The 132454-nt window shown below is 41.5% G+C and overlaps 5 protein-coding genes and 1 pseudogene across 7 annotated transcripts; 1 reads left to right on the top strand and 5 right to left on the bottom strand.

The window, feature by feature from the left end:
- Window positions 1-2747: 2747 nt before the first annotated feature.
- Window positions 2748-6243, bottom strand: LOC139459149 (BTB/POZ domain-containing protein 6-like). 2 transcript variants are annotated; one of them, XM_071240602.1, is made up of 4 exons: window positions 6171-6243; window positions 5315-5606; window positions 4391-4804; window positions 2748-3973 (listed from the first exon to the last, which is right to left on the bottom strand). In XM_071240602.1, exons 1-4 carry the CDS (start codon window positions 6241-6243, stop codon window positions 3733-3735), a joined length of 1020 nt encoding a protein of 339 aa, XP_071096703.1. In that variant the 3' UTR covers window positions 2748-3732. The 2 variants fall into 2 exon arrangements, with proteins under 2 accessions (XP_071096703.1, XP_071096702.1); XM_071240601.1 differs by having other exon boundaries at window positions 2748-4804.
- Window positions 6244-20569: 14326 nt separating this feature from the next.
- Window positions 20570-63626, bottom strand: LOC139459826 (nose resistant to fluoxetine protein 6-like). The gene is made up of 15 exons (XM_071241522.1): window positions 63090-63626; window positions 55578-55753; window positions 54696-54795; window positions 53027-53135; window positions 52070-52287; window positions 47894-48061; window positions 44569-44665; window positions 43309-43401; window positions 41034-41199; window positions 39521-39600; window positions 38545-38673; window positions 37793-37916; window positions 36527-36713; window positions 34220-34362; window positions 20570-25658 (listed from the first exon to the last, which is right to left on the bottom strand). The coding sequence occupies exons 1-15, from the start codon at window positions 63409-63411 to the stop codon at window positions 25536-25538; spliced, it is 2235 nt and encodes a 744-aa protein (XP_071097623.1). The 5' UTR covers window positions 63412-63626; the 3' UTR covers window positions 20570-25535.
- A 10691-nt stretch (window positions 63627-74317) lies between these two features.
- Window positions 74318-76437, bottom strand: LOC139458597 (uncharacterized; annotated as a pseudogene).
- Window positions 75627-90058, bottom strand: LOC139459825 (kelch-like protein 20). The gene is made up of 9 exons (XM_071241521.1): window positions 89996-90058; window positions 88057-88632; window positions 87032-87190; window positions 84628-84838; window positions 83370-83553; window positions 82283-82426; window positions 81331-81464; window positions 79929-80137; window positions 75627-78372 (listed from the first exon to the last, which is right to left on the bottom strand). The coding sequence occupies exons 2-9, from the start codon at window positions 88612-88614 to the stop codon at window positions 78181-78183; spliced, it is 1791 nt and encodes a 596-aa protein (XP_071097622.1). The 5' UTR covers window positions 88615-88632; window positions 89996-90058; the 3' UTR covers window positions 75627-78180.
- Window positions 90059-93562: 3504 nt separating this feature from the next.
- Window positions 93563-107110, top strand: LOC139459148 (ankyrin repeat domain-containing protein 45-like). 2 transcript variants are annotated; one of them, XM_071240599.1, is made up of 6 exons: window positions 93563-93878; window positions 97415-97582; window positions 99092-99186; window positions 100788-100926; window positions 101452-101465; window positions 106039-107110. In XM_071240599.1, the coding sequence occupies exons 1-6, from the start codon at window positions 93599-93601 to the stop codon at window positions 106066-106068; spliced, it is 726 nt and encodes a 241-aa protein (XP_071096700.1). In that variant the 5' UTR covers window positions 93563-93598; the 3' UTR covers window positions 106069-107110. The 2 variants fall into 2 exon arrangements, with proteins under 2 accessions (XP_071096700.1, XP_071096701.1); XM_071240600.1 differs by lacking the exon at window positions 101452-101465.
- A 4863-nt stretch (window positions 107111-111973) lies between these two features.
- On the bottom strand, window positions 111974-119669 carry LOC139459146 (ubiquitin-related modifier 1-like). Its single transcript, XM_071240598.1, has 5 exons — window positions 119606-119669; window positions 117589-117659; window positions 115919-116000; window positions 113267-113315; window positions 111974-112305 (listed from the first exon to the last, which is right to left on the bottom strand). Exons 1-5 carry the CDS (start codon window positions 119632-119634, stop codon window positions 112237-112239), a joined length of 300 nt encoding a protein of 99 aa, XP_071096699.1. The 5' UTR covers window positions 119635-119669; the 3' UTR covers window positions 111974-112236.
- Between the last annotated feature and the right edge of the window lie 12785 nt (window positions 119670-132454).

Raw genomic sequence — 132454 nt, 5'->3', positions numbered from 1 at the left:
TTTGTGTACCCCTCTGACATGTGTAAATTGGCAAAGCTCCCATGGCCGAAAGCTATGAACGCACAATGCAATTTAGAAAGTGGTTAAAAGTAACAAGTGTTATATTTGGGATAACACTTTGTGAGTAAAGTACAGAATCTCGTACTCACTCTGTAAGTGTGGGTTCGAATCAAGAAACATGTCTCAGAAAATGTACGAGAATCTGTACTTTACTCAGAAAGTGTTATCCCAAATAGAACATTTGTTACATTTGACCACTTTCTAAATGGCTTTGCGTGTTCATGGTTACCATACAAGCATAAACTTAGGGCTTATCTACTCTCAAATACTAAGAAGAGCTGTTTCGAATACAAGTAGTTTTTCCATGATAAGAATATCGTATGGGCTGGTCCTCTTTAGATACTAAATTATGTATGTGTTTTTAAACGGGCATGTTGTAGCGTATGTAAATGATTGTCAAATACTAATTTCTGAAGGTATGAGTAGTTTTCTCAAGTCAATTAAAATCAATAAACGTCTCCTTTTTTTATCATGTCTCTTTACTTTTTTTATTGACTTTATTCATTAAAGGCGTTATATCTAACGAAAATATATATCAAAAAGATGAGGGACGGCACAATAAATCTGGAAGATGGATCAACAACAACCAATGCTAAGCCACCATACCCTCTGTGCAGAGACGCTAAGCTGGTTAGACATGGTTATCAACAATAATAACAATAATATCCGCAGTTTTTATTGAGATTTATTGAATAACACATGAATGTAGTTCGCTTGCACAGTGACAGAAAGTATGTTTCTAGCGGAGGTGATTCAAATAATATGTTCAGGTTACACAAACAGAATTACAGGTGCAATGTCCCATACTAAATGTCAATATTGATGTAGTAATCACATAAATGAGTAGCTGGCTTTCTATCACCATGGTCCCTCCTTTTGATGTGAGCTGCAGGTACAATCAATAACTTAAAGATGCAATATCAAAAAGAAAGCTCTATAATCTGATCATTTTCTGCATATGTGGATTGGTACAAAGTTCAGCAAGACATTGACTTCATATATTGCCAAAGAAAGCTCTATAATCTGATAATTTTCTGCATATCTGGATTGGTACAAAGTTCAGCAAGGCATTGAATTCATATATTACCAAAGAAAGTTCTATAATCTGATCATTTTCTGCATATGTGGATTGGTACATAGTTCAGCAAGACATTGACTTCATATATTGCCAAAGAAAGCTCTATAATCTGATAATTTTCTGCATATCTGGATTGGTACAAAGTTCAGCAAGGCATTGAATTCATATATTACCAAAGAAAGTTCTATAATCTGATCATTTTCTGCATATGTGGATTGGTACATAGTTCAGCAAGACATTGACTTCATATATTGCCAAAGAAAGCTCTATAATCTGATAATTTTCTGCATATCTGGATTGGTACAAAGTTCAGCAAGGCATTGAATTCATATATTACCAAAGAAAGTTCTATAATCTGATCATTTTCTGCATATGTGGATTGGTACATAGTTCAGCAAGACATTGACTTCATATATTGCCAAAGAAAGCTCTATAATCTGATAATTTTCTGCATATCTGGATTGGTACAAAGTTCAGCAAGGCATTGAATTCATATATTACCAAAGAAAGTTCTATAATCTGATCATTTTCTGCATATGTGGATTGGTACATAGTTCAGCAAGACATTGACTTCATATATTGCCAAAGAAAGCTCTATAATCTGATAATTTTCTGCATATCTGGATTGGTACAAAGTTCAGCAAGGCATTGAATTCATATATTACCAAAGAAAGTTCTATAATCTGATCATTTTCTGCATATGTGGATTGGTACAAAGTTCAGCAAGGCATTGAATTCATATATTACCAAAGAAAGTTCTATAATCTGATCATTTTCTGCATATGTGGATTGGTACATAGTTCAGCAAGACATTGACTTCATATATTGCCAAAGAAAGCTCTATAATCTGATAATTTTCTGCATATCTGGATTGGTACAAAGTTCAGCAAGGCATTGAATTCATATATTACCAAAGAAAGTTCTATAATCTGATCATTTTCTGCATATGTGGATTGGTACATAGTTCAGCAAGGCATTGAATTCATATATTGCCAAAGAAAGCTCTATAATCTGATAATTTTCTGCATATCTGGATTGGTACAAAGTTCAGCAAGGCATTGAATTCATATATTACCAAAGAAAGTTCTATAATCTGATCATTTTCTGCATATGTGGATTGGTACATAGTTCAGCAAGACATTGACTTCATATATTGCCAAAGAAAGCTCTATAATCTGATAATTTTCTGCATATCTGGATTGGTACAAAGTTCAGCAAGGCATTGAATTCATATATTACCAAAGAAAGTTCTATAATCTGATCATTTTCTGCATATGTGGATTGGTACATAGTTCAGCAAGACATTGACTTCATATATTGCCAAAGAAAGTTCTATAATCTGATAATTTTCTGCATATCTGGATTGGTACAAAGTTCAGCAAGGCATTGAATTCATATATTACCAAAGAAAGTTCTATAATCTGATCATTTTCTGCATATGTGGATTGGTACATAGTTCAGCAAGACATTGACTTCATATATTGCCAAAGAAAGCTCTATAATCTGATAATTTTCTGCATATCTGGATTGGTACAAAGTTCAGCAAGGCATTGAATTCATATATTACCAAAGAAAGCTCCATAATCTGATCATTTTCTGCATATGTGGATTGGTACATAGTTCAGCAAGACATTGACTTCATATATTGCCAAAGAAAGTTCTATAATCTGATAATTTTCTGCATATCTGGATTGGTACATAGTTCAGCAAGGCATTGACCTCATATATTGCCAAATATTTTATCAACGCCACGAACAATGACGACAGATTGTTTGTTTTGTTTTGTGTACGTGCGTGCATGCGTGTGTGTGTGTGCGTGCATGCGTGTGTGTGTGTATACTGATCAATGGAGAAGAAAACAAATCCGTTACAGTTGAAGTTCTAAAGGTCCTAGATTGGAGGCAACAATTACAGACTGCCGTAGCTACCCTGCCCTGCCTGACTAATTCCCATTATGTTTTTGGCTAACATTATATTTATTTGAATAGACGAACCCGTGTTAGCAGATAACCAAGTATATGCCATCAATGGACTAATTTTCTCAATAACTTAACTTTATTTAATTCATGAAATATGATAATTAAAATGAAATTTGGAAGTGTATCTGGTGTTGTTAGTCTATATATAAAGAATGTCTGATGGCGGCGAAACACAACCCAACAAGATATTTGTTTCTGTAGGCAGGGACTAATCACTGTACACAGCTTGGAGCAACATCTCTGTACATTCAAAACAGTAACCCTTACACATGCACACGTCACTTGATGTAAGAAGATGTGTTAAGCTGCAATCGAAACATTAAAACACTTCAGTGTGTAGTACAATATTTCATAATTTGATATGTAAATCGCATTATTACACAGGCAGACAGTCAATCTATGGAAACTATGAAACGGAAATGATGTTACATGTAAACGGAACATACAATGCACAAGCTGTCAGTGTTGTTTAAAAGTACATCCAATTGAAATTTCAGTAAAGTATTCACATCAAATCCTGTACAAACGGACACAGGATGTTAACTGAATGTTGTGGTCATTATCTCATCCCATGGTTGAGTGGAAGAATTGACAGTATCACCATGAATTCACACACTACATCTCTGTTGGGATGCTGAATATCAAGCCAGGTATGTTTCCACTCCTTGGTGATGTTCCTGCAGTGTCCAGTGGGGAGTCTGAGAATGTGAACTGCACTCCATCACTGGTTACAGTCTTCTTTCCATTAACACCGCTGTAATACTTACCGGGAGCTAGGTCCACACACATAGTGTAGGTTGTGCTTGGCTGCAGTAGAACAGACTCGGGAAATAGGACATCAGTCATCTTTTGGTTCCTGTGAAGAGTCATCCACGTGTTCCTTAAGGGTGCAGCAACCACTGTGTTATTTTGGTCATACACCAATATAATCAGTAGGATGTCTTCATTACTCTGTTCACGGAAGAGCTGACATCCTTTCAGGTGAATGCTGTGAGTGACACAAAACGAGATAGCATGCCTGGAGTGTGTATTAGCAGAATGCCAACATTCTGACATATATGGAAATCTGCTTACATGTTTACAAATATAGGACTCTTGTATCTGAGCAACACCCGACTTCTTTCTCTGTACAGTTGTAAATGGAGAAATATCAACAGTCGAGTCAACAGATCTGTCAATTATCTGAACTCTCTCACTGTTTGTCAGCACACCAGATCGGCCAACAACCTTCACCAGGATCTCCAGGGGGATGCTGGTAAACCTGATCTGATACCTCATATCTCCCAGGAGTCTCCGTCTGTTCTCAGGCGTGTCACTCACACCTTCCTTCCTGCACCGCTCCTTTGTCCACGACACGACTGCTTCAAATATGTCTGACTCTTTCAGGTTCAGAGTGTTTGATTTAAGGAACTTTTCCAGACAGTCAGGACAAAGACCTTCAAATCCTGGAGATTTGATGACACTCTCCCCTCCTTCAGTCAGGATCTTCAGGGCCTTCTGTTCCAGGTCAAGCTCCTCGTAACCATGACACTCCTCCAGGATCTGGCAGACATTGTCTTCTGACAGGGACGTCTCCAGGAACTTTACACACAGATCGTACAATGCATCTAGAGAATACTTCCTGGAGGTGTACATCAGTCCTGTGACTGTTTCAGTGTTGATAGAGGCCTTGTCTGTGTACACATACCTACAACAGTGTGTTAGATTACCATGTTACGATTAATTACAACCAAGGTTTCATGATATTTTTCAACTTATTTCAAATCCAAATAGCACAATCAGGTTAGGTTGTCTTTTATATATGTCACTTGTTCAGACATTTCAGTGATCCATTTACAACATGTTCATCGCCACTTTGCCTTTTACACCCAATGGAATCTGTTTCGTGGGATAATTCATTCTGGTTATTCTGTAGTGAGGACGTTTATAGTAACCTGTATATGTTAACCTACATGATATTCTTACTTCAGACTTGCTTGGTCGGGTAGTCATGTATCACAGATACAACTAGGCTACCTTGATGACGCAGGATGACTGAACACTTCAAGGAAATATTAAATTGACCCTCATTGTGGAGGAATACATTTCTGTCTGCCAAGTGACTTTGAGACATTGGTATATATCACGCAAAGAAAAATGGAAGGTGTTTTGTCATTGGGTATTTGATTGTTTTGTAAAATTAAAAGATTAATCGAACCTCAGGAACTCTTTGAAGATGTCTGCCGCAATGTCAGTAATGGTTACCTCCCCTTTCTCCGCCAGGGGGCCACAGAACATTGCATGGAAGACACAGCTGCGACTGACAAGAACGTAGCGGTGAGCTCGGACCACCTGTTTCTCTGACCCCAATAGGAAAGTGACGTCACAGAAGTCTTCCGTGTCGAGCATGCGCAGATTACACTCTGTGACAGTCTTCCCTGACTGCCAGTTGTCCTCATATCCAGATTCTCGGCTCTCACCGGACATTGTGAAGCTTGGAACTGACAATACTGGAATATACAGATAAAAGCCGTGAGTAGATGATTTAAACCTTAAATATACATAACCATTCCATTATTCGATAATAACTGCATGAGTATTAAAATTCACTTGTTTTACATCAAAACCTACAGAATCAGCTACACTTTGCATGGTGTTTTCAGGAATCCATTCACATAATGTTAATCACTGTTTTGCCCTTTGCAAAGGCACTTATAAATCACTTTTGAGCAACAATGGTTTAATTGTTAACAAACACCTTGGTTCTATATATAACTAATATATATATATATATATATATATATATATATATATATATATATGGATACACGCCTATCTGAAAATGAGCGATAAATGCAAATTGAGGTAGTTTCTTCGTAGGTCAGATATCAGTTTCTCATACCACATGTTGGATGAAATCTACAACTATCAAGTAAAGTGTCAAACATCACTATCTTAGTCAATACAATTATATGTCACGCAACTTTGCAGTCAACCCTATTAAAAATGCATACCCAAAGACGACTTTTGACACACTTTTAAACATTAAAATGTACAAACCTCAAGTGTCTTACATTTAAAGTGAATCAGATGCCTGTAGTGCAGATGGTGAGCATGAATATCAAAGGGACACAACTCTGTAATCATCGTTAACTTCTGGTATCGTTTTGTTCAGCCAGTCACACAACAAACCACCACCCCAAAAAAACAAAAAACAAAAAACAAACAACAACAACAAAACAAACAAATAACAACAACAAAACAAACAAACAAGCAAAAGCACCCCCCAAAAAAACCCAACATATATATGACATATAGTCGCGGAGAGGTACACAACTACGGCCACAACTACAACTCAACTTGGCAAGTTAAGGTGTACACAGTGCAGGTCACCTATAATTGTTTTCCTTACCCTCGATGAAGATGTCCTTGCAAGCGTGAGGGTCGACATCTGGATATATGTTCAGATGAAACCAACAACTGTCCAGTTACCCATACTCAAGTGTCATACTTCACAATTTCAATCGAACAAAATCACATTTCCGCCCTTTAACAGTCAACCCTATTCAGTGTTTAAAGCACAAATATGCGGGACAACGACCAAGCAACTAACCATAGATGTTTACAACTCAAGTCACAGTGAACATATAAAGTCAGGTGCATGTTTTGACTTGCACAAGATGATCAAAGGGACACAACTCTAGAGTCGAATACAAATTCCTTGTAACGATTTACTCTGTGGATTCCAAACCTGGTTTACTTCCACTTAAATATGGCTTCAGTCACACACAGTCACACACAGTCACACACAGTCACACACGTAATGACAGGACAGTCGGCAGCTGTGTTACGTATCACCTGATCTATGTTATGCTGACTGACTGACAAATGACTGTTACAATATCTGCAGTTGTATATCTAACAGGGTGTGGCTGTGTTGTCAACAACTGCGTGTACAGTTCTAAATCTGGTAAATACTGCTACACATTCTACACCAGACAAACCATTGTTCAGTACAGTTTTGCGAACAGTTTACCCCTTACCTGAGTTGGTGCCGATGGTTTGAACACAGGGCGCGAGAGAGTGTCCTTCGCCTGTCAGACAACTGTAATCTTTGTTTCGTTTTGTCAAGACTTCCGCTTTCCAGGTGTATATTTTATGTGCCCTACAGTTAATATCAATTACTGGGTCGTTTTTGTACAGTTCTAGATGAGTTGAAATGGGGCTCAACGTTGCGATTTTTGTACTTACATGAAAGTGCATGTGTGCGTGTGTGTGTGTGTGTGTGTGTGTGTGTGTGTGTGTGTGTGTGTGTGTGTGTGTGTGTGTGTGTGTGTGTGTGTGTGTGTGTTTGCCTGTGTCTGTTCCTGTGTGTGCGCCAGTGCGTGCATGTGTGCGCACGCGCGTGACAGCCAGGATAACAACAAGTACCAAACATAAAATATTTTGGTTTTACGTGGACAGGGTACACTGTCACAGAGAAATTACCATTTAGGGATAAACGTTTTGCAATTCTGTGCCCTGAACTACGGATTTGGTTTGATGTAACTGTAGGCAATAGGAACAGAAACCTGTCAATTTGGAGGAAAATCGAAATACGTTGCCCAGACACATGGAACGTTAATTCAAATGGACAGCCTAATCAAACGTGTCGATTCCAATCTTATTAAAATTAGATCTTAGTGCTCACTACCGATACATGAGATCTGAGGACATCCCAATACAGGTCACGTCAGAAAGACCTTTCGCGAACTTTGATTGACCAATTAAATTACTTACAAGAAGTCAACATTAGCCAGTCAGAAAGCAGCTTTCACGAGCTTTACGGCACTAGTTTTAAACCGGCGACTTCCATTCCAGACTAGCTCTGAAAAATATCGATTCAAAATTTGAACACTAAACTAAAGAAACTTGAAGGTTTAATAGATGCCGAGTTTGCAAGATGGTGTGGAAAGTCTCTTCTGTTTTAAATGTTTATCCCATTGAAGCGAGAGATGGGTGATGATTTTGACGGCATGAGTCGTACAGACCGTAACTGTCGTTCACAATACCCAGTGTTAACATTTCTGATGCTACAGGATTAGAAATCACATTCCAGTTATCACTTTGCCGACACTCTGATCGGATTGAAGGTCATTCTCACATGACCCAAAAGTGGGCTGACACCACATATTTGTGTAGCTGTAGGTTTCCTTCTTCGCTAGCGGAACAGTGTTGAACATCTCGCACTTATGGTCAAGAACAAGTCATCTGTGTATCTACGTTATGTTCATCAACGTCGTTCCGACTTGTTTAGAGCATGATGTCTTAACGGAACGAGCATTTCATCGAGAAGATGACTCAAGACAAGAACGGGGTCGTCATGCACTGGTACGTGGACACCTACAGAGATAGAGACTTCGCCATTACAGTAAGTCAGCTCAGCCTTTCATCCTTCGTCAAAACATCACTGGTTTGCTCCCACCTCACCAGTGAATGCATGCTCCCGCTTTGGGAGTAGCTACTATTATAAACCGACCAATCAAGACACGACCTGCTTCTAGCAAGAGGGAAAGCATGACCAATGGGCGCTCAGAGATGACATAGCACAATCGGCAATATTTACCGTGCAGCATGTAAAATTATCTTACGGGCATGTACTCCACACATTGCTTCAGTAGGGCTTTTTTTACTTCTATGGGGTAACACGGCCTCATTTAATGGGTTGAGTTGACACACGCCACTACTGCACCGCCCCCAAGGTTCCTCCACAAACCATTGAAGCATTGAGTGAAACGAATATTTACCTTGGTCTGATATTATAAAGGAATCTTATGGTTTTAAACTATTTTGACATACCTACATGCATCTGAAATTGAAATTCTCGGGCTTATCTGAACACCTTGTCCCCAGGGAGAGGTATGAATACGATGGTTCCCATGGTTAACTGCCCCTGGGGATTCCGAGATTCCCCGGCAACATTAGCTTGTCGTCCGAGGCGAATAAATGGATTGCGTGGTTAGGCTCGGTGACTTGGCTGATTGCATGTCATTAACATGTTTAACTTCAGGGTTGGAATCGGATCCGATTCCTTGTGTCCGCTATAATATGTTGGATATCGCGTTAGTAAGATGACCTTTCTGAATCATAAATATTATACAGTCTTCTAAGTCTTCTAAGCCACTAATTACACTAATTTCTAATACAGTAACGCTCCATTAATTCGATATTTACTTATCGTTGGCGATGATTTGGCATAATAGATAGCGTTGTCGAAGCTGATAATATGCAGATGTTGTTCCCAGTCAGGATGACTTCTATTGAGGGGGCGGTCGTCTAAGGCGCTGCGATTCGCCAGGAATCTAAAATTGTGGGTTCGAATCTCGGTTCGCCCCGATTATGTTTCTTGGTTTGCCAGCACCATACCAGTACTCGTGGGTTTCACCAAAGTGATAAACGTCTGCGACCTGCATCACTTCGGGCTTTCCTTCCACATTGAGCTGGCACGCCACGATTAAACTGGATTAATGCCACGATATAACTGGATTACTGTTAAAAGTGGCGTTAAACCCTGGCGTTGTTGCCATCTATGTACCCAGTTTATGAACCATTAAAGGTCACCACCTCTCAGCCAACGATAGTGATCAGTACTCCACGAATGTCGGATCTAGGGGCGGAGGGGAAGCCTAGTGGTTAAGGTGTTCGCTCGTCATGCCATGGACCCGGGACCAATTCCCAACACGGGTGCCGTGTTATTGCTGGAATATTGCTAAAAGCGGCATCAAACCAATTGGAAGATCTGATTTATGGGATCGGCTGGTTTTTCAAGTGTGACGTGGCTGATTGTTTGTCATCATAACGACGTGAACACTCAATGAAAAGACTATGTGAACACTAAATGAAATGACAAAATGAAGAGACGACGTGAACACTAAATGAATAGAGGACGTGAACACTGAATGAAAGGATTACTAAACACTTAATGAAAAGACAAAATAAAAAGACGACATGAACGCTAAATGAAAGGATTACATGAACACTAAATGAAAAGACTACGTGAACCCTAAATGAAATGACAAAATGAAAAGACGATGTGAACACTAAATGAAATGACGACGTGAACACTAAATGAAATGACAAAATGAAAAGACGACGTGAACACTAAATGAAAAGACGACGTGAACACTAAATGAAAAGACGACGTGAACACTAAATGAAAGGATTACATGAACACTTAATGAAAAGACAAAATGAAAAGACGACGTGAACACTAATGAAAAGACTACGTGAACATTAAATGAAAAGACTACTTAAACACTAAATTGAATTGTGATAAGACCACATAAGAATATGATCAAGTTATCACCCCGATAATTAATTATGCTTTATTCGGTTCCGGATCCGCATTTTCAGAGCTAACCGAAGTTGCTACTTTTGAGGCAACCCATTCTTTGCAAATCAGAACCTTCTATATCTTATTGTTTTCAATTGGTAAAAGAATAAATGTAGATTAAGGAAATTATGCTCACACAAATTGGCATCAAACACATTTGATTCAAGTCGCTACAACACCACTTGCCTTTATAGGGCTTATGTTAATTTAATAGTGCTAGCCCACTGACTCCGAGCCGACCAGACCTTGTTTAGCCTCTTAATGCCGAGCCTCAGGCAGGGTAAAACAAGCGCCATCTTTTAAGCATTTCGGTATGAGGCGGCCGGGTAACGAACCCCCGACCTTAAGTTCTCCGGGCGGACGTTCTACCACTCGACCACGGAAGCGTTCCTGGCGTATCATGAATTGTCTTGTTGTAACAAATGGAATTTTACTATGTCCTATGGCAGGTTCTAAGAGACCTTCCCGAAAGATGTGACAATATTCTCCACAAAAATAGATAGAGGTACCACCCACTTTGTCTGAGGGTGAAAACACCAGAACCATTTTCAGGAACTTTCCTCCTCTGTACCATTATTTCACAGATGTTCTGTAGAACTGGAAAACTGTCTCATCTGTAAATGTAACATGCTAAAAACTTCAGTAATTGTACCAGTACCCCTGGCCAGGTTGTTCTCCGCATGTGCGTCAGTCATAAGCCACTGCTATTATCGTGTTGACCTTGTTTGATTCAGAAATGTTTCTATATATACTCGTCCCAGCCCTGCCAGGGACCGACCACGTTCTGGACGTTCACGAGTCACAGTGCCAGCAAATTTGGACGTACGGATAGATGTTATGCTCTCGTAATCGATGCCTTGCACAGTTCTATGAGTTTTCAAAGTTGCAGTTTGAAACCGAAATCGCAGGTGAAAGAGACGAATATAATTATCATGCTCGCGGGAGGATATTCGTCCTGTATTCAAAGACTTGTTAATGCCGTATTTCCTTGTCCAAATAGTGCATTAATAATATGTGTCAACTCAGCTGAATGGCAAATTGGACTATTTGTTCAGCATAGGCCTGACAACAGTTTCGTATAGCCAATACTGGATACTAGCTGCAGCTATGCAGTAACCTAAGTGTCACTATCTTCGCGCATATATTTCACCAAACGTTTCAGTCAAACCTATTTAGTTAGGGGTTTGTTCTAAAACGGACATTGAAAGACCTTTATGCAGTTTAATATAATATTTACAAACCTCAAGTATCTTACACTTGGATTGAGTCCAATTCATGTTTTGACATGGCAAAGTTATCAAAGGGAAACAACTCTGTACAAGAATGTTCCAAAAGGCGCCTGTTTTTTATGATGGATAATTCACATCGTTAACTTCGGATATTATCGCTTTGTTCCGTCACACACACGCATCATGACTGTGATGGCTTGCATCTTAGATACTCTGAACATCTGACTGTTACAATATCTGCAGTTGCAGATATCAAAGAGGCGTGGTTGTGTTGTCAACACCTAGGTATAAACCACTAAATACTTCTAAACCTGGTAAATACTGCTACATATCAGACACAGTTCAGTAGAGCTGTGCGAACAGTTTACCCCTTACCTGGGTTGGTGCAGATGGTTTTAACACAGCGAGCGGGAGAGTGACTTTCACCTGTCGGACACCTGTAATCCTAGTTTCGTTTTGACAAAAACTTCCGCATTCCAGGAGTATATCTTATGTGCGCTTCAGTTAATATCAAAAGAAGGACAACTCTGAGTGAGTGAGTGAGTGAATGAGTATGGTTTTACGCCGCTTTTAGCAATATCCCAGCAATATCACGGCGGGGTACACCAGAAATGAGCTTCACACATTGTACCCATGTCGGGAATCGAACCCGGGTCTTCGGCGTGACGATCGAACGCTTTAACCACTAGGCTACTCGACCGCCCCAAGACAACTTTGCCAATCAGGTGCATGTGGCACTTACTGGGTCAATTTTCTACAGTTCTTGGTGGGGTGGAATGGTGTTAACGTCACTTTCAAGATTATTGCACTTTTATAGGTACGAGCATGTGTGTATGTTTGTGGGCCTGTAGGTAGGTTCGTGCCTTTGTGCGTAAGCGCGCACGCGTGCGTGTGTTAATGAGTTCACTTATCTGGAGTAATGCCCGTCTTATGGTGCTGACCGACTGAGATACCATGCATTAGGTTAACATTGATATCCCACTTAGACCCAATATACTGACTTCAAACCGACAAGGCCGTGTTTTATCCCCTCAATGCCGCGCGACAGCCAGGGTAACAACAAATACATTCTTTTAACGTACATTGTATATTGGTATTACGTGGCCAAGGAGGTCAAACCACCGACCTTCCGCTCCCCGGACAGACGCTCTATCCACTAGACCACGGAGGTGGTCTACAATTTGTCAGTATGGTAAAACCAAAACATAATGTATTATACATAAACTGCCAAGCAAACAAAGGATATACACACGTTTAAGTGTGGCTAAAATGGAAAAAAAAGAAGCAATTGTTATTTGATGGTGATTTAGTTGATACAGGTATCATAGTTGTTTTTATCACCTGGAGTTAGCAGTATTTCGGGGACTGTTTTCAGCCTATTAACGATATGATAACGTTTGTAATGTTTTGGTCAAATAAAAAAATGTTTAACATAGACCACAGAGGAGAATAGTGTAGATTTTAGTATATAGACAGTGAAACCTCGTGGTCAGGCTCACTGACTTGGTTGATGTATGTCATAGATCCCAATTGCGTGGATCGATGCTCCTGATATTAATCACTGGACTGTCTGGTCCAGACGGCCGTCATATAGCTGGAATATTGCTGAGTGCGGCGTTAACCAGCCAACCAACCAACCAGTCTTCACGGGTCTTTGTTTAAGCTCTGCTCCTCACTGAGTTACGCGGGTTACCACTGCTAATTATGACAACCCAAAGTTTTCTCATTTTATGTTTGTAACACATGGGTCTATTACAATGACCATGAGAGCAGACAAGAATCCATGGATTGGAAACGATTCTGGTCTCCCAAAACCAAGAACCACCTTGTTTTGGGACACCAAAAGCTAAATACATAGGTTATTTACCACGTGGACCCGCCCTGATATTGCTGGAATATTGCTAAAAGCGGGGCAAACCCAAACTCACTCACTGTGAATGTTGAACATTATGCCAATTTCTTTAATAGATTGTGCGAATCTTTCAAAGAGAAGCGTTACGACAAACTGCGTCATGGCGTTCTCCTCCATCAAGACAATGCCCCAGTTTACTCCAGGCAGGTGGCAATGGCTGCTGTAGGGGAAGGTGGATACCAGCTTCTACCACATGCACCTTATTCATCAAAGAGTGGCGGTCGGGTAGTCTAGTGGTTAAAGCGTTCGATCGTCACGCCGAAGACCCGGGTTCGTTATTCCCGACATGGGTACAATGTGTGAAGATCATTTCTGGTGTCCCCCGCAGTGATATTCCTGAAACATTGCTAAAAGCGGCGTAAAAACATCATACTCACTCACTCATCAGAGATGGCCCCTAGTAATGTCTTTTTTCTAAATTTGAACAAAACTTAACGAGGATTAGAGCAGGAATAGACCACTGGCATTGATACAAAACATAACTAACCTGGAGAAGAGAGGGAAAAGATGTATTGCACTTCAAGGAAAGTATGATTAACCAATGAACAATGATTAAAACTCACGACATTTCACGTTCATGCATGCCAGACTTTTAAACGTCTTGATATCCCATCGTACAAAATGTGACAACGCACGCACGCACGCACGCACGCACGCACACACGATCAAGCATGAAGGATTAACTGGATCCAAATGCCTTACTTACTTCACGTTAATCCTCTATGTGAAGAAGTGTGTGTAATTAACTTGCTTTATGGGAATGAACGTCATGACGTAATCGAGTCATATAACACAAGAAAAATTCTGCACTGTCAGGGAACGACGACACAATCAGACAGGACAGACATTATGAACACCCAAACCCTTCAGTTAATATCGAACGCAGAACAACTGGTATTGGGTCACTGGGTCCAGTTTCTACAGTTCTTGGTGAGGTGAAATAGGGATAACGTCACGTTCAAGATTATTGCACTTTCATAGGTACGGGCATGTGTGTGTGTGTGTGTGTGTGTGTGTGTGTGTGTGTGTGTGTGTGTGTGTGTGTGTAATGTACATGACCACGTGAAAAAAAATCATAAGAAATCTCCGCTCAAACCAGAATACAGTGTACGAGTTCGAATCACTATCAAATACTGATGATACCACGTGTTGGTGAAAAGTGTATCTTATCCTACTGTCGGCCTCTTTCACAAACAAATACAAAGGAAAGGCAAGTGTTCACCTGTAAAAACGCTGTTAGCGGCAGATGGTACGAGCCTAAAAAGGGGGGCATGGGAGGCCCAAGACGCCGCAATTTGCTGTGCAGAGCTGTGTCCCTTGGGTACGCCAGAAACCTATTATCATTGGTTCGAATCCGGTTTGCCCCGATTATGTTTCTAGGTTTGTCAGCACCATACCCGTGCTCTTAGATTTCACTAAAGTGGTAAACGTCTGAGACCTGCATCACTCCGGACTATCCTCCCACATTAAACTGACACGCCGTGATATAACTGGCATACTGTTCAAAGAAGCGTGACACCAAAATAGGGAATTGTGAGATATAAACTATAGCGGGCAAAAGAAACGCCACTAAATGTATGATGGCCGTCAGGTTTCAACAATTTGGCCAAACAGCACGAAAACAATGCAACTTACCTATTCCTTTTTAACATGTGCACGTGCTCCACATGATTTGCGAGAAAAGTGAGTTCCATCACTAATAAATGCAAAATGTGCACAACGTCACCGTATGAAATTCTAGTATAAAACATGAGCTGGATTGTACTCTCTCATCACATGAAACAACGAATATGCCTCGACTAACCACAGAGCAGAGGGAGAGAGCCATCTGTATGTTACAAATGGGAGCGACGCAACAGCACGTTGCCAGGATCATGAGCTGCTTCATGTGCACCATCGCCAGACTTGTCACACGTCACCGGCAAACTGGCCGAGGAGTGGAAGACCCAAGATCACGACCCCACAGGAAGACCGCAGTATTTACGGGTGCCTCACCTAATGTCTAGATTCGGTGAACGGATGGCACGTTGTTGCGTCCAAGAAGTGGAGCCTTATGGAGATGGTAGTGCCATGGTGTGGGGTGGCATCTGCGAGGACCAGAAGACAGATCTGGTCATCATCGACGGAAATCTCACTGCACGTCGTTACATTCTTGAGGTTTTGCGGTCTGTGGCTCTGCATTTCCTGCAACGACACACACGGACGCTGTTTCAGCAGGACAACGCCACTCCTCACACAGCTCACGTCAGCAACGTGACCGTATTACAGTGACCAGCCATATCACCGGACCTGTCGCCCATAGAGGACCTCTGGGACCAACATGGCCGCAGGATTCGGAAACGTCAACAGCCGCCATTGACGAGCGGGCGAATGATATCAGGGGACTCGTGTACTCATTTCGACGTCGTGTTAGGGTCTGCATCGTTGTGGAAGGGGTCACTACCGATACTGAGCCATCTGAGAGACAAAGAGAGCCACAAAAGAGATCGAGGTCGAAGCTGCGCGTGTGATCGAATACTGGACAGTGCACCCAGCATGATAAACGTGTCTGCAGAACTTAAAGTACATGGGTTTAGTTATCTTGTCATTTTGGCGTTTCTTTGACCCGTTAGTTCATAACGAGATGTTTAAGCCAATCCTGCAAATTGAAAAAAGTCCAAGTATTTCATTTGCATGCGTCACCTTGATCGGACTACATGTGTTTAGGGTGCAGGTTACGGATAAATCTTTTTTCATCCCCTTGATGAAGACGTCCATACAATTGAGTAAGTGAGTGAGTTCGGTTTAACGCCGCTTCTAACAATATTCCAGTTATATCGCGGCGTGTCAGCTTGATGTGGGAGGAAAGCCCGAAGTGATGCCCGACTGGGCCCCCCGAAGAAGAAAATTTTAACTCACTCACTGTAGAGTATCAGTGTACACTACACTTGTCATATTACCTTCAAATACACATAATGGTGTGGATCACAACACAGATAGCCAAACCCACACACCAAATTTAGGACTGTACTTTGGACGCTTGTGTTTTTTTCTGTACCTTTGGTCCACATTTTTATGCAGAATGGCTATAACCACTCTGAACTTTCATCTGAGAAGGTAAGTGTCTCAACGGAAATTTTCAAGCTCCGAACACCAATTCAAACGTCGTTCTTGCTGTTCAGGTTTTAGGAGGGGTGATGGCATTTCTCGTGATTTCTGCCAATCCATTGCATGCAAATGCGTTCTTATTGTCTCTTTAGAAACATTTACTGTTTCTCGATTAATCATTTCATGTATAATATTTTCTATCTTCATGCGTCTGATTTTAGACGCCAATATACCAAGTCGCCTTCTGTCACCAACAGTTAATTTCTTTGGCCTACCCGCTCCTTTTAAGTGCTTATTTCCATCTCCAATCTCAATATTTTTCAAGGCACGGTACGCAGTTGATAGTAGAATGTCTGTTCTCTCTGGGCTGATCTGATTCCTTGATTGTATAATTCAGAAAAAATCTTACTTTTTTTCCAAATCAGTCATTCCCACAGTGCCTTTGTTTGCCGTATGCGGGGTTGTTTACCAAGGGGGACAACTCTGGTCATATTTTACAAATATGACACGCCCACAGGCCCCTGAAGCGGGACAGTGATATTTCTGAAACACTGGACCCATATATCACTATCCTGCTTCAAGAGCCTGTGGACACCATGAATGAAAGTCAGAACATGTTCTACAGACACCCTTCATATGGTTAATAGTGTTGATGGCCAAAACGGTAAGAAAAATTCTCAGTACTTGCTGGTCAAATTAAATGTGTTCAGTAAGTAATGGAAATCATAGTAATCATGGATCGAATGTGGGACTTCACAAGCAACATGGAACTTTGAATTGGATACTGTGAGTCCCTTGCCTCAGGAAGATGACCTATATCTGTAATTTTTTCCTGTAACTTTCTTCTGGTCATCGCAACTAGTGTCTCTATTAAGTCCATGATGCCTCAAAACATAATTTCGGTGTGTCAGGGAAGGTGTCCAACATTGGACCCGTAAGGTATGTATTACTTAATTCTTTCACCACAACATTAACAGGTTCTTGACACAATGCAAGACGTAATCATGGTTCTAATATTCCTGTCTGGACCCAGGTGTAACCGTTTGCCCCATTGCTAGTATGTGACTGTTGGTCATGGTTCTACGTATGTAGTGTACAAAAAGCGGGAAAAATTAATCAATTGTTACCAAGAAGTACACAGTTATATCCAACGTCCACGCAAATCAAACAAACGAGAGCACACATCAGATAAGAACAAAAAAAACCATGTCAATATATTTCCAATGCTTTCCAGAGATCTGCAATGTTTTCCAATGTTTCCAATTTGGGAGATATGTAAAGAGTGTTCTAGAGATGGCGACATGCAGTTTTGAAGAAAGTAAACATATTTCAACGCAAAAGCAAACAGGTTTGCGTGCCTGTGCCTTATAAATGACATATACTCACACGCAAAAGAAACGCAAGTGGTTTTAAGCAAATAGGTAACAAACACGGAACCATAAGTTCACACGAGTTTTAGCATGTAGTGAAGCCTGATGCTGTTCTCAATATTTTTGGTTGCATTTTGGAAGCCCCGAGTAAAAACGCAACATAAAAAACGAATCGCCAGTACTTCAATGAATATGTGGGTATCATGCACCCATTTCTCGCGAAATCGAAAATGCACGAACTGTAGTGGGTATAAAACTAGGGCCGATTCTTGGACCTACCACTCCCTGGTCAACAATGCCACGCCTAACTCAAATTCAGAGAAACCAGGCTATCGGACGTTTGGAAGCTGGAGAGTCTGTCCAAGATGTTGCCCGTCATTTCAACGTTAACATAACCACAATTTACCGTCTCCTGCATCGATACAATGCTACACAGACCACAGATGACCTTCCTCGGAGCGGTCGTCCTAGGGTCACCACACCTCGACAAGATCGGCAGATTACCCGTCAACACCAGCGACATCCGTTCCTAAGTGCAAGTAAAAGTGCTCGACAGACCATAGGAACACCATCTTCCCGAGGCAAGTAAGTTAACTGACTTTAAAAGTCCAGTTTCCACCCTTGCCGAACTAGGCTGGAATTACTGGGCTCGATCGTTGCGCCACCAGTGGCTATTACCAATTATGTCCCTTCAAAGCCTCTCCTATGGACCAATCAGATTCCACCTCTCGTATCACTTGCGTTTGCTTCACACAAAATTGTGGCGCCCAGTCAGGACGATCTGATCGATAATCAAGATCTATATTGTGATAAAACGGGTCTTACATCGCGAAATGCATCAAATCACGTGAGCACCTTGATTAAAAACATCAAAGGATTTGGAAAATATCTGCTGACAACCAATTGGCGATGCACATGCTTTGCAAACCCTGCAATCGATCGAAATCTGCACGACAGTTTACGAACCGGATTTTGCTTTCGGTGAGCTATTTTGATTGGACTATGCATAGACTCGTTAGTCCAGACAAAACGTAACTCCATAATACCAGCCTAGTTCGGCAAGGGTGGAAACTAGACTTTTATAGTCAGTTAACTCCTTTGCCTCGGGAAGATGAAGGAACACATAATCGACACATTAGCCGGGACACTGTGATCCGACGTCTCCGTTCCAACAACCTCAGATGCCGCCGACCAGCACGTCGTCCTGTTCTCCAACCACGGCATCGACGAGCACGACTTCAGTGGGCACAGGGTCATCGCAATTGGCGCCCATCGTGAGTGGAAGCGTGTCATCTTCTCTGATGAAAGTCGCTTTTGTGTCTCCCATGCAGACGGGAGAGTCAGAATTTGGCGGCGTCGAGGTGATCATTTCGCTGACAGAAACGTTGTGGAAAGGGATCCATGGGGTGGACCTAGCGTCATGATATGGGCAGGGATTGGACTTAATACGAGACTTGGACCCATGTGCTTTCTGAATGTTGGTCAAGGTCGGGAACACGGCGTCACTGCTTAGCGGTATATCGACCCACGTTGTTCCATTTCTTGCACATCAACAACACATTTTCCAGCAGGACAACGCTCGTCCTAATGTTACCAGAGCTACTATGGCCTTTCTGCAACAACACAACATCCGTGTTCTACCGTGGCAAGCCATCAGCCCTGATCTGAACCCCATCGAACACTTATGGGATGAGGTTCAAAGGCGTCTGCACAATGTGCGCCCAGTCCCTACAACTGCCGATGAACTACCCACAGCTGCTCTGGGTGTGTGCAGGAGGATCCATAGGGCCTTCACAAATCGTCTGATCCACTCAATGTACAGGAGATGTGTGGTAGTGATCAATACTAATGGTGGTCACACCAGGTATTGACGGACATTTTGGGTATTGACCCGAAACTGTGTAAGCCCTTTACATTTGAAAAAAACAATTATGTCATCTGCCTTTTAATCCATTAAACCATCTTCAGTCCATTGTTTGTCAATCTTGCCCTATTAGTATTTCTTGTCTTTACTGTTGAAAATAAATAACATTTATACTGCATACTCGACTTGTTTCTTTTGCGTGTGAGTATATGTTGTAAGTCTACAATGAATAAGAATTTAGAAATTATTAAAAAATTGCACATGGAAATTCACTGTTCAAAACCGGCTGGTGTTGCTCAAATTTCGCACATTTTTCTCCCAATTTGACCATTAATGATTTCATGTTTCCTTTCTTTGACATGTCATTTAATAACTAATATATATGTCAATATCTGCACCATGGTTCATGGCAGTCAGGCACGGTATGATAGACCCCCTCTAAGTTAATCACTTGTAATTTGGAAATGTTACTAATTTCCATATAATGTTTGAATGTTTGAACTGAAACCAACATACAAAGATATTGTCATATGTGAAAAGAAAATTCTCTCAAGCAGTGTGTTACTACCGCAGGCTGTGCATGGGAGTCTATATAATGCACTTTAAGATAACCGATGAACACAACACAGAATATATTAAAAGAAAAATATTTTTATTGTGAAATCAGAAAAGTTTAAAACCGTAAGCACATCATTACTAGACAGACATTGGACCTAAGCTAAGTACAGAATAATTAATAGCTACAAACGACAGGTTATGAATTTGAATACAGTGGTAGAAACATTTTTAGTCCACAAATTAAAAATGACATTAAAAATGACAAATTTCTACTGGTCCTAATGATACCTTAACTATTGGGCAGTTTGACAAGGACTACAGGACCAGCGCCTATTTCCAACACTGGGATAGAAGGCAGCCCCTGGCGACCTAAGGACTTGTCTACCTCCTACTTTAAGAGAAGTCCGAATGTCTTTAAATTCTGAAAAAAATACTGTCTCAATAAGAAAATCATAGCCCCCCCACACACACACACACCTTAAGAATCAGCATTGGAAATTGGCACTAGTCCTGTAGTCCTTGCCAAACTACCCAATAGTTATAAGGACTAGTAGGACTAATGGACTAAAAATATTAGTTTCTACCGCTGGGAATACAAAATAGTTGTTACCTGATATATGTACATTGAAACAATTATTGTGTCCCTATCAAACATTGAGAAGTATACATACAAAAATAATAATGCTGTGTGGAAAGCACTGAACTGTGACACACACTGGTGAGTGATGACATGTACGATTCTGTCAGAAGACAAACAACTGAGAGTGGAGAGAAGCTGCAGAAGTATAAATATATTGAAAGCTCTTGTGGAGAAAGTTCTTAATAAGGCAAAAATAGATTCTTTGAATACAAAAAAATGGTATTTTCGTCATGAGAAAATTTATAACTATGAGAAAAAAGCAATCCTGTGAGACAAAATATAGACAAATAAACATGGTACTGTCATTAAAAGTGGCCAGGGAGCCCTGTTTTCTACACCGTACACTCCTTAAAGGCAGGCTGAAAGTATTTCATCACAGCTCACATATTAAAAGCCAATATATTTCACATAACAATCTGACCACAGTTGACAAGTACAATACTGAGAAGTCTCACCTAATTACAAAAATCAAAATGAAATATGTCCAATGTAATAATTTGAATTACAGATTTTAATTGTCAAAAGAACTAATTTTAAGCTGCATTTAGCAATATTCAATCAATATTCCATCAATATCACAGCGGAAGACACCAGAAAATGGGCTTCACACATTGTACAAATGTGGGGATTCGAACCCAGGTATTCGTGTGATGAGAAAACGGTTTAACCACAAGGTTACCCCACATGTTTTTCAGGGAAAGAATGCTGTACTTTCACAGTTGAAGTCTTTGCTGGAGTGGGCAGGAAGCATATAAACATAGTGCAGCTGTGAAGTTTGACATAATTTTGAGGGGGGCATAAAAAGTAACAGGCAGATCTGTTTGGTACAGGATTAAATACATATGACCCAAAACAAACATCAATTATTTGGCACAATTATTACCTTCTCTGTTATAATATATATGTCCTCCATGACCAACTGTTTCTTGTGCCTGCAGATTTGATCACAGTCTGATTTGTGTTATTTGTATATCAGTGTAAAATGTACATGTATTATCATATGGACAACTGGACTTCAACACCAAGTGGGAAAAACCCACTTATCACTCAGTCTCGCATATATAAAATCATAAAACATTGACAAAAATCACATATCTCCACCACAACAGTGGTATAAAACAGCAATCATAAAAAATGTATCATCAGATACAGAAGAGGTTGTACATTCTGCAATACATAGTTCATATTAAACATGTTAAAGGTTATGGGTTAGTAATGACCCTGCCAAATATGGTAGCTGCCGTGATTTGGATAGGTCGACCCAAGGCAATAGGTCATGGGTCACTGCCTCAAAGGTCAACTACCTCACACAGAAGCAATCTGCTGTATGTCTTTCTATCAACCTCAACCCCTGAGGTAACAGGTCAGAGATGGCAGGTCAGATTTAACAGGTCAGAGATGTCAGGTCAGAGGTGACAGGGTAAGAGGTGACAGGTCAGAGGTTACAGGTCAGAGGTGACAGGTCAAGAGGTGACAGGTCAAGAGGTGACAGGTCAAGAGGTTAGAGGTGACAGGTCAAGAGGTTAGAGGTGAGACATATGGATGATGGCACATCATGGAACATGAAAAGTATACCATGAAATCAATGAAATGAAGCGTAAAAGTATTTACAATCAATCGTCTCCTGTTCACATGGTTGTCCTTGATGTCAACTCTGTCATGGCAGAACAACCCTTGCACAATATTGATTCATATCCCATCATTAATGATCATAAAGCTACAACTGAGAACCAGAAGTTTCATGTCCTGGTGTATACACACACTGCTGTAGAGGATACAATAGGCCATTGTTTTCAACGTGAAGGGGTAGCATTTTTTCAGCAATAGTTGGACCGTTGTTGGGAGTCATAAAGAAACTGTGGAACTCACCTGAATTGTTAAGACATAATGGCGACCATGTATATAAGGGGATACAATAGGAATGGTGTGAGATATTTTAGAAACACCATAGTGAGTGAGTGAGTATGGTTTTACGCTGCTTTTAGCAATATTCCAGCAATATCATGGCGGGGGACACCAGAAATGGGCTTCACACATTGTACCCATGTCGGGAATCGAACCCGGGTCTTCAGCGTGGCGAGCGAACGCTTTAACCACTAGGCTACCCGACCATCCCTAGAGACACCATAGAAGGGATCATTCACACAACCAGACAGATACAATACACCACGGCATCAATCTCATTAAAAATCAGAATCTAAGTTCTCACTTCCGCAAAACAAAGATCTGAGGACATCCCATTACGGGTCACGTCAGATCGACCTTTCACGAACTTTGACCGACCACTGAAACAAATAACCAGAAGTCGATATCAGCCAATGAGATAGCAGCTTTCTCGAGCTCAACGGCACTCGTTTCAACCTGGCGACTTCCATTTCAGACTACGTTTGAAAAATATGTTGACACAGTTTTCAATTAAAATTTTCAAAACTAAACAAATGAACATTCTGGAATACCTGATTAGAAAACATTCCGACTGTCACTTTCATGATCTGGTGGGCTACGCTTTGATTGGTCGAATGAAAGGTCACTCTGACGTGACCCATAATGGTATGTCCGCAAATCTTTGTTCAGCGATAGCGAGAACTAAGATCTGATTTTAATGAGATTGCCATGGCATAAGCTCACTTTTATCAACTATAACTGACAGGAAATAGTGTCGGTAGATTTGTGACTAAACAAATATAATAATATATGCCTGCCAGACATTCTACAAAAGCTGATGTTAAGGAATACCACACTCAAACAGATTACCTGGTTAAACAGTAATGTTCCATCTGCTGACAGATGCAAACACAACATATATAAATTCAATAACAATTCAATAATTTTTCACAAGACCCTGATGACATTAATATACAATTCTTCAAACAGTGATATAATGACGGGTTATTGGTTGGCACATGTTAACTAAAACCAATAAATACAATTTAAAAGTTTCCCTTAAGTACAAGTTTATAATAGGTGAAAATATTATGACAGTTTTACGTCTTGAGTTTCTTGTACTTGCAATCCAGATCTTGCTACTATTTCACCACACCAAACACCGCCATGATTTCACTACATAAGTGTGTAAAAATGAGACATCTTTAAAAATATGAAGATCAACTTAAAATTCAGCTGTACTGGCCTGCCATTATTTAAAGACAATTTTCAAATACTACATCATCTATCATGTCATATTGAACACAAACCATGCTCCTGGATCAGAAAGCTATTTGCATAATATTTAACATGACCTTGACCTTGAGGTTTTTGTAATCTATTATGAAAAATAAAAATTTGGTTTTCCGATGAACAGTTTTCCTGAGTTTTGTGCCATGGTTAACATTAGGATCTGTTGTGATCTTGACCTTGGATGGATGTTAAATTCCAATATCACTTTTGATTACACCCTAACAATAATGTTACTCAAGTTTGGTCATATTCCTATCATAAATACTCATGTTAACATTGTCCCATGCGTTTTAGATGCAAGCAGTGATCTTCAATCTTCACCAATCTCCATACCTGAACATTTCTAATGACGAGTATGAAGTTTCAATGCCATTTAGTCCATACTTTTGCATGAACTTTATACAAGCCATTTCATGAGTGAATGATCTTTAAAGTGACCTTGACATTTGACACAACCATGACATTGTTATAGTTTATCCTCACAAATTGACAAATGCTTTGGTATCTCATAAAATAAACCTAAATCCCTGAAGTTTGAGCCATATTTCGACATGTTACCTGTAGTGACCTTGACCTTCAGAAGGTCACCTAAACCTTTTGTTACAATCATAAATACTCAGCTATGCGGTATACTTATAGTTCATACCAAAAGACCTTGACCTTTTGTCATCAAATCACATGCTAACAACTTTCTACACGAGTCTGCATGAGGTATTGTGTGAAATTTCATGCCTCTATTATTAGTGCATGATTGTGAAAACCTAATTCAGCAAAGGTGGTCCAAATCCAGCAAACACATGAAGCTGAATCACCTGCCATACCTGCCATACAGGGTCTGTTTCATAAGTTATACAGACATAGAGGTAATTACGGGGACAATACATGATACTGCTTTACAAGAGTCTTTGTCGTCATCGTGATGGACTACTTAAAAGATTCAAAGCTAATTCCGAACACTGTGCAGCCAACACCACATGTAGACTTCATGTTGGAAATTCAAGGGAACTCGTATTGTCTGAAAATTTGTCCATTGACAAGAGGAGAGCTGCAGGCATGGAAGGCACTATTGTCTTGAACCCATAAAATCAACAAATTACCATTGTCACTTTAAAGCTAGATAACATCATCATAGATAACAGATTCAATCAAATTCTACAGAATGAGATTTACAAATAACTTCTGGTTATGTTTCACCCATGGTTGGTTTCCATGGTGACACATCTGCTATCATTAACTGCTCTTCTCGCGCTTCAGAAATGCCTTCTCCAAACCCATCATCGGGGACTCAAACGCCATGGATACGACAAAGGCTGCCATGTAGGAGAGAACAAGAAGGCCTAAAAACCAGATAACCTGCAAGATACAACAGTATATATTACACACAGTACACCAGTACCAATACAGTACACCTCCAACAACATACAGTATCACACACAGTACACCAGTACCAATACAGTACACCTACAACAACATACAGTATTACACACAATACACCAGTACCAATACAGTACATCTACAATACACCAGTACCAATACAGTACACCTACAACAACATACAGTATTACACACAATACACCAGTACCAATACAGTACACCTCCAACAACATACAGTATTACACACAATACACCAGTACCAATACAGTACACCTGCAGTACACCAGTACCAATACAGTACACCTACAACAACAAACAGTATTACACACAATACACCAGTACCAATACAGTACACCTGCAGCAACATACAGTATTACACACAGTACACCAGGACCAATATAGTACACCTCCAACAACAAACAGTATCACACACAATACACCAGTACCAATACAGTACATCTACAATACACCAGTACCAATACAGTACACCTCCACCAACATACAGTATCACACACAATACACCAGTACCAATACAGTACATCTACAATACACCAGTACCAATACAGTACACCTCCACCAACATACAGTATTACACACAATACACCAGTACCAATACAGTACATCTACAATACACCAGTACCAATACAGTACACCTCCACCAACATACAGTATTACACACAATACACCAGTACCAATACAGTACATCTACAATACACCAGTACCAATACAGTACACCTCCACCAACATACAGTATTACACACAATACACCAGTACCAATACAGTACACCTCCAACAACATACAGTATTACACACAATACACCAGTACCAATACAGTACATCTACAGTACACCAGTACCAATACAGTACATATCCAGCAACATACAGTATTACACACAATACACCAGTACCAATACAGTACATCTACAATACACCAGTACCAATACACTACATCTACAGTACACCAGTACCAATACAGTACACCTGCAGCAACAGACAGTATCACACACAGTACACCAGTACCAATACAGTACATCTACAATACACCAGTACCAATACAGTACATCTACAATACACCAGTACCAATACAGTACACCTGCAGCAACAGACAGTATTACACACAGTACACCAGTACCAATACAGTACATCTACAATACACCAGTACCAATACAGTACACCTGCAGCAACAGACAGTATTACACACAGTACACCAGTACCAATACAGTACACCTGCAGCAACAGACAGTATTACACACAGTACACCAGTATCAATACAGTACACCTCCAACAACAAACAGTATTACACACAATACACCAGTACCAATACAGTGCATCTACAATACACCAGTACCAATACAGTACACCTGCAGCAACAGACAGTATTACACACAGTACACCAGTACCAATACAGTACACCTGCAGCAACAGACAGTATTACACACAGTACACCAGTATCAATACAGTACACCTGCAGCAACATACAGTATTACACACAATACACCAGTACCAATACAGTGCATCTACAATATACCAGTACCAATACAGTACACCTGCAGCAACAGACAGTATTACACACAGTACACCAGTACCAATACAGTACACCTGCAGCAACAGACAGTATTACACACAGTACACCAGTACCAATACAGTACATCTACAATACACCAGTACCAATACAGTACACCTGCAGCAACAGACAGTATTACACACAGTACACCAGTACCAATACAGTACACCTGCAGCAACAGACAGTATTACACACAGTACACCAGTATCAATACAGTACACCTCCAACAACAAACAGTATTACACACAATACACCAGTACCAATACAGTGCATCTACAATACACCAGTACCAATACAGTACACCTGCAGCAACAGAGAGTATTACACACAGTACACCAGTACCAATACAGTACACCTGCAGCAACAGACAGTATTACACACAGTACACCAGTATCAATACAGTACACCTGCAGCAACATACAGTATTACACACAATACACCAGTACCAATACAGTGCATCTACAATATACCAGTACCAATACAGTACACCTGCAGCAACAGACAGTATTACACACAGTACACCAGTACCAATACAGTACACCTGCAGCAACAGACAGTATTACACACAGTACACCAGTATCAATACAGTACACCTGCAGCAACATACAGTATTACACACAATACACCAGTACCAATACAGTGCATCTACAATACACCAGTACCAATACAGTACACCTGCAGCAACAGACAGTATTACACACAGTACACCAGTACCAATACAGTACACCTGCAGCAACATACAGTATTACACACAGTACACCAGTACCAATACAGTGCATCTACAATACACCAGTACCAATACAGTACATCTACAATACACCAGTACCAATACAGTACACCTGCAACAACATACAGTATCACACACAGTACACCAGTACCAATACAGTACACCTCCAGCAACATACAGTATCACACACAGTACACCAGTACCAATACAGTACACCTCCAGCAACATACAGTATCACACACAGTACACCAGTACCAATACAGTACACCTGCAGCAACAGACAGTATTACACACAGTACACCAGTACCAATACAGTACACCTACAAGAACACACAGTATTACACACAATACACCAGTACCAATACAGTACACCTCCAACAACATACAGTATTACACACAATACACCAGTACCAATACAGTACACCTGCAGCAACAGACAGTATTACACACAGTACACCAGTACCAATACAGTACACCTCCAACAACATACAGTATTACACACAGTACACCAGTACCAATACAGTACATCTACTTACACCAGTACCAATACAGTACACCTGCAGCAACATACAGTATTACACACAGTACATCAGTACCAATATAGTACACCTCCAACAACATACAGTATTACACACAGTACACCAGTACCAATACAGTACACCTACAACAACATACAGTATTACACACAATACACCAGTACCAATACAGTACACCTCCAACAACATACAGTATTACACACAGTACACCAGTACCAATACAGTACACCTACAACAACAAACAGTATTACACACAGTACACCAGTACCAATACAGTACACCTCCAACAACATACAGTATCACACACAGTACACCAGTACCAACACAGTACATCTACAATACACCAGTACCAATACAGTACACCTCCAACAACATACAGTATTACACACAGTACACCAGTACCAATACAGTACACCTCCAACAACAGACAGTATCACACACAGTACACCAGTACCAATACAGTACACCTGCAGCAACATACAGTATTACACACAGTACATCAGTACCAATACAGTACACCTCCAACAACAAACAGTATTACACACAATACACCAGTACCAATACAGTACACCTGCAGCAACATACAGTATTACACACAGTACACCAGTACCAATACAGTACACCTCCACCAACATACAGTATTACACACAGTACACATACTACAGCTTCAGACAAGCTCTGGGAGTTGTGGTGTATGCTGGGAGTTGTGGTTTATGCTGTGAGTTGTGGTGTATGCTGGGAACTGTGGTGTATGCAGGTGAGGTGAAATGGGGTTTAACGTCGCATCCAAGATTATTACACTTATATATAGCAACATGCATGTACATGTGTGTGTTTGTGTGGCTGCTTGTACTAGTCCAGACTGATGCCTATTAATAGTGCTAGCTCACTGGGATACCATGCCGCAGTTTAACATGAATACCCCACTCAGACACAGTATACTGACTCCGAGCCGACCAGTCCTTGTTTTAGCCCCTTAATGCCTGCGCAAGACAGGGTAACAACAAGTACCATCTTTTAACTTATTTTGGTTTGACGCGGCCGGGGATCGAACCCCGGACCTTCCGCTCTCCGGGCAGACGCTCTACCACTAGACCACGGAGGCGGTCTGTGGTGTATGCAGGGAGTTGTGGTGTATGCTGGGAGTTGTGGTGTATGCTGGGAGTTGTGGTGTATGCTGGGAGTTGTGGTGTATGCTGGTAGTTGTGGTGTGTGCTGGGAGTTGTGGGGTATGCTGGGAGTTGTGGCCTATGCTGGGAGTTGTGGCGTATGCTGGTAGTTGTGGCGTTTTCTGGGAGTTGTGGTGTATGCTGGGAGTTGTGGCGTATGCTGGGAGTTGTGGTGTATGCTGGGAGTTGTGGTGTATGCTGGGAGTTGTGGTGTATGCAGGGAGTTGTGGTGTATGCAGGTAGTTGTGGTGTATGCTGGAGGTTGTGGTGTATGCTGGGAATTGTGGTGTATGCAGGGAGTTGTGGTGTATGCTGGGAGTTGTGGTGTATGCTGGGAGTTGTGGTGTATGCTGGGAGTTGTGGTGTACGCAGGGAGTTGTGGTGTATGCTGGGAAATGTGGTGTATGCTGGGAGTTGTGGTGTATGCTGGGAGTTGTGGTGTATGTAGGGAGTTGTGGTGTATGCAGGGAGTTGTGGTGTATGCTGGGAGTTGTGGTGTATGCTGGGAGTTGTGGTGTATGCAGGGAGTTGTGGTGTATGCAGGGAGTTGTGGTGTATGCAGGGAGTTGTGGTGTATGTAGGGAGTTGTGGTGTATGCAGGGAGTTGTGGTGTATGCTGGGAGTTGTGGCTTATGCAGGGAGTTGTGGTGTATGCAGGGAGTTGTGGTGTATGCTGGGAGTTGTGGTGTATGCTGGGAGTTGTGGCTCATGAAGGGAGTTGTGGTGTATGCTGGGAGTTGTGGTGTATGCTGGGAGTTGTGGTGTATGTAGGGAGTTGTGGTGTATGCAGGGAGTTGTGGTGTATGTAGGGAGTTGTGGTGTATGTAGGGAGTTGTGGTGTATGCAGGGAGTTGTGGTGTATGTAGGGAGTTGTGGTGTATGCTGGGAGTTGTGGTGTATGCAGGGAGTTGTGGCGTATGAAGGGAGTTGCGGTGTATGCAGGGAGTTGTGGTGTATGCAGGGAGTTGTGGTGTATGCTGGGAGTTGTGGTGTATGCTGGGAGTTGCGGTGTATGCAGGGAGTTGTGGTGTATGCTGGGAGTTGTGGTGTATGAAGGGAGTTGTGGTGTATGAAGGGAGTTGTGGTGTATGAAGGGAGTTGTGGTGTATGCAGGGAGTTGCGGTGTATGCTGGGAGTTGTGGCTTATGCAGGGAGTTGTGGTGTATGCAGGGAGTTGTGGTGTATGCTGGGAGTTGTGGTGTATGCTGGGAGTTGTGGCTCATGAAGGGAGTTGTGGTGTATGCTGGGAGTTGTGGTGTATGCTGGGAGTTGTGGTGTATGCAGGGAGTTGTGGTGTATGCTGGGAGTTGTGGTGTATGCTGGGAGTTGTGGTGTATGCTGGGAGTTGTGGTGTATGCTGGGAGTTGTGGTGTATGCTGGGAGTTGTGGTGTATGCTGGGAGTTGTGGTGTATGCAGGGAGTTGTGGTGTATGTAGGGAGTTGTGGTGTATGCAGGGAGTTGTGGTGTATGCTGGGAGTTGTGGCTTATGCAGGGTGTTGTGGTGTATGCAGGGAGTTGTGGTGTATGCTGGGAGTTGTGGTGTATGCTGGGAGTTGTGGCTTATGAAGGGAGTTGTGGTGTATGCTGGGAGTTGTGGTGTATGCTGGGAGTTGTGGTGTATGCAGGGAGTTGTGGTGTATGCTGGGAGTTGTGGCGTATGCTGGGAGTTGTGGTGTATGCTGGGAGTTGTGGTGTATGCTGGGAGTTGTTGCTTATGCAGGGAGTTGTGGTGTATGCTGGGAGTTGTGGTGTATGCTGGGAGTTGTGGTGTATGCTGGGAGTTGTGGCTTATGAAGGGAGTTGTGGTGTATGCAGGGAGTTGTGGTGTATGCAGGGAGTTGTGGTGTATGCTGGGAGTTGTGGTGTATGCTGGGAGTTGTGGTGTATGCTGGGAGTTGTGGTGTATGCTGGGAGTTGTTGCTTATGCAGGGAGTTGTGGTGTATGCAGGGAGTTGTGGTGTATGCAGGGAGTTGTGGTGTATGCTGGGAGTTGTGGCTTATGAAGGGAGTTGTGTTGTATGCAGGGAGTTGTGGTGTATGCAGGGTGTTGTGGTGTATGCAGGGAGTTGTGGTGTATGCTGGGAGTTGTGGCTTATGCAGGGAGTTGTGGTGTATGCAGGGAGTTGTGGTGTATGCTGGGAGTTGTGGCTTATGAAGGTAGTTGTGGTGTATGCTGGGAGTTGTGGTGTATGCTGGGAGTTGTGGCTTATGAAGGGAGTTGTGGTGTATGCTGGGAGTTGTGGCTTATGAAGGGAGTTGTGGTGTATGCAGGGAGTTGTGGCGTATGAAGGGAGTTGCGGTGTATGCAGGGAGTTGTGGTGTATGCAGGGAGTTGTGGTGTATGCTGGGAGTTGTGGTGTATGAAGGGAGTTGTGGTGTATGCAGGGAGTTGTGGTGTATGCAGGGAGTTTTGGTGTATGCAGGGAGTTGTGGTGTATGTAGGGAGTTGTGGTGTATGCAGGGAGTTGTGGTGTATGCAGGGAGTTGTGGCTTATGAAGGGAGTTGTGGTGCACGCAGGGAGTTGTGGTGTATGCAGGGAGTTGTGGTGTATGCTGGGAGTTGTGGTGCATGCAGGGAGTTGTGGTGTATGCAGGGAGTTGTGGTGTATGCTGGGAGTTGTGGTGTATGCTGGGAGTTGTGGTGTATGCAGGGAGTTGTGGTGCATGCAGGGAGTTGTGGTGTATGCAGGGAGTTGTGGTGCATGCAGGGAGTTGTGGTGCATGCAGGGAGTTGTGGTGTATGCAGGGAGTTGTGGTGTATGCTGGGAGTTGTGGTGTATGCTGGGAGTTGTGGTGTATGCTGGGAGTTGTGGTGTATGCTGGGAGTTGTGGTGTATGAAGGGAGTTGTGGTGTATGCAGGGAGTTGTGGTGTATGCAGGGAGTTGTGGTGTATGTAGGGAGTTGTGGTGTATGCTGGGAGTTGTGGTGTATGCAGGGAGTTGTGGCGTATGAAGGGAGTTGCGGTGTATGCAGGGAGTTGTGGTGTATGCAGGGAGTTGTGGTGTATGCTGGGAGTTGTGGTGTATGCTGGGAGTTGCGGTGTATGCAGGGAGTTGTGGTGTATGCTGGGAGTTGTGGTGTATGAAGGGAGTTGTGGTGTATGAAGGGAGTTGTGGTGTATGAAGGGAGTTGTGGTGTATGCAGGGAGTTGCGGTGTATGCTGGGAGTTGTGGTGTATGCAGGGAGTTGTGGCTTATGAAGGTAGTTGTGGTGTATGTAGGGAGTTGTGGTGTATGTAGGGAGTTGTGGTGTATGCAGGGTGTTGTGGTGTATGCAGGGAGTTGTGGTGTATGCTGGGAGTTGTGGTGTATGCTGGGAGTTGTGGCTTATGAAGGGAGTTGTGGTGTATGCAGGGAGTTGTGGTGTATGCAGGGAGTTGCGGTGTATGCAGGGAGTTGTGGTGTATGCAGGGTGTTGTGGTGTATGGTGGGAGTTGTGGTGTATGCAGGGAGTTGTGGTGTATGTAGGGAGTTGTGGTGTATGTAGGGAGTTGTGGTGTATGCAGGGAGTTGTGGTGTATGCAGGGAGTTGTGGTGTATGCTGGGAGTTGTGGTGTATGCAGGGAGTTGTGGTGTATGGTGGGAGTTGTGGTGTATGCTGGGAGTTGTGGTGTATGGTGGGAGTTGTGGTGTATGCTGGGAGTTGTGGTGTATGCAGGGAGTTGTGGTGCATGCAGGGAGTTGTGGTGTATGCAGGGAGTTGTGGTGTATGCTGGGAGTTGTGGTGTATGCAGGGAGTTGTGGTGTATGCTGGGAGTTGTGGTGTATGCAGGGAGTTGTGGTGTATGGTGGGAGTTGTGGTGTATGCTGGGAGTTGTGGTGTATGTAGGGAGTTGTGGTGTATGCTGGGAGTTGTGGTGTATGCTGGGAGTTGTGGTGTATGCAGGGAGTTGTGGTGTATGAAGGGAGTTGTGGTGTATGCAGGGAGTTGTGGTGTATGCTGGGAGTTGTGGTGTATGCAGGGAGTTGTGGTGTATGAAGGGAGTTGTGGTGTATGTAGGGAGTTGTGGTGTATGCTGGGAGTTGTGGTGTATGCAGGGAGTTGTGGTGTATGCAGGGAGTTGCGGTGTATGCAGGGAGTTGTGGTGTATGCAGGGAGTTGTGGTGTATGAAGGGAGTTGTGGTGTATGTAGGGAGTTGTGGTGTATGCAGGGAGTTGTGGTGTATGCAGGGTGTTGTGGTGTATGGTGGGAGTTGTGGTGTATGCAGGGTGTTGTGGTGTATGCAGGGTGTTGTGGTGTATGGTGGGAGTTGTGGTGTATGCAGGGTGTTGTGGTGTATGCTGGGAGTTGTGGTGTATGCAGGGAGTTGTGGTGTATGAAGAGAGTTGTGGTGTATGTAGGGAGTTGTGGTGTATGCAGGGAGTTGTGGTGTATGCAGGGAGTTGTGGTGTATGAAGGGAGTTGTGGTGTATGTAGGGAGTTGTGGTGTATGCAGGGAGTTGTGGTGTATGCAGGGTGTTGTGGTGTATGGTGGGAGTTGTGGTGTATGGTGGGAGTTGTGGTGTATGCAGGGAGTTGTGGCGTATGCTAAGGATACTTACCGTGTTGATGTCAGACAGGTTGAGAAGTGTATGCTGGGAGCTGAAGAAGATGTACATGACGATGGGGTGGACGAGATAGGCGCAGTACGTCAGGCGACTCAGAGGTATGAAAGCAGGCCACGACAGCAACGTGTTCACAAAACCTGAAAACATCCCCATTATTACACAGGGCATGACAGAGGAAGTGGTCCTAGAAGTCTATCAGAAATATAATGGCGCCCTCTAGGCTCTGCAATACCAATCCAAACAACCAACAGTGATAGGCCGAAGCCTTGTACACATAAAACAAAACTCATTTTCCTTTGGAGATGTATACTTAATACCCATACTTGCAAGTCTAATGACTGATTTTGTTTTGTTTGTTGTTTAATGCCACACTCAGCAATATTCAAGCTATATGACGGCTGTCTGTAAATAATGTAGTCTGGACCAGACAATCCAGAGATTGACATCATGAGCATCGATTCACACAATTGGGATACGATGACATGCTTGAACCAAATCAGCGAGCCTGACCACCTGATTCTGTCTACTAAATGAATTGTTAGTGAAACACCACTAGCCAATTTCTTAAAAATGTCGCTACTCGCCAGTGTGATTCACTACACCAAGTCAGCACTTGAGGCAAACAAATGAAGTCTTCTGCTATGGCAAAACAGGACCTATGACAGACGCCACCCACGCAATTATCTTTGTGAATAAGTGTTCAGCGTGTAGGCTTACGTAACATTCATATTCTAGCAAATCAAAGAAAATACTGTACATCTTAACTTCTAAAAATTGTGAAATGAATGGGGCTCTAAAAGAATGCGACCATTGGCCCCGAGCCAAAAATGCGACTCAATATGAATGCGACACCCACCTCCTCTCAAGCATCAGTGGATTTATATCTAAACAAAATGTCTTCTGTCAGGTTTACAGGAGAATCCTCAGCTTAATCCACCCATACATTAATCCAATGACACACCAAATAGCATCGCTTATAGGCGCTGAGTAGAGTACTTCAGTTAAAATAATCCATGCACGCTGGCTCGTGTCGGCCTTTAACGCAGTCGCAAAGAACAAAGACTGCGGGGGTGGCGTCTGTCTGGACTTAAGTGTGATAAGTGATGACATAAGTGAGTAGAACTCTTGTCTTGACCCCAGCAGTGACAATTCACCAGATGTAATTAGTGTTTGAATGACATTGTTTACATACTTGTTACAATTGCTGCTCAATAAACAGTGATGTGGAATACAAAGTTGTTTGTTTTCAGCGTATGTCTAAGTTGGTATTTCTGCTATCCCAAATGTCATATTGTTGATATAAATGCGATGTTTAATAATGCGAGCAAAGACTATTTCACATTTAATTCACGCTCGCGTTAATTTCAAGATTTGCAGTATCTAAAAACGTAAACAAACCCTACTGCGTGTCAGGTTTTCATGATCGTTATTTTCTGGATATGTTGGCCTATACACATCATGCAAGGCAATGACACCGTACCTTAATATGTTTCAAACAACTATACGGCTTGCCACAAAGTGAATCCACTTCCAAGTTATGTATCTACTCTGGACAAATACTTGCTCAATGTTTTAATAACAACAGAAAATATGTTTAAATATTTATCAATGAAACCTATTTGCGGCAGTCCGGAACATCCGGAAGAAATACTATCACTGCTGTTATATATTCTATACACACCAATCTTTGAAAGGTATTTAGAGAGTGAGTGAGTATGGTTTTACGCCGCTTTTAGCAATATTCCAGCAATATCATGGCGGGGGACACCAGAAATGGGCTTCACACATTGTACCCACCCGATCCTGTTAGTCGCCTTTTACGACAAGCATAGTCGCCTTTTATGGCAAGCATGGGTTGCTGAAGACCTATTCTACCCCGGATAATGGAGACCAAGGGGCCCATTGACCATCCCAACATGTTGTTTAAGGGTTCACACCGACATATCGGATAGAAATCAGTCAAAAATATCTACTAAAAAATATCATTTGTTTAAAAGAAGGCAAATATGTATACCTTCAGCATTCTGATGATGAATATGTGCCTACTGCATTTATTGAGGCTTCAGTTCTGACATCAACCAATTTGGACATTTCACAACATATTATTATTGAGATTTAGAAAAAGCCTGTCAACACGCTTCCAAACATTAATGGACAACATGCCAGGTATAACTCTGTGATGTACCTGTCTTCATCTTTAATATGTTTGACCAATTCTGTCATTTTACAACTCACTGATCTATATATTCATTATTGATAGTTAGAAATAAATTTCGGCCATGTTTGATGTTTGACTCTCACCTCCATAACCTGTAGTGCATGCGAAGATGACCCAGCACAGGGAGGCCCCCCACACTGTCCGATGCACAGCGTTGTAGAAAGCTGCAACGTCCACGGTGACCGGGTGACCTCTGTTGACATCGTACAGACCGTACAGCACGGCCAAAGCTGATGCCGTCGCTACACACCAGCCCGTTATCACAAGCCACTGAAATAGTGAAATACATGCTTTTGGTGTTTGTGTCTTAAGCCAGGATGTTGTTATACTATATTTGAGTCATTATTCATTATACCTAACACTTGTGGTGTCACCCTGGGCAAGTGCCTCTGTTCACAAGGCAGGGAATGGGTACCCAATATTTGAGGTGGATGTAAAAACCTTCTAGTACCCCTAGGCAGCTTGGGATGTATTCTCCCAAGGGAGTTGAGAATGATAACTGGTTTGATTGATTGATTGTTTGTTGTTTAACGTCGCACTCAGCAATAGTCCAGCTATATAACGGCGGTTTGTAAATAATTGAATCTGGACCAGACAATCCAGTGATTGATATCATGAGCATAAGTATTGTGTTTAGTGTGTAATTTTGGTATGTTTTTGGTTTTCAGTCCTTTACCCACAAAGGAGCCTCAATAATCAAATTTTGACTTGGAACGACTTGTCAGAGACTCATTGGGTAGGCCAGGGTAGTATATGAGCACTTCATCTGGACAAAGAATGTATTAACTTCAGCATATTTTTTAGATACAGTATGTTGCAATGTTTTAATGTACAGTATGTTGCAGTGTTATAATATGCACTATGTTGCTATGCTATAATGTACAGTATGTTGCAATGTTATAAAGTGAAGTATGTTGCAATGTTATAATGTACAGTATGTTGCAATGTTATAATATGCACTATGTTGCTATGCTATAATGTACAGTATGTTGCAATGTTATAAAGTGAAGTATGTTGCAATGTTATAATGTACAGTATGTTGCAATGTTATAATATGCACTATGTTGCTTGCAATAATGTACAGTCTGTTGCAATGTACTAATGTACAGTGTGTTGCAATGTTCTAATGTACAGTATGTTGCAATGTTATTATGTACAGTATGTTGCAGTGTTATAATGTACAGTATGTTGCAATGTTATAATGTACAGTATGTTGCAATGTTATAATGTACAGTATGTTGCAATGTTATAATGTACATTATGTTGCAATGTTATAATGTACAGAATGTTGCTATGGTATAATGTACATTATGTTGCCATGACATTACGTGAAGTATGTCACATCTCACCTTGTTGAGTCTGATCTTGCAGTCTGTCTTGTACAACAGGTAGCCAGTTACCATGCCGACGATGTACGGGCCCATGCGGCAATATGGTGTGATGTAGTAGTCATAGAAGTACGCCATAGGGTCACTGGAAAGTGAATGAGTTTGTGTAATTCATGTTGTGTTTAGCAGCAGACAGCAGGGCTTTCATGTGCCCGAGCATGATCGAAAACAGGCTTTGCAAGAAAATAGCGTTATCACTATCCCCGCCATGAGGCACATCAGAATATTGTTTGTTCATAGGGTAGTGAGTAATAAGGAAGTTAATGATAACTATCAGAAAGAGTCCTATACATTAAGGAGAGATAGGTTGGCTATATGTCATGAGAAAATCTGATTTTTGAACGCAGTCTTTATAAGTATCTCTTTGAAATGAGTTTAAGACACAAATTTTCGAACTCATTTAAGATTGTGACAAGTAACATCAGTTTGTAAAATTTCATTTCTTATCTTAAATAGTTTGGGATAAAATTTGTCTGACACACACTGACGAACTCTGTTCTTCTATCCCTGTCCCACTGCAAGGCAGGGGATAATAATAAGATCAATTGGTTATTTTTCAAAATGTTAAAATTTGAACAGCCTATCAAAACATACCAGCAAGAAGGATGTAGAGCATTACCAATGGAAGTATAACAGTTAAAATTCAAACTTGTTGGATATGAGATGATCAAATTTTAAGCAGAAGCTTTTCAAAGGGAGACAACTCTGCTTACGTTCCAGCCGGTGCACCGAAGCCTCCTATTAGAGATGGGGACAATTTATTCACTCTGGATATGACACCCGATGTGATGAAGACTGCGAGGAGAAACACCAGCACAGAGATCGTGCCCAGGATGCCCGAACTACAGGAAATAAGTACTCAGTGAATTACACACCATCACGGCCCGTAAAGATCCGGTGCACAATAGGTTCTTAGCAACCCATACTTGCCGTAAAATGCGACTATGCTTGTCGTAAAAGGCGACTAACGGGATAGGGTGGTCAGGCTCGCTGACTTGGTTGATGCAGGTCATCGATCCCTATTGCGAGGATTGATGCTCATGATTTCAATCACTGGATTGTCTGGTCCAGAGTCGACTATTTACTGACCGCCGTCATATAGCTGGAATATTGATGAGCGCGGTGTTAAACACACAATCACACAGGGCTTCATGCATGTAAACATTTCGAAAACAACTGAATCAAAAACTGGGCAATAGCGTTGTTCCACAATATAATAGGAAGATTACTTAACAGCTTTGGTGACCCGTGAAGAACCGAGGTAGAATATGTCTTCAGCAACCCATGCTTGACGTTAAAGGCGACAATGTTTGTCGTAAAAGGCGACTAACAGGATTGGATGGTCAGGCTCGCTGACTTGGTTGATGCATGTCATCCATCCCAATTGGGTGGAGCGATGTTCGTGATGTCAATTACTGGATTGTCTGGTCCAGACTTGATTATTTACAGACCGCCGTCATATAGCTCGAATATTGCTGAGTGCGGCGTAAAACAACAAACCAACCACATAACAGCTTTGGTATAATAAAATAACAGACATTTTACAGACATTTTACAGACACATCACCAAAGAACACAGCAGTTGTTTTCCAGCAATACAAAAGCTTGAGCAACATCTGTGGATTTCAGATGATATATTTTCTGTTAGAATAGACATTGTTTACAGCATATCTGATAGGATTCACTCACAAGAACAGCGGCACAAATATGAGCGGCGACAGGATGTAAAACTGCATGTCATTGGCCAGATACCAGGACCAGCCCATGCACTGAAACAAGGGAGGTAACTCATGTCAAAAAGAGCATATATGTTCACAGATTTCCTTTATGAAAAACGAGCTAAGTTCCTTGTATGCTAGTGAAGCAGGTCGATCATTGAGTCAAATCCTTACCCCAGAATGTGGCCCACATCCCAACTTCAGTTGATTATAATATATATCCTGGGGGTAAGACAAGATGAAGTATCCACAACCTGTTCCTCCCCTGAATCTCACTGGGGAGGGCATAGGTACCATTATGATGTTAAAGTGAAAAATTCCTTTTGATTTACATCATGACTTGTGTGCACAGAAATATCAACACATAGAACTTTATCAAATTTCACGAGAATGTATCCTGTGATTATTTTACATGATTTGATTGGCTAATAGTTTGCTAGCGTCTCAGATCTGCAATCTAATTTGCATAGAACAGTACTCGTCAACCATGGTCAGAAAGGTCAACAATGCAAATAGATGCATTTCATTCATAAATTGTAGTAAAACGTAATAGTACTTCCAAATATGGCATACATTTCTTTGGATTGGAATAACGTGAACATTTCTTGGAAATTTAAGAAGCGAAGTAATGTGACTGTCAACAGACTACTGCAGACAGAAAAAAACCAATATATTTTATTGAAATTAGAGGCGATCATGTTGCCTCAGGATAAATGCACTTGATATTTCTTTGGCGTATTTTGTAATCCAAATCGTGCCAAATACTCAGAAAACCTGCATCATAATGAAGCCTGACAACTGGTCGGATTGAACCCGTCGTCAACTGGTCAAGCTACCGATCATTAGATTTCAATATCTGTTTGTGTTTATCTGAAATGATCTTTGAACGAAAGTGATATGGGTAGATTGTGTTATGTTTATTCTTAGAAGAGGAAAATGCAAACGGAAATTAAGCAAGCTGTACATATAAGAAGTTATAAATTATTTATTGTTTTAAAATATTTGGTTTCTTAATAACATTAATAAAAATAAAAGTTGGAGATTTTCTTACCTTAACTATTTTAAAAATCTCCCCATTTGGAGGCAAATCTCCCCCATTTTGAAGTCAAATCTCCAACATTGTCATGATGAGGGGTTGACAGGTCTCTCCCCATCTCTACCTTTATCAACCACTATTATTCCATTGAAAGAACACAAAGGCCTGTTTTATCCCAGAATCTCCCCAGGACGGACACAGGGACCTGATCACACTCAGGGTCTCGCAAGAAGGGTGCACAAGGACCTAATTGTCCAAGTTTATTACCTCCCTTGAAGGGGTAAAGATTTGTTAGTCACTAGATCACTCATCCCCAGAATCTCCCCAGGATGGACACAGGGACCTAATCAGGGGCAACAACAAAGGGCAAGCATGGCGCTCTTTGGACCTGTTCTGCCACTGAATTACCCACTGAAAGCACTCAATAGTGGTACATGTTTAAACCTACCATCTCCTTCGTCTTGACCAGGTTGTTGACATAGAGTAAATTGGTCCACCATGAGTTCCTGCACTGGTTGATCTCCACCCCCTGCTGGGGCCACAGAGGGCCGTTTGTGATGTAGGGGAACAGTGGGACATACACCATCAACAACAACATGTACGGCGGGGTCAGTCTGAAATACATACAGTTACTTAACATGGTTTAAATCAAATTCAACACTACTTGGTGTGTGTGTGAATTTGGTGTTATGTCCAAGTGGTTGATAGCAACTATTAGCCTAGTTTCATATATAATGATACCTGTAAGGTTTAAGTCATCATTGCTCGACACTACTTCCAACAACAACCCCCAACAACCACCTCTCACAAGCAACCCCCCACAACCACCTCCCACTCCAAACTCTCACAACCACCTCCCACTCCCACAACCACCACCCACAGCCACCTCCCACAACCATCTCCCACAGCCACCTACCACAACCCCACAACCACCTCCCCCAACCACTTCCCACCACCACCTCCAACAACCACCTCCCACAACCACCTCCACCTCCCACAGCCATCTCTCACAACCACCTCCCACAACCACCTCCTCCTCCCACAACCATCTCCCACAACCACCTCCCACAACCACCTCCTCCTCCCACAACCATCTCCCACAACCACCTCCCACAACCACCTCCTCCTCCCACAACCATCTCTCACAACCACCTCCCACAACCACCTCCTCCTCCCACAACCATCTCCCACAACCACCTCCCACAACCACCTCCTCCTCCCACAACCATCTCTCACAACCACCTCCCACAACCACCTCCTCCTCCCACAACCATCTCCCACAACCACCTCCCACAACCACCTCCTCCTCCCACAACCATCTCCCACAACCACCTCCCACAACCACCTCCTCCTCCCACAACCATCTCCCACAACCACCTCCCACAGCCATCTCTCACAACCACCTCCCACAACCACCTCCTCCTCCCACAACCATCTCCCACAACCACCTCCCACAACCATCTCCCACAACCACCTCCCACAGCCATCTCCCACAACCACCTCCCACAACCATCTCCACCTCCCACAACCATCTCCCACAACCACCTCCCACAGCCATCTCCCACAACCACCTCCCACAACCACCTCCACCTCCCACAGCCATCTCTCACAACCACCTCCCACAACCACCTCCACCTCCCACAACCACCTCCCACAACCATCTCCCACAACCACCTCCCACAACTACCTCCTCCTCCCACAACCATCTCCCACAACCACCTCCCACAGCCATCTCCCACAACCACCTCCACCTCCCACAGCCATCTCCCACAACCACCTCCATCTCCCACAACCACCTCCACCTCCCACAGCCATCTCCCACAACCACCTCCACCTCCCACAGCCATCTCCCACAACCACCTCCCACAACCATCTCCACCTCCCACAGCCATCTCCCACAACCCCACAACCACCTCCACCTCCCACAGCCATCTCCCACAACCACCTCCATCTCCCACAGCCATCTCCCACAACCCCACAACCACCTCCATCTCCCACAACCACCTCCCACAACCACCTCCATCTCCCACAACCATTTCCCACAACCACCTCCATCTCCCACAACCACCTCCCACAACCACCTCCATCTCCCACAACCACCTCCATCTCCGACAACCACCTCCCACAACCACCTCCATCTCCCACAACCACCTCCTACAGCCACCTCCCACAATCACCTCCCACAACCATCTCCCACAACCACCTCCATCTCCGACAACCACCTCCCACAACCACCTCCATCTCCCACAACCACCTCCCACAACCATCTCCCACAACCACCTCCCACAGCCATCTCCCACAACCACCTCCACCTCCCACAGCCATCTCCCACAACCACCTCCATATCCCACAACCACCTCCCACAACCATCTCCCACAACCACCTCCCACAGCCATCTCCCACAACCACCTCCACCTCCCACAACCACCTCCCACAACCACCTCCATCTCCCACAACCATTTCCCACAACCACCTCCATCTCCCACAACCACCTCCATCTCCCACAACCACCTCCATCTCCGACAACCACCTCCCACAACCACCTCCATCTCCCACAACCACCTCCTACAGCCACCTCCCACAATCACCTCCCACAACCATCTCCCACAACCACCTCCCATAGCTATCTCCCACAACCACCTCCCATAGCTACCTCCCACAACCACCTCCCATAGCTACCTCCAGTAGAACATGAACCAGCTGGTCCCCTCATCGCCACTCACCTCCAGAACCTGTGGAAGTAGAACATGAACCAGTTGATCCTGCCGCCTGACCTCCTCATCTCCTTCAGCACCAGGTAAGTCACCAGCAGCCCACTGAAACAGTTTCCAACAACATGCAAGTGCTTTGACAACACATGGACATGATGGTTGCCAGGGGATCCTCTGGCCACATGCTACAAGGAAGAGACAATTGTACCACTGCAAAGAAGCTCACTGCAAATATTTTGCGACCAACTCCAAATAACTTGATACGAAGAGAATAAAAGAGTGAAAACATAAATAGATGTATTTGGACAAAAGAACAGTCACTGACCATACACACTTTACATTAAATACCTGATACATGCATGGGGTCTTGGCCTTACCTACTGAGCGCTCATCCTAATCGTGTCAGCTGGGATAATACAGCTGCTATACTTGGTTCCCAACACTCCAACACCAACTGGCAGTGCATCAGATTGCTAAGGGTCCAGATTGCTTAGGGTCCAGATTGCTTAGGGTCCAGATTGCTAAGGGTCCAGATTTCTTAGGGTCCAGATTGCTAAGGGTCCAGATTGCTAAGGGACCAGATTGCTTATGGTCCAGATTGCTAAGAGTCCAGATTGCTAAGGGTCCAGATCACTGAGCCCTAGCCCTAGCCCCTGACACATGACTCTCCAATGAGGGAGCACCTGCTGGCCCTTTATTTCTGAAACCTCGTCATGTCAGGTGTTTTCAAGTCATGCCACCTGACTAACAAGTTTTCATGTCATGTCACTTGAGCAACAAATTTTTATGTCACATTACTTCATTTTATGTCATGTGACTAGAGCAACATCTTTTCATACCATGTCACTTGAGCAACAAGTTTTCATGTCATGTCACTTGAGCAACAAGTTTTCATGTCATGTCACTTGAGCAACAAGTTTTCATGCCATGTCACTTGAGCAACAAGTTTTCATGTCATGTCACTTGAGCAACAAGTTTTCATGTCATGTCACTTGAGCAACAAGTTTTCATGCCATGTCACTTGAGCAACAAGTTTTCATGTCATGTCACTTGAGCAACAAGTTTTATGCCATGTCACTTGAGCAACAAGTTTTCATGCCATGTCACTTGAGCAACAAGTTTCCAGGTCACGTCACATGGTCAAGCTGGGTGATGGCATGGGACGTTGCTGATTATCGTGATCATGGTCAAATCTGACTTGATTTTCTACAGGCCACACAATAACTGGAATATTGTTGACTGCAACAAAGACACCAACATGTTTGCACTGACCTCATAGTGAAGAAGGAGTCGACAGACACTGTAGCGTTGACAATGGCCTGGAAAGTGAAGAGCTTGACGACGTCAGGGAAGAAGCTAATGAAGTTCCCTGAAAACAATGTCAAACTGTCACACGATGTTAACACTGGATGATACCAGCACTACGGAATCATACTGACACTGTGGAATGATACTGACACTGTGGAATGATACTGACACTGTGGAATGATACTGACACTGTGGAGTGATACTGACACTGTGGAGTGATACTGACACTGTGGAGTGATACTGACACTGTGGAATGATACTGACACTGTGGAGTGATACTGACACTGTGGAGTGATACTGACACTGTGGAGTGATACTGACACTGTGGAGTGATATTGGCACTGTGGAGTGATACTGACACTGTGGAATGATACTGACACTGTGGAGTGATACTGACACTGTGGAGTGATACTGACACTGTGGAGTGATACTGACACTGTGGAATGATACTGACACTGTGGAATGATACTGACACTTTGGAATGATACTGACACTGTGGAATGATACTGACACTGTGGAGTGATACTGACACTGTGGAATGATATTGACACTGTAGAGTGATACTGACACTGTGGAGTGATACTGACACTGTGGAATGATACAGACACTGTGGAGTGATACTGACACTGTGGAATCATACTGACACTGTGGAGTGATACTGACACTGTGGAATGATACTGACACTGTGGAGTGATACTGACACTGTGGAGTGATACTGACACTGTGGAGTGATACTGACACTGTGGAGTGATACTGACACTGTGGAATCATACTGACACTGTGGAGTAATACTGACACTGTGGAGTGATACTGACACTGTGGAATCATACTGACACCGTGGAGTGATACTGACACTGTGGAATGATACTGACACTGTGGAGTGATACTGACACTGTGGAATGATACTGACACTGTGGAGTGATACTGACACTGTGGAATCATACTGACACTGTGGAGTGATACTGACACTGTGGAGTGATACTGACACTGTGGAATGATACTGACACTGTGGAATGATACTGACACTGTGGAATGATACTGACACTGTGGAATGATATTGACACTGTGGAGTGATACTGACACTGTGGAATGATACTGACACTGTGGAGTGATACTGACACTGTGGAATGATACTGACACTGTGGAGTGATACTGACACTGTGGAGTGATACTGACACTGTGGAATGATACTGACACTGTGGAGTGATACTGACACTGTGGAGTGATACTGACATTGTGGAGTGATACTGACACTGTGGAATGATACTGACACTGTGGAGTGATACTGACACTGTGGAGTGATACTGACACTGTGGAATGATACTGACACTGTGGAATGATACTGACACTGTGGAGTGATACTGACACTGTGGAATGATACTGACACTGTGGAGTGATACTGACACTGTGGAATGATACTGACACTGTGGAATGATACTGGTGCTTGGGATTGATATTGGTGGTGGGGTTATATTGGCACTGAGGTGTGATATTGGCACTGCGGTGCGATATTGGCACTGTGGTGTGATATTGGCACTGTGGGGTTATATTGGCACTGTGGTGTGATATTGGCACTGTGGTCTGATATTGCCACTGTGGTGTGATATTGGCACTGTGGTCTGATATTGACACTGTGTTGCGATATTGGCACTGTGGTGTGATATTGGCACTGTGGTGTGATATTGACACTTAATGGTGTGATATTCACACTATGGCATGATATTGGCAATGTGTTGTGATATTGACACTGTGGTGTGATATTCACACTGTGACATGATATTGACACAATGGCATGATATTGACACTATGGTGTGATATTGACACAATGGCATGATATTGACACTGTGGTGTGATATTGACACGATGGCATGATATTGGCAATGTGATGTGAAATTGACACTGTGATGTGATATTGGCACTGTGGTGTGATATTGACACAATGGCATAATATTGGCAATGTGATGTGAAATTGACACTGTGGCATGATATTGGCACTATGGTGTGATATTGGCACTGTGGTGTGATATTAGCAAAGTGATGTGAAATTAACACTGTGGCATGATTGGCACTGTGGTGTGATATTGGCACTATGATGCGATATTGGCACTATGGTGTGATATTGGCACTGTGGTGTGATATTGGCACTGTAGTCTAATATTGGCACTGTGGCATGAAATTGGCACTGTGGTGTGATATTGGCACTATGGTGTGATATTGACACTATGGCATGATATTGGCTTGATATGGTGTAATATTGACACGATGACATGATATTGGCTTGATAAGGTGTGATATTGACACTATGGTGTGATGTTGGCAATGTGATGTGAAATTGACACTGTGGTGTGATATTGGCACTGTGGTGTGATATTGGCACTATGGTGTGGTATTGGCTATGTGGTCTGATATTGGCACTGTGGTGTGATATTGGCACTGTGGCATGAAATTGGCAATGAGGTGTAATATTGGCACTATGGTGTGATATTGACACTATGGCATTATATTGGCTTGATATGGTGTGATATTAACACGATGACATGATATTGGCTTGACACTGTGGCATGATATTGGCACTATGGTGTGATATTGGCACTGTGGTGTGATATTAGCAAAGTGATGTGAAATTAACACTGTGGCATGATTGGCACTGTGGTGTGATATTGGCACTATGATGCGATATTGGCACGTTGGTGTGATATTGGCACTGTAGTCTAATATTGGCACTGTGGCATGAAATTGGCACTGTGGTGTGATATTGGCACTATGGTGTGATATTGACACTATGGCATGATATTGGCTTGATATGGTGTAATATTGACACGATGACATGATATTGGCTTGATAATGTGTGATATTGACACTATGGTGTGATGTTGACACTGTGGTGTGATATTGGCACTGTGGTGTGATATTGGCACTATGGTGTGGTATTGGCTATGTGGTCTGATATTGGCACTGTTGTGTGATATTGGCACTGTGGCATGAAATTGGCAATGAGGTGTAATATTGGCACTATGGTGTGATATTGACACTATGGCATTATATTGGCTTGATATGGTGTGATATTAACATGATGACATGATATTGGCTTGATATGGTGTGATATTGACACTATGGCATGATATTGGCTTGATATGGTGTATATTGACACTATGGCATGATATTGGCACTGTGGTGTGATATTGACACTATGGTATGATATTGGCTTGATATGGTGTGTTATTGACACTGTGGTGTATATTGGCAAAACAACAACAAGAAGTTCGTAATTACAGCTGTCAAAACTCACCCATAGCCGACAGACCAAACACGTAGGTGTGCCCCAAGATCACCCAAGTAATGGAGAGGAAGCGGATGCCGTTGATGGCGGTCAGACTTCCAGGTGCCTGTTTGGTGCTCAGCAACTTAGAGGCGTTGGTGTACACAGAGAAGGACAGCAGGATCTTGCTACACATACCTGTAGTATAAGGATATAATGTAAGTGACAAAGAGATACTGTGTGTCAGTCACTGAACTGTTTGTATCTGTCACTGCGAGGACATTTTGCATATATCATGACAAGGACATATTTCTGTATATATCATAAGAGGACATATCAAATATGTCAAAAAAAGACATGTTATTGTATATATCATAAAATGATGTATTGTATACATCATAAACTGGACACTGTACATATCATAACAAGGACATAATGTATATATCATAACAAGGACATAATGTGTATATCATAACAAGGACATAATGTATATGTCATAACAAGGACATAATGTATATGTCATAACAAGGACATAATGTATATATGATAACAAGGACATAATGTATATGTCATAACAAGGACATAATGTATATATCATAACAAGGACATAATGTATATATGATAACAAGGACATAATGTAAATATGATAACAAGGACATAATGTATATATATCATAACAAGGACATAATGCATATATCATAACAAGGACATAATGTATATATGATAACAAGGACATAATGTATATATCATAACAAGGACATAATGTATATATCAAAACAAGGACAATGTATATGTCATAACAAGGACATAATGTATATTTCATAACAAGGACATAATGTATATATGATAACAAGGACATAATGTATATGTCATAACAAGGACATAATGTATATGTCATAACAAGGACATAATGTATATATCATAACAAGGACATAATGTATATATATCATAACAAGGACATAATGTATATATCAGAAAAAGGAAATGACGTATATATATCATTAATTAGATTGTCATATTAACCAATGATTGAGGACAAAATGTCCACATAACAATGAGGACAAAGGACATGGAGGACACAGGACAGTGTTAACAATGATATACACAAAAAATTTTACTTTACCGTATTGTGGACATACCATATATATCTGACCAGGATGTATGAAGCCATACAGAACCTCAGCCATGTGTGAAAACTGAGTTTGGAGTGTAGTCTTATGCATAAAGACCATCCACTGGTATAAACAAAGGTGTCAGAGTGAACAAGGGCAGAGTGTGTGTACTAACAAGGGCATAGTGTGTATATTAACAAGGGCATAGTGTGTATATTAACAAGGGCAGACTGTGTGTACTAACAAGGGCATAGTGTGCATATTAACAAGGGCAGACTGTGTGTACTAACAAGGGCATAGTGTGTATATTAACAAGGGCAGACTGTGTGTACTAACAAGGGCATAGTGTGTATATTAACAAGGGCAGACTGTGTGTACTAACAAGGGCAGAGTGTGTGTACTAACAAGGGCATAGTGTGTATATTAACAAGGGCAGACTGTGTGTACTAACAAGGGCATAGTGTGCATATTAACAAGGGCAGACTGTGTGTACTAACAAGGGCATAGTGTGTATATTAACAAGGGCAGAGTGTGTGTACTAACAAGGGCATAGTGTGTATATTAACAAGGGCATAGTGTGTGTACTAACAAGGGCATAGTGTGTATATTAACAAGGGCAGAGTGTGTGTACTAACAAGGGCATAGTGTGTGTACTAACAAGGGCAGACTGTGTGTACTAACAAGGGCAGAGTGTGTATATTAACAAGGGCAGACTGTGTGTACTAACAAGTGCATAGTGTGTATATTAACAAGGGCAGACTGTGTGTACTAACAAGGGCATAGTGTGTATATTAACAAGGGCAGACTGTGTGTACTAACAAGGGCATAGTGTGTATATTAACAAGGGCAGACTGTGTGTACTAACAAGGGCATAGTGTGTATATTAACAAGGGCAGACTGTGTGTACTAACAAGGGCATAGTGTGTATATTAACAAGGGCAGAGTGTGTGTACTAACAAGGGCATAGTGTGTATATTAACAAGGGCATATTGTGTGTACTAACAAGGGCAGACTGTGTGTACTAACAAGGGCACAGTGTGTGTACTAACAAGGGCATAGTGTGTGTACTAACAAGGGCATAGTGTGTATATTAACAAGGGCAGATTGTGTGTACTAACAAGGGCATAGTGTGTATATTAACAAGGGCAGAGTGTGTATATTAACAAGGGCAGACTGTGTGTACTAACAAGGGCACAGTGTGTGTACTAACAAGGGCATAGTGTGTATATTAACAAGGGCACAGTGTGCATATTAACAAGGGCAGACTGTGTGTACTAACAAGGGCAGAGTGTGTGTACTAACAAGGGCATAGTGTGTGTACTAACAAGGGCAGACTGTGTGTACTAACAAGGGCATAGTGTGTATATTAACAAGGGCAGATTGTGTGTACTAACAAGGGCATAGTGTGTATATTAACAAGGGCAGAGTGTGTATATTAACAAGGGCAGACTGTGTGTACTAACAAGGGCACAGTGTGTGTACTAACAAGGGCATAGTGTGTATATTAACAAGGGCACAGTGTGCATATTAACAAGGGCAGACTGTGTGTACTAACAAGGGCACAGTGTGTGTACTAACAAGGGCATAGTGTGTATATTAACAAGGGCAGACTGTGTGTACTTACAAGGGCAGAGTGTATATTAACAAGGGCAGAGTGTGTGTACTAACAAGGGCATAGTGTGTATATTAACAAGGGCAGACTGTGTGTACTAACAAGGGCACAGTGTGTGTACTAACAAGGGCATAGTGTGTATATTAACAAGGGCAGACTGTGTGTACTAACAAGGGCACAGTGTGTGTACTAACAAGGGCATAGTGTGTATATTAACAAGGGCAGACTGTGTGTACTAACAAGGGCATAGTGTGTATATTAACAAGGGCAGATTGTGTGTACTAACAAGGGCATAGTGTGCATATTAACAAGGGCAGACTGTGTGTACTTACAAGGGCATAGTGTGTATATTAACAAGGGCAGACTGTGTGTACTAACAAGGGCAGAGTGTGTATATTAACAAGGGCAGACTGTGTGTACTAACAAGGGCAGACTGTGTGTACTAAAAAGGGCAGACTGTGTATATTAACAAGGGCAGAGTGTGTATATTAACAAGGGCAGACTGTGTGTACTAACAAGGGCACAGTGTGTGTACTAACAAGGGCATAGTGTGTATATTAACAAGGGCAGACTGTGTGTACTAACAAGGGCAGACTGTGTGTACTAACAAGGGCAGACTGTGTATATTAACAAGGGCAGAGTGTGTATATTAACAAGGGCAGACTGTGTGTACTAACAAGGGCATAGTGTGTATATTAACAAGGGCAGACTGTGTGTACTAACAAGGGCATAGTGTGTGTACTAACAAGGGCAGACTGTGTGTACTAACAAGGGCATAGTGTGTATATTAACAAGGGCAGACTGTGTGTACTAACAAGGGCAGAGTGTGTATATTAACAAGGGCAGAATGTGTGTACTAACAAGGGCATAGTGTGTATATTAACAAGGGCAGACTGTGTGTACTAACAAGGGCATAGTGTGTATATTAACAAGGGCAGATTGTGTGTACTAACAAGGGCATAGTGTGTATATTAACAAGGGCAGAATGTTTGTACTAACAAGGGCACAGTGTGCATATTAACAAGGGCAGAGTGTGTGTAATAACAAGGGCAATGTGTGTATATTAACAAGGGCATAGTGTGTGTACTAACAAGGGCATAGTGTGCATATTAACAAGGGCAGACTGTGTGTACTAACAAGGGCACAGTGTGCATATTAACAAGGGCAGACTGTGTGTACTAACAAGGGCATAGTGTGCATATTAACAAGGGCAGACTGTGTGTACTTACAAGGGCAGAGTGTGTATATTAACAAGGGCAGACTGTGTGTACTAACAAGGGCATAGTGTGTATATTAACAAGGGCAGACTGTGTGTACTTACAAGGGCAGAGTGTGTATATTAACAAGGGCAGACTGTGTGTACTAACAAGGGCATAGTGTGTATATTAACAAGGGCATAGTGTGTGTTCTAACAAGGATACAGCCTGTCCCAGTAACTGTCTAATTTACACTTGCTAACGATGGTCTTCTATTTATACATACTTGGTTGAGGCTGACTGAAATCTGGTTTCCCTGTCTCATTTAGCAGTGGAGTTGTCTCCTCTTGTTTATGCTTGATGTTCAGTGATGTGTGGGTGTCGGTGCCGTTCAATAAACCCTTTTCCTCAGCAGCCAACATGTACCAGCGTGGAAGTTGGATAAACACGACATCATAGATTGTGCCCATCACCAGCAGCACAACGAACAGCATCGCCACCACACTGGAAATGAAACAGAGCAAACAATATTATCCAACCCTGGCAACAAGGTAAATTATCAGTTTAGAAATGAAAGCCTTTAACATTGTCTTCTTGTTTCCAAATCCATATACACAGAACTGTTGCCAAGATTCCCTTAAGGAGACAAGCATGTTAGGATGTGCTGGTGACACAGTGTACCAGGGCTTTACCACATGCAAAATATTGTCCTCTCTCTATAAATATTCAAGCCTGGACCAGACAATCCAGTGATTGATATCATAAGCATTGATCTACGCAATTCGGATAAGATGACATGCATCAACCAAGGCAGCAAGCCTGACCACCTGACCTCTTACGACAAGCATAGCAGCCTCTTATGGCAAGCATAGGTTGCTGAATCCTGAAACCTATTTTAACCTCGATCTTCATGGGTCTATCAACAATTGAGAAAGGAAGTATATAATGTGTATATAATGGTGTCCCATGACACCAACAATATGATTGATTCATTCATACCAATTTGATGGTAGTATGTACATACACTTTTACCCTCCAATTGTCTTCACAGGGACACTATGTTTGTTTCAAACAAGGAAATCCTGATCCATTATTAGCATAAAGTTTCAGAAATATTTGATAGTTTATTTGTTGCTGGTACAAGGGTCACACTGGTATCCCTTTTTCATCTCAAGGACAAAAGCGGAAAACATCACTTAGAGAAATTCCCACACAAATCCTCGGTGTACAGAGGTCAACTTACAAGACAGCGATGGCTTTCGTGTCCCACTCTAGGTTCTCCTTCTGACACACAGTACTCCTGACCTTGAACTGTGTGGTGACGTTCAGCTGCTCAAGCACCAGGTCCAACACTGCAGGGAAACAAACATAACAAGCACCTGCTCCAATACTGCAGAGAGACAGACATAACAAGCACCTGCTCCAACACTGCAGGGAGACAAACATAACAAGCACCTGCTCCAATACTGCAGAGAGACAGACATAACAAGCACCTGCTCCAATACAGCATGGAGACAGACATAACAAGCACCTGCTCCAATACAGCAGTGAGGCAGACATAACAAGCACCTGCTCCAAAACTGAAGGAACACAGACATAACAAGCACCTGCTCCAACACTGAAGGGAGGGAGACAAACATAAAAAGCACTTGCTCCAATACAGCAGTGAGACAGACATAACAAGCACCTGCTCCAACACTGGAGGGAGACAAACATAACAAGCACCTGCTCCAACAATACAGTGAGACAGACATAACAAGCACCTGCTCCAACACTGAAGAGAGACAAACATAACAAGCACCTTCTCCAACACTGAAGGGAGACAGACATAACAAGCACCTGCTCCAACACTACAGTGACACAGACATAACAAGCACCTGCTCCAACACTACAGTGAGACAGACATAACAAGCACCTGCTCCAACACTACAGTGAGACAGACATAACAAGCACCTGCTCCAAACACTACAGTGAGACAGACATAACAAGCACCTACCCAACACTGCAGGGACACAGACATAACAAGCACCTGCTCCAACATTGAAGAGAGACAAACATAACAAGCACCTTCTCAAACACTGAAGGGAGACAGACATAACAAGCACCTGCTCCAACACTACAGTGACACAGACATAACAAGCACCTGCTCCAACACTACAGTGAGACAGACATAACAAGCACCTGCTCCAACACTACAGTGAGACAGACATAACAAGCACCTGCTCCAAACACTACAGTGAGACAGACATAACAAGCACCTACCTAACACTGCAGGGACACAGACATAACAAGCACCTGCTCCAACATTGAAGAGACAGACATAACAAGCACCTGCTCCAACACTACAGGGATCAGCACCAAACAAGTTCAGCACCTGACCTTGATTCTGCTTGCTTCCTTCCCTCACTGTACACAATCTGCTGCAAGTTCTCACAGCCATTGGTAAGGAGGAGAGATGCATCCCTTAGCCTACCAGGATCCCACCAGTCATCATCTGAGTCACTTACCGAGTCTGATTTCAAAAGCAATTGTAAGTTTTGTGTCAACCTGGACGCACTTTTTGAGCTGAACATTGCTTCAGTTGTGGTCCTGTACACGGACCTAGGAATTCTTCTGTTTTTAGAGCTTACAATTACTTACGCAGATAACTGAAATTTCTACAATCATTTAACTTTTATACAATACATCAGCTGACCTAATGCCAACACCTGAGGTATGTATGGATGGATGAAGCAGGCTTTCGAGAGTATGTCCAAGCAGCATTTACAATTAAAAAATAGCATAGCAGACAAAACAATATTAGTAGGACCTAGTTGAATGAAGGCAAAACAAGGCATTGCGCTCAACAATCCTGTGACAGTTGGAGAATTGACAAACAAGTAGAGGACCTGTTGAAATGCAGATATACTCACTGTCATTAAGAATCAATGTCACATCTTCCCCACTACAGGAATCCGGGAAGCAGAGTCCAATTGTGATGTCGGCGAATGATGGCACCGTCGGACCTGGAGCCTGTTTAACAACATTCCTTATAAGAGTGGTGTCACTGCACTGAAGCTCACCTCCATTAGGATGATGTGATGAGGCAAAAGTCATGTAAGATACCAACTAGTGCAATAATCGTTAACTAAACATTCATCAATTATTGATAAATATACACAAAATTGACTTTGAGCAAATACGCAAAAAAATATCCAAAAGAACTCAATATTTTTCACTCCACTGGTGAGTGGTGGCATGTTTATGCAGGGATTACTTTGCGGACATTTGAGATGTAACAAAAACAGCTGCTTTCAATCTTCATCAATTGCAATGATTGACAATAATGAGTCTATTTTGGTAAATTTCAACTTTCATTAAATAGTTTATGTAATATATTATCGATGACACAATTCATATACTGATAATCGTTAATATTTCTTCCCATCATCCATCATTCTGATTGTCGATATTTTGACCTACTCTGCAGTAGGTGTTACCCACAATACCACGGTAGCCATAGGTGTGAAATTTCATGATTTAAATCTCAGTGAGGTTATTAGCAGTATTCATGCTAATTTCATGAGTTGTGACCTTGACAGGCAAAGTCAACCAATCATATGAGAGTATACGCTTTATAAATACATAGAGTTACTTGAGAGTAAGCATTCTGACAAGGGAGTGAGTGTGTGAGTGAGTGAGAACAGTATTCCAGTAATATCACTGTGTGTCAGCTTAATGTGGGAGGAAAGCCAAGGGGAGCTAATAATACAAACAAATTAAGTAAAACAATTCTAACATGAAGAGATTCTCACCGGGGTATTTGGCTGGAGTGGGATGCTGGCTTTACAGTATTTTCCTTTGAAGATCTTTTTGGTGACATTTCTGATGGTCTCGCTGGCCCTGACCGCGACACACTCGTCGTATGACCCCAAGAAGTTGAGTTGGAACTGGAGTAGTCCGCTGCCCGGCTTCCCTGCTGCGTCTATCACTGGGGGTAGAGAGAGCATACATGTTACCATGGTTTCCGCCCTTACACTGGGGGGTAGAGAGATGATATATGATACCATGGTTACCTCCCTTACACTGGGGGTAGAGAGCACATACATGTTACCATGGTTACCACCCTTACACTGGGGGTAGAGAGAGCATACATGTTACCATGGTTACCACCCTTACACTCAGGGTAGAGAGCATAAACATGTTACCATGGTTACCCCTCCAGAAGAAAACATGTTTCACACTGGCGGTTGGAGAGAGCACACATATTTAACACTCAGGTAGAGAGAGCTTACATGTTACCATGGTTACCACTCCAGAAGAAAACATGTTTCACACTGGCTATAGGGAGAGCATACACGTTACCATGGTTACCATCCTAGAAGGGATGGAGGGAGAGGAAGGATAAATGTTTCCATGGTTACCATCATAGACGTAAACACATTCACACAGGGTAGATAGAGTATACATGTTACTATGATTACTATGACCACACTAAGAAGTAGTCTCATCCAACATAGAGTGCACAGGGGGCATACATGTTACCATGGTTACCATCCTAGACATAGACATGTTCACACAGGGTAGATAGAGTATACATGTTACTATGATTACTATGACCACACTAAGAAGTAGTCTCATCCAACATAGAGTGCACAGGGGGCATACATGTTACCATGGTTACCATCATAGACGTAGACACGTTCACACAGGGTAGATAGAGTATACATGTTACTATGATTACTATGACCACACTAAGAAGTAGTCTCATCCAACATAGAGTGCACAGGGGGCATACATGTTACCATGGTTACCATCATAGACGTAAACACGTTCACACAGGGTAGATAGAGTATACATGTTACTATGATTACTATGACCACACTAAGAAGTAGTCTCATCCAACATAGAGTGCACAGGGCGCATACATGTTACCATGGTTACTGCCATAGATGTCGACATGTTGACATACTGAGGGTAGATACAGAATACATGTTATGTATACATGGGTGTGAGTGTACATCTTACTTTCCACCCTTCTGCCCATGACAAAATAAGTGATCATCTTTGTTTTCATTCAAAATACATGCGAAATGTTTTAACTTGCTCTGTACAAACAAAAGGTAAAAGTCATTGTTTTGTAGGGTTTTTCCCTGTTTTCTGTTGGCCAGGTCATGTTAAAGATACATTGATTATTGATCAAAAGCACCAGGCAGATCTCATAACAACCACTTGTCCTGATTATGACACCAAAATGAATAACACAATCTCATTAAAATCAGAAAAAATTGAAACTGATAAGAACACTCTGGAATGGCTTACAGATGGCCTAGATTGTATGGATATAATCATAAAACCCCTAACTGTGGTTGGGAATACCCTCTGTTAAATATTTCGTGGTTGCATGGTTAGAACACATTCCGACTGTCACTTTAATGATCTGGTAAGCGACGCTCTGATTGGTTGGATGAAAGGTCGTTCTTACGTGACCCTTAATGGGATGTCCTCATATCTTTGTTTAGCGATAGCGAGAACAAAGATTTGATTTTAATGAGATTGATGAATTACACAAACTCGTTTTCTTAGGAGAGAGAAATATGCGTCAGCAAAGGTGAAATAAACAAGTAATAAATAAGCTTCATGCCATTCATCCCTTCATTGGAAATCATGCCCTTACTGGATTAAGTCATCAGGATGACGCTGATATCCGATGGTGTTGGATTGGACACAGTAATTTTAGAGGATCCCCCCTCAATGTATTCCTTGCCCTAGTCCTTTGACTATCTAGCACCTTTTGTTTGAATGTGTGCATTTTGCACATATTCATCAATGCTCTTATACTGTTTAAACTATGAACTTTTCAATACCGTTTCTAACCACTTAGTTTTAGCCTATTTGAAAGAAATTAAACTGTATGAAAAGATGTAGATTTTAAATTTTGAATGTCAGTTTGTACTGTTTACTGTGATAAGGGACTGAAGTTTTAGTGATCGTCGTCATTATTTTGAAATAATGTTGTCTAAAGGAAATTGATTTTGTTTTTCTAGCCGTGAATAGCTTGAATATTGCTGATGGGGCTTAAAGCAACACTTACCATGCTTACACACTCACTCACTCACTCATTCACTCACGGAGGAGATAGGACACAGTAAGTGTGTCACCTGCCCCAGACAGCCTGGCCTTCTCACCGTACCCCACTACTGAACTGTAGCTGAAAGACAGTCACATGATACACAATGAGTTCTTTTCCTGCAATTAAATACTTTTGCCCTTTGGTATGTCGCATTGTTTAATGCAAAGTGCAGGATGTTTCAGGATGACTGAGGTGAGGTGAAACGGAGTTTAACGTCGTGTTCAAGATTATTGCACTTATATAGCAATGTGCATGCAGCTGTGTGTGTCTGTGTGTGTGTTTGTGTGGCGGCTTGTTCTAGGCCGGTCTAATGCCGCTTTTTAGTGCTAGCACACTGAGATACCATGTCACAGTTTAACCTAAATACCCCACTCAGACACAGTATACTGACTCCGAGCTGACCAGTCCTTGTTTTAGCCCCTTAATGCTGAGCGCCAGACAGGGTAACAAGAAGTACCATCTTTTTAATATTAACGTCTTTTGGCATGATGCGGCCTTGGATCGAACCCAAAACGTTCCTCTCTTTGGGCAGACATTCTAACCACTAGACCTAGGAGGCGGTCTGTTTCAGGAGGATGTCAAAAGATTTTTAGGAGGGTGTCTAAGATATTTCAGAAGAAGGTTCAGTACATCTCGGCAAGGGTTGTCACTGGACATTCATAGTCACTTTGATATGGCTGAAATATTGCCGATGTGACGTAAAGCATAAACTCACTCACTCACTCATAGTCACTTGACTCCCTTGCCTCAGATAGATGGCAACATTGCTATGTCAATAAGGCAGGCAAGCAGGACAAATAGTCACAATTTGGTCATCCGGATACTATCTAAACAATGTTTATCACAATAGTCCACATTGATCTCACTAACAAAATATTCTGCTGTCGTCATGTCTCCTTGTGGAAATAATTTAGCAAGTGAGCGTGGCTGTTCTGTTGTGATTTCAAATTCAGATGTCCATGACAACCCGATAACTCCCAGATGAGAGAAACATGATATTTCACTAGACACACAGAGTATCCTACTTATTTTATACTTTTGTGTAGTCGTCTACTGAAAATTAAAATATTTCATTACAAATGTAAAACCTTGAATTGAAATTTGTCCTATCCAACACACAGGGGTGTTTCACCACCCCTTGTATTTGCGACTAAAAAAGTAGTTCTGTGTTTGGAAAATCTTAAAAAACATAAACCACAGTAACTATAATAATTTGGGGTCATGAAAATTCTTTATCATACATTTACTGATTTAGATATGACTACATGTATATACAAAATCAACTTAAAAAAAAAAGAATTCTTGAAATCTATGAGTCGATGCTGGAAAAGAATGAATACACGCTGGTCAAGTAACAAAAGTCGCAAAAATGGCCATGAGAGAGGCACAAGTCGCTATTCGGCTTGTCCCGGAATAACACAAGTTGGTCACGAATGAGGCTCATGACCCTTACAATAAAGGGAGACAATTTGAGGGGAGGTAACTCTTGTATGACAATAGTTCTGTCAAAGTGTTATGTTCACTACACTGAAATAGGAAGTGTTATGTTCAATGCAATGAAAATAAAATGTATCTCTTTTCTCACACTTCAGAAACTCAGTCTTTCACACTGAAGTATATATAAATCACACAAACCTCCGGCACTCTGTTGTGACCCTAGTCTTGTAAGCCGAATAGTGGACCTCTAAAGGCTGGTGTTTGAGACTCTAACATTCATATCAATGACTGGGGCTGGGACAAGTCCAAATTTACAACTTGGGGTCTCGACCCCCTATTACCCGACCCTACCCAAGTAGGTCTCAAGAGTTGGGTACATAATGTCCAATTGGGAATTGTTTTACCGGAGCCCTGGCAAATGTTTTTTTACAGACACACATAAAACGATCAGATTATGCATACCCTGAAGTCGACTGAAGTTATATCTCTCCTCAAATGTACAACACATGCATAGTCAGAAATAAATAAAAAAATAAGCGGAGTTTATAATTATTGAATTTGAATAACATATTACGAGACCAACCATGGGGCCGGTAGTCTTGTGGGTACCCGGGTCTTACTCAGGACCCACCCGACCTGAGCACCCAAGCTAACCGTCCCTGTCAATGACCATAAGGGCATTACTCTATAAGTTTAGAGAAACTTAACAAAGTCTTAAGTGATGTTTTTGGACACAAGGAGGGTCACTATGACAGCCTAATCCAGCTTATTGTTTCCACAGGTTGGGTAAAACTGTTTGACTCATGTAATTGGTTCAGCGAAGCATGTGATGCCTTAACAGCAGCAATCAGTTTATGCAACCGAGTGTGAGAAAACGGCAGATTATAAGGTCAAGGGTTAAAGCCCTGGTTTAACAGCAAAATTCGACAACCAATCTGTATAAGAGGAATATTCAGACAAAAGGCAAAAATATCCTTGTCTTTAGGGACAATTAAACTAAAAGGTTAACATAAAATCATGTCGCAGGTCCCAAATGTCCATCTTGTGAATTACGTCAACTGACATAGATCAATGGAAGTTTCTGTCTGACAGAGAAAACAGTGTGAGCTAGATTGAATTTGTTTTCTGGGAATACATCCATCAAAGACTGGTTAATTTGTGTGTTGGTTGTTTAACGCCATCCTCAGTAATATTCCAGATACATCTGCATGAAGCCTACACTATTTCGATCATACATCTACATGTAGCCTACACTATATTGATTATATCTACATCATGTACATGTAGCCTACACTATATTGATTATATCTACATGTAGCCTACACTATATTGATTATATCTACATGTAGCGTACACTATTTCGATCATATCTACATGTAGCCTACACTATTTCGATCATATCTACATGTAGCCTACACTATTTCCATCATAAATCTGCTTGTAGCGTACACTATTTCCATCATACATCTGCTTGTAGCCTACACTATTTCAATCATATCTACATGTAGCCTACACTATTTCCATCATAAATCTGCTTGTAGCGTACACTATTTCGATCATATCTACATGTAGCCTACACTATTTCGATCATATCTACATGTAGCCTACACTATTTCTATCATACATCTGCTTGTAGCGTACACTATTTCGATCATACATCTGCTTGTAGCCTACACTATTTCGATCATATCTACATGTAGCCTACACTATTTCGATCATATCTACATGTAGCCTACACTATTTCCATCATAAATCTGCTTGTAGCGTACACTATTTCGATCATACATCAGCTTGTAGACTACACTATTTCGATCATATCTACATGTAGCCTACACTATTTCCATCATAAATCTGCTTGTAGTGACACTATTTCCATCATATCTACATGTAGCCTACACTATTTCAATCATATCTACATGTAGCCTACACTATTTTGATCATACATCTGCTTGTAGCGTACACTATTTCGATCATACATCTGCTTGTAGCCTACACTATTTCGATCATATCTGCTTGTAGTGTACACTATTTCAATCATACCTCTGCTTGTAGCCTACACTATTTCGATCATAAATCTGCTTGTAGCGTACACTATTTCGATCATACATCTGCTTGTAGCGTACACTATTTCCATCATATCTGCTTGTAGCGTACACTATTTCGATCATACATCTGCTTGTAGCGTACACTATTTCGATCATATCTACATGTAGCCTACACTATTTCCATCATAAATCTGCTTGTAGCGTACACTATTTCCATCATATCTACATGTAGCCTACACTATTTCGATCATATCTGCATGTAGCCTACACTATTTCGATCATACATCTGCTTGTAGCGTACACTATTTCGATCATACATCTGCTTGTAGCGTACACTATTTCCATCATATCTGCTTGTAGCGTACACTATTTCTATCATACATCTGCATGTAGCCTACACTATTTCTATCATACATCTACATGAAGCGTACACTATTTCTATCATACATCTACATGTAGCCTACACTATTTCTATCATACATCTGCATGTAGCCGACACTATTTCGATCATACATCTGCATGTAGCCTACACTATTTGAATCATACATCTGCATGTAGCCTACACTATTTCCATCAAATCTACATGCAGCCTTCACTATTTCCATCATATCTGCATGTAGCCTACACTATTTCCATCATATCTGCTTGTAGCGTACACTATTTCCATCATATCTACATGTAGCCTACACTATTTCGATCAAATCTACATGCAGCCTTCACTATTTCCATCATAAATCTGCTTGTAGCGTACACTATTTCCATCATATCTACATGTAGCCTACACTATTTCGATCAAATCTACATGCAGCCTTCACTATTTCCATCATATCTGCATGTAGCCTACACTATTTCCATCATATCTGCTTGTAGCGTACACTATTTCCATCATATCTGCTTGTAGCGTACACTATTTCTATCATACATCTGCATGTAGCCTACACTATTTCTATCATACATCTACATGAAGCGTACACTATTTCTATCATACATCTACATGTAGCCTACACTATTTCTATCATACATCTGCATGTAGCCGACACTATTTCGATCATACATCTACATGTAGCCTACACTATTTCTATCATACATCTACATGAAGCGTACACTATTTCTATCATACATCTGTATGTAGCCTACACTATTTCCATCACATCTACATGTAGCCTACACTATTTCCATCACATCTGCATGTAGCCTACACTATTTCAATCATACATCTGCATGTAGCCTACACTATTTCGATCATACATCTGCATGTAGCCTACACTATTTCGATCATACATCTGCATGTAGCCTACACTATTTCGATCATTCATCTGCATGTTGCCTACACTATTTCCATCACATCTAGGCCTACATGTAGCCTACACTATTTCCATCACATCTACATGTAGCCTACACTATTTCGATCATACATCTGCATGTAGCCTACACTATTTCAATCATACATCTGCATGTAGCCTACACTATTTCGATCATACATCTGCATGTAGCCTACACTATTTCGATCATTCATCTGCATGTTGCCTACACTATTTCCATCACATCTAGGCCTACATGTAGCCTACACTATTTCCATCACATCTACATGTAGCCTACACTATTTCGATCATACATCTGCATGTAGCCTACACTATTTCAATCATACATCTGCATGTAGCCTACACTATTTCGATCACATATCACTCTTTGTTCACAGTTTATATACTTACTCTGTAACGCCCATTGTTCGCCTGCTATCAATGATTCCAAAACCTTGGCAGTTTGGTTGACGCACTTCGGGGAGATCGTAGCGTTAGCTGTCGCCATCAGTGGGGTATTCAGCACCCCTGAGGCCTGAATCATTCTGGCAACCTGTGTAAGACCTGCCCTTCCAAGGGTTTCCATTGACTCGCTCATCCCTGTGGCCAAGTCACGTTGGGGTAGGGGATTTAGGCCCAGGGTCAGTCTGCTCACATAGTCACTGACACCCCCGACACCACATCCACACAACAACATCACATACAACGATGTCACCATAGCTGTCAACTTCATTCTGTACGAACAAACATCTAACGGAGACCTTGTTCGCTGCTTTATGCTATCAACGAGAGGTGATGCGCGATCTGCAATCACGGTAGATCTATTTGTTATCTGATATCCCCACGTAGTCCAAGTCTATGGGTGTTGAACAATCCACAATACTTCTGTACGTGGTAGTTATTATTTTGTGTAAGTGAGTACACCTGCCCTACAATCACCGTGACATGAACACGACGCATGCAACACTGACGAGTCCTCTTTCATAACAGCGAGGGGTTCGCACTTAGAGGGGCTGCACCGATGTCCATTCGATCCTGCGTCAACAACTCAAGATAGATCTGTGATTACTCATTTACTAAATTTGTCCATGACTTATGAATAGCACATATGAAAATTCATAAACAAAATATCGTAAATGGATAGATCTATATAATTATGAATAAAGTAACAGAAAGTGAATAAAATATTAAAAGAGAATTTTCAAGGCGCAAGAAATGGAAGAGTTACGTCCCCTACTTCGACTGCAAACGGACTGCATATGATTGAGGTGAGGGTGCCAACCGCCCCTCCCCTGAATCCCAAACACCATCTAATTTGTCACTCAGTCTCATTTGCTCACTCCTGAATCCCGAGTATCACTTGACACAAATGTCACATGCACCTGTCTGTAATCACTCTACAAAGGCAGAATGTCAATAACAGACGAATGGACGTTCCTATGGGTCATAAATGGGTGCGATTTCAAGTAAGATTACTGCATGAAAGAATATCTAAAAAAAGAAGCTATAAAGTAACTCTTTACGTTCTTATTATTCGTTTTAAATGATAAATCTGCATACCAAAATGGCATTTGCGATCCGCGTACCACACTGGTGTGTACCCTCTTAATAGACCCCGAATACCCGTACCAACAGCTAGGGGCTTAAAAAATGGCAGCCTCACATACGGGTTTCGGGAATTGCGATTTAAAATTGAGAGTAAATAAGCAAATTCGGAAAGATGAAAAAACACATATACCAAGTAAGTTCTCATATATAGTATAGTTAAATAACATTTACTCACTACAAAACTATGCATAAAGTGTATATATTTAGATGCGATGCATTCAAGACCTATCCCATTTATGTCGTCAGCTCGACAAGGTCGTAGGAAAAAATTAAAGTCAGTATTGACGGTGGAGGCTATATTTGTTTTGGAGCAGTATTGACGGTGGAGGCTATATTTGTTGTGGAGCAGTATTGACGGTGGAGGCTATATTTGTGGTGGGGCAGTATTGACGGTAGAGGCTATATTTCGTTTGGGGGCAGTATTGACGGTGGAGGCTATATTTGTTTTGGAGCAGTATTGACGGTGGAGGCTATATTTGTGGTGGGGCAGTATTGACGTGGAGGCTATATTTGTTGTGGGGCAGTATTGACGGTAGAGGCTATATTTGGTTTGGGGGCAGTATTGACGGTGGAGGCTATATTTGTTGCGGAGCAGTATTGACGGTGGAGGCTATGTTTGTGGTGGGGCAGTATTGACGTGGAGGCTATATTTGTTGTGGGGCAGTATTGACGGTGGAGGCTATGTTTGTGGTGGGGCAGTATTGACGGTGGAGATGGAATTAGTGGTGGGGGCGGTATTTGTGGTGAAGGCTATATTTGTGGTGGGGCAGTATTGACGATGGAGGCTATATTTGTTGTGGAGCAGTATTGACGGTCGAGGCTATATTTGTGGTGGGGCAGTATTGACGGTGGTGGCTATATTTGTGTTGGAGCAGTATTGACGGTGGAGGCTATATTTGTGGTGGGGCAGTATTGACGGTGGAGGCTATATTTGGTTTGGGGCAGTATTGACGGTGGAGGCTATATTTGTTGTGGAGCAGTATTGACGGTGGAGGCTATATTTGTGGTGGGGCAGTATTGACGGTGGTGGCTATATTTGTGGTGGAGCAGTATTGACGGTGGAGGCTATGTTTGTGGTGGGGCAGTATTGACGGTGGAGGCTATATTTGTGGTGGGGCAGTATTGACGGTGGAGGCTATATTTGTGGTGGGGCAGTATTGACGGTGGTGGCTATATTTGTGTTGGAGCAGTATTGACGGTGGAGGCTATATTTGTGGTGGGGCAGTATTGACGGTGGAGGCTATATTTGTTTTGGGGCAGTATTGACGGTGGAGGCTATATTTGTTGTGGAGCAGTATTGACGGTGGAGGCTATATTTGTGGTGGGGCAGTATTGACGGTGGAGGCTATATTTGTGGTGGGGCAGTATTGAAGGTGGAGGCTATGTTTGTGGTGGGGCAGTATTGACGGTGGAGGCGGAATTAGTGGTGGAGGCTATATTTGTGGTGAAGGCTATATTTGTGGTGGGGCAGTATTGACGGTGGAGGCTATGTTTGTGGTGGGGCAGTATTGACGGTGGAGGCGGAATTAGTGGTGAAGGCTATATTTGTGGTGGGGCAGTATTGACGGTGGAGGCTATGTTTGTGGTGGGGCAGTATTGACGGTGGAGGCGGTATTTATGGTGGGGGCAGTATTGACGGTGGTGGCGGTATTTGTGGTGGAGGCGGTATTTATGGTGGGGGCAGTATTGACGGCGGTGGCGGTATTTGTGGTGGGGGAGTATTGTCTGTTGGTGCAGAAATGACATAGATAAATAAACCTCCTTTTTCAATGTTCAGGTCACTTGATAAAGTACAGCTGTTTATTGCTATTGCACAATCCCCAATACAAATGACACAGCGAGTTCGGAAACTGGGTACACATCCGGGTCATTCTATTGGCCTAGATTGTATTCATTCACGTGTGTCCAAGGATCGCCATTACACAAGCCTGTGACAGTCCACACTTCCCCCCACCGCTTCCAATATACCCATATAAGGCTGTATAGCAAACCGATATAAAGGTTATATAGCACACTGACATACAGCCGCGTCATATGCACGTGGAGGTGAGTTTAGGGGTTCCCTCAAAACAACAATATGTAATTAAAAAATGAATACATTAAGATTTAGTATATTTTGACACCACTCACGCACACGCATCACCGCATCGATCTACGCATGACATGCATCAATCAAGTCAGCGAGCATGATCACCCGATCCCGTTATAGTTATCGTAATAACAATCTCTGCATGGTCTTACCGGACAAGACTTTTTCAGACCAACGTAATGCTCCTGAAATCTTGTTGACTGCGGCGTAAAATAACAACCACTTTACAATTTACTTTTCTATTTTGATCCCCAATTGACCCCTGCGCCCCCCCCCCCCCCCCCCCCCCCCCCCCCCCCCGCCCACACACACACACACACACACTCAGTCTGCTGGATAATTCAGATATATCTCTGTTAGACATTCTGATGGATAATTCAGATATACCCCTGCTAGACAGACTAGGCATGCAATATACCCCTGCTAGAGATTCTGGTAGATAATTCAGATATACCACTGCTAGACAGTCTGCTGGATAATTCAGAAATACCACTGTTGGAAATTCTGCTGGATAATTCAGATATACCCCTGCTAGACATTCTGCTGGATAATTCAGATATACCCCTGCTAGACAGACTAGGCATGCAATATACCGGGACGAACCTGACCTGAAATCTAGTACACTATATATGTACAGTCTGGTAGATGATAAAGATATGTCCCTGCTAGACAAGCCAGACATACATAATGACGGGACGAATCTAACCTGTAGTCTGTATCTGGGCCAGGTGTTTATCGAGTAGGGTGCAATAATAGGAGAATATGTAACAACGCTACCAGAGGACTGCACCGTGCACAACAAACTGCGACCTAGCTCAATAGGATAATGCCCGCACTGAATACACGTTACGAAACTTTATAAACCTATTCATTGGGATCTCTAGTAAGTAAGCGAGTTCTTTCTATAGGCATTAAAACTTATTGTGAGGTTTTACTTTCAAAGTAAAACCTATTAAGACCTGTTAAGGTAACTTTTATGTGCACCATTAATTTGTTTAAATGTTGAATTTGCATGCCAAATACGATAATATTTGCAATCCGAGTATCACACTGCTGAGTCTCGAATATACTCTAAATAGACCCATAAATCCCGGGTACCACACTGCGAATATACTCTGAGTAGACCCCTGAACCCTGCGTACCACACTGCGAATATACTCTGAATAGACCCCTGAATCCCGCGTAGCACACTGCGAATATACTCTAAATAGGCCCCTCAATCCCGCGTAGCACACTGCGAATATACTCTAAATAAACCCCTGAATCCCGCGTAGCACACTGCGAATATACTCTAAAAAGGCCCCTTAATCCCGCGTAGCACACTGCGAATATACTCTAAATAGGCCCCTTAAACCCGCGTAGCACACTGCGAATATACTCTGAATAGACCCCTGAATCCCGCGTACCACACTGCGAATATACTCTGAATAGAACCATGAATCCCGCGTAGCACACTGCGAATATACTCTGAATAGACCCCTGAATCCCACGCACTACACTGCAAATATACTCTAAATAGACCCCTCAATCCCGCGTACCACACTGTGAATATACTCTAAATAGACCCCTGAATCCCGCGTACCACACTGCGAATATACTCTGAATAGACCCCTGAATCCCGCGTACCACACTGCGAATATACTCTAAATAGGCCCCTCAATCCCGCGTAGCACACTGCGAATATACTCTAAATAGACCCCTGAATCCCGCGTAGCACACTGCGAATATACTCTAAATAGGCCCCTTAATCCCGCGTAGCACACTGCGAATATACTCTAAATAGGCCCCTTAAACCAGCGTAGCACACTGCGAATATACTCTGAATAGACCCCTGAATCCCGCGTACCACACTGCGAATATACTCTGAATAGAACCATGAATCCCGCGTACCACACTGCGAATATACTCTTAATAGACCCCTGAATCCCGCGTACCACACTGCGAATATACTCTGAATAGACCACTGAATCCCACGCACTACACTGCAAATATACTCTAAATAGACCCCTGAATCCCGCGTACCACACTGCGAATATACTCTAAATAGACCCCTGAATCCCGCGTACCACACTGCGAATATACTCTGAATAGACCCCTGAATCCCGCGTACCACACTGCGAATATACTCTTAATAGACCCCTGAATCCCGCGTACCACACTGCGAATATACTCTGAATAGACCACTGAATCCCGCGTACCACACTGCAAATATACGCTATATAGACCCCTGAATCCCGCGTACGTACTACACTGCTGAGTCTCGAATATACTCTGAATAGACCCCTGAATCCCGCGTACCACACTGCAAATATACGCTATATAGATCACTGAATCCCGCGTACGTACTACACTGCTGAGTCTCGAATATGCTCTAAATAGACCCCCGGGCACCAAAACAGCGTTGGCAGCCTGACATATGTCAACACGGGTGTAGTGTTGCATTGCACGTAGTGTGTGCATAGGTAGAAGTGGGACATCGTTTGCGTTCATTCAAAGGCTTGGTCAAAAACTGGGTCGTTTACCCGAGTCAGGCCTCCGAGCAAACTGTGTGTACTCAGCTACGTGTGTATGTAGCCTGGTAGACTAACATCGAGTCTTTGAAATGAACATATATTACAGATAAAAACAGTTGTTAGATTACAGTTATGAAATATAACAAAAAGGAGCCCAGAAATTTCAGCAATCAAGACGCGAAAAGTTATAGACTTACATGGGCTGTATTTGATATATATATTTGTTTCATGGTCAGTAGTGAGTCAGTGAGTGAGTATGGTTTTGCGCCGCGGGGGACACCAGAAATGGGCTTCACACATTGTACACATGGCGGGAATCGAACCCGGGACTTCGGCGTGACGAGCGAACGCTTTAACCACTAGGCTACCCGACCGCCCCGAAAGACTATTTGGCCAGAAAAGGGATCCTACATATATCTGTTCATCTTCCTTATAATAAGTACGTAAGAGCCCCCACGAGCCTTTTTGTCAAAGTCTTGTTTCTTACTTACTTATCTTGGAGATTTTACGTGCGCTTTCCGGCTGCAAGCGTATGTCGTACACGGGCCCGCCAGGCCATTTAATGTGTTTCCGAAAGGGGGAAAAGAAAATGGTGGTGCAACCAGGGAGGGGGGTTTAAGGGCTGCTTTTATAGTAATTTTGAGATTTCGGGATTTGGAATGAATGCCAAGAGTGGGTAGGGGGCGAAATGAGGGAGCTGTGTGTGGTGGGTGATTTGTTAGTTTATGTGATTTTGGTTTTATTAGTTTATTTGGGGTTTAGATACGACTAATTAGTTCTGTTTTAATGAAGTCTATGCCTAAGGCTTTGAATGTTTCTAATTTATTTTGTGGATTTAGGATTGATTTTAGAGTAAGTGCAGTATTAAGATGTAGAGTGGTTTGTAGTGTGGTTCGGTGTGTTTGGTAGGGCTTCCACGAGTCCAAATTTTTGGACTCGAGTACCGGAGGGGTGAAACTCGACTCGTACTCGAGTACCCGAAAATAGGACGTCCACTAAGAATATTGGTTCATTAGATCAAAATTGCCATCTAAAAATATTAAAACATGTTATAAGTATAATTGAACTGCACTTAAATGTAAATAGAGAGCGTCCACGGAACTTGTTTATCTGTCAAAGTGTATGGAAGTGTTTAGTGTTAATGGTTGCTTGTAACTGCACTAATCTTAATCACGACCTTCAAAAACATTACGCCACGTCTACACATACTACAGTACATGAACACAAACCAGGTTTGTTTTTTTCTGACGATCAGCGTTTCTTTCGACACCTGCCAACAAGCACGAACAATAATTCGCTGGAAGAAAATCGATAATATGCATCACGGTATACACGTATACACAGGTGCTGGGCTGCAAGACTAAGGCCGCTAAATATTGAAATGTAGTACTATAAGTTCATTCATTCATGAGTTGGTCACGTTTTCAAACTGTACCAAACTGTCGACCTGTCGCTTGATTTGTAAGCACTGAAATAGCACATATATACCAGCTAATCAGTTGTTAATCTGTGTAAGGGAATACACTTGGCATTTGATGTCGGAGCAAAGAAGCAATAATCGCCTTGATACATTCAATTTCTTAAAGTCGGGAAGGAAAAACAATAATTACGTCTATTTTATGTGACATTCTCAATTGTTCTAATGTACATCTACTTTCTACAAAGAATAAATTATTCAAACAATGTGTTGTGAAGCTTTAATCAATATATTGATGAACAATTGAACATTGAAACAGAGTGATCTCCCCTTATCGTGTACTCGTGTCCTCGATAACGGACTCGAGTCCCAGTAAAACCGACCCGGCCCCGAGTACTCGAGTACTCGATGAAGCCCTAGTGTTTGGTAGTGTGTGCAGTGAATGAGTACTGGTGTTTCGTGTTGTTTGCAGTGTGGGCAGGTTACTCTTGCGTTTAGTTTAGCTATTTTAAGGTGGTTATTTAGTTTGGTGTGGCCTGTTTGTAGTTAAGTGATTATTCTATCGATTTTTTGGGATGGGTGTAGTATTTTGGGTTTAGTTAGGTTTTTTTAAAGAACTTTTCTGATTTGTCTCTTTGAGTTTAGGTATATATTTTGCCATTTTTGGTGATTTTTTGTTTAGTGACACTTTTAATTTCTGATTTTGAGATAGGTAGGTTGAAGCTTATTTCTGGGAGTTTAAGGGATAATTTGGCTGCTTTATCGGCGTTTTCATTGCCAAAGATTCCTACGTGGGCGGGGATCCAAATGAATTTTATTTGTTTGCCTGCCATAGTTAAGTTGTTTGAGCTTTTGAGTATTTTTTATTTTTTATTTTTGAGGGCTTGCAGTCCACTGAGGGAGTCGGTTAGAATAAGGATTTTTTGTATTTTTTTAGATTGCTGATTGTGTAGGGCTGAGGCCATGCCCATTAGTTCGGCCGTGAATATGGATTGGTTGTTTGGGATTCGGTAGGATTGGGTGATTTTAGTTGGTTGTGCTATGTTGACTCCGAAACCTGTGTGTTTGGAGATCGGATCTGAGGATATTGGAGTAAGTAGTGGATGTTTCCGGGCTAGGGCTTGGTTTTTGTCGCTAATATTGTTGTTTTGGATTAGAGGGTTTGATTGGGGCGCGGCCCAGAAGTTTAGGGTTAGTCGTTCCCTACGTAGTTTTAGTGGCATTTCTCCTGTTAAGGCCTGGAGTGATGTGCTGGAGGTGCCATGTTGAGTTCGTGTGATTAGTTTTAGAGCCTGATACTGGATTGAGTCTAGTTTCACGAGTGAGTGAATGAGTGAGTGAGTGAGTGAGTGAGAACGCTTTAACCACTTGGCTATCCGACCGCCCTGTTTCCACTAGGCTTTGATATAGGCTAGACGACACGCTTGCCTCGGGAAGATGACATCTGTCAGTGTTGTGTCAATAATTGATTACTACAGTCGTGCCTCGTTTATACGGACACCTGCGTCATTTCACAATTCGTCCGTATAAACGAATTTCCGTATAACTGAAACCAGCTTCTTACTGGAAGAGTTACTTCCCTTCAATTATGCAACTCAGATGACAGAGCAAACAGATACATCCACTCAATCTGTATTCAAGACATACACGTTTCAAAAAATATGTCATGGAAGTTTGAACTTTACCACATTTTGAGGTTTGAATTTTAAACAATAATTCCAAATTGTCCAGATCGCCTGTGTTCTCGTAATATGTAATCAAGGTCTCTATACACTGAAACATCGAGGTCGTCGAGCTTTTCCTATGACAAATGGCTTAACCTTCTCAGAACCGTCTGCATTCGCACACAGAGCCACACTAACACGCTCCTTGGATCGTATCGTATATATATACTTTCCTTGACTTTTTGTGATTATTGTCTTGTTAGAATTTGCTGTATATATGCTTATAACGAACAACGGTTATAACGAACTAAAATTAGTAGTCTCTTTGAGTTCGTTATAGCCGTACTTTACTGTACATATATGTGGCTGGTTAGTATACCATATTGTTGTCGCTGTTATACACGACTGAGGTGGGCCACTGCTAGGTCACGTGACGACAGTCCATCGCGGTCACACCACAGCACACAACAACATATATATATATATATATATACACACACACACATGTGGCAGGTTTAAAGTGCACGTATGTTGCCCCATGGGTCAAAGTCCAGAATCTGTTAAGCGATACGGTCCTCGTCCGCTGGCACTTTGGCTGACCCCTGGTGTCGGACCGGATGGTTTATAGACAAACCGATTTTAGGAAATGATAGAGAAACATTACAACGTACGTAGTATACTCAGACCTGCCAATCTTCAGACTAAGCATGCATCAGCGATAATATGTCTCTGCCTCTGGTGGGTGAGTGAGTGAGTCAGCGAATTAGTGGGGGATTGGTGAGTGAGTGAGTGAGTCAGCGAATTAGTGGGGGATTGGTGAGTGAGTGAGGTGAAGTGAGGTGAGGTAGGGTTAAACGTCGCGTCCAAAATTATTGCACTTATATAACGACGTGCATGCACGTGTGTGTGTGGCTGCTTGTGCTAGTCCGGGCTGAAGCCGATTTTATAGTGCTTGCCCACTGAGATACCATGCTGCAGTTTAACATGAATACCCCACTCAGACACAGTATACTGACTCCGAGCCGACCAGTCCTTGTTTTAGCCCCCTTATGCCGAGCGCCAGACAGGGTAACAAGTACCATCTTTTAAGGTCTTTTGGTCGGATCCGGACCTTTCCGCTCTGCCACCACACCACGGAGGCTGTCGAGTGAGTGAGTGCGTGAGTGATTCAGTGCGTGAGATTGAGTGAGTGAGTGAGTGAGTGAGTGCGTGCTTGCGTGAGCTTTGGGTATAATTCCAGCAATATATCAATTTCACAGAGGCCATATGGTACCAAACTCTAAAGAGAAAAACAACAACTGTGCTTCATATTATTTGCAATATAAATACATTTATGATGACATTAAACGATGCATCTTTCAATACAAATTCCTGAAGACATCTCCTCACAAACTGCATGTACATGTTCATGTACAACGCAATATTTGAACGTTGTCATGTTCGTTGGGAGCATGACACTCATACACGTGGTTTTTGAGATGTGTGAACAGCACACATTTGTTTAGGTGGTCAGAAAAAAACACCTTTGCTTAACCCTAAACGCTTAAGTAATGCCACGGCTAACTGAAAATCATTGTCTGTGCCCAGTGGGTATGCTGCAAACAGGAAATGCGCAATGCGAAGTTGCCAGACATTTTAATGTTCACCCAAAGCCAATATTGGGCATAACTCTGGACCTCGGACAGGATGCTGTGCTCCCTCAACTAGTTGGATATGGTTCTACAGTTAATTGTTCTCTACTCAAGAATTTTCCCAGCTGTTAATGTGTCAGTATGGATTCCGTAGATGCACTAACCAAATACAGTTGTCTCCTTGACTTGACCTGGACAACCGGCCTGTGGCAAGTCATGAGTGTTGCCCTGCTGTAGATAACATCTCCATGCAAAGAGATAATTTTCCACGTGACCATCAGGCCTAGCTTGGTGCCCACGGCATTTTTCTTAGTGTTGACAGCAACCCATGCTAGCCTTAAAAGGTGACTATGCTTGTCGTAAGTGGCGACTAACGGGATCGGGTGGTCAGACTCCCTGACTTGGTTGATGCATGTCATTGTATCCCAATTGCGAGGATCGACACTCATGATATCAATCACTTGATTGTCTGGTCCAGACTCAATCATTTAGACCCATGTCATATAGCTGGAATATTCCTGAGTGCAGCGTTAAACAACAAACAAACAAACAAACATGGACACATAAACAAAGAGGTAGCAATATTTCATACCCTCTATTTGGCAGCTTTTCTGGGTGACACTAAAGGCTGCCATATTTCCAAGATTTCAAGGTTCATATTGTGATCAACATGATCAAAATAAACTGAGACATTTCTCATTTTATATATTTATTCAGTCATTTTAAGAGATTCTATTTACACATATTTGTGAGTTACCATGGTAACATATTTTAAGTGCTGAATGTCACCAAACTGCGGAGTGCAAAGTAGGTTTTTGCCCAATTAGGAAACATTGCATCTATACCAGTGGCCTTCTCACACAGTATAACTTGCCCATACAACACTCATCTCTCTGTGCACTGTCAAGGTATGTGTGCATGCATATCAAGCATGGTGTGTGATGTGGGGTGCGTGATACGGAGACACCCCTGGTTCATATACATAAAACATCCACATCATACTGTGTGATACATCGATAACTGGATACATGTGTAATACCATAGCATGATACATCCAAATCCTACATGACGTGATACAGGGTACATGATATATCCATATCCTACATGCCATGAAACAGGGTACATGATATATCCATATCCTACATGACATGATACAGGGTACATGATACATCCATCTCCTACATGATATGATACATGATACATCCATATCCTACATGACATGATACAGGGTACATGATACATCAATATCCCACATGATATGATACATGGTACATGATATATCCATATCCTACATGACATGATACAGGGTACATGATACATCCATATCCTACATGACGTGATACAGGGTACATGATACATCCATATCCTACATGACATGATACATGATACATCCATATCCTACATGACATGATACAGGATACATGATATATCAATATCCTACATGACATGATACAGGGTACATGATACATCTATATCCTACATGACATGATACATGATACATCCATATCCTACATGACATGATGCAGGGTACATGATACATCCATATCCTACATGACATGATACAGGGTACGTGATACATCCATATCCTACATGACGTGATACATGATACATCCATATCATACATGACATGATGCAGGGTACATGATACATCCATATCCTACATGACATGATACAGGGTACATGATACATCCATATCCTACATGCCATGATACTTGATACATCCATATCCTACATGACATGATACAGGGTACATGATACATCCATATCCTACATGACATGATACATGATACATCCATATCCTACATGACATAATACAGGGTACATGATACATCCATATCCTACATGTGATAAAGGGTACATGATACATCTATCTCCTACATGACATGATACAGGGTACATGATACATCCATATCCTACATGACATGATACAGGGTACATGATACATCCATATCCTACATGTGATACAGGGTACATGATACATCCATATCCTACATGTGATAAAGGGTACATGATACATCCATATCCTACATGTGATACAGGGTACATGATATATCCATATCCTACATGGCATGATACAGGGCACATGATACATGTGGTACAATGTGATAAAGTGTGAGCCTGGCTCACATATACACACACGTGTGGGGGCAGTCAGACAATGTATTTACATCATTCAGCATGTACAGAATAATACAAAGAAATAAATAGGCGGATCATGCAGTTTGTACAAGTTACTTATACACAGCGGAAGACTTGCAGACATCAACACTCAAACTCTCTTCCCAGGCATTCAAATCCACTTTCTATATGCTGCGGTCTATCCCATCCATTCCTCCTTCTCTCAATCCGTTCTTCCCTCCCTCCCGACCATCATCCATTCATTCGTCCCACCACCCATCCATTCCTCAGTTCCTCCCTCCATCCATTTACACAAGTTCAGCTTCAGTATCCAGTCAGTACATTTGTGTAATCAGATCAATTTCCAAATGGAGTGGAAATGGCAATAATCTATGCAGACTAACTTAGAGAAATACATGCTTAAAACAGTGTGATTTGAACATAAATTTGAAAAAGAAAACATTCATGGACTGATGGATGAAATAACAATGAAATGATTCCTACGCACATCTAAATTCCTTAATAGCGAGCAGGTTTAAATGCAATGAGTTGACAGAAAGAAGAAAACGCCGAAAAAGAGCAGCTAATGATGTCATGACACTGAAATAAATCTCAGCATGCTCAAGCAGATCCTAGTTGTTGTCTTAAATTCTTCATTGACCTTGGAATAAATGCAAGATCATCAGTTCTAAGCTTGCACACCAGATCTTGCTGGACATTCTTCTGACAATTCAATGGCTGGCCAGTTGGCCTGCGGCCAGTAAAAATTACAAAAGGCTTGCTGAAGCATACAATAGATGGCCCCTCTGGCAAGTCAAAATTTCACCCCTTCTCTGTGTATGTTTAATTCGTTTAATTGGACAATATGGAAAAATAAATTGGAAAATATTTAGAGGGCATGAGGTTGGGTGAATGGTTAACTCAGTGATCATCTCGGTAATGACACAACCGGTAGCCATTTCGTAATGTTCTGTACAACAACAACATCTTAAATTGCTCATAAAATAGTAACGGACTGAGGCAAGATTTAAGGGCCAGTTAGTCTGGAGAAGGGTCAGTTAGTCTGGAGAAGGGCCAGTTAGTTTGGAGAAGGGCCAGTTAGTCTGTAGAAGGGCCAGCTAGTTTGGAGAAGGGCCAGTTAGTTTGGAGAAGGGACAGTTAGTCTGTAGAAGGGCCAGCTAGTTTGGAGAAGGGCTAGTTAGTTTGGAGAAGGGACAGTTAGTCTGTAGAAGGGCCGACTAGTTTGGAGAAGGGCCAGTTAGTTTGGAGAAGGGCCAGTTAGTCTGTAGAAGGGCCAGCTAGTCTGTAGAAGGGCCAGCTAGTTTGGAGAAGGGCCAGTTAGTTTGGAGAAGGGCCAGTTAGTTTGGAGAAGGGCCAGATAGTCTGGAGAAAGGCCAGTTAGTTTGGAGAAGGGCCAGTTAGTCTGGAGAAGGGCCAGTTAGTTTGGAGAAGAAGGGCCAGTTAGTTTGGAGAAGGGCCAGTTAGTCTGGAGAAGGGCCAGTTAGTTTGGAGAAGGGCATGAAACTTTTGAAAGGAGCAAGCCCAGCTGGCTACATACAAACTTGTTGTTGAACCTACCCCTGTACAAGACATGAAGGTAATGTTCAGCAAGATCTGGTATGCAAGCTTTGATGATCTCGCATCTATTCAAAGTAAGTGATGGCCATGAAACCATGAAAAAATATTCCCTACTTATGGAAACAGCAGCAACAACAGAATGGATGACACAATGCTGCATGTATCAGTGTAGAGGCTTCATATCATTATTATATTCCATACATGCAAACAAATGCTGACCATGAAGCTTTGGCATGACGCAAACAATGTAATATCAGTTCAACCATGATAACACTTTTAATGCGTCACATGTTCCCGGCAAAGGTTACAAAACATCGGCACTGCCCTAGACTTACACCATATAGTTGGTATTGCCATGGTTACAGACAGAACATCGAACCGTCATTGTTGGGGCATTTCGGTTGAAGGTCAGACACTCTCAAAGTCATAATTACATTGGTCATTTTTTGGTTTTCTAAAATCAGCATCTTGGTCGTGAAGAGGAGATGTCAATGATGGTGTCTCAGTTGATGTCTACATACTAAGCTGGGGTCTGAGGGAGGATGATGTGTTGTTATAGCATCATTCTGCTATCCGAAGCAATGGTTGTATCAAGTTTTGAAACACTGTAATCTCTGCTTGTAGTGATGGTTTGTGGTCAGTGGTAGATTTCGGAGTCAGGTTGTGTCTGTGGTTCAGGTTGTCGAGTCACTAGTCTCTTGTACTACACAGTGCAACATCAGAAAGCTGTGGTTCTTCCACACGAGACAGTTTCTGTGCCAGCCATCGCTGTTTCGTATCCTTCATTAATGGCACATGAGAATTCTGAATCCAGAACTGTTTTCAGTGGTAGAAACATCACACAATACTGCAGCTACATCACACCCACAGAAGTGTTGCCAGGGCTACCAGAGATGAGAATCGTTCTGTGGCATCTTGACGACGCCAACTCCCCCTCCGAGGCGCCTATAGTTCATTCCCCCAACAATCCTCCAACAGTTCTGTTCAGGGTCATATATCTCCACAGTTTTCAGGTATGTTGTCCCGTCAAACCCTCCGATCGCCATCAGCTGTCCGTTCACGACTGCTAGCCCCACCTGGTGGCAACAAATGATAAACTGTCAAGCGGCCAAATGATCATATCACTGTTGACATGAGTGAGCGAACTGGGCTCAACGCTGCTTCCAACAGTATTCCAGTTATATCACGGTGTGTCAGCTTACTATGGGAGGAAAGCCCGAAGTGATGCAGGTCTTAGACGTTTACCACTTCAGTGAAACTCATGAGCACAGGTATGGTGCTGACAAACCTAGAAACATAATCGGGGTGAACCTGGACCTAAACCAGTGATCATAAGTTTCTGGCATGCCAAAGGGACACAACTCTTCACAACAAATTGCAGTGTCTTAGACGACTGGGTCACCCGTGCCCCAACTGTTGACATGAACGATTCACACTTCTTTGACATGAATGTGAGTGAGTGAGTTGGGTTTAACGCCGCTTTTAACAGTATTCCAGTCATATCACGGCGTGTCAGCTTAATGTGGGAGGATAGCCCGAAGTGATGCAGGTCATAGACGTTTACCCCTTCGGTGAAACCCACGAGCACGGGTATGGTGCTGACAAACCTAGAAACATAATCGGGGCGAACCGGGATTCGAACCCACAATAATAGGTTTCTGGCGTGCCTAAGGGACGCAACTCTGCGCAGTGAATTGCGGCGCCTTAGACGAATGGGTTACCCGTAACCCCTTTTTGACATGAAATTTCAATGATGATAATTTTTTGGTGAAAGACATTGGTAAACTACCTCTACTTCTTCGATATCTCCATTGCTTGCAATTCAGTAAACCTAACCTCACCCCTGGATCCATTCCCTGTGGATCTCAAATTACCTGCCCTTGAATTTCATTTGCCAATTGATTTGCTACGCTACTCAGTCTAATGGACCAATCAGAATGCCTGTTACAAACCAGCCTCAATGTTGTGTTGGCTATATCAACAACATGGCAGCCAGTGGCTTTTATTATGAGTTTGCGGGAAGTTCAACACTGAAAATGTGACCCGACACACAAAAGAAAGTCCTAAAAAATCATTTTCATGGAAAGGATGTCTTCATGTCCATTAAAACTGGCATTGGCTTTGGTTTATCGGTAATACAATTTACATCTCTTTCCCTTTTTCCTTATGTCGATGTTTGAAAGGTCGGTAAAATGTTAATGTTTGTTTGTCTGTTTATTTGTTGTTTAACCCCGCACGCGGCAATATTCCAGCCATATGACGGCGGTCTGCAAATAATTGAGTTTGGACCAAACAATCTAATGATTGACATCATAAGCATCGATCCATGCAATTGGGATACGATGACATGCATCAACCAAGTCAGCGAGCCTGGCAACCCGATCCCGTTAGTCGCCTCTTATGACGAGCACAGTCGCCTTTCACAGCAAGAATTGGTTGCTGAAGACGTATTCTACCCCGGATCTTTACGGGTAAAATGTTAATGAAAAAGGACAGGAAATTTGGGATCAGGAATGGATCCAGGCCTTAGTGTACGTTTACCAAAATGGAAGCAATGGAGATACAGAGGTTGCCTCTACTTTTAACATATGAGATAAAGTTGAAATTCCATGTCATTCTGCTGCCTACATACCCCACTTCTCCTGGACGTCATGGCAACCACTGGCTGCCATGTGTTGGTCTGTGGGTTGTACTTCTCTGCGCTACTCAGCTCTGTGGTGTCGTCACGGCCGCCGACGGCGTAGATCATGTTGTTGTACACGGCCACGCCCAGGTGCTTCCGTCTTGTCCCCATCGGGGCGACAGGCGTCCAGCGATTTGTCCGAGGATCATAACGCTCCACTTAAAGAAACGCACAGATTGCATATCATTCCTTTGTTTTGTTCGTTTGTGGTGAAACGTCTCACTCAGCAATATTCCAGCTATACGATGGTGGCCTGTAGAGAATCAAGTCTGAACCAGACAATCCAGTGATTGACATTATAAGCAATGCCTCACATCATGAGGTCACGCTGACATGCTGTCTTTTTTTTGGTTTGGTTTGTTGTTTAACGCCGCACTCAGCAATATTCAAGCTATATGACGGCGGTCTGTAAATAATCGAGTCTGGACCAGACAATCCAGTGATTGATATCATGAGCATCGATCCACGCAATTGGGATGGATGACATGCATCAACCACGTCAGCCAGCCTGACCACCCAATCCCGTTAGTCGCCTTTTACGACAAGCATAGTCACCTTTTATGGCAAGCATGGGTTGCTGAAGACCTATTCTACCCCGGAATCTTCACGGGTCCTGACATGCTTTCAACCAAGTCCCTGACTACCAATCCAGTCACTTAGTTCAAGCACAGGTTGCTGTGGATCTATTTTAACCCTGAATCCATATGGGGACACATCATTGTACCCACAGAGAGCAAACACAAGACAAGGTGAGGTGAAATGGGGTTTAACGTTGTGTCCATGATTATTGTACTTATAAGTTATATAATCATATGCATGCACGTGTGTGTGGCTGCTGGAACTAGTCCGGACTGATGCCAATTTTATACTGCTAGCCAACTGAGATACCATGCCACAGTTTAACATCAATACCCCACTGAGACACAGTATACTGACTCTGAGCTGTCCTAGTTTTAGCCCCTTAATGCCAAGCGCCAGACTGGGTAACAACAAGTACCATCTTTTAACATCTTTTGGTATGAAGCGGGCAGGGATCGAACCCCGGACCTCCCGCTCTCCCTGTGGATGCTCTACCACTAGACCTTGGGGACAGTAAACACAAGACAAGTACGTGTTAGATATCCATAAATTCTTTGTCTTGACAAATAAGAGTACAAAATCATTCCTCGCACTGCTGCATGTGCAGTGTTAGAAAAACATTCTACCAAGATGAACTCAAAAGTATTTGTTCTGGTTTCCACTCTGGCATAATATTTATCAAGCATGTGGATAGCACATTTAAAACTTACAAAATTTGTGAAACTTTTCCCATCAGTTCAAATGAATGTCCACAATAACATAAGCCACTGACCTGTGTTGAGTGGACAAGTGCCATCACTGCCGCCAACAGCATATAGGAAGCTGCACAAGACGGCCACGCCCACCCCCAGCCTCCTGGTGCTCATTGATGCCACCTTGGCCCACTTGTTGGTCTGAGGATCATATCTGTACACAGGGAACAATGTGTCGTGAGTGAGTGTGTGTGGGAGTGAGTTGGATTAACACTGAATTGATCAGTATGTCAGATATCACCTGGGCAGGGTAGGTAAGCCTGACATGATTTGTTTGTTTGTTATTTAATGCCGCACTCAGCAATATTCCTGCTGTATGTCGGCGGTCTGTAAATAATTGAGTCGGGACTAGACAATCCAGTGATTGACATCATTATCATTGATCTACGCAATTGGGATATGATGACATGCATCAACCAAGTCAGTGAGCCTGACCACCCAATCCCATTAGTCGCCTTTTACGACAAGCATATTCACATCTTACGGCAAACATAGGTTCCTGAAGACCTATTCCATCTCTTCACTGGTCAAAGATTGACATGATGCAGATCTGTGATGTTTACCACTTTCGGGAAAGCCACAAGCAAAGGGTATGGTGATTTTTTACAATTTTCAAGTCTAGCAGATTTCAACAAAAGTCCATATATTTAATATTAGGTAATTTTCTTGAGATAGGGATTGGTTAGGCAAATTCGAAGTTTTTTTAGGCACATGTTCCATGTACAAGGAAGAATCTAAATTCAAGGACTTTTTTCAAGACTGCCTTTTGGAACCTGTGAAAACCTTGTACACAACCCTGGCCTCAGCATGATATGTGAGTACTTCAGTCACAGCGCTACCAAGCGTTTACCACACACAAAATACTGCGAAAAAGAGTTTATTCAATTGTACATAGCATGTTACATATAACAGACATTTCTCTCCTGGTAGGAAATACATATTCATATAAACCCTTGACTGAGGCTGAGTTACCTTTCCACGTAGTTGAGACAGGAAACACCGTCCTGACCCCCTACGGCGTACAAGTAGTCCCCCAGGACCGCCACGCCCACACTGGTCCGACACGAGCTTGTGGGGGCCACATCGCTGCTCCACTGGTTGGTGTGAGGGTCATATCTGAGGGAAAAACAATAGGTACTTATTACCAACCCAGATCAGTATCCGACAATGTACCGGGACTTCCTGTATTTAGGCCCATGCTGAATTACACTCATGGGCCTAAAAACAGAAAATATTTCCATAGTTAGGCCCATGGGTTTAAATTCGGACATAAATTTTGGAGTGATCATCCTTAAATTAATACCTTACTCCCTTCGTTAGTTAATACCAAGCAATGCACTACACATGGCAAACCTAACTGTACATTAAAAAATTTGTTCAAGTTTTGCATTCTATGAATTTACTTCCTGTTCAAATGTAAAATCCATGTACTATTTTTTCTCAGTTAAAACAACTAGCAGTTTCTGATTTTTTCAATAAAAGACGAAACATAAGCATGATAAGCTTCCGAAATTAAGCCAAAATATTTTAAATGAAAAAGTGCTATTTTCGGCCTGAAGACTTATTTAGGAGTCTTGATATATTTGACATCAAAAGACACTCGGATTCTCGGGTGTAAAAAGTACAGCTAACCAGCTTCAGAGGCAGGATGACCATGCAATGACTGATGTCATTTGATTGTGACGTCATGGTAACCAATGACATCACAATGGTCTGTAGACACGGTAATATTATGCTGCCATTTCATTGAAGTTATATCTCCTTGGTTATCTCACCCAAGCAATATCTTGCAAAGAAGACAGTTTTGGATGATAAATAGAGAATCTCACCTGAGTGTCTTTTGATATCAAATATATCAACACAAGTTGATAAAAGTGGAAAAACTCTGAGGCTTGTCGAGCAGTTACCCCAAGCGATATCTCCTGTGGGAGCTAGTTTTGGGTGATAAATTCAAATATTGCATACCATATTTCTTGGTATTCTTGGGCATTGGATTAAAATATTAGACGTAAACAACTTATAAGTTATATGCAGTAAGTTTGTCAGGGTGAAACAGCACCTCTCTATGCTGTTGAGGTAGGATTGTCCATCATGGCCGCCCACAGCGTACAGTAGATCGTTTAGCACAGCCACGCCCACCCCACATCTCCGCTTGCTCATTGGTGCTACCAGGCGCCACTCATTGGTCTGTGGGTCGTACTTCTCCACACTGGATATGGCATCACCGCTGCACCAACCCCCCACTGCAGGAAAGAGGAGATAATGTCAAGGACATGCAAAAGGCACTTCATAATGAATTGCAAAACAAACATAAATTCTTAAGAAAAATAGGCACTTTGTGCCATTAAAAAAATATTTAAATGTGAAATTAATACACACCAAGGCCGATACTCTCTGGAAAACATAATTCATGACACCAATTCTCGAACTCAGCCTTGATAAGTATCTCTTAGATAAGTTAACTTCATTAGTTTTTGAGAAAACTTGTCCCCATTGCACACCCTAAGCACAAAGCAAAATAACATGGATCAATGGCCAAATCTGTAGTATGCTAAAAATCTAAAAACATTTACCAACGGAGGAAAAATTTATGGCACCAATTCAAACTCAGTCTTGACAAGTATCTCATGATCATTATTAAGATGGCTGAAAGTATACTATGGATTTTATGCAAATACTTAATCCTTGTATTGTATTTTATTACCTGGACTTTACAAAAGTTGCAAACCGTTCCATCTCAAGCTAAAACATGTGATTATTAATTGGTTGTAAATGTGACAGGGCCAGTAATGAGGTCAATAACCATGATGATTACTATCTTATTGAGTTATTGCAGTGAATATTGCATTGATTCTGCCACAATCATAATGGTTGGCATTAGGGCTGGGAAGAGTCCAAATTTACTACCTGGATAGCTTACATCCTGGCCCTACCTGGACCCCCGCTATACGTCTCATGAGTTGGGTACAAAATGTTCACATGGGAATTGCTTTGCCCCATTCCTGTCAAAAACTATTTAAATAAATGTTTAAAACAATCTGATAATGCATACACTGAAGTTCATAGACGCTTTCTCCTTACTGGAATATACAAAAGTCAGAACGAATGCTTGCATAGTCAGACAGAAATGTGAAAATTAGCTATACTTGTAGTGTAACCATGGAGTTTTATTGTTATGTCATGACACCGTACATCACGTGACTATCCAGGGGTCTATCCAGGACCCACCCGACCCGAGTACCCGAATTACCCGTCCCAGCCCTAGTTGCATCTCTGTTGTAAGTCAATCGTCCTTGATTCAGCATCAGACAACTAACCTGCAAACAACACCTCCCCACACTTGATTGGTTTGCGTGGTCTAGTTCTTGGGCCCTGCATCAGGGGGCGCTCCTGAGGCAGGAGCAGGTAGTTTTTGGCTTCGTCTACAAGGTCTCGACATGCTTCGTCACTTTTGATTAGAAGATCTGCTCCCACTGTGCCCACTAGGAACTTGGGACTCATTAGAGGAAGGCGGACATGTTGGATCACCTGGAACCAATGACATCCATCTTGTATTATGCCACAAAACATGTCAGCATTCGAACAAGAGCAGAGTGGTCCTTGTCACAACACAATTGTAAAAAAAAAAGATTTATTGTTTCCCTGCTAAATTCAATACTCATGAAACCCAAGAGCCCCCTTAATTTTGAACGCTGCATTTTATGGTGTCTTGTGCTAATGCAAGGGTGTCTTACTTGTAACCATAGTAACCAGACTGCATTATCATGATATTCATATTAGGCTCTCTCAGCCACATCGAAGTCACATCTCAGCCACATCATTAGTCTGTTAACATCTGGCTGCATAGAACTGATTAATAAAGGTTATCACGCGAGTCTGTTTGGGGATGGTAAATATCCTGCATTAGGAATAAACATTGTATTTAGCGAGCCTTGGCGCCAAGGCTCGCTAAATACATAGTGTTTATTCCTAATACAGGATATTTACCATCCCAAACACACAAGCGTGATAGCCTCTTTATCATATAATGTCATTCTTTAATTCTGTGCTTCAAAATCGCTTTCCCTCCCTCACAAACATTACCTAAACATTGCGAGTTTTCCTGGAATGCGCGCATTAATATTTATTACGTCACAGGGTAAGTGAGGTGTCAGTCGGACAGTGACAGTAGCCAATATAGTTCCAACTGAAATCTGCAACATATATACGCAAAACAACAATTGTTTTTAATTGCCTTTCGCGGCAATCCATCGGTCTGTCCGCTTGAGTAACTGCCCTTTGTCAAAGGGAAGCTACTCTAACCCTAGTCTATGAGACGTCACGGCCACGGTCAGACGTTGTTGACAGTCGGTCTGTCCTGTCAAAACGTTTAGAAGTGTAGTCAGATGTACACACAGCGACAAAAGGAAACAAGGTAACAATTCAAACATATTTCGGGCAAATCCAACTATTTTAATTTGTGGAGAAGGTTTCAAGCCGCAGAGGTCTACAAGCACAGATATGGCTACTGATCACGCTTGGCTAGGCCTTGTGCCCTCGCAAAATAGTTTTGAAATTTATATCTCCAAAGTTGCCAAAACTTAAAATGCCTTAGCTACGTCACAGTTAGACACTGATTTTCAGTATATCAGACTGTTCTTTTGATGATAGCAATTATCCATGTAGTTAGTCCAGATTCCCGATGGTTAATTCTGACTCGATTGCCGAATGACGAGGGCAACACCATGTTTGTTTATAAACAGTGAAAGTAGTCCCTACTTGACCTTGGATATTTGCATCTCTATCCACATATGACCCAAACGGATATCGTTTTTATCCGTTGTATTTATCCTGCCGAGAAACCTACCCATTATATGATAAATAAAAATATCATGCTCTACAAATGGTGCATACTTGTTGCTTAACGCCAAACTTAGCAATATTCTAGCTATATGGCGGAGGCCTGGAAATAGTCAAGCTGGACCAGACAATCCATTGATTGACATCATGAGCATCGATCTATGCAATTCGGATATGATGACTTGCATCAACCAAATAAGTGAGCCTGACCACCAGATCATGTTAATCGCCGCTTACGACAAGCATGGATTACCAAAGACCAATTCTAACCCGGATCTTCACATGTTCGGTATCAACAAGTCACTGAGCATGGCTGCCCATTCCATTAAGTCAACTGTTACGACAGCAAAGGCTACTGGGGCAGTGTCCAAAGAAACTGCCTGCCTGCGGCTGGTGACTTTTCTGTCGGGCTGCATGAATTTGCCTCCACTTGCCCGACTGTCTGGCAGATAATTCTAAAGCTACTTACGTATTCAGTATTCCTCGTAGATTCTCAAGTAATTATTTCAACCGAATCAAGACACTATTGGTCTCTTATTTTTTGCGATTTTTCTCATACTGTCGTTGGCGATCCATTATTAATGGTGGATGAAAGGAAGTACCGGTAGCTATGCTTTGACTGGTAAATCTAGTCTTAATTCAAGTGTACTGGGATTGATATTAAGACATATATTCAGAAATAGTTCTTCCAGACTCGAAAACAAAGTATGTGAGGATACATTTGAATTCAATATTGTCTCAATGTGGACAGGTAACATTGAAGATGGGCAACATTTATGGGTCACCTGCCTGTCTTGTTGGGTTATAAAATTATTTCTGACACAGCGCTGGGGACAATCAATTCTAACCCAGAATCCCTGGATGCTGTGAAGCCTGACTTACAGTGGGGAGGTGTGTGCGGCGCTCCTGGATGTTGTACTTCACCCAGCCCATGCAGGCGTTGTACACCTGCTCCTCATTCCTCACATTCAGCTCGTCACTGGAGATGATGTCCACCAACTGGTTCACCGGCAATAACATGAACTCCTCACTCTCCATCACCTACACCAACATCAACACCATTACTACAACATCGGTACCACAAATAGTCTCGAAATACCAGACACTTGTTCGATCATGACAACATTGCCAAAACACTGGCGTCAACATCAACAACATCGGCATCAACAGTTGTAATACTGTCCCTGCTGTCCGAGGTCGCAGAATATTTTGCAGGAATGTACCTATCTTGCAGAAAGTCAAATAGTGTGCACAACACATGCAGAATTTTGAGTTCAAAGTTAATTCTAAACATACTAAATGTGTAAACAGATATTTATTTGATTTTGAACTGAACATTTTATCATGTTTATGTCGATTTTCATAAAAATGACAGCCACAATGTCAAACCAGCGCAAAAACACAAAATTTACTAAGTCTAGTCTTACATAAATGCTGGAACTTGAAATGAAGACACTTGATGTCTTGAATTGACTCTGTTTAACAATACACAATATCTAATAAATACTAACCCACCACTCATAATTATAAATAAATGTCACGTTCTTGGTGTCACAACTGGACTGTGTGTGTGTTTGTTGTTTTACTCCATACTCAACAATATTCCAGCTTTATCAGTGTTTATGATGGTTGTTTCTAAATAAAGTCTGGACCATTAACTCCAGGGATTGATATCATGAGCGACCTAACAAATTAGGAACGATGACTTGCATTCAGCAGTCAACCAAGTCACCAAGACTGAACACACAATCCATCTAGTTGTCTTTGACGACATGCATAAGTTGCAGGTGATCTATGTTCTCAACCGGAATCAACACGGGGGTCCCCACATTGGAGACTTAGTCATATAATTGGAATCAAATTATCCACAACTACTAGATAGCTACAACCACATCCAAACATCTCACCTCTTGAAAGTTGTGTTGTGTAAACTTGTCTGCTATCCGGAGAAGATCCCGACAGGCGTGGGTGTCGGCAAAAGCTCGTATTCCCAGACAATTTGATGGGTCCAGCTGTCGTTTGAGGAACTCACAGCAAACATCTTGTATCTCAGCCAGTTGTAACAGACAGGCGGCAGGCAGGAGAGTCTGAACATTGCTTTCTTCCACTGTGATGTTGGACGTGTAACAAAAGTCTATCAACAGCTCCATTGCTGTTTCATCAATATCTCGTATCGTCACTTCTGTCTGTCGACTCTCGGCCAACTCACCCGTGAACATGGCGTGGAAGTATGGGCTGCATGCTGACAAAATGACTCGGTGTGCGAAAATTTTCTTCTGTCCTACAATAAGTACAACGTCACAAAGTTCTCTGTGTTTGCGTAGGACGTTGATCGCCTCCAGTGTGTGTCGGGGATGTTTGTCGGATGTGTAGGCGAGTCGGGCGGGGGAAGGTGGTCGGTCCATGGCCGTCTCAAACCGAGCCACCTGCAGTTGGTGGGTCTGCTTCAATAGGTCGGTGGACATCGTTGCGGTCAGTTTATACTGGAGAAACAGAGTTGGACATACGATTAACACAAACAACTTTTTGTTTGGTGCTGTTTAATGCTGCATTCAGCAATATTTCACCTATATGATGGTAGCTTGGAAATAAGTGTAGTCAGACAATCCAGTGATTGATATTCTGAGCATCAATCAATGCCGTTGGGGTTCAAGTGAGTAGCCGAGCTTGATCATGTGATCTATTTGGCCACCTCTTATGACCCGCATAGGTTGCCTGGACCAATCATAACCTGGAATCCCCAGGGGGTACACAAATAACAGTTCAGCTTTAATAAGAGTGAGTGAGTGTTAAATTCAACACTGCAGTCAACAATATTCCAGTTATATTAGACGGCAAGGGTTGGTGTACATAAACAATTCTCCTTTTAAAAATAAGTACTAATCATTGTTGTTTTAATTCATTTGCCAGGTATGCAGTCTTGCCAAAAGCTTTGTATCTACCAGTCGATTCTGTCTCTGGGCATCAATTTCAGTTGATTTCAGTGTTATTATAACCATATATTATTTCATATATGTATGAATTGTCGCTCGGTCCTTTCAATTGTATATATTTTGTTCGATAGGGCGTAAGTCTGTCTGAAATGAACATAATTTGTTGTAACTGACCTTTGACCGTAATAATTCATTTCTCTTCTATAATTAGTTAGATTCAGTGTTTACTTCCTGATTTGGGTCTTAGGTTCTGACCTTCATAATCTTTACATCCATTGTGTTAGTGAAATAAGTAGAAATCGTGTAAGGTTATCAAAGTTGTTGCAAGGTTGTTTTTAACATGTGTATTACCATTTGTTTTGTATCAATTGAAAAAAATCTGATGTGAAATAGGATGTGAGTGTGTAAAGCAAGGAATTAATTTCACAATCCTGCTAACACACCCTGATTAGTACATTGTGGGATGGGTATGTACCACAATGGACATAAACACAGCCTAGAACCGACCATAAGCATCCGACAATACAGGGTAGTAGGCCTAGATACAAGTTAGAACATACTCTAACTCTAGCTTGATTTTTACTATTTTAGGCCTGAGTATCCCTTGTATTTCTCGATGTATATGAATAAGATGTTGGTAAATTCCATAAGCCCCTAATAATGAAATTGAGTTATATCATTTGCTAGAGTACACTCGCCTGTAAACAAGTGGTATTGACAAATCCGAACTACTCTTTCCTAAGTTTTTATCTGTCGTGCTGGAACTCGAAGAAATTAATTACTGTTTCCCTTATTACAGGCAGTTCTGAATCCAGATCGAACAATGGATGAAGACAAGGTGCATAGATACAATCATTCTGATCAATATTGTGCTCGCAAACTATAAAATATGCAAGGAATTTGTAATGCATACCAAAATTGGGCAAAAGAAACATTCAAGACGACATTTTTGTCGGGACGATTTCCGGCACTTATCTCATCATACAAAAGATGAAACGAAAGCCGAAAACGGATCGCTGCGTTGAAGATCGTGCAACTGGAAATACTGAAAACTTAGCAATATTTCCTGTCACAATAAGATATGGGAGAAAACAATTCGAGTTCGAACTAACAACATTCCAAATATAGTTTAACGGAATAGAACAAAACCACAGAAAAAATGGAATAGCTAGTTTACATGACAGACTCGTTCACAAAATGGATTGCCCCATACTCTCTCACCGGCACGCACGCACGCAGACATTCGTAACCAAACCAATCCGTAGTTATGGAGAATTCGTATCCACTCCCAACCAGAAGACAAAATTCACGATGAACTCGTGGACAAAACAAATATAGTAGAGAAATAGAACTGAATAATGATTCATTTCATATAAATATTGAATCATTACGTGGCAAATGTATTTCATTCTTTAATTTTAAATGAAAGTAATTAATTGATGCATTACGACCAGATAGACACAGATAGATGCGGAAGCTCTAAATACTCTTCGTCTCAGTTTGAATCAATGGGCAATCAGTAATTATACATACTCCACTCACCAAATGGCCTTTTCGTCATGGATAAACTTACCTGATTATTTACAAAATAAACGATGAGTGGGAGTTGTTTATTGTACAATAAAACACTGCAGGGAGAATAAACCACGAGGGTCGTTTATTTCTTATATGAGATATCAACATCATGTGCAGCCTCTGAGGATGATGATAAAATGTAGAAGCTTAAAAAATATTTAACCGCATTTTCATAATGATGACTCCCCTGAATAGAATCCGACCTCGGCAATGTCGGACAAGTCCATTTTATCCACAGGTTGGTATTTCCCGCACATTCTCACAATCCTTACGTCGAATACCTGTTCCTTTTCTCCTAGTTCCGAGTGTCATATCTATCGATCGTTTGGCCATGGCTTTTATCTGCGTTGCCCGGCTACATCCATGGGGAACAACACCCTAGACACTCCCCTCTAAAAAAATACATCGTCCAATATACGAAATGGACTCAAATTTTTCGAGAAACAAAACTAACACAAACCTGTAGTGATTTGGTTGATTAATTGTTTAGTCATTTAGTTTATTCTGTGATGGGCTATTCTGGACTGATAATTGTGTCACGTGCCGATTTCTCTGCACCGTCTTCTGCAATGAACATTCATTTTGAGTTTAGCTTTGGTCATGTTGTTGCTGAAGCGTTTAAGAGGTCGCCTTCTGCCTAAGCAATTTCGGCTGACCTGTCCCTCTTCGGGACTCGTGTGTGTGAGGAGGGTACACATATCTATTGCGAGTTTTAGTATTGATAAGATTTGTGTTTGCGTATTGAAGTGATTTCATTTATGATTTTTAGAAATTGATAGAATTGTTTTAGCTGCTCTGTTAAGGGGGATTGATCTAAAGCAATTCCCCGGGACTGGTTGTTGCCTTTGTTATTGTTTTTTACCGTGAGTACCCGTATGATATAGCAGAAACCTAGACTAGTTCGCGACCTGTGCTGTCACTTTTTTCAATAGTAGAAGGGCGTATGGTCACATCTATCAACAAAATGAAATACAGTTTTGGAAATAATAAGGAAATGTAGGTATCTTTGTGGGTAGCATCGGTAATGGTGACTAACTTTTGATAAGTCACTTGCTTGGTAATTGTGCGATTTTCGTTTACACTGTTTTGACCTGCAATACAAAATAAATATTTCTCCTGAGTATTGCTTATTTTATCGTGTTTATATTTTTTACAGTCAAAATGTGCCAAATTTTCACTTAGCAAATTTATTAGAAGCCTGAACATTCAGTTATTTAACAAATTGACTGGAAAATATGTCCATCTGTATTATCATGATAACGAATTCCAAACATTTTATGTTTAATATCATCACCAAGAGACTGAAAATGTTACGATGAAAAGTACATTTCTATATTGTTTGGCTTCTAATCCTACATAATAATCTATTGTGATGTTTATAGGCCCCTTTGATCGTCTTAATCAGTTTTAGTGAATCTGTTAAAGAAATGGACCGATTTTTCAGTCAAAATGACTGACTTATTTACACATTTTATAAATTGCCTGAGAGAATCACATTTTACAAATTGCCTGTAATATATACACGCTTACAAAGGAAAAGACTTGTGAAAACAAACGACTATCGCGCATCGAAGAATTTCCCAACCAAGACGTAGAGGAACAGGAATGAATCTGTCCAATGCTACAGCAAATGAAGGAAAACAAAATGCAAATATCATAATTACAACCTACCAAATTTAGGTGTATAATTTTGGCAGCTTCCTTGTTCGAGGAATGTATCCGTGAATATCCACACAAAGGAACAATATCCCACACGTCTGCAGCTGTACAAAGAAACTTATTCGATGTCACGTGTCTCTGTAACAATCAAATATTTTAAAAAATATACATCGTTTCGGGATATTATAACCGTGGGTCGTGTTTGCCATGTGCAGCGGTCAGAAATTTCCGGTTACTGGTACTTCTATTTTCTGGCCGCTGCACGTGGCAAACACGTACGCCAGTTGATATTCTCACGATCTTACCAAACTGAGAAAGACGCGTTTTATTGACTGCACTGTTTTTTTTAACTCCCGGGCGTCTAATGAAACCTCCAGGACGTTTCCAGACGTCAGACGAAACCTCCCGGACGTTTCCGGACGTCTGATGAAACCTCCCGGACGCTCCCACCAGGTGCTCCCCGACGTTGCTATAGTAACGGACGTTTTACACTCAGTGAACCATCTGGGGCCATTCATGAACTTTTGAAAACGTTTGTGTTTCAGTATTAGTTATGGAATAGTATACAGAATATGACACTATAAAGAACATTATTTTTGTTCAATAAGCAAATTTACATCGTATCCTTCAAGCCTACGTTACGAATACCTCCTCAGTTCGAATAAAATCAAATCGTATTTGCTTCGCAGATTTACCATTTAAAAAGAATAGGGGTGAAAGTAATTTTGTATGTAATTTATATGTTATTTTGCATAATTAATACAAGAACACAATTATATGAAATACACTTTATTATTTAGTATCGTATATTTACGTTCAAGAATTGCTGACAATCTCTCAGAAACACAGTTAGTTCGGCCTCCGCTATTTTAGCGCTTTTCATTTTCTCTACAACCCATCTGATTAGCCCAGGAACCCTGTCCTTCATTCAGAATGGATGGTAAAAGTTCGTTCAGGCTTCGGCCCTTTTGAAGCATACAATCTACAATTTACATTGACCCACAATTCATTGCGGCAACTGGTTTGTAGCAATTTAACATAATGGAAGTGTTATAAAATATCGAATGTCCTGCGGATTCCATTGAGATGCAAAATAATTAACATATGTCGTGAACTTTAACATAATGCTGTCATTGTCTTATCAGCTTATCATAAATGAAATTGAATACATTCTTAGCCAATCGCACTGAGTGTAACAAACGCTATGGTTGATCTGACGTCACACGTTGCTGGGGCAACGCGACGCTTTCTCGTGTGGCAGAAAACGTAAACAGTCATAAAAATGACGCTGGAAGAAGCTCAAACCGAGGAAAAACAGGAAGAGGTTTTACTTCCCAATACCAACATTGTGACGCATTGTGTTTACAAGAACGACGTTACAAGATTTGTTAAATGTTTTGAGGATGACGAAGATCCTTTCAAGGAGACCGTTTCAGACTTTTTGAACACACGCGATGAAGAGGGAAAGTCGCCGTTAGATGTCGCTGCAACACTGGGGAGGATTGACATGACAAGGGAATTATTACAAAGAGGAGCTGACATCAATAATGTGACAACAAAAGGTGTGCATACTATAGATTTAGAAGCTTCACACATCAACAGTCAACAAGGATACAATCAAACATGAATTTCACTCTCATCCACTCTATCAATTTAGAGAAATAATGAAACCGTATTCGACGTAATAAGCGCCCTGGTCTAATAAGCGCCCATGGCGATATTTGCTAATATATTGGCTTGTAAGCAATCCCAGTTAACACCCCTTCCAATTGATCAATGTACACAAGACTTATAATACACACTCGTGTGTTATTTGCACTCTTAATTATGGGGAATTTAATTCTGGAGAAATATATCTGTCGTACATAAACATTTCAGGCTGTCAGCATAAACAATGAAATCTATCTTTCAACTGTTTTTTTCCCACCAAAATAATATTCTAATAAGAGCCCCCTATTCCTAATTTTGAGAGCGCCCTGGGCGCCTATTATGTCGAATATGGTATTTCTTATTTAATGAATCTAAAATCAAGAAATTATAACGTAATCGTATCCCAATTGCATGGATTGATGCTCATGATATCAATCACTGGATTGTCTGGTCCAGACTCGATTATGTACAGACCACTGTCATATAGCTGGAATATTGCTGAGTGCAGTGTTAACCCGCTTGAGGTTGAGTTATTTTTCTGACACACACTTTCATAAGATCTGAAAAGTGAACATTGCAAGAATTGCGCTTGCATGGCTCCAGATCTTCCTTTTGCTATAAAATTATGCAGAGATGTAGAATATTGATTTACTATCTGTTAGTGTAAATTTAACTGCAAATATTGAACTGGCTTGAAAAAAGACTGCTAAAAGACACAGTTTCCAAGATCTTATTCTGCATTGCAAAACAGCAAATTTCTCCGCTTTTTATCATGCTCCGATAAAAGTACTGGGCCTACCTTCAGAATACAGTACCACAGACGTTTCAAACACGTGACATTACCCAATGACATAATTTGTAGTATTTTGTTGCCAGTCACACCGGCTAAACAATGCCCTGTGACTTCAGGGGTCATCGAGTGTGCATAAGCTCCTCCCTGTGATCTATCATCTCTGTACACAATGTCATTGAATACGCCCAGCGATGTTGAGAGTTTTGAATATTTGTTTTGCATTTTACAGCAAGCAATAGTTTTTGAAAGCACTTTTATTTTCAATATATTTTTTAGTTGCATTTTTTTTCGTAATTCAAGTGGCTAAAATGATTATAAATGGGAACTAATATACATATATTATTTTTTCGGTTCATCAATTTTCATCATTATGCACATGAATGGAGTTTTTTAGGCATATTATTTTGACGCTAAACACATCTAAATGTCACTGGTGTTAGGGTAGGTTACCCCAAACTCCATACTTAGCCCTTGGATCTCCTTTCCGATCAATCACCCCTTTACGATCATTAGGGTTAGGTACCTGTTTAGTGGCTGTTATAGATTCTATGGTGGCTCCTGATATTCTTCACACAAAAACGTCGAGTAAAAAGGATGAAATGGTTTATTGTCATATTTTAGCTATTGGAAACTGTCCTGGAACATTCACATTTATTCAGTACTGATTCAAATGCGAACTCATCGTTGTGCTGTCACTAGCCATTCTCATGCCTTCCTTACTATTATCCTTACGGTGTTCCCTACCACATTTTTCTGTCACAAAAATCACCCGATGAATTAATAAGTACCATGTCATTAATGTGTATCCGCGAGTTTGACGTCTTATGTCTGACGCCTGGAACCATTTTTAGTTCACACTGGCTCATTCCTCATCACTCTGTATCTTGTAGATTATGGAATGGGACGAGTGTGCCAAATGGCATCGGGATCACTCATAAGTGTCTGTAGATTAAAGTCATGAGACAACCATGCCTACCCGTAACCTTCGTACGTGTCTGTGACCTATTCGACCCTTTTCATTCAGTTCCGTAACGTCGTACGCATGACTAGGTAAATTTGCACTTAGTTTCACAGTGTGGACGTAGCTCAGTCGGTTATCTGTCGGGCTAAGAATCTAAAGGTCGCGAGTTCGCATCCGACGGATTCTCACAAAAACTGTCTTGTCTTTGAGACACCTATGGCAGAGATCGTCCTCACAAGAAGTTGTGGTTCTGTATTCTAAAGGTGCTCCAAAGACTTAAATATATATCAAATGGATTTGTATGCTTATGTATAACATTATACATTTAATACATAAAATAGCTTGCCGTTAGGACAAAAACTGATTTTCCTATATGATGTCAAAAGATGAGAGAGAGCTTACATTCGTACAAAGAAAAGGGGGCAAAACTCTGCTATGCTTAGCACAAGTTCATTGTAAACTGAATACATTTTGGCCTCAAACGAACATATGAAATGATGAAATCGTTTATTATAATGGCCCTGTCTCACATATAAATTAGTCCTTTGATTCCCACATTCTCCTGATTGTGCAATAGTGTAATTTGACTAATGTTGCACCATAATTAATGGAGCACTAGCCTTATCATCAAATGTACTGAATTACTTAATATTGACACCATTTTTTTCAGTTGCCAGAGCTACAGATTAGCAGCATATTTGCGTACAATACTCCCCCAAAATATTCAAAACCCAATTACTTTCAATTAACTTGTGTACAGAGACGAATGCATTAAATGAAAAACAGCACGCGTAAATACCCAATGAAGCTTTTCCAGCATGGGTACAAAGCAGCTAATTTCCGAAACACAATTACGAGCTAATTTACTTTCCGAGTCAAGCCTATATATTGAGAACAGTTATATACATCTAATACATACTTTCATTTTTTTTAAATCTTAAAATTTTGGGAAAAACCCGATAGAGTTAGGAATAAATGAGTGAAAATATATTGGTTATCCAATTAAAAATGTAATAACCCAATTAAAATAGAAACAGCTAGAGTGAAAACGCAATTGCTCAAGGAGTTATCTGGTGCTCTGGTTGTGATGGCTGGTTGTATGTCTTTGACCACGTCAGAAAAAGACGACACTGGTATTTTGATTAATATATGTCGCACCTAATTTTCGTTCATGGTTTGGAGAATTTTGATGTGTTAAACGGAGATGCTTTTTTGACATAACATAAATTGACTGCTTTTACCATGTAAATAATGTCTTGAACAGATAAACAATTGGATAGGTTTGCCGTGTATCTTGATTGGACAAAACACACACCAAAAATATTTCAAAAGAAACAAAAACATTTTTAATATTGGACATGTATGAGGGTCGTTCAATAAGTTTTGCAACTTCAATATAAGACCAAGTCGCAGAATATCTGTTGCTCTTTTATTTTTCAATATAATCTTCATTCACCTCAATACACTTATTCTATTTGTCCTTCAAGCTTTAAATACCACTTTTATAGAAATCCGCAGATTGTCCCTCTAACCACGCCTCCGTGGCAGCCTTTGTCCTCGTCATCCCAGAAGCGTCTTCCACGTAGGGCAGATTTCATTTGCCGGAACAGGAAATAGTCACTGGAGGCTAGCTCTGGGCTGTACAGTTAAATCACCCACTCTACAGCTGTAATATGGTGGTCTTGTGTTGCCAGGCTACTGTCCACTACATCATGCTGCAGCATGGGGGAGGATCGCTGTGCTGAAGGTATTGGTGGAGTTCAGTGCAAACCTACAGCAGCGCAATGCTCACGGAGAGCGAGCCCGCGAGACGGCACTGCGGTACAACAACACCGAGTGTGTGGATTACTTGGACTGGGCAGGTGGGCAGAAATAACAAGCAATTGTTCTATGTTTGGATGACATGATTTTCAAAGTTAGTTTTAGTAGGAAACAAGTTACGAAATGTAGATTTGTGATAAGCCATCAGTGAGATTGTAATCAGAATACCCCTTGTGAGTATACATGCATGGAGATTATTACATGAATGTGTGTGTGATTTTAGGAAATCAGTGTCATCTTTCAGCCAATAGAGCCAGTAAATAAGACAATTAGCAAGACTACATGTACAGAGGCCATCATGCAGTTGTTGTTACTGTATGTTAAAGAGGCCATCATGCAGTTGTTACTGTTGTTACAGAGGCCATCATGCAGTTGTTGTTACTGTTGTTACAGAGGCCACCATACAGTTGTTGTTACTGTTGTTACAGAGGCCACCATGCAGTTGTTGTTACTGTTTGTTACAGAGGCCATTGTGCAGTTGTTGTTACTGTTTGTTACAGAGGCCATCATGCAGTTGTTGTTACTGTTTGTTACATAGGCCATCATGCAGTTGTTGTTACAGAGGCCATCATGCAGTTGTTGTTACTGTTTGTTACAGAGGCCATCATGCAGTTGTTGTTACTGTTTGTTACAGAGGCCATCATGCAGTTGTTACTGAGGCCATCATGCAGTTGTTGTTACTGTTTGTTACAGAGGCCATCATGCAGTTGTTGTTACTGTTTGTTACAGAGGCCATCATGCAGTTGTTGTTACTGTTGTTACAGAGGCCATCATGCAGTTGTTGTTACTGTTTGTTACAGAGGCCATCATGCAGTTGTTAATGTTTGTTACATAGGCCATCATGCAGTTGCTACCATTGTTACAGAGGCCATCATGCAGTTGTTGTTACTATTATTACAGAGGCCAACATGCAGTTGTTGTTACTGTTGTTACAGAGGCCATCATGCAGTTGTTGTTACTGTTGTTACAGAGGCCAGGGTGCAGTTGTCGTTACTGTTGTTACAGAGGCCAGGGTGCAGTTGTTGTTACTGTTGTTACAGAGGCCAGGGTGCAGTTGTTGTTACTGTTGTTACAGAGGCCACCGTGCAGTTGTTACTGTTGTTACAGAGGCCACCGTGCAGTTGTTGTTACAGAGGCCATCATGCAGTTGTTGTTACTGTTGTTACAGAAGCCACCGTGCAGTTGTTGTTACTGTTGTTACAGAGACCAGGGTACAGTTGTTGTTACTGTTGTTACAGAGGCCAGGGTGCAGTTGTTGTTACTGTTGTTACAGAGGCCAGGGTGCAGTTGTTGTTACTGTTGTTACAGAGGCCATCATGCAGTTGTTGTTACTGTTGTTACAGAGGCCATCATGTAGTTGTTGTTACTGTTGTTACAGATGCCATCATGCAGTTGTTGTTCCTTTTGTTACAGAGGCCAGGGTGCCGTTGTTGTTACTGTTGTGACAGAGGCCATCATGCAGTTGTTCTTACTGTTGTTAAGAGCATCATGCAGTTGTTGTTACTGTTGTTACAGAGACCATCATGCAGTTGTTGTTACTGTTGTTACAGAGGCCAGGGTGCAGCTGGTGGACACCATCAAATCGATCCAGGAAACTGTCACCGACCCTGAGAAGATTCAAGGCAAAATCTCAAAGGATGAGAAGGTAAGACCTTTCTCAATGATAAATCCAGCTGTTATCATTTCCCTTAATGAGTTTGTAGATGCATCATCTGTGAAGCTCATACCCTGGTAAACTGGACAGAATGAAGGTCAAGGTAACAGGCATGCCAACAGTTCAGAACAAAGGACATGCTTTTTCAGGCTACTGTCCTCAAACCTTGGTTGTGTGTAATGTGTGGTGTAATTCCTCTCCCCAGAAGCTGGTTGTGTGTAATATAGGGTGTTATTCCTCTGCCCAGAAGCTGGTTGTGTGTAATGTGTGGTGTTATTCCTCTGCCCAGAAGCTGGTTGTGTGTAATGTAGGGTGTTATTTCTGCCCAGAAGCTGGTTGTGTGTAATGTGTGGTGTTATTCCTCTCCCCAGAAGCTGGTTGTGTGTAATGTGTGGTGTTATTCCTCTGCCCAGAAGCTGGTTGTGTGTAATGTAGGGTGTTATTCCTCTGCCCAGAAGCTGGTTGTGTGTAATGTGTGGTGTTATTCCTCTCTCCAGAAGCTGGTTGTGTGTAATGTGTGGTGTTATTCCTCTGCCCAGAAGCTGGTTGTGTGTAATGTAGGGTGTTATTCCTCTGTCCAGAAGCTGGTTGTGTGTAATGTAGGGTGTTATTCCTCTGTCCAGAAGCTGGTTGTGTGTAATGTAGGGTGTTATTCCTCTCCCCAGAAGCTGGTTGTGTGTAATGTAGGGTGTTATTCCTCTGCCCAGAAGCTGGTTGTGTGTAATGTAGGGTGTTATTCCTCTCCCCAGAAGCTGGTTGTGTGTAATGTAGGGTGTTATTCCTCTGCTCAGAAGCTGGTTGTGTGTAATGTGTGGTGTTATTCCTCTGCCCAGAAGCTGGTTGTGTGTAATGTAGGGTGGTATCCCTCTCCCAAGAAGCTGGTTGTGTGTAATGTAGGGTGTTATTCCTCTGCTCAGAAGCTGGTTGTGTGTAATGTAGGGTGTTATTCCTCTCCCCAGAAGCTGGTTGTGTGTAATGTAGGGTGTTATTCCTCTGCTCAGAAGCTGGTTGTGTGTAATGTGTGGTGTTATTCCTCTGCCCAGAAGCTGGTTGTGTGTAATGTAGGGTGGTATCCCTCTCCCAAGAAGCTGGTTGTGTGTAATGTAGGGTGTTATTCCTCTGCTCAGAAGCTGGTTGTGTGTAATGTAGGGTGGTATCCCTCTCCCAAGAAGCTGGTTGTGTGTAATGTAGGGTGTTATTCCTCTGCTCAGAAGCTGGTTGTGTGTAATGTAGGGTGGTATCCCTCTCCCAAGAAGCTGGTTGTGTGTAATGTAGGGTGTTATTCCTCTGCTCAGAAGCTGGTTGTGTGTAATGTAGGGTGTTATTCCTCTCCCCAGAAGCTGGTTGTGTGTAATGTAGGGTGTTATCCCTCTCCCCAGAAGCTGGTTGTGTGTAATGTAGGGTGTTATCCCTCTCCCAGGAAGCTGGTTGTGTGATATTTTGGGTGTTATTCCTCTGGCCACAAGCTGATTGTATGATATGTAGAGTATTATTCCTTGTCCCAGAACCTGGTCATGTGTAATGTATAGTGTTATTCCTATCCCAAGAACCTTGCTGTGTTATGGCGGCTGTTATCATATTCCTTTTCCCAGAACCTGGCTGTCAACTCCTGCAAGGAGAAGAACGAGTGGGTGGAAGGGACGCCTGATGCCACCACACATGACTTCATTGTGCAGAAACAAACTCTCCAGGAGATAGTGGCACCCATTCTCCAGAAGATTGCAGAACCTCGTAAGTTTTTCTACAACTTGGCTTATGTATTTTTTTCTATATATTTAAATGTGTAGAATTTGTAAAGAGAATATCCTGGATCCACTTAAACCGGTGTTCTGAACCCTTGGCCCTCTGAAAGCTGCCATATGACAGTGTAAAAACAATTGCTTTTAAAGCAATGGGTTTTAAAAACTTGGTGTTGGGTGTCTTTTTTCTGAATGTTGTTTTACTAAATCTATAACCAAGGGGATAAAACATGTTCCCTTGCTAGTTTCCTTGCTCAATAAATGTCTTCACGACAATAAAAAAACACTAAACAAATTTGTATGAAACCCCTGCCCAGAGTGTGTGATTCCAGACACCAGATCACAGATATTCTGCTACATTCTTACTTTTATATTTGTAGATTTCATAATTCGTTGACTGCACCAATTTCAAATTATATTTCTAACTTTTTTTCATCAATCCCAACTAGACTAGAAACTTAGATTTTATAAACAGCATGCACATTTGTCTAACAGTGTCTGTTTGTTTTGTTACAAGGTCCAGAAAAAGACGTAAGTTGTGTGACTTGCAAGTGTGTTGTTTACACAGCTGTCTATTATGCTACAGGAAATAATCTGGGTGTGAACTAATAACTTTCTGCTTGACTATAACATCGTAACAGTGCACGACTCTCCAAACCAACCCCTTGGGGATTCTAGCGTAAAGGATCTCTATGCTTTTTGTAAGAGCTGTCGTTTATGCGTTACCCGAATCAGACTGAATCAGACAGCGTCGATTATTGCTCATGTTGCTCAGTGTTTATTTTTCATTTGCTTGTTGAAACTAGTATGTAACGAAATCAACAGTTGTGTATCGTCAACCCTGGAAAGGGCCTCTTTACATAAACAAGCATACAAACTGTCAGACCTATTGCCGCCATGACTATAACACGAGATGCGCAGTAGAGCAGTGCGCATGTGAAGGGAAGTAGCTGTGTGCTATATTGGATAGTATTGTTTTTAAGTATTAGGATTTTTATATTTTTTTGAAAATGAAAATAAAAACGAAACGTGCAGCGGACTTTATGATGCTGCGGGCGGTGCCTGAGAACTAAGACTTTTATTTTTTTTAGCCTTTGTACAACAGCATCTGATCAGACAAGCTCCTAACAGCAATATGCCGTTTGCGGCACTCTCCGTACTATCGCTGTCACCAGTCAAAACTTCCCACTGTGATAGGTGGCTACAACCATGCTTGGAGTTGAACTTGCAACCGACTGACCAAACAAGTGCTGACTGCCATGACACTGAATACTCTTACCCTGCTAAATTACTTCTTTGTTTGTCAATTTGAATTTCTGTTTCATTACAACTATCATGAAATTTTGGTAAGAATGTAAGGGGGAAGTTGGTTGATTTTCCATTCGTCTGCAATCTCAAACCAATCTGATCAAACAAACAAAAAAGTAAATTCATCTGGGAAATCTGGTCAGTTGTAAACCTTTTCAAAATTCACTATGTTGGCATTCCCAAAGACATAAACAAAAGTATAAATGTTACTACATATGGGGTATGAGGGCACGTTTCAAGATTCAAGGAGTCTCGTGCTTGGGAGGAGGCTACTGATCAGTCTTCAGCATGGCAGGGAGGCAGGATGTTGTTGTTAGACTACTACCCGAAGACGGCCCGTGAAGATTCGGGGTAGAATAGGTCTTCAGCAACCCATGCTTGCCGTAAAAGGCGACTATGCTTGTCGTAAGAGGCAACTATCGGGATTGGGTGGTCAGACTCGCTGACTTGGTTGATGCAATTGCGTGGATTGATGCTCATGATGTCAATCACTGGATTGTCTGGTCCAGACTCGAAGATTTACAGACCGCCGTCATATAGCTTGAATATTGCTGAGTGCGGCGTTAAACAACCAACCAACCAACCAACCAATCTACCTGAAGACATTTTTCCAAGTTACCATAGAAATAAAACGTCCTAAGGACTGCTACAACTCTCGACACACAACCCAGTTTTAGCCAAAATCCTTTGAGTCTACTAGCAGTAGCCTGAATTTGGATCTTAGCATCATTTTTAGTACAACTTAGACTTAACATGTGGACTATTATTAGCTGAGCTAATTTTACTAGACTTAGGTTTCAGACTTGTGGCTAAAGTCACACACTACAACCTGCCTGGTGTCAGTGATAAGGGAGGGTCTTATGCCACTTTTAGCTATGCAATGTCCCAAGGTTCTATTTTCTTCTTCTGGGAATCAAACCTTGGTCTCATAGTGACAAGCCAACAGAACTCAGAACTCCAATTGTTTTGCCAATGAGAAATATTTTGGACTCTCTGGTAGATAGTGTCATCTCCTATTTCTGTAGCCATCATATGAACCCTGGTGTTAGACTAAGTTACAATATTCTCAACAGTTTAATGCTTCATCATAGGCTGACTGACTGCATCTCTGAGTTCTTCTGTATTAGTGGTTGAGAAAACTATGACTGACTCTTGCCCCCACCCACCTAACTTGTAACGTGTACTGTGGCTGCACCAGCAGTCCATTTCCAGTTGCATAAAGATGTACCAAATATCACAACACATTATGCAGCTTTATATATGCATGTATAACAAGGAATCACTGTCAACACCCATAGTGCAGCTGTATATATGCATGTATAACCAGGCATCACTGTCAACACCTGTAGTACAGCTGTATATATGCATGTATAACCAGGCATCACTGTCAACACCCATAGTGCAGCTGCATATATGCATGTATAACCAGGCATCACTGTCAACACCTGTAGTGCAGCGGTATATATGCATGTATAACCAGGCATCACTGTCAACACCCATAGTGCAGCTGTATATATGCATGTGTAATCAGGCGTCACTGTCAACACCTGTAGTACAGCTGTATATATGCATGTATAACCAGGCATCACTGTCAACACCCATAGTGCAGCTGTATATATGCATGTGTAATCAGGCATCACTGTCAACACCTGTAGTGCAGCTCTGTATATGCATGTGTAATCTGGCATTACTGTCAACACCTGTAGTGCAGCTGTATATATGCATAAATAACCAGGCACCACTGTCAACACCTGTAGTGCAGCTGTATATATGCATGTGTAATCAGGCATCACTGTCAACACCTGTAGTGCAGCTGTATATATGCATGTGTAATCAGGCATCACTGTCAACACCTGTAGTGCAGCTGTATATATGCATAAATAACCAGGCACCACTGTCAACACCTGTAGTGCAGCTGTATATATGCATAAATAACCAGGCATCACTGTCAACACCTTTAGTGCAGCTGTATATGCATGTATAACCAGGCATCACTGTCAACACCTGTAGTGCAGCTGTATATATGCATGTGTAATCAGGCACCACTGTCAACACCTGTAGTGCAGCTGTATATATGCATGTGTAATCAGGCGTCACTGTCAACACCTGTAGTGCAGCTATATATATGCATGTATAATCAGGCACCACTGTCAACACCTGTAGTGCAGCTGTATATATGCATGTGTAATCAGGCGTCACTGTCAACACCTGTAGTGCAGCTGTATATATGCATGTGTAATCAGAAATAACTGTCAACACCCTAGTGCTGCTGTATATATGCATGTATAACCAGGCATCACTGTCAACACCTGTAGTGCAGCTGTATATATGCATGTGTAATCTGGCGTCACTGTCAACACCTGTAGTGCAGTTACATATATGCATGTATAATCAGGCATTACTGTCAACATCTGTAGTGCAGCTGTATATATACATGTGTAATCAGGCATCACTGTCAACACCTGTAGTGCAGCTGTATATATGCATGTATAATCAGGCATCACTGTCAACACCTGTAGTGCAGCTGTATATATGCATGTATAATCAGGCATCAATGTCAACACCTGTAGTGCAGCTGTATATATGCATGTATAATCAGGCGTCACTTGCAACACCTGTAGTGCAGCTGTATATATGCATGTGTAATCAGGCGTCACTGTCAACACCTGTAGTGCAGCTGTATATATGCATGTATAATCAGGCATTACTGTCAACACCTGTAGTGCAGCTGTATATATGCATGTATAATCAGGCATCAATGTCAACACCTGTAGGTGTACATGGCTGGTGCTGTGCCTGGGTTGGGTGTACAGGGCTAGTGCTGTGCCATGGGTGGCTGCACATGACTTGTGCTGTGCCAGGTGTGGCTTCACATGGCTAGTGCTGTGCAAAGTGTAGGTGTACATGGCTAGTGCTGTGCCATGGGGCTGTGTAATTGGTTAGTGCTGTGCCAGAGGTGTGTTCAGGAAGGCGGGTGATTGCGATATTGTGGTGCGTGCACTGTTGAACATGGCTGACCACAAGTAGTTTGCGCAGTCATCCAAGATGGCGTAGCACATTGTACAAATGTTTTCCCTTTGACTGGAATCAAACCGATGTCTAAAGAATAATCTTTCAGACTAGTCACTACCATTCAAAAGCTTCATTACATCTATATTCAATATTAAAAATATACACTTTATCATGAACATCAAAGTATGAACCCATCATACTTGTGATGAAATTAAATGTGTGAACCCATAACATGTGTTGATAGGGCTGTGTTGATCCCTGGAGAAACCATTTTGGACGCTGTGCCATGAGCGCGATTACGTACCATTAAAGAAGGAATCATATTTCCTCGCTGTACGCTCGTGTGATCACCCGCCTCCTGAACATGCCTCAGGTGTGCATTCACATCACTAGTGCTGTGAGTGTGATGTGTACGACCAGCAGAATGACATTTGACACGAGAGTTTCATTGCTTTCAACTTTTGTAAATACAAACTTTTATACTGATACCTGTGAATTCCTTCAGTAAATTAAATCAAATAATTATTCAAAATAAGGCAAACATAGGATAGGATAGGATAAGTTTTTTTCCATACTGAAAGGCCTCAGGCCCATAGTACAATTCTGTTTTCGGGAGTGGTTACAGATTTTGGGAGTGGTTACAGATAAATAAATAGAGTGTCTACAGTGTGCCTGGATGTTTGACCTCAATTCCCATCAGAAATATTAAAACAGAAAACGCCAAAGCTCAACTTTCGCCCCAAACCTGTCACCATAGTTTTACATTACAACTTTTCTGTTGCAGCAGGGGAAAGGACAGAAAAAAAGTAAATAGACAAGATTTCTCCTCAGAAAGGCTGATGTCATCCATGTCTTCAACGCTACATCTCCTCCCTGCCCAACCAGGAGGGTGGTCCACATCCACTATCAGACTCTCACTGAATTCTGCAGTTGCTGTAATATTTAATCTCAGTATTTTCTTACCATAAATCAGATGCATTCCAGTGTGCTATCTTAAAAAGGAGCTAACACACGAGTGCATTAGTCTATTATTCCACAATGCACAGCACTGTCCAGCATGCACTCGTCATCAGGCAAACCACATGAACCGGTTTCGATTCGGGTTGAGGAATATGGACTTGTCTGCCGTTTAGGTTACTGGGTACCTTTCCGTTTCTGATTTTAGCAGTGGTACAAATCTGTAGACAGAAATGTACGTGGGGTACATACGTGTACTATCCTTGCGAATGACGACCCCTTTAGCGTCACTATGCATCAGTGCATCATGAGTTTACACGTGTCGATACAATACATGATATTCCTACGGTACACATGTATTGATTCAGGACGTCTTTCCATATTCGTTTTCAATAATCATTATTTAAATTTGTTTCTAGAATTTCGGAATGAAAACCACTCAGCCTAGCATTACGTCACCACTGATCACAAAACAAAATGTGTGAATCTGATTTCAAAATACTTCTAGGATGAGTCAAACAAATCAAACACAAACTGGTTGATGACAACAACCCCTTGGCCGTCCCCCCACCCCACCCCACCCCACCCCAACCCCCAGCTGGCTACGGCACTGACCCCATCTCAGGATCCGCCTATGCATGTTAGTAGTATCACAGCATGTATCGATACATCAGCTTACTGATAGGTGTATTGTAACATCCCAAGTCGCTGATTCGTCAATAGACCTTGTTGGACGTCGCTTCAAAGCCTGATGATGTAGAACCTGTGTTGGTGTGATATATAGCAAGGCTGAATATTTTGTATATAATGCTGTAAATATTAAGGTATTCCCTCAATTTGTACATGTACAGATCATATCTGATGCTCCTTGACAGTGGGAAATAAATGTTTGTATGTCATGTTGGTCTGGTTCCTTGTTTGTTGTTTTACTCTGCACTCAGTAATATTCCAACTCTATGATGGCAATCTGTAAATTATCAGGACCTGACAATCTGGTTATCGATATTGTGAGCAATGATCCATGGCATTGGGGTCTGATGATATGTTATCAACCAACTCAACAAGCCTGACCACCCAATTCCATTTAGTCACCTTTTAAGACCAACATAGGTTGGCTGGGACGCGATGCTAGCCCAGCATCCCCACCGGACGGTTCCTTGTCAACAACCACCAGATAGTGAAGATGATGCAGTCTCTGTGTCCAGATAGACAATGACTTCCAGCAAAATTCCAGTGCTCTCCAACACAACATTTCGGAGATAAACATATTAAAGTTTGAATATTGAGGAACGTGTCATTGATTTGAGATTGGTTGGTTGGTTGGTTTGTTGTTTAACGCCGCACTCAGGAATATTCCAGCTATATGACGGTGGTCTGTAAATAATCGAGTCTGGACCAGACAATCCAGTGATTGATATCATAAGCATCGATCCACGCAATCGGGATTGATGACATGCATCAACCAAGTCAGCGAGTCTGACCACCCGATCCCGTTAGTCGCCTCTTACGACAAGCATAGTTGCCTTTTACGGCAAGCATGGGTTGCTGAAGACCTATTCTACCGTGGATCTTCACGGGCCGGATCGACAAAGAAATGCAATGTAATAAATATAGCTGCAAAGCAGCAATGGCGGGCTCCAAGCTATACTGTGCACAAACGTCCATGTTCGAATCCTCAAAGGGTTTCCTTGTACCAAATCCCTCAAATGTAGGCACCACTTGTAGGGTATCACCGCTACAAAATTGTCGTGTGCCGGGGTGTCCAAGTCTGTTCTTACCCCTTTTCCGACCTCGGACATGTTCGAATTCATTAAGGGTTTGCTTGTACCAATTCTGTAACAAAATAGTCACCGGAAATCGCCGCTACGAAATTGGCGTGTTCCAGGGGTGTCCCAAATGTTAATCAAATATTACCACCAAAGGTGTTACTTTTAGCATGCAACCAAGCACAAACAATAAGATGCATATGGCACACTAACTTCATGAAAACTTTCATTAGTTTCTGTGGAGAACCTTACAAGATATGATCTTCAAAGTAAAGTTTCGGTGAAAAGAATGATCAAAATCAAAATCCAATAGGTCCGTCGATATAAAAGATATCCAAAATCGGCTTACAGAGTTTGATGTGCTCTGTAAGGAGACCATTCTCAGAAAGTTTGAAAACATTTCATGCAATGGATTCAGAAGAGTATGCATTTAAAAACACCCAAAAGACACTGTGAAAACCTTGAATCCAATATGGCTGCCAAACCGCGTGACCAATGACCAAAGTCAAAGAACATAAAATGTCAAGCATCCAAAGCAGCAGACACATCTAAAGTTTGAAAGTAATTGGACAAGCGGTTGTGAAGCAATAGGGCTAAATATAGCTTTAAAAATTGTTTATTTTTCAGTTATCTGCCCTTGGTCTTTGGGCCTACGGCCTTAGAATTTGTGTGGTATCTGGAACATAAGTATCTGAATACACATACAAAATTTGAACGGAATCGAGACAGTGGTTATTATGCTAGCTCTGGTACAAAAATTGGCGGTATAATAATAATATTAAATCGAACGATAGCACTGGGACTCTTCAGCTTTTCGGCTTGGTGACTCTTTAACAGGCTGTAACGTCTTTGTCAGTTGAGCTCCAGTCAAATGGATGAGCGTTCTGAGTTCGTCGGGGCCCCGGGTTTATGTCGTATTGCTGAGATAAAGTGCTAAACCTGTTTCCGACCTCGTCCATGTTCGAATCCTGATATGGTTTGCCTGTACCAACGCCGTCAAATGTAATGAACTGCTTGTCAGACATCCCCACGTGTGTCCCAGTGTGTTCTTAACCCATGTTTGACTTCTACCATGTTCGAATCCTCAAAAGGTTTGCCTGTACCAACGCCGTCAAATGTAATGAACCGCTTGTCAGACATCCCCACATATGTCCCAGTGTGTTCTTAACCCATGTTTGACTTCGACCATGTTCGAATCCTCAAATGGTTTGCCTGTACCAACGCCGTCAAATGTAATGAACCGCTTGTCAGACATCCCCACATGTGTCCCAGTGTGTTCTTAACCCATGTTTGACTTCGACCATGTTCGAATCCTCAAATGGTTTGCCTGTACCAACGCCGTCAAATGTAATGAACCGCTTGTGAGACATCACCACATATGTCCCAGTGTGTTCCTAACCCATGTTTGACATCGACCATGTTCGAATCCGCATATGGTTTGCTTGTACCAACTCATGCAAATGATAGTCACCGTTTGCAGGACATCACCGCTACGAAATTGGTGTGTGCCAGAGTTAACCAGTGTGTTCTAAACCCATTATCACCAAGACAATGTTCGAATCCCGATAATAGCCTCTTAAGACAAGCATGGGTTGCTGAAGACCAATTCTAACCCTCATCTTCAAGGGTAGTATACATACTGCAAAAGACACTTGACGGTCAAAGGGAAATAACCCTAGGTTTTCTGAGCGATGTATTCAGTATTTTGTCAATATTACCACCAAGCGGTGTTACTTTTAGCATGCAACCAAGAACAAAATATGATGTACATATGTCCGACTAACTTCATGTGAACTTTCAATGGTTTCTGTGGAGAACCTTACAAGATATGATCTTTGTATAAAGTAAATATTCGGTGAAAGAAATCATCAAAATCAAAGTCCAGTAGCGCCGTCACCAAGAAAGATATCCAAAAACGGCTATGCCTATTTGTTGTGTTCTGTATGGAGACAATTCTCAGAAAGATTGAAAGCATTTAATGCAGTGGATTCAGAGGAGATAGTATTTGAAGACAGGTACCCCCAAAAAACCTGTAAAAACCTTTAATCCAATATGGCTGCCAAACCATGTGACCAATGACCAAAGTCAAAGAACAAACAATGTCAAGGAACTGAAGCAGCAGATACATACAAGGTTTGAAAGTAAACGGACAAACGGTTGTGGAGCAGCAGGGCAAAATATATCGTCCAAAAATACTTGTTTTTCAGTTATCTGCCCTTGTCCTTTGGGCCTATGGCCTTGTGTTTTGGGGGGAATCTAGTACTCAAAGGTCTCCATACACACACAACATTTGAACAAAATCGGGCCAGTGGTTATTGTGCTAGCGCTGGTACAAAAATCGGCGGAATAATAAATAATAATCATAATAAATAATAAATCGAACGATTACAATAGGGCTTCCAGCCTTTCGGCTTGGAGCCCTAAATATATTGTCCCACAGACATGCTGTTCCTTGAGGCAAGAGGCCTGATATTGTGATTAAAAAACAAATCTACACAGATTTGAGCATCAATCAGCCTTCAAATTCACGCTAGTCTGCTAGCTTCAGACTACCAATTTGTGGTGAGGACAAGTCAAAATCCAATGGTAGTTCTCACTGACAAAGGCATTTAAGTGATAATAATTCTGAACAAATTCTCAAAGCTTCAAGTAAGCAACAAATTGGAACTAAATAGAAACTGATAGAAAATGTAAACACAGTAAACATTTTTGTCTTGTACAAGAAAGACTATCTACAAGCTCGGGGGACTAAAATAAATATAGAATACTAAACGGGCTACCGTGTAATACCAATTTTATGAAATAAGTGAATAGTTCTGGTATCTGACTCATGAGTTTCATAAAATTGGTTTTACAAGGGAGCGAGTTTAGTATTTAATTTATTACTTGCCATTTATAACGCTTCTAAAATTATACTGTTGAGTGTAAATAGGCTGACACCTACACGATCCACGGCATAATCTAATTGTGTTTAACAGAATGAAACGTCAAACAGGTCAAAAGTTGAATTGTATGAATTTAATGCCATGCAACGGTCCACCTTTAGAATTCAAGCATCCGTTCCACATTATTATCGTAGCGCTAAGGTTATCGCAACTCACATACTTTAACTTAGACAACGACTGTCGTTGCTCTATAGTACGATCGCCTTGTGGAACGGGGCCTTGAACCTCAAAGTTTACAATCATGTCACAATACCCTATGACGTAATTTGTGGAATTTTGTTTCAAGATCCATCGGCAAAACAATGCCATGTGCCGTCAGCCTAGCAACAAGGTTGCTGGGGTCATCGAGTGTGCATTAGCTCCTCTCAGTGATCTATCATCTCCACATGCAATGTCGTTGAATAAGCCAAGGGATGTCGAGACCTTTCAATATTTGTGAAACGTGTTCCGAGAGTACATAAGCGTGCGTTGTGGTATTACACAATCTGTAATACAGCTGTATGTTTATTAAACGGGTGATCTCTTCCCGGGCAAGTAATAAATTAGGTTTACACTCGTCTTCTGGAAGTCTTCTGATGAGGTTAAAATATGAATGAAGTCAAAACAATATTACACAGTTTATTCCATTGATGATGGTAAGTGCTACATGTCAGTGAACTGTGAGGAAACATCTATCAGCAACAGGTGAAATACACTTTGTATCCATAAAGTTGATAAAGTGATGCTCAGATTCAGCGTTGTACTGGATCAGCCATTGCAAAGTTTAGTAACACTCATATTGAGCAAAATACTTTCATGAAAGGTACTGTTTTATATTTTGTAGAGCAAAAAAACACTGGTGGATCCCCCTTTTTCAGAGACCTATGTTAACTGCTGCACCCTGGGCTCAGTCACTTTGGTATTATGTGCACCCCTCTACAGTCAATATCCTGGATCCACTGTAATGTGAAACATTCACACTGAAACATGAAACATTCACACTGTAATGTGAAACATTCACAGTGTAATGTGAAACATTCACAGTGTAATGTGAAACATTCACACTGAAATATGAAACATTCACACTGTAATGTGAAACATTCACACTGTAACGTGAAACATTCACACTGTAATGTGAAACATTCACACTGTAACGTGAAACATTTCCACTGAAAGGTGAAACATTCACACTGGCACATCCACACAGAAACATGAAACATTCACACTGGCACATCCATACTGAAACGTGAATCATTCACACAGCCACATTCACACTGACATGTGAAACCTTCACACTGGGACATCCACACTGGGGTCCTCTTTGGTGCCCAGCTGTCAGCCTCCGTGTAGAGTCGAGATAAACACGATCCTGTCCTTGTCCTGAAGCTCATAGTCCAGCTCCCCCTACAACACCACACATATAGATGGACATTTCTCTAATGCAGATACTTTTGATTTCATCATTTATCATCACTCTCATTCAAGTCAGGACACAGTTGTACCAAACCTCTATTAAGCACTGGCTCCCTTAAACACAGATGGTTCATTCTTAGATGCTTTGCTAAAAGATCAAAGGTGCCAAATGAACCTAAACATGCCCATTAACATAATGGTGCAGGCAATTAGGTGAAAGAGCCTGTCAGTTAGCTCTTTTACCGGATTTTCAATTTATGTCACAGGTCATTATGGACTTGATTTTAAACAAAGCTCCAATAAACATAAGGTTAATCTTAAATTTGGCATCTTAGGCTCCTTAATCCTTAAATATTCCAAGTCTAACGCTAGTCAAATACTGTTTTCAAGGAATACATTTATGTCCCTTTCCCAGGGTGATTGTACACAACTGTTTTTTTGGTTACATACTAGTTTGAAAAAAGAGAGGAAAAAAAAGACACCGCCCGCCCGCAATATAGTTTAAAAAAAACATTGCCTAAGAACCAATTCTTTTATTTTTTAAGAGAAATAAAGTTTGCTCTACCCCTTGCTCTACCTCTGAATTAAATTCTCAATGGTTCATTCGTTAATAGAAGCATAATGATGTAAAAGCATCATTAAAGTTAACTGACCAAGTCCAGATCTCTTAGCCCAATTCAGCCTTCCATAGATTGAGAAATGGGGTACATGACAAGCTATCAACCAAGTCAAGGAATCTGACCACCAGGGCCCACTTGCACAAAGTGATCTTAGCGCTAAGATGGTCGTAACTCCCATACTTTAACATAGGCATATGATAGTCTTAGCGCTAAGATCGCTTTGTGCAAGTGGGCCCTGATCCATTTTTTCCATTTGCTTTTTATGACCAGCATAGACAGAGACCTATTGTAATAGTGTATGCATGTATTGTTGTGATTGAGAACATACTCACCATCAGCTCCCAGTCTGCATCGTTCACCAGAACCAGGATTCCTGGACGCCTGCAAGACAAAACACAGCATCATTATCATATACAGTGGCATACAGCATCAACAGCGTCATACAGCAACGGCGACAGTGTTGTACAGCATCATTAACAGCTGCAGTGGCCTACAGCATGGTCAACAGTGTCATACAGCATCATCAACAGTGTCATACAGCATCATCAACAATGTCATACAGCATCATCAACAGTGTCATACAGCATCATACAACATCATCAACAATGTCATACAGCATCATCAACAATGTCATACAGCATCATCAACAATGTCATACAGCATCCACAACAGTGTCATACAGCATCATCAACAATGTCATAAAGCATCATCAACAATGTCATACAGCATGGTCAACAGTGTCATACAGCATCATCAACAATGTCATACAGCATCATCAACAATGTCATACAGCATCATCAACAATGTCATACAGCATCATCAACAATGTCAAACAGTATCACACTGAAACATTTTCACTCCATGAATTACATACTGCCCCAGGGCAAGAACACACACATAGCATCAACAGTGTCGTACAGCAACGTTGACAGTGTCTCATGTGCAAGAAAACACATCAAACTGCACACATAGCATCATATTGTTGAATAACAAAGAAAGAAACTTGTTTTCTTCAATTTTTTCCATAAAAGTACCCATGTTTTGTTCATTTGTTTGTTATTTAACACTCACTCAGCAATATTCTAGCTATATGATGGCAGTCTGTAAATAATCGAGTCTGGACCAGACAATCCAGTGATTGAAATCATAAGGATCGACCCACGCAATATTCCATCGATGACATGCATCAACCAAGTCAGTGAACCTAACCACCTGATCCTGTTAGTTGCCTTTTACGACAAGCATAGTTGCCTTTTAGGGCAAGCATGGGTTGCTGAAGACCTTTTCTAACCCGGATCTTCACGGGTCAGTACCCGTGTCACAAAGTGAGGCCGGTTTTAGATGTTTCCACTTTGGGTATGTTGTTGGCAAACATACTAGGGCTGGGACGAGTTCAACACTACTCCCTGGGTACCCGACCCCTATTACCTGACCCTACCCGGGTACGCACTGTAGGCTCAAGAGTTGGGTACAAAATGTCTGATTGGCAGAAAGTAAATAGATACCAGGGCTGCAACAAATACACTATGAGACGAATACGATTCGTATCACGAATATAGGGTAACAAATACAAATATTAATTCACAAATACAATAACAAGTCAGCAGTTGATGTATTATTTGTTACATTCAGTGAAACATTAACAACATAAATTATTTGACATGGTTTGCTAATTATTAATATATTCACATTTATATACTGCACTTATCCAGGTACTAGTATCTGCTCAAAAGCGACAATGACCAGTGACCACAATACTGTCAAATTAAATATTATCAGAGTGTTGTCTTTGAAAGAAATCTATGCATGATATGTTTTTAAGGATAGTTTTAGGTACGGGGTATGTAAATACACATGATTGCATATTCATAAATATTCGATTCTGGTGGCCATGAATAACGAATTCAATTCATGAATGGATACGGTTCAATTCACAGAATACGCAAGTGAATCGTAACAGCCCTAATAGATACATGTATAAAATGATCTGGTCATGCATACGCTGAAGATGACTGAAGCGTTAGAAGGTGAGGTGGGGTGAAATGGGGTTTAACGTCGCGTCCAAGATTACTGCACTTATATAGCGACATGCATGTACGTGTGTGTGTTTGTGTGGCTGCTTGTACTAGTCCGGACTGATGCCGATTCATAGCGCTAGCTCACTGAGATACCATGCCGCAGTTTAACATGAATACCCCAATCAGACACAGTATACTTTTAGCCCCTTAATGACGAGCGCCAGACAGGGTAACAACAAGTTTTTAACGTCTTTTGGTATGACGCGGCTGGGGATCGAACCCTGGACCTTCCGCTCTCCGGGTGGACACTCTACCACTAGACCACAGAGGCGGTCTAAAGTCAGAAGGAATGCGTACAGAGTCAGAAAGAAATGTGAACATTACTGACTTGTCGTGTATCCATGGAGTTATAGTGAATTTTTGTCATTAAACAATATATCACATGACTAACCACGGGTCCATCTCAGCACTAAAACATGATCAGGACGAGTCAGGGCTATAAACCCCATCATAACATGAGATTGGTCCTGAACATAACATCATTTAAGGAAGAGAATTTATGGATGTCAACTTCTTTATCATGAGGAAACATTCTGTGTTTCCTCATATAAAAAGAGTGAGTGAGTATGGTTTTACGCTGCTTTTAGCAATATTCCAGCAATATCGTGGCGGGGGACACCAGAAATGGGCTTCACACATTGTACCCATGTTGGGAATCAAACCCGGGTCTTTGGCGTGACGAGCGAACGCTTTAACCACTAGGCTACCGGACCGCCCCTCATATAAAAAGAAGTTGACATCCATTAATTCTCTTCCTTATGGGTATCTCTTCTAAAGGCCATTCAAAGACATGAAAACATCACAGAACAGCTGCCACGCTGCTATAACTTCATAAATTAATAATAAATGGTTGCTATGAATGTTTAATGTCTACATATAGGAGGTAACCATGGTGACCACACTTACACAGTATCCCCCTGCATGAACAGTTCTGGACGTTCCTGCAATAAGTTGTCTCTGATCCAAGGGAGGAAACTCCTCATGTTCCCTGAAGAAGACGCGTAATGGTGAACTCCGACAAAGGAGGCACAGAATCAACAATGCATGCGTAATAAATGACTTAATCATTATAGTACATTTAACCAGTTGATCAAGTAATAACCATGAGCCATTGTTGGATTATCCACCATTGAAACTCTCGTCAATGACTAAGGGTAAAACAAAAAATCCAGTATGTTTCAGAGCTCAAGATAAACTTTTGGTGTTGTGGGTATTTTACCCACGCATTTTAAAATCATTGGGTATCAGTAATTCTATCTGGTTATTCAAATTTTTGTTACCCACTAGTTTTTAAACATGTGGGTATTTAAGTTAAATATTAAAAAACACTATTCATCTAGTCCCTGCAAACTGGTGTCGTGTGGATTCGAGAGCTTTATAGGACTCAAAAATACCACGATACTTCCACAAGAAAGTGTGATGGCAAATGATCGTTATGTAACTGTCATCGTAGAGTTTGGCAAGGTTGACGGAATGCCCGTTTATAATTTCAAAATAAGTTGCTGATTTGCTAATCGATTACGCAGGGTTACTTCACAATATTTTGATGATACTCACAAGTTTTATTTTTGTAGCTTATCTGTAATGTTCGTTGCGTATTTGATACGCTTGAATTTTATTTTACTGCGTATTTCTGCATTTCTGATGCGTATTTTACGCAGATACACAGCTTATCTGGAGCTCTGATGTTTGACATGCTACCAACAACTCTCGTGTTATGTGCACACGTAATGGTAAATTATTGGTACCTGTCAATCTGAATTACTAGTATTGCCCAGCAGTTGGAAAGTTTGAAATGTTTTTTCTTACCCCAATAGGCCTATATGCTTACAAATTTTCTGTAAGCATACAGCCTAAATATTCGAGGGGTATATAGCTAAAACAGCACCTCAGCAAAACGGCCCAGCGTGATCGAGAAAACAGAACAAAGCCAAAATGACTACTTACTGAAAAGGGCAGCTAATTGTTTTTTTTAATTTGTTTTTAAAAACAAACAATACATGAAATAAAACATAAAGGTTTGCTTGCAAACACATATAATTGTGAAATGTTAATTGCTTTAAATATGTTAACACATGTTTACATTAGAAATGGCCTCAACTTCAAGTTACTTGCCGATACTGATTGCTAGGCGCAACAAAACTTTTTGTGAAAACATCACATACTTTGTGAAAACATCATCCACAAAATAATGGCGCTCCCATTTCTGCCAGCTATGACAATGATAGAAATATGTTACCCATGAACAAGCATTTACTACTGCATACATTGTTCTTATTTTTATAAATATAAGGTGCCGTTTTCGCTTGACCGTCAGTGGTCGCAACAGTGCCATTTTCACCAGATGAAACCAGTGATATTTTGATGAGGTGCTGTTTTAGCCTGCACCCCATTAATAGTAATCAATATATTAAAGACTTACACATTGTAGAATTAATTTTGGAAAATATGTATGAAAGTATTAACAGGAAAATTTTAATGTTCATGAATTTTAAGAAATATGGTAAAGAATAATTTTCAAGCTTATATTTTCTATTTCTAACACAATTACAGTGATGCAAGGGAGACTATCTTACATTTTTTGTTCCTGTCCGGGAGATTCACATCATGTTTCTTGATCTTGTTAAAGAGCAGCTCTGCTCCCCCACTTGAAAATATAATCATCATCAATGGAGACGTTATAACAAATAATAATCATCATTAAGGGTGAGGTTATAACAAATAACAATAATCATTAAGAGAGCAGTAATAATAAATAATAATCATCATTGAGGGTGAGGTCATAAACAAAAATACAAACAGCGTGTCCAAAGTCCTCTTAATCTTTCTTCTGGAAAGGACAAACTGCTTAACAAGCTTAAAATTGCCCCACAATGAAACTAGGTGTATATATATGAATAGCTACTGGTTTACAGAAGTTTAACAGTAACTCTAAAAATATGACTAGACACTTTTTACATTAAATAACCTAAGTAACAATGTCAGAAAAGATTATTCTTGTCCTACATGTCATAATGATGGGGTGCAGGCCTACACATCATGCACAACAGAAGGGGAATTTTCTTCATTCCTGCTAATTTCCCAACACCGGCGCCACAAAATTGACATTGAGTTAAATTGAATAAAGGTATTTTAAACTTCAAAGCTAGACTAACATTTAGTCTATGAAATCTTATATAACACAATACCCTTCTCGACAAACAAATAATTGTCCCCCTGCTGATGTGGAACAGAGCTAGCTAGAGCTGGCTAGACTTGCTTTTGTATACATATCCAGATTGTTTTTTTCCATAAAATAAAATATTCCACAGTCATGGTGAAGGACTACTTCCAAATGTGTGACTTTAGTTGCACCTCCCAATCAGAGTCCCGGAGTAGGCCCTAGACACAGGCCCCTGATTTGGTTGGTTGGTTGGTTGGTTGTTTAACGCCGCACTCAGCAATAGTCCAGCTATATGACGGCGGTCTGTAAATAATCGAGTCTGGACCAGACAATCCAATGATTAATATCATGAGCATCGATCCACGCAATTGGGATCGATGACATGCATCAATCAAGTCAGCGAGCCTGACCACCCGATCCCGTTAGTCACCTGTTACGACAAGCATAGTCACCTTTAACGGCAAGCATGAGTTGCTGAAGACCTATTCTACCCCGGAAACTTCATGGGTCCACAGGCCCCTGAAGCAGGACAGTGATAAAACTGAAACACTGGACCCATACATATGAATAGTCAATCTATCTATATACATGGGTCCAGTGTTTCAGTTGTGTCACTTTCCTGCTTCAGGGGCCTGTGGCCCTAGAGGCTAATTTCTAAAATACTGTATTAGACGTAATAAGGGCCCAGGGCGCTTTCAAAATTATAAATACAGGGCTCTTATTAGAATATAATTTTTTTGAAAGGGTTAAAAGATCATAAATTTCGTGGTTTATGCTGACAGCCAGAAATGATACAAAAGAAAAGTCTGTGCGTATTCTACACAACAGATATATTTTTCAAGAATTTAATTGCCCGTAATTAAGGGTGCATATAACACACGAGTGCGTATTTTACACAAATAAATATGTCTTGTGTACATGGATCAATCAAAAGGGAGTTATTTGGGATTGTTCACAAGCCAATATATCAGCAAATATCGCAGTGGGCGCTTTTTAGAGCGAAGCACTTATTACGTCGAATACGGTAAGTCTACATGTTATAAGGCGGTTAGCCTTTTTACAATTAATTGTGTTTACAAGTGAACATGTGAGTTTAATAATCTTTTCTTTCTTGTTTTAAAAAAACCAAGGTGGAAAACAAATAAGCTGCCGTTTTCGCCTTTTAATAGTAGCCGTTTTCGCTTTAGGCGAGGTTCCGTTTTCGCTCGGATTGCTCAGGTCACGTTTGAGCTTTACCCATAATGATGAATATGTTACGGGCGCTTCAGTAATTTCGCCAGGTAAGTTACACGTTCAACACGTGTCTACTGTTAATCGTTCGTGATAATTTATCCTTTAGAGAAAGGACGTATCCTATCACTGAATTGGAGTTTGTGGTTAAGCCAAACCTTCTTCCTTCCCAATAGATAAGAAATAAACTGAAAATGTACCTCAACTCGAGTGTCACATTCAGCGACATGTTTGCATCAAGGCATCAACAAATGCCACTTCCGGACATGGGAGGTAACTCTGAAATCTAATTATTCAAAGTAGGAATGGTCATTTAACGAAATATGCTCATCAATATTAAATTAATCAATATCTTTTGGATGGACGATAAACAGTCCAATTTAATTGAAATACAAGAATATGTTTAAGGTTGTAATATAATTATCAAACTGACAGCATTGTAGGTGTTCTAGACGTTCGTATTCTATATGACGGCGTTGTTACAACCCTTAAAGGGGCACTGATCTAAAGCAATTCCCCGGGACTGGTTGTTGCCTTTGTTATTGTTTTTTCCTGTGAGTACCCGGATGATATAGCAGAAACCTAGACTAGTTCGCGACCTGTGTTGCGCAATTCGTAAGCGCATTTGTCACTATTATTGATAGTATAAGGGCGTATGGTCACAGCTATCAACAAAATGAAATACAGTTTTGGAAATAATAAGGAAATCTAGGTATCTTTGTTGGTAGCATCGGTAATGGTGGCGAACTTTTGATAAGTCACTTGCTTGGTGATTGTGCGATTTTCGTTTACACTATTTTGACTTGCAACACAAAATAAATATTTCTCCTGAGCATTGCTTATTTTATCGTGTTTATATTTTTTGACAGTCAAAATGTGCAAAATTTTCACTTAGGAAATTTATTAAAAGTCTCAATATTCAGTTATTTTACAAACTAACTGAAAAATATGTCCATCTGTATCATTATGATAACGAATTCCAAACATTTTTATGTTTGATATCATCACCAAGAGACTGAAAATGCTACGATGAAAAGTACATTTCTATATTGTTTGGCTTCTAATCCTACATAATAATCTATTGTGATGTTTATAGGCCCTTTTGATCGTCTTAATCAGTTTTAGTGAATCTGTTAAAGAAATGGACAGATTATTTACACATTTTATAAATTGCCTGTGAGAATCACATTTTACAAAATGCCTGTAATATATACACGCTTGCAAAGGAAAAGACTTGTGAAAACAACGTCTATCGCTCATCGAAGAATTTCCCAACCAAGACGTAGAGGAACAGGAATGAATCTGTCCAATGCTACAACAAATGAAGGAAAACAAAATGCAAATATCATAATAACAACCTACAGAATTTATGTGTATAATTTTAGGCAGCTTCCTAGTTCGAGGAATGTATCCGTGAATATCCACACAAAGGAACAATATCCCACACGTCTGCAGCTGTACAAAGAAACTTATTCGATGTCACGTGTCTCTGTAACAATCAAATATTTAAAAAAATATATATCGTTTCGGGATATTATAACCCGTGTTCGTGGGTCCTACTATTTAACGTCCGAGGACGCCCGGGAACGTCCGGGGGCGTCCGGAAACGTCCGTGAGGTTTCATCAGACGTCCGGAAACGTCCGGGAGGTTTCATCAGACGTCCGGAAACGTCCGGGAGGCTTCATCAGACGTCCGGAAACGTCCGGGAGGTTCCATCAGCCGTCCGGAAACGTCCGGGAGTCAATAACACATGTCTTTCTCAGTTTGGTAAGATCGTGAGAATACCAACTGGCGTACGCGTTTGCCACGTGCAGCGGCCAGAAAATGGAAGTACCAGTAACCGGAAGTTTCTGGCCGCTGCACATGGCAAACACGTACGCCAGTTGATATTCTCACGATCTTACCAAACTGAGAAGGACATGTTTTATTGACTGCACTGTATTTTCAAACTCCCGGACGTCTGATGAAACTTCCCGGACGTTTCCAGACGTCTGATGAAACCTCCCGGACGCTCCCACCAGATGCTCCCCGACGTTGCCCGGAAGCTATAGTACCGTACGTTTTACACTCAGTGAACCATCTGGGCCCATTCATGAACTTTTGAAAACGTCCGTGTTTCAGTATTAGTTATGGAATAGTATGCAGAATATGACACTATAAAAGAACATTATTTTTGTTCCATAAGTAAATTTACATTGTATCATTCAAAGCCTACGTTACGAATACCTCGTCAGTTCGAATAAAATGAAATCGTATTTGCTTCACAGATTCACCATTTAAAAAGAATAGGGGTGTATGTAAATCTTTTTCCAGCTATATGTTATTTTGTATGATTAATACAAGAACACAATTATATAGAATACACTTTATTATTTAGTATCATTCTCCCGGACGCTCCCTGGCATTGCCCGGACGCTCCCGAACGCTCCCGGACGTTTCCGAACGCCCCCGAACGCTCCCGGACGTTTCCTGACGCCCCCGGACGTTATTTAGTAGGGCCGGTGTTCGTTTCTCAACTGATCACTTAGATTGTTTCAGGTGTTTCACATAGGTGTCATGTTTCAAAGGTCGGCTGAGAGAGCCCACGTGACAACTATTTTCATAACGTCCACGGTTCCTAAAAACATCCATTGAGTTAGATAACAATGAGCAATCAATCAATATATTATCGGTTAACCCCTTAAACAAAGTATGTTGTTTTCACATCTTTGTTCATCTTCACCTTTCAACAAATACTCGTGAGTATAACGCGAATCGCCAATACGACATCGTCGCATAATGACCTCTTCAAATCTGGACTGACAACCCAAGTAAGTATAACCGATATTTGCTTTTATTGCATGTAATTTATTTAAACCCACTTGAGTGTCCCGCTTCTTCTGCATTAAGTCTTTGATATAGCATCTAATAACAGGTTTATCGTCACTGTATGGTAAAAGAAGTGGTGTCACAGATTTGTTGAGAGCTGCATTTGCTGCAGCATTAGTCATAGTGTTACCCGTGATTCCAACATGACTAGGCTACCAGCAAAAGACGATGTCGTAATGGCCAGTAGCAAGGTCATTGTATAGTTCTAAAATGTCTAAAATGAATGGATGACTGGAAGAGCTAGATTGCATTGCCTGTAGACATGATAAAGAATCTGAAAAGATGATGAACCGTTTACAAGTGGACTGTTTTTGAATATATTCCAAAGCAATTAATATTGCTTTGGCTTCAGCGGAGAAACTTGAGCTATGGTCTGGTAATCGGGATGATACGGTTTTTGATCCAATGACAGCAGCACTGGATACTGTGCTACCATCTTTGGATCAATCTGTAAAAATGGAACGGTGTGATTCATATTTATTTCGAACATGGATATATTCTTGTTGATATATCAATTGATTTGTGTCTTATTTTTTAAATTGTGTGAGAGTAAAGTCTACTTCCGGTCTGACTAGTTGCCAAAGAGGAGAAGACAAAAGCCTGAAAGGAGAAATATTATCAAGATTGACATTGGCAGCTGTAATGTGTGGTTTAATCCGAATGCCTAATGGTGGAACCAACTAAGGCTTACTGTGAAAAAGTTCTTCATAAAGGGGTTGGAAAAACACTTTGATGCAGGGTTTAATGGGTTAGAATGTAGTTTAGTGATGTATTGAAGCGGCAATTTGATACGCCGTTGCTTCAAAGATGCTTCATCTTCATAGGCTTTCCAAGGGAGATGTTCGAAACGCGCCTAGACAAAGTCGTAGGTCCTGATGGTGAATAGAATCTAATTTTTGTAAATTGCACTTACAGGCTCCACCATAAACGATGGAGCCATAATCTAATTTAGAGCGGATCAGAGACCTATACAAGTGTAGGAGGGTTGACTGATCACCCCCCCCCCCCCCACACACACTTTGTATTAGCAACTACTTTCAACAAATCTAGAGCCTTCAGGCATTTAGTTTTAAGATAATTAATATGCGGCTTAAAAGTTAAATGGTGATCGAAAATGAGACCCAGGAACTTGGCCTCTTCTACAACCTTGATAGGAGTGCCATGTAAAAATAGCTCTGGATCTTTATGATGTTTGTATTTCCTGCAGAAATGTATACAATTGGTCTTAGCTTTGGAAAACTTAAAACCATTTTCGAGACACCATTTTTCGATCTTGTTGAGACAAAGCTGCAATTGTCTCTCGATGGTACGCATATTTTTTCCACGACATGAAATATTAAAATCGTCCGCAAAAAGTGACCCATCAATGGAATCATTTAAAACCTTTGACAGACTATCAATCTTTATGCTAAACAGAGTTACAGACAAAATACTGCCTTGTGGGACACCCTGATCCTGATTATAATGGTCAAACAGGGTGGAACCCACACGGACCTGAAATTGTCGGTCTGTTAAAAATTGGGATATAAATTGAGGCAAGTGGCCTCTTAGCCCCAAATTATGTAGATCTTTTAAAATACCATGCTTCCAAGTGGTATCATACGCTTTTTCTAAATAAAAAAAGATTGAAACTGCATGGTGATTCTTGACAATTGCATTTTTGACAAAGGATTCTTAACGTACCAGATGGTCAATGGTACTTCTATTTTGACGGAAACCAAATTGTATGTTACTTATAAGATTGTTAGTTTCCAAGTACCACACCAGTCGATTATTTACCATACGTTCCATGGTTTTGCACACACGGCTTTAGTGATATTGGTCGATAATTAGATGCATCACTATGGTCCCTACCAGGTTTAGGTAAGGGAACAACTATTGCATTATGCAACGAAGGAGGAAAACACCCTGATGTCCAAACTTGATCAAATATATCAAGAAGTGTCTCTAAACATGAATCTGGCAAATGCTTCAGGAGTTGATAATGAATATTATCAGCTCCCGTTGCAGTATCGTGTGCTTGACTTAGTGCAGTATTAAGCTCGTGGAGTGAAAATACTTCATTATAATCTTCTCCATTTTGAGAAGTAAAATCAACCCTCTTCTTTTCCTGTTGTTTCTGATATGTTTGAAACTTGGGATCATAATTTGTCGATGTTTGGCCAGCGTCTCGCCCAATTTATTAGCAATGTCCACTTTATCTGTTAATAAATGGTCACCTTCCTTAAGATGGTGGACAGTCGATTTTAAGCCTTTACCTTTAATTTTTGCAATCATACTCCACACCTTGGATATCGGCGTGCGAGAATTTATTTTAGACATATAATTCCTCCAAGACTTACGCTTATTATGTTTGAATGTACGGCATGCCTTGGCATATGTGATTTTAACACGATCCAAATTATGTACAGTTGGATGTCGGCGGAAATATTTCTCCGCTTTTTTCCTGCACTTTCTAGCCTGTTTGCACTCTAGATCAAACCATGGTTTTCGAATGTGTGGATTTGCAGAGGACTTAGGAATGGTTATCTCAGCAATTTCATTCAACTTATCCGAGAACAACTGAATAGGGTCGGTAACGGTTCTGAACGTATCCGGTGTCAATCTATCAGTACAGAGTTCCTGAAGAGAAGGCCAGTTGGCCTTGGTAAAATTCCACCTAGATGTAGGTGGAACATCAGTTGGATTATTTGCTGTTAATATTGAGGGAAAATTGTCGCTTCCACACAAGTCATCATGGACAGACCACGTAAATTCGTTTAATAGATTTGAATCTGTTAGTGACAGATCAAAAGCGGAATAGGTTCCAGTAGCGGGATGTAAATAAGTATTTGATCCATCATTGTAAATGCATGAATTGTTATCAGAAATAAAATCTTCAAGTATTTTCCCCTTTGGATTAACGGTAACACTTCCCCATAATGGCTTATGGCCGTTTAAATCACCCACAATCATGCAAGGCTTAGGGAGTTGATCATATAAGGATTGAAGATCTGATCGCTGAAGCACAGAAGGTGAAATGTACAGAAAACATGGTGTAAAGGTTATGTGCAAAGTCAGTCGGACTGCAACAGCTTGTAGATTGGTATGAAGTGAAACAGGGCTGTGGATCACTCCCTGCTTAACTAAAACAGAAGATCCTCCAGTTGCTTTAACACCTGGAGGAGAACATGAATGGTTGGAACTATACCGACGCAAATCAAAGTTATCAGTCTCTTTGAGATATGTCTCCTGGAGACAGATTGCCGATGGGTTAAAATCTTGTATTAATAAATGTATTTCATTAAAATTGGTCCTAAGACCTCTGCAGTTCCACTGAATCAGTGGATTCATAATGTTCAAGTTACTGGTGGGTGAACAGGAGATCTACGTCTCCCATTTCGAGGCGACTTACTTCTGTTGCGCCCATTAGGATGAGGAGAGACATCCATGTCCTCCAAGGTTTGATAGCGGTTATACATTTCCCTTTGGTACACGATCTGATTTTTTTGCATAGTCAACGTTTTTGTTTTGGTTTTAATGCCGGTTCTGGCTCTGGTGCCAATGTTGGCGTCGGTGCTGTTGTCATGTGAGTTGACACTGGAACTGATGGTGATATATCACCTGTTTGGGAAGATGAACTGGATTGTAGAAAAGAGTAGTTCGCTGTTGAGACCCAAGTTATATCTGTCTGGCATTCAACAGAGACAACAGATTTGGCAGGGATGCGTGTCGCAGCTGCTGAATAGGACACTGCTGAGGTTGGCGAATCAGAAGCCATGATCAAACGCTTTGCTTCGGGAAAGGTTATATTTCTTTCATGTTTCACTTTCACAGTTTGATGTTGAATTTTGAATTTTGGACAGGACTTCGAGGAAGCCACATGGTCCCCAGAACAGTTCGCACAATGAGGGTGTTTTGTACATTTAGAGTCTGTATTGTGGTCATCCTCAGCACATTGATGACAGATCTTGGGACGGTTGCAAGATTGGGCACCGTGCCAGAACTGCTGGCATTTGTAACATCGAAGTGGGTTCGGAATGTATTGATCCACTTCGATGTTAAAATATCCTGCTTAAATATGTTTTGGACGAGTTGGCTTTGAAAATGTCATGAGGTAAGTATTTGAGTTGAAGATTGTATTATCTCTTTTATAAGTGAAACGTTTCACATGCGTAACTCCCTGATCTCTCAGTTCATCAGCTATTTCGGTTTCTGACATATCAGAGAGACAATGTTCCCTATCTCTGATAATACCTTTGCTGAAATTTAGGGTTTTGTGGGGTGAAACCAAAACAGGAGTAGAAACTAAATGTTTGGCAGCTAGTAGAGTTGTTGATTGTTTTGCTGTTTTACACTCAACGAGCAGCAATCCAGACCTGATCTTTTTGACATCCTCGACAAAAATGGCAAAAGGATTCAATTTTAACGGTGTACCATCAGTGGCGGAAACCACTAAAAATCTAGACCAACTACCAGAAGAACACTCCAGAGTGGTAGTCTCCTCATCCGAGGAATATTCCAAAGAACGTTTTTGAGCCATTTTGAGTTTGTAAAAGTTTCACCATCCCAGCTCCCCACCCACCATGGAGTATCACAGGGACAATGCTATACGCCAGTGGATCTCCAACTGGCAGCACCAAGGATACTGGAATGGTATACTCAAGCAGACAAATTAAGTAAAACTTAATGTAGTCCACCAGATTGGCCACCGCCTTCTGGGCATAAGACTCTAGGCATATGGAAGATTTGTCAATCAAAAGTCAATCAAGTTCTGTTACATAAACAATTTGTCAAGACCTAAAATATGAAGGAAATTCGAATTCAAATTTTGTGCAAATTAAATAATGCACAGGGCTCGACATGACCAGCCGATTGATAGAACCAGGCCCATTCTACCACCCGTCTAGGCGAAGTAAGGGTCGAAGTGGTGTATTGGGCAAAGGAACGCTATTCCTGGAACAAGTGCCCCCAACCACCAGAATCCCGACCTCATGGCAAACAGGTTTACCATCCGTCTTTGTACGGCGTGCGTCATCCGTCATGCGAAATCTATTCACAATCCAATACGATTTATTCATAAAATATGTCGAAAGGTAGCATTTACAGCTCACTTGTTACGAAGTTCCGTGGTGAGCTTTTGTGGGCTCCCCAAGAAGATCGAATGGTCGGTTTCCTAAAATATTTTTACATTAGGAGTAATTTTTACGTTAAGAGTTGTAACACAGCGGTATTTTAACTGACATGTTGGCATCGATCTACTGTCACGGATCTGTGTTCAAGAGGCCAGGGTGCCATTAAACAAGTTTTAGATAATAATGAAAACGTGGTAATAGGTTCACAGGTTTATCATTATCAGCTAGTTGTTAGAATAGATGACAATAAAAAGGGTCAAAAACACAATTTACACTGAAAACGAACACTGATTAATTAAACCAGATCAATTATAGGCGCTGATTTAACTAAGCAACCGTATAACACTTATAAAAAGTGAGTAGCTAATTCAAAACTATGACAAGATATTGACAAGATGCATAGACAGCCAATTAAGTCGGCTGCGACTGAAAGACCAAAAGAGCCACGACTTACATCATTTTGTTCACATCCATTATTCGAATATATTTATGTATACATAAATATGAGTCATTAACAGACCGACCAGCATTGGACCAGGGAGTCTATACAAGGAAATACATATAATGGGGGCGGTCGGGTAGCCTAGTGGTTAAGGCGTTCGCTCGTCACGCCGAAGACCAGGGTTCGATTCCCGACATGGTTACAATGTGTGAAGCCCATTTCTGGTGTCCCCTGCCGTGATATTGCTGGAATATTGCTAAAAGCGGCGTAAAACCATACTCACTCACTCACTCACATATAATGCCAGCGAGTACAATATTTTAGTGAGTGAGTGAGTATGGTTTCACGCCGCTTTTGGCAATATTCCAGCAATAACACGGCGGGGTACAACATTTTAAACTGCGCCTCTCATTAAGTGGACGGTGGGGTGGCCTTATGGTTAAATCATTCGCTCTTCACGCAGAAAACCCGGGTTCAAATTCCCCGCATGGGTACAGTTACAAAAAGGCAACCCATGCTTGTTGTAAAAGGCGACAATGCTTGTTGTAAGAGGCGACTAACGGGATCGGGTGGTCAGGCTCACTGACGTGGTTGATGCATGTCATCGTATCCCAATTTCGTAGATCGATGCTCATGGACTTTAAGAGTCAGTTAACTCCCCCGCCCTGGGAAGATGATACCGGTGTGATGCTGACACATCAAGAATCATAATCAGACTAAATTTGGGATTCGAACCCATGATCAGTGGAACCTGTCTTGGAGGGAAAATGGAAGATGCAGAATCTGTATTGAGGTGCGGATAAAACGTTTCTGTGATAACTGAAGATAATTAACAAACTGTTTGCTTGTTTATTCTTTAAGGATGCAAAAAGCAATTTTCCAGCTGACTTAGCCAGTGACTGATATTTTGTGCAACGATCCACCGCGCCATGCAATCAATTAGATCACCGAGGCTGATCGCCCGATCCGTTTAGTCGCCTCTTAACAACACCGGGGTTAAGCGCGTCCATGCCAAACCGGAAGTTGGAAGGTAGCAACTACCAACTCTTCTACCCAGAGTTCCAAGCGGTCGTCACTGCGCTGGTCTATGGCAACTTCCATTTTCACGCTGAATAGATAAAATTTTGATTTCACCCGAGCACATGGTGCATTATTTAGGCACGTGGTTGATGCACGTCATCGTATCCCAATTTCGTAGATCGATGCTCATGGCGTCAGTAACTGACGTTAGCGGATTTGGTTATGTTTGGCACGAGCAGGGTGTTGGTGACGTTAGTTTTTCTTTCAGCTGTTCAGATAGGATTTGTTTGAGTTACAAACAGACTTACCGAAAATTGACAAGTCTTGCAAGGTCTTATTCACACGTTGAGGTATTATTTGATATTGAAAATTAAGTAACAGCTTTCAGAAATAGAGCTTGCAGCTGTCTAGATAAAAGCTGGGCTCATTTGTGACTCACGGTGACGTGGAAGCAAACGTGGGTGTATTGATGGACGTCGGGGCCGGATGTTGTGCTACTTCAGACACATGTGCGAGTATCATGCTCCCAACAAACCCTCAAACATCCAAATTGTGAGCCATGTATGAACATGCACGTGCAGTTTGTGAACCACGACCTTAAAGTATAAGATATGTCTTCATGAATATATATTGAAAGATTATTTAATTTAAATACTAAAATTTCACAATAAAAGTATTTATATTGATCTTTATAGAAAGCAGAGTAACTTTGTCCCCGCTAGTGTAGTTCAGACACCATTTTGTCTGCCAAATTAATATTAATTCACAGTTTTTTGATTACTCTAATTGCAAAGTCTCACACAAAGAACTAATAATAAATATCTCGTCTGGAAATTGGCAGAGGATCGTTTAGCAGATCTCTCTTCACAGAAATTCCAAACACCACTTTGAACAGTGTTTCAGTAATGTCTTTGCATGCCAGGGAAAAAGTCTCAGATGTTTGCCAGTTTGGTTTAACCCACGCATATACTGGGCCATCTTCCTGAGACAAGGGAGTTAACTGACTGTAAAAGTCCAGTTTCCTCTCTTGCCAAACTAGGCTGGAATTATGGAGTTACATTTTGGCTGGACTAACGAGTCTATGCATAGTCCAATCAAAGTCGCGTAACGAAATCAACATCCGGTTCGTAAACTGCCGTGCAGATTTCGGTCGATTGTAGGATTTGATAAGCATATTTTGCTAATCTTTTCCCTTTTTTTAATCAATGTTCCCACGTAATTTGTTGCACTTCTCGAAGTAAAACCCGTATTGTTACAGTATAGATCTTGATCATCGATCCTATGGTCTTCACTGGGGGCCGCCATTTTGTTTGAAGCAAGTGCAAGTGACACGAGAGGTGGAATCTGATTGGTCAATATGAGGGACATACAATGGACATAACCCGTAATAGCCAATGGTGTTGCTACGATCGAACCCAGAAATTCCGGCCTAGATCGGCAAGGGTGAAAACTGGACTTTTAGGGTCAATAAACTCCCCCGCCCTGGGAAGATGATACCGGTGTGATGCTGACACATCAAGAGTCATAATCAGACTAAATTTGGGATTCGAACCCATGATCAGTGGAACCTGGCTTGGAGGGAAAATGGAAGATGCAGAATCTGTATTGAGGTGCGGATAAAACGTTTCTGTGATAACTGAAGATAATTAACAAACTGTTTGCTTGTTTATTTTTTAAGGATGCAAAAAGCAATTTTCCAGCTGACTTAGCCAGTGACTGATATTTTGTGCAACGATCAACCGCGGCATGCAATCAATCAGATCACCGAGGCTGATCGCCCGATCCGTTCAGTCGCCTGTTAATGACACAGGGGTTAAGCGCGTCCATACCAAACCGGAAGTTGGTAGGTGGCAACAACCAACTCTCCTACCCAGAGTTCCATGCGGTCGTCACTGCGCTGGTCTATGGCAACTTCCATTTCACCCGAGCACTTGGAGCATGATTTAGACACGTGTTTCGCCCTTTTATTTGATATTTTGAACTAAATCACACATACATCATGCACCGAAGGGATTCTTGACTATAATCGTTATAGTATTCGTATACGACACTCATTAAAAAAGATATTTATTTACTTTACTTTCGATATCATCATTGACCAGGAGCGATAGAGTCGAGTCGAAAAGTAGGCTCTTTTCAGCGTGAAAACGACATTATTATTTCACACAAACGCATTTGTGAGTCAATTGTTTGCATCATGGGTTGTGTTAGTTTTTGAGTGTATTACCTTTATGTGATGTAAATATTCTGAGATATTTAACAACAAAACTGCTGTACTGACTTGGTTTGTTGATCTATACAAGCTGACGCCATGCTGAGGATATTTATCCTTCTAGGATTGATGGAAACTATTTTTCATTGGTATAACTGATTACAGTGAATCATTTTCACGTGAAGTGACAGGGTATATTTTGAATTGTCTTCATGCACATTCGCACATTAAATCATGTTTCTGTTTGGCGTGAATGCTTGCTGCTAAGGAACTGGTGTTACACGACACACATGCCATTTCAATTGCCTTGATACCATGTGGATTTTAAAATAAAATTCAAAGCATTTGCTTGCATTTTTACAATCAGGTCAAACATTTTATTTTCAACTTTGTTCACCCCCAATCCCACAAATAACGTGTATATAGAATTCGGACAATAAGGCAAGAATTAGGCATTCCCATTGGCAACGATTTCTTGCTGGACTGTTTCATTTTGAAAATGACTTTCTGCCGGTTTGGCGTAATGAAATCAAGAGAATTTAAGCTTCAGGTGTATCAACGATCCGATGTCTTTGAATAATGGTTAAATAGTCAACTCCCTTCCACTGGTTTACCCACCTCATCTGTTTCATATTTAGATTTATGCATAAGGACTCATAACAAGAGACCCGTGAAGATTCCGGGGTAGAATAGGTCTTCAGCAACCCATACTTGCCGTAAAAGGCGACTAGGCTTGACGTAAAAGGCGACTAACGGGATCGGGTGGTCAGGCTCGCTGACTTGGCTGATACATGTCATCGATTGCTTAGATCGATGCTCATGATGTCAATCACTGGATTGTCTGGTCCAGACTCGATTATTTTACAGACCGCCGTCAGCTGGAATAATGCTGAGTGCGGCATTAAAGAACAAACAAACAAAAGAAAAGCATAAGGACTCAGAGTATCAAATACTATCCAGTCCGTATGACAGGGATGACTTTTTCACACACCTTTTGCCTTTTACGTTCAATGGAATCTGTTTCTTCGGACAATCGAGATTGGTTATTCTCTGTCGTTGACATATTTTATCAAACGTATTCAACTTATATGGAGCAAAATGCTCGCAGCTCCATCCTTTGTTGTCAGCATTTCACAAGTCTTGAGAGACAATAAAGCATGCTCATTCTTAGACGATTTTAAAGAGCGTCATACGACTGGTGCTTCAATGTTTGTTTTGTCAAGGTTACAAATTTAAGGCCTCAATAAAGCTATAAAACGTTTTGTGGTAGATATGTGGAAGACCTATCCAAATTGTATGTACATGTACATAAAGAATACCAGCAGCTCTAGCCTTTAGTGTTTACATGTTACATCTACATTCCCGGGTTACATGATAGAAAACGTTAGTCAT

Source organism: Haliotis cracherodii, unplaced genomic scaffold (assembly GCF_022045235.1).
Source record: "Haliotis cracherodii isolate W230 unplaced genomic scaffold, xgHalCrac1.p SCAF_13, whole genome shotgun sequence".
NCBI lineage: Eukaryota > Metazoa > Mollusca > Gastropoda > Lepetellida > Haliotidae > Haliotis > Haliotis cracherodii.
Note: the sequence above shows the minus strand (reverse complement) of the source record. Positions and strands in the feature narration are given on the sequence as shown.

What these genes read in the sequence shown, in the direction of transcription:
- LOC139459148 (XM_071240599.1), top strand. Translation starts at nt 93,599, where the DNA reads ATGACGCTGGAAGAAGCTCAAACCGAGGAAAAACAGGAAGAGGTTTTA. An exon ending in GGATTACTTGGACTGGGCAG is followed by an intron (nt 97,583 to 99,091) that starts GTGGGCAGAAAT and finishes CTGTTGTTACAG; the next exon opens with AGGCCAGGGTGCAGCTGGTG. An exon ending in AAATCTCAAAGGATGAGAAG is followed by an intron (nt 99,187 to 100,787) that starts GTAAGACCTTTC and finishes TCCTTTTCCCAG; the next exon opens with AACCTGGCTGTCAACTCCTG.
- LOC139459149 (XM_071240601.1), bottom strand. Translation starts at nt 6,243, where the DNA reads ATGATTACAGAGTTGTGTCCCTTTGATATTCATGCTCACCATCTGCAC. An exon ending in GCATCTGATTCACTTTAAAT is followed by an intron (nt 5,607 to 6,170) that starts GTAAGACACTTG and finishes TGTATATTCCAG; the next exon opens with TATTGTCAGTTCCAAGCTTC. An exon ending in ATCTTCAAAGAGTTCCTGAG is followed by an intron (nt 4,805 to 5,314) that starts GTTCGATTAATC and finishes ACACTGTTGTAG; the next exon opens with GTATGTGTACACAGACAAGG.
- LOC139459825 (XM_071241521.1), bottom strand. Translation starts at nt 88,614, where the DNA reads ATGTCCACCGACCTATTGAAGCAGACCCACCAACTGCAGGTGGCTCGG. An exon ending in GCCGCACACACCTCCCCACT is followed by an intron (nt 84,839 to 87,031) that starts GTAAGTCAGGCT and finishes CATTGGTTCCAG; the next exon opens with GTGATCCAACATGTCCGCCT. An exon ending in TGACGTCCAGGAGAAGTGGG is followed by an intron (nt 78,373 to 79,928) that starts GTATGTAGGCAG and finishes TGTTGCCACCAG; the next exon opens with GTGGGGCTAGCAGTCGTGAA.
- LOC139459826 (XM_071241522.1), bottom strand. Translation starts at nt 63,411, where the DNA reads ATGAAGTTGACAGCTATGGTGACATCGTTGTATGTGATGTTGTTGTGT. An exon ending in CGAACAATGGGCGTTACAGA is followed by an intron (nt 55,754 to 63,089) that starts GTAAGTATATAA and finishes CTCTACCCCCAG; the next exon opens with TGATAGACGCAGCAGGGAAG. An exon ending in TACTTCCACAGGTTCTGGAG is followed by an intron (nt 41,200 to 43,308) that starts GTGAGTGGCGAT and finishes TATGTATTTCAG; the next exon opens with ACTGACCCCGCCGTACATGT.
- LOC139459146 (XM_071240598.1), bottom strand. Translation starts at nt 119,634, where the DNA reads ATGTCGCTGAATGTGACACTCGAGTTGAG. An exon ending in TTCATGCAGGGGGATACTGT is followed by an intron (nt 113,316 to 115,918) that starts GTAAGTGTGGTC and finishes TTTGTCTTGCAG; the next exon opens with GCGTCCAGGAATCCTGGTTC. An exon ending in ATGCAGACTGGGAGCTGATG is followed by an intron (nt 112,306 to 113,266) that starts GTGAGTATGTTC and finishes GTGGTGTTGTAG; the next exon opens with GGGGAGCTGGACTATGAGCT.